The sequence below is a fragment of the Colletes gigas genome, unplaced genomic scaffold (genome assembly GCF_013123115.1).
Source record: "Colletes gigas isolate AHSC1104 unplaced genomic scaffold, ASM1312311v1 Colletes_gigas_Sc00033, whole genome shotgun sequence".
Classification (NCBI taxonomy): Eukaryota; Metazoa; Arthropoda; class Insecta; order Hymenoptera; family Colletidae; genus Colletes; species Colletes gigas.
Window position 1 is genome coordinate 120,508 of NW_025106662.1, and position 144,179 is coordinate 264,686.

Below are 144,179 nucleotides of genomic sequence, written 5' to 3' on the forward strand. Positions count from 1 at the left end.
TGCCAGTGGAAACCAACCAGCTTTCAGAACATTATTCGTTTGTTGCGTTCTTATCTCTATAATGAATGCTACGTTGTACACCAACTATGGTTAGATCGGCGGATAAGATTACAAGACTTAACTACTATTTAAATGATAATAAAAAATGGACTAAAAAAATATTATCGTACAGTTTAAGAGTCTCTCTTTATATTCCTAGAAGTCTAGTACAATAAAACTTCTAATTCTTGACGAAAAAAATGAAAAAGAAAAGTTTAATTCTAGCGCTGTTGCACGGGAAATCCCTCAAAAACTCGCGCCCCCTATAAAAATTGTAGCAAACACAGTTCGACTGGGCTGTAAGACACTTACACTGGAGAGAAATCTGGTTTCATTATATTGTCCACTTTCTCCGGCATATAATGTATCGGTATAGGCATCCATGACAAGTCTTTGTTCCACATTTGCGTTGGGGACGGATGATAGAGCGCAGCCAAGACTAATTGAAGAGACATTTTTGTTCGGTCCATGTCTGTGCTGTAAGCGTACACGTCACTAGGATGATAAATATCGCCTAAGAATTTGTTATAACGATCTCGTAACATTTTTCCTATACGATATTCTCTCATTTTTCCTTGCTGCAAATGAATGGCATTGGTTATCTATATTCCCATTTTCTACTTACACGCGATTTATTCTTGTTACGTGTGTATACATTTGTCAGCTGCCCGAGGCCCCAGGGCTCATACGTCGACACATTATGAAGATCGTTCAGGAGCAATTCTTTCTGGCGCGGTACTCGTTCTCCATGCCTGAATAACTAACGAAATTTTGACAATTTTAGAGAAAAAAATCCATTGGAGATTAGTGCCTGTCATAACAATTTAGTTTTACGATTCAAATGTCATCTATTATATCAGCATTTAGGTAAGAAAACAATTAGGTGCCTGGGAGGCGTAACGAAAGTTACCTTATCTAATGTTTGAGATTCTTGTGATTTATTGTTATTATTATACCGATAAAATGAAATATTTGACGAAGATTTTAATCTTGGATCCTTTAGTAAATTATCTATTTCACGTTGAATTAAATTACTTAATATGTTTTACTAATATACATATAATATAAAATATTTTCTATAACTGTTTTAAGAATCGTAATCGATATCACAACAGTTCTCAATCCCTTTAAAACGTAATGTAAACAAAGATGCCGAAATATGTATTAGAATTTGAAATTTACACTGTTGTATTTGGGGAAATGTACATAAATTAAAGTAGAACCTCTGTTATATGTATAGATCCTTACAACGAATAAAAAATTGCAAAAACCTAGTAAGTCTAACAAAGTAAAGTGTCATCTAAGAATATTATAGCGAAACAAAATAAATAAAATAATCGAAACTATTATATTTAGCTTTGATAGGATCGAGCCACGAAAACAATGCTTAAGTCAACGGATCTGAAGGATTCGGAGTGTATCATGAAAAAAACTTAAATTATTGTTTTTATTCATACAACCGATTATAAAAATTAAAACAAAATATGTACTTACCACTTGTACTAATTCCACTCGAAATTCTGTTTTCGTCGAGTGTATAGATAAACCTAAGATAATAATAAATACCGTTACAACTAAGTTTCTATCAGTCATATTAAAGAACAGGAAATGTGATTTGAAATGTGAAAGTTTCGAACTATGCTCGATACGTTTAGCTGTACGACAGTAACACTGTTTCACTTTAATGCGAAGCAACGCTGGACCTCTACATAGGATAACTGATGACCCGGACGCAAATATTGTAGCTTATATTCGATTGTTCTTTCGTCAGAATAATATATATATATATATATAAAATGAAAATATTGCACTTCTTAACATTTTCGCACGATATGGAGAAATAGGTTATAAACAATATGTGTCAGTGAAATCTTAAACTAAAATTGTAACGTACGATGAAGACAAGAATAGCAACTCATAGTTAAACAGTAAATAGAATATTATATAATAGTGACAATATTGATAGTGACAATACCGACCGTCACCATTTTAAATGAGATACGATTAAAATGCCGACGGTTGATATTATTTTGGTCGTAACAATAATTAAATTCAAATAAGTTCGCGCGTTAACAAAATCGTGCGATAGATTTAATTAGACACTGTATATACGTGTATATATGTGTATTTGTTTAAAGTTGGCAGCACCACTTAGAATTTATGTCAAGGTGCAAGAAGACAATTACATAATCAGATAGATTTTTAATAATGAATGGTATCCAATTTCAGTATGTAATGAAACATTTCATGCATCGATGTTACATATTTAGACGTTACGTACTCATATCGTAGTAAGTGACCTTTGAACTTGAAGTTAAATACACTGATACACCGTTATATAATGGAAGACGGTTGAGATTGTTTGGAAATAACTACGGAATCACGTTGACACGAGCAATAATCCGTTGGGCCACTAATATATTCCACGCTCGGCATCGATAGAATGCTACGTAATCGGTACTTAAATGAATCAGAAATATAAAACTAACCGCGAAAGGTTGAAATCGCTAGTTTTAACTCCGAATATAGGAGATTTTATGACTAACTGAACATATCATGGCGATTATAGTAAGCTCTTAAGTAATAAATATGGTATTATGTTTGTGATACGAAACACACTGTTATCTCCTGTGTCATATTCTTTTCTTAGATTCTGAAATTTGTCATGCAACTGCATCAACTTGCTATTTAACGGTTCAATTATACAACAGTCACAAATTTATTAGAAACAAAGAATGTTTACACGCATATATTTCAAACGTTATCACATCTGTGAAACTTTTTTTTAATTGTTACGTGTACGTATATTTCCTCTTTCATTTTACATTTCAAATTTTAATTGAATTCATAAGTAAGAACATACACCAGGAATAAAATGGAAACGATAAATGCTTTCTCCAAATTCTTCGTTAGTATAATTGTAAAAGACAAAAAATCAAGGACAGTTAAATTGTTGTGTGCATAAGAGAATAGAAATTTCATTACACATCTTTCACATTCTAGATATTTCATAACATATAACAAAATTATCGTTTCTTTGAATTTGTGAATCGAGAAGTATTTTATAAATGTCTAATTTGGCGCTCTTTTTGCAGATTCGTCAGTCATATCACAGATAAAGAATAAGATAGATCATCCTATTGGTTTCTAATACATTCCACATTGGCTAATGATAGCGATAACAAGTGAATAGTGATAATAATATTTTACGATAACAAAAGTTTTAGTCAAGGATGTAGCCAGATTGTTGAAATCTAGCTATTTCTAAATAATTTTAAACTCTTTAAAGTGTGATACAATTATATCATCGAAAAAAGAATGAGAACTGCAAGTATTCGATACCATAATACCATAATAGTCGATCATTGTTTAAATATTATATTTTATATTAGAAAATAAATAATTAGTAATTATGTTTTAGTTTAGCATTGTTTTCCCTTCATAAAGGAAAACTTCCCTAGACACAGTTTCGAATATGCTCTTAATCATATTAAACTCGTCCATCGTAATCGATAAAGATAGCACACGTAGGAAAGTTGTGTTTGTGATATAACTGTAGACAACGTATATTATAGACGGAACTAGTTAAATCTGCCACAATTTTTCGCGCATACGCGTGGAAACTATTTCTTACATAACGTCATGGAAACCAGGAAGAGTTTTAGCGAAGCTCCTGCACGTAACAGTAATAGGTGAGGTAGGTTAGGGCATTTAAAAGGTGTTATGGATGAGCTATACGGATGAGCTGTACAAATAGATGTTACATCCAATTACAGACCAGGTATACGAATAGACCTTACATAGAATGTACATACGTATTTTTTCGGTCCATTTCTCTAGGATTCTAGAGCTCCATTACCATCTTCGTATCACTCGCAACGTTACCAACAGGTTATACAAATGAACATAAGTACCTAGAAGTGAGACAGGAAATGAAATTATAGGAATTCTTTTGTTTTTTTAACGTAACGAAAGCTGTACGGACTAAAATCAATCGATTAATTTCATTGGAGTAATCAATCGATTAATGAAATTATTACAGAGGTGTCTATCAGATTTTCAGAAAAATTTGCAACTTTGTAAGGGAATCATTTTGAACAATTTGTTTCTCAAAATGATGCCCTCAATAACACATTAGGGCCGCAAATCCCCTATTTTTTATTTTAAATTGTAATACATCATTTGTTTAAAAAATAACTCGGCGAAAACGTATTTTACTTTTACTCTATACTTACACAGGTATAGGTATAGGTAGGTACTTATGCCCATACAGTGCACATTCATTTGGTAAACTTTTATGCTGTTCCCTCAGCAACTGCTTGATATTCATTCCTTGCACAACTTCTGAACCGTTAATACGTATATTATTTTATTGAGTTTAATAAAGTTTATTAGTTATTGTTCAATTGTGTTTACATATATAAAACATATACAGTAGCAGAAGAGTAACGCTACAATTTGAAAATTTAAGGCGCCGTCTATGAATTGGGATTTGAACTACTAAAATGTATCAGGTTCAAATAATAGGAAAGGAGGTCGACGATGAACATTTTCTTGTCAATTCGATTAATCGATGTACACGGTTTGATTATTCATTAATTACTGTTTTTCTGTGATTAGGTCCGACCTTTTCATAGTTCGGAAAGTAAAAATACCTGGACAGTCGAAATTCGAAATCGTATGCCGGTGACGCGAGATCGGATTTCAGCTCTATTAAGAGCAAGAAGGGAAGACTTACATTCGCCTTCTTTCTCGAATCTCCGAAGCTATACGAAGTATCAGAGCTCACATACAAGGTGGCTATGCATTAGTGTGTTTAAATGGAGGGGGAGTTTCCTTTGGATACTGATCTACCGTCTGATAACACTGAATTGCCTTTTCCAATCCCTCCCTAGTCAGCTCACATATATGTACGCACGACACAGCTGTGCCCATCAATACTAATTCAGTGAATAGTTTCTCAAGTGACCGTCATCCATGAGAAGAGGACGCTAAAATCATCTCCTTTGATTCGGTATGCCAGTCAGATTGAGCCACGGAAGTCCATAAGATGTAAGGTCTATTTGAATAGGTTCTTACCTCGTCTGTGATCAATGTATTTTTTCGCCCCATATCTACGTAGATCTAGATCCCATTATCCTTTCAGTGTCACTCGCAACGTTACCAACAGGTTATAGAAAGTGACCATAATAGCACAGACGAGATATATGAATAGACGTTTCACCACAGACGAGATATATGAATAGACGTCTCACGTAATGTAATTTTTCGGCCGGAGTTTCTGGGGTCCCGAGACCCCATTACCATTTTCGTGTCACTCGCTACGTTATCAACAGATTCAGAAATTAACACAAGAGGAAGCGAGACAGAAAATAAAATTACATAAATTTTATTATTTTTTAACGGAATTAAAGCTGTAGGGTCCATCATTGGACATTAATCGATTAATTTCATTGGAGAAATCAATCGATTAAGAGTATTTAAAAATTTCAAGATTATTAAAATTCATAAGGATGTATTTCATTGATACGTACACCGCAAATTCTCTATTTTTTATTTTAAATTGTAATACATCATTTATTAAAAAAATAACTCGGCAGAAACGTATTTGCGACTCGAAATCAGTTTAATCAGACTGTGCATCGGGGCCCCGGAAACTCCTCATTCCTCGCTTTCGCACACTATGCTTAATTGCGTGTACGTGAGCTCGTTGAGTTTCGCAAGAGCTGAGAAGAACAGGCTGATACTCGCTTTCCTTCTCGCTCTTGCATCGCTGACGTCGTTTACATTTCTCGAAAGCAACCCTGGCATCGCCAACCGTTCGAATCGTCAGTAAACGACAAAAGCCATCGTGACTGACAGACCGTACATTTCTCGAAATCGGACCTGGGCGCTTTTTGAAGATTCATTGACTTTCCATACGAAGCGACCATGCGTTATATACATATACATGTTATACATGCTAGGAACTATAAATTGTATAACTTTCGTTGTATATCTACTTTCTAATAACATGGGAAAATTTTAAAATATAAAAAAATGTAAGAATACTGTAGAATTTTTGCAATGGAGAATTATTGAAAGAAAATGAGGTAATTATTTAGAAAAGGCCGTGTCTCACCGATTTCGATGATTTTTGAATATGTTGTAGAAATCAACATTTTGAGCAACTTTTTCCTAGACATATAACCGCCGCTCGGCCTTAGTTTCCGAGATTTTTCTTCAAAAAGATCGCTACTACTACAATGAATTCTGTCTATATGTATGTACATATCTGTGGCTCTGTATTGCATCAGTCCACGATCGTTGCTTTTTTCTCTTGTTTGTATTAGTCGGCATGACAACCGACGACAAATAATGTATAATGTGTCGAGCTAAATCTAGTTCTGCATTGTTGTCAAAGGTTCGAATATTCTGAAGTATGGAACTCGCCAAATACATTACGCAGGCTATTTAGGTGAATTCTTCTTCCGTCGACAATATCATGCTAATGATCTAATAATTCAATTTGTCGAAATAATGGCTGAAATCTTTCCCACTTCTGATAATATCAATAAAGAAAATTGAAATAGAAAATGAATGCGTGGCCGCCGTTTGGCGGCCGGCTACACAAATCGAGTTTTTAAGCACAGCTGTTATACGCATTCATTGCCGGCCGCCTCGATGTATCTATAGAAACAATAAACAATCGGCGAGTCGTATACATACTGCAGATTTTTTGTCAACAATCGGCGAGTCGTATATATATAACAGGCACGTAAGTGTAGATAGAATTCATTGTAGTAACAGCGATATTTGTGATATTATATGGTACAACTTTGGAACCAAGTAAGGCATTGTGTTGAAATTTGGTTTATATGTATTTATGGACATTGAAGAACACATATTTACAATACAAAATAAAAATTTATTTCTCATAATTTTCTATGGTATGGTAAATTCTGAAACAATTCCCAATATACATAGCAGGTTGATTTATACATGTTTCACAATAAAATGTTGTTTGACGTCTTTCTCCTGGTGTTTTCCTGTCGGAACATATAATGCAGTCCCGGTTTCTTTGGCCTACATTTGGAATATGTAGCTTATTATTCATTCTATTGTCCAACAAAGAACGTTAATTTATTTATAACGAAGATAGCAATAGGAATGGTTCGACTTTGAATGAAGTTTCGATTTTACGTTTATAGTTTTTTACGTTTACGTTTTATGTTCTTTATGTTAAATAATTTTAGTAAACATTAAATAATATAGTTTATATAGTTACGTTTATTGTCCACGTGTTTGAATCCGACCATACGCGTCTGACCATCCTCGACAATCCTTCCACTTCCAACGTAAAAACGGCTGATATATTTCTCATTTTAATAGAATATTTCCCATTTTAATAGGAAAGTACAGGAAAACATGTGTTTCTTAAAAAATTGCGGTGAAATCAGTTCATTCTCCTTAATCACTAATAAACTTTCATGTCCCCTCAGAGGGGACAACCGAGTGCAAAGGGTTAAAATATGTTCATAAAATATTATCGTTTTAAAACGTGTATTTCCGTAAAAACAAATTTTTGTAATTTTTTCTTCATTATGGTATATTGCTTATACATTGTATATGCCTACACAGGTCGGAAAGTCAAAAATGCCTAGGCAGTCGAGAATCTCGGCTCGAGAATATGCGAGATCGAATTTCAGCTGTGTTGAGAGCAAGAAGGATAGACTGACATTCGCCGCCTTTCTCGAATCTACGAAGCTATACGAAACGCCAGAACTCATATACAAGGTGGTTGGCATTAGTGTGCGTGAGTGGTGGGGCAGTTCCCTTTCGGCACGGGTCTGCCGTCTGATAATACTCCACTGTCTTTTCCAATCCCTCCCATAATCAACTCACATGTATTTACGTACACACTCAGCTGGCTGTCCATCAATACTAATTCAGTGCCTAGTTTCTCAACTAACCGCCATCCATGAGAAGAGGCCGCTAAAATCAGCTCCGAATTTTCAGGTCGGTATGGCAGTCAGATTCGGCCGCGAAAGTCCATAAGGTGAAACGTCTATTCATATATCTCGTCTGTGGTTTCACCTTATGGACTTTCGCGGCCGAATCTGACTGCCATACCGACCTGAAAATTCGGAGCTGATTTTAGCGGCCTCTTCTCATGGATGGCGGTTAGTTGAGAAACTAGGCACTGAATTAGTATTGATGGACAGCCAGCTGAGTGTGTACGTAAATACATGTGAGTTGATTATGGGAGGGATTGGAAAAGACAGTGGAGTATTATCAGACGGCAGACCCGTGCCGAAAGGGAACTGCCCCACCACTCACGCACACTAATGCCAACCACCTTGTATATGAGTTCTGGCGTTTCGTATAGCTTCGTAGATTCGAGAAAGGCGGCGAATGTCAGTCTATCCTTCTTGCTCTCAACACAGCTGAAATTCGATCTCGCATATTCTCGAGCCGAGATTCTCGACTGCCTAGGCATTTTTGACTTTCCGACCTGTGTAGTCATATACAATGTATAAGCAATATACCATAATGAAGAAAAAATTACAAAAATTTGTTTTTACGGAAATACACGTTTTAAAAAGATAATATTTTATGAACATATTTTAACCCTTTGCACTCGGTTGTCCCCTCTGAGGGGACATGAAAGTTTATTAGTGATTAAGGAGAATGAACTGATTTCACCGCAATTTTTTAAGAAACACATGTTTTCCTGTACTTTCCTATTAAAATGGGAAATATTCTATTAAAATGAGAAATATATCAGCCGTTTTTACGTTGGAAGTGGAAGGATTGTCGAGGATGGTCAGACGCGTATGGTCGGATTCAAACACGTGGACAATAAACGTAACTATATAAACTATATTATTTAATGTTTACTAAAATTATTTAACATAAAGAACATAAAACGTAAACGTAAAAAACTATAAACGTAAAATCGAAACTTCATTCAAAGTCGAACCATTCCTATTGCTATCTTCGTTATAATCTAAATAAATTAACGTTCTTTGTCGGACAATAGAATGAATAATAAGCTACATATTCCAAATGTAGGCCAAAGAAACCGGGACTGCATTATTTGTTCCGACAGGAAAACACCAGGAGAAAGACGTCAAACAACATTTTATTGTGAAACATGTATAAATCAACCTGCTATGTATATTGGGAATTGTTTCAGAATTTACCATACCATAGAAAATTATGAGAAATAAATTTTTATTTTGTATTGTAAATATGTGTTCTTCAATGTCCATAAATACATATAAACCAAATTTCAACACAATGCCTTACTTGGTTCCAAAGTTGTACCATATAATATCACGACTCAAGGGTTTTCGTTTTCGCGAGAAAGTAGCGTCGAGTTGCTGATAGCTAACGTCCGAAAAGGTGCCGAGTGCAAAGGGTTAACTATTAAAAAAGACATTTTTTTACTACGCTTATGGACGTGCGTTCATATATTTATACTATTAATACGATTGAGTCTAAACAACCAAATGAATTTCAATGTAATTTTACATTAAGTTTTGTGTTCTCATTTCAAGGTTTGATACACGTTATTTGTAAGAAATTTAAAAAATGTAAAGTAATAAAATTATAATTATAATCGACACATTATACATTATTTGTCGTCGGTTGTCATGCCGGCTAATACAAACAAGAGAAAAAAGCAACGATCGTGGACTGATGCAATACAGAGCCACAGATATGTACATATAGACAGAATTCATTGTAGTAGTAGCGATATTTTTGAAGAAAAATCTCGGAAACTAAGGCCGAGCGGCGGTTATACAGGGTGTTCGGCCACCTCTAGCAAAAATTTTAATGAACGATAGTAGAGGCCAAAATAAGACGAAAATCAAGAATACTAATTTGTTGATGGAAGCTTCGTTAAAAGTTATTAACAATTAAATTCAAAAATTTCAAATCGTTCTGGAAAAATTATTTTCGGTTGCGGGGGTCAACTACAATCATTTTTGGTGAGTACACATACCTCCGAAATCCTATCTACTTTCGAGAAAAAAAATCGAGTAGGTGCTGAAATTTTTCGGCGAAAAAAAATTTTTCAAATCGTTTTAAAAAAATTATTTTCGGTTGCGGGGATCAATTACAATCATTTTTTATCATTACATATACCTCCGAAATCGTACGCACTTTCGAGAAAAAAATTCCTTACTGAAAATCCAATTAGGTGCCTAAATTTTTCAACGGAGAAAAAAAATTGCAAATCGTTGTGGAAAAATTATTTTCGGTTGCGGGGGTCAATTACAATCAGTTTTTGTCATTAGAAATACCCACGAAATCCTGCCCACTTTCGAGAAAAAAAATAGAGAAGGTGTGAAATTATTCGAGAAAATTAAAAAATTGCAAATCGTTGTGGAAAAATTATTTTCGGTTGTAGGGTTCAATTATAGTCATTTTTGGTGAATAGACATACCCCCGAAATCTTGCGCATTTTCGAGAAAAAAATTCAGTAAGAGCGGCACTTTAAACGTTAATAACTTTTTAACGAAGCTTCCACCAACAAATTAGTATTCTTGATTTTCGTCTTATTTTGGCCTCTACTATCGCTCATTAAAATTTTTGCTAGAGGTGGCCGAACACCCTGTATGTATAGGAAAAAGTTGCTCAAAATGTTGATTTCTACAACATATTCAAAAATCATCGAAATCGGTGAGACCCGGCCTTTTCTAAATAATTACCTCATTTTCTTTCAATAATTCTCCATTGCAAAAATTCTACAGTATTCTTACATTTTTTTATATTTAAAAATTTTCCCATGTTATTAGAAAGTAGATATACAACGAAAGTTATACAATTTATAGTTCCTAGCATGTATAACATGTATACATATGTATATAACGCATGGTCGCTTCGTATGGAAAGTCAATGAATCTTCAAAAAGCGCCCAGGTCCGATTTCGAGAAATGTAAGGTCTGTCGGTCACGATGGCTTTTGTCGTTTACTGACGATTCGAACGGTTGGCGATGCCAGGCTTGCTTTCGAGAAATGTAAACGACGTCAGCGATGCAAGAGCGAGAAGGAAAGCGAGTATCAGCCTGTTCTTCTCGGCTCTTCCGAAACTCAACGAGCTCACGTACACGCAATTGAGCATAGTGTGCGAAAGCGAGGAATGAGGAGTTTCCGGGGCCCCGATGCACAGTCTGATTAAACTGATTTCGAGTCGCAAATACGTTTCTGCCGAGTTATTTTTTTAATAAATGATGTATTACAATTTAAAATAAAAAATAGAGGATTTGCGGTGTACGTATCAATGAAATACATCCTTATGAATTTTAATAATCTTGAAATTTTTAAATACTCTTAATCGATTGATTTCTCCAATGAAATTAATCGATTAATGTCCAATGATGGACCCTACAGCTTTAATTCCGTTAAAAAATAATAAAATTTATGTAATTTTATTTTCTGTCTCACTTCCTCTTGTGTTAATTTCTGAATTTGTTGATAACGTTGCGAGTGACACGAAAATGGTAATGGGGTCCCGGGACCCCAGAAACTCCGGCCGAAAAATTACATTACGTGAAACGTCTATTCATATATCTCGTCTGTGATAATAGCACAGACGAGATATATGAACACAGACGAGATATATGAATAGACGTTTCACGTAATGTAATTTTTCGGCCGGAGTTTCTGGGGTCCCGGGACCCCATTACCATTTTCGTGTTACCATTTCGCTGACGTCGTTTACATTTTTCGAAAGCAAGCCTGGCATCGCCAACCGTTCGAATCGTCAGTAAACGACAAAAGCCATCGTGACTGACAGACCTTACATTTCTCGAAATCGGACCTGGGCGCTTTTTGAAGATTCATTGACTTTCCATACGAAGCGACCATGCGTTATACATATACATATACATGTTATACATGCTAGGAACTATAAATTGTATAACTTTCGTTGTATATCTACTTTCTAATAACATGGGAAAATTTTAAAATATAAAAAAATGTAAGAATACTGTAGAATTTTTGCAATGGAGAATTATTGAAAGAAAATGAGGTAATTATTTAGAAAAGGCCGGGTCTCACCGATTTCGATGATTTTTGAATATGTTGTAGAAATCAACATTTTGAGCAACTTTTTCCTATACATATAACCGCCGCTCGGCCTTAGTTTCCGAGATTTTTCTTCAAAAATATCGCTACTACTACAATGAATTCTGTCTATATGTACATATCTGTGGCTATGTGTTGCATCAGTCCACGATCGTTGCTTTTTTCTCTTGTTTGTATTAGTCGGCATGACAACCGACGACAAATAATGTATAATGTGTCGAGCTAAATCTAGTTCTGCATTGTTGTCAAAGGTTCGAATATTCTGAAGTATGGAACTCGCCAAATACATTATGTAGGCTATTTAAGTGAATTCTTCTTCCGTCGACAGTATCATGCTAATGATCTAATAATTAAATTTGTCGAAATAATGGCTGAAATCTTTCCCACTTCTGATAATATCAATAAAGAAAATTGAAATAGAAAATGAATGCGTGGCCGCCGTTAGGCGGCCGGCTACACAAATCGAGTTTTTAAGCACAGCTGTTATAAAAAAATGTCTTTTAATAGTTAACCCTTTGCACTCGGCACCTTTTCGGACGTTAGCTATCAACAACTCGACGCTACTTTCTCGCGAAAACGAAAACCCTTGAGTCGTGATATTATATGGTACAACTTTGGAACCAAGTAAGGCATTGTGTTGAAATTTGGTTTATATGTATTTATGGACATTGAAGAACACATATTTACAATACAAAATAAAAATTTATTTCTCATAATTTTCTATGGTATGGTAAATTCTGAAACAATTCCCAATATACATAGCAGGTTGATTTATACATGTTTCACAATAAAATGTTGTTTGACGTCTTTCTCCTGGTGTTTTCCTGTCGGAACAAATAATGCAGTCCCGGTTTCTTTGGCCTACATTTGGAATATGTAGCTTATTATTCATTCTATTGTCCGACAAAGAACGTTAATTTATTTATAACGAAGATAGCAATAGGAATGGTTCGACTTTGAATGAAGTTTCGATTTTACGTTTATAGTTTTTTACGTTTACGTTTTATGTTCTTTATGTTAAATAATTTTAGTAAACATTAAATAATATAGTTTATATAGTTACGTTTATTGTCCACGTGTTTGAATCCGACCATACGCGTCTGACCATCCTCGACAATCCTTCCACTTCCAACGTAAAAACGGCTGATATATTTCTCATTTTAATAGAATATTTCCCATTTTAATAGGAAAGTACAGGAAAACATGTGTTTCTTAAAAAATTGCGGTGAAATCAGTTCATTCTCCTTAATCACTAATAAACTTTCATGTCCCCTCAGAGGGGACAACCGAGTGCAAAGGGTTAAAATATGTTCATAAAATATTATCTTTTTAAAACGTGTATTTCCGTAAAAACAAATTTTTGTAATTTTTTCTTCATTATGGTATATTGCTTATACATTGTATATGACTACACAGGTCGGAAAGTCAAAAATGCCTAGGCAGTCGAGAATCTCGGCTCGAGAATATGCGAGATCGAATTTCAGCTGTGTTGAGAGCAAGAAGGATAGACTGACATTCGCCGCCTTTCTCGAATCTACGAAGCTATACGAAACGCCAGAACTCATATACAAGGTGGTTGGCATTAGTGTGTGTGAGTGGTGGGGCAGTTCCCTTTCGGCACGGGTCTGCCGTCTGATAATACTCCACTGTCTTTTCCAATCCCTCCCATAATCAACTCACATGTATTTACGTACACACTCAGCTGGCTGTCCATCAATACTAATTCAGTGCCTAGTTTCTCAACTAACCGCCATCCATGAGAAGAGGCCGCTAAAATCAGCTACGAATTTTCAGGTCGGTATGACAGTCAGATTCGGCCGCGAAAGTCCATAAGGTGAAACGTCTACATATTCATATCACAGACGAGATATATCTCGTCTGTGATAATAGCGCTTATAATGGTAGGAAATGAATTTAGAGGAATTCTTTTGTTTTTTTAATGGAATGAAATCTGTACGGTACAGAGTCGGGTATCAAGCGATTAATTTCATTGGAGTAATCAATCGATTAACTAATGCGATTGAAAAAGGTACATAAGTTGCGATTAATAATTAGAAACCGTCATTTCAGGCTGCGGAGAATTACAGCTGATGCAACTAATTCAGCTGCTTCGTGATGCTTGAATATTACCCTGAATCGCAAACGTAAAAAAACAATAGCGATTATAATATTTGCAACTTCTAACACGATTAGTATTCGTACTTCGCAAAGCTACTGCAAATTAATACGTTAATTGGGATTAACGTTTACATGCAACTCTACCATAGAAAAGCAAACGCGAAAAGTTCTCATCTCTAAATTGAACTATACAATTAATACAAATTATTTGCAACTTGAACTAGTTAAGAAAACGCGAATAATTCGTACTTTGCAACTCACATATATGTATTTACACACAACCACAGTCTGTTTGCCCATTACACTAATTTAGTGAATAGTTTGATCGTTAAAATCACTTCTCAATTTTTAGATTTAATTATTCAATTGAACATTACTGTCATCTATGTTTTCATATCTGCGAAATTTTCTTAGTTCCTCTTAGTTTTACATAAATAATAGTAACATACATTTCCACATGTATTTAAGAACTTTGCTAGTAAACTAATATGTATTATTATTAATTGTTTACATGACATTACATAATAAACGAATTCGGAGTGATATTTATTAAATCGCCACTATCTTGATTTATTCATATCAGAGAACAAAATTAAACACGTGAGGTTAACAATTATAAATAAAACTTGGCATTGTTTATCATTACAACGCAATAATTTGAACAGTTTTTAACAACATGTAACATATGAATAGTTAAAGACCTATCAGTTTGCGAAAATATTAATTTTTCATCCATTCGACATCGAACAGATGGTTAAGATGGCTGACGCTGCTCTCCCCACTATTCCGTCATCTTACAATTAGAGGAGTTATACATATGTATAGGTAATAATTTATAATTTTCAGCTATATTTTTCCGTATCTCGTGTCTTAGCTACTGATCAAAATGTTATTACAAATATATTTAATCGAAATCTGTTGTAGAGACTTAGTTTATGTTAAAAAAAGAGACCATAAAAATCTTTGACCATAAAAATAAAAAATATAAATTGCTTTGCAAACCACTGATGTGTGTACCGCGTATTGATATCGCCATTTTGAATTTGAAATTTTTGATTGCAGATTCGATATCAGCAACCTCAAAAATCCTAAATTACCAAGTTTTAGAAAGATGGATGAAATTTACTCGTCTATTTTTGAGTTCGATTTGACGAAAAATTGATTTTGTTTAATTTACACAAATGTGTTTCGTATTATGAATGTTCCCTTCCCCTTTAGGTAGACAATGCCTCGACTGAAGAGGATTCACATATAATATGATATTCTATTAATTAGTGGGCTATTTTTATTCTTCTATTCTTTTGACAATTTTTGTGCTACCTTACATACAATTATATTCTGTGTATGAATATTTCTGAATTTCATAGCTTGTCCATCTTATAGATTCTCATCCAGTCCACTACACTCTCTGATACATCACGCAATAAATTATTTCTCTACATACTTAGTAGTCGAATCACAGATGGATTGCATTGTGTTTATTCATTTCATATGTTACTAATATAAATATCAATTTTGATTTCAGCATAAATTTGGATTAATTGCAAGGACATCGAACGAAAACGTCGCATCCGCCAATTTATTCGCCGAGGAATTCATCCGTCGAAGGACTTTTAATTCTAAGTCCACAGACTTAAGTTTCGTCGCGAATTTTAAAATTAATGTCGAAGATTTCTTTATTGCCTATATCTCCGCGCTTTATCAAGCAATTATTGAACAAGTAGCTTCTCATTCTCCCGTTCTCTCGTTCCTTGCTTTGATCATCGCTATTTCATTGAATGAAACATGTGATCGGGCGTATAGCCGGTCCGAAAGATCTAGTCGCCTTCTCTTGGTAGCTTGATTCAGGGTGTGGCGTCATCTCTTGTACTGACCACTAGAGGGGTTCGGCCGCCTCTGGGAAAAATTTTAATGGGAGATGCTAGAGACCAAAATAAGGCGAAAATCAAGAATACCAATTTGTTGATTTAGACTTCGTTAAAAAGTTATTAACGTTTAAATTCCGTCACAGACCAGGTATACGAGTAGACTTTACATCCAATGTATTTTTTCGCCCCACTTTTCTAGAGCTCTAGAGCTCCATTAATACGCATTGTTTGAATTTGGAATCATTAAAATCCTTCAATCCTTCCAGAAGTTATGATTTTTCAAACATATGCGTTTCGAGGAAACATTTCTGGCCACTCATTATATTTTTGGTAAGGAATTCTTTTCCCGAAAGTGCGTAGGAATTCAGGGGTATATCTATTCACCAAATATGATTGTAATTAATCTCCGCAACCCCCAACGTCCCAACGACCCAACATTTCAACCACAGACGAGATATATGAATAGACCTTTCACCTTATGGACTTTCGCAGCCGAATCTGACTGCCATACCGACCTGAAAATTCGGAGGTGATTTTAGCGGCCTCTTCTCATGGATGGCGGTCAGTTGAAAAACTAGGCACTGAATTAGTATTGATGGGCAGCCAGCTCTAGTGCGTGCGTAAATACATGTGAGTTGACTATGGGAGGGATTGAAAAAGACAGTGCAGAGTGCAGTATTATCAGACGGCAGACCTGTGCCCAAAGGGAACTGCCCCTCCACTTACACACACTAATGCCAACCACCTTGTATATGAGTTCTGGCGTTTCGTATAGCTTCGTGGATTCGAGAAAGGCGGCGAATGTGAGTCTATCCTTCTTGCTCTCAACACAGCTGAAATTCGTTCTCGCATAATCTCGAGCCGAGATTTTCGACTGCCCAGGCATTTTTGACTTTCTGACCTATGTAGGCGTATATGTATAAGCAAAAACCATAATGAAACAAAAATTTCAAAAATTTTTTTACCGGAAATAGACGTTTTAGGACCCCCTGATCATATTTTAACTATTAAAAAAAAGACATTTTTTTACTATGCTAATGGACGTGCGTTCATATATCTATACTATTAATACAATTGGGTCTGAACAACCAAATGAATTTCAATATTATTTTAAATTTTTAAATCTGAAAAAATTTTAAAATACTGCCCTATTTGTCCTCTTTGTTTAGCAATTTAAAAAAACGCTGACTCATAAAAATCAATCATACGAAATGAATGGAAGTTGAGACCGCCCCTACTGAAAATGAAAGACTGGAAAATTTTTCTTCTTTCAATGAAGGAAACTCTTTTGCTTAATCTTTTTCGAAGGCGAAGGCAAAACAGTCGATTTCGCCACGGCAACAATGGTTGGACGCGACGCGTGGACATTCCCCCGAAATAGGGGATCGGCTTTTGTTTTCCAGAAACGCTAGCGACAATGTATTTTCCAAGAGAGTCAAAGGTAAGGGCCACTGAAGGACGCTCAGTCTACGATACATTTATGACAGAGTTTTGGGGTGCATGTGGCCTAAAGAGCGAATGAGACTAAACAGGCCTGGAAACTAGAGTTTCTGATTTTGAACGTGTATTGAAGATACATGTGTACACGTGTACACGTGTAGTTAATATATGCGTATCTTAATCCGTGTACTTTTCAATACACGGGTACACGGGTATTGAAATACACGGATACACGTGTATTGAAATATATGGGTACCCGTGTATTGAAAAGTACACGGATTAAGATACGAATATGTTAATTACACGTGTACACGTATATATTAAATACACGTGAAATCAAGATCTCTACTGGAAACGGGTGACGCGATAGCGGACGACCGCGTTGGGTCTCCAGGTAGCGCGTGTCGAGGCATTGATTGTTTATGAATGGAGAGAGAGAGTAGTTAAAAGAGGCAGACGACCTGACGTCGTACTGCTGGAAAAAATAAAGATTTTGTCCTGAAGGATCTGGCCACGGAGTGGGGAAGGCGTGGGACTTTCCGGTAAGAGCACTGTGAGGAACGGACTTTCCCTAGAACCGTCAAAGGCAAAATTTCTAACATACAGGCATGTCTGTATAAATTTTAAATCCATTAATCAATATGAATTTGTGATATCATGTCAGCCAATTTCGAAAGTATGGTTTCGAGAAAAACTCATTTAAAATTTCTGGTATGATTATTAACTGTTGGGTACTCTTCCCTCTAAATGGCTATAACTTTGTTATTTTTACGAATTTTAATGAGTCTACGTTTATTATAATTGCTAAATGAAGAGGACGAGTTCCGAGTCAAAGATCAGTTGCGGGGTTTCAAAAAAGGACAGATTTGCAGTTTTGTTCTCATTAATGTTTGCAGCGTGTTTGCGATTGACGTGCAAGAAGATATTTCGCGTCGAATACATTTTAGAGTCAAAGTAACCTCGTATATTATGTACTGTTTTTACTTTGTCACTGCACTTGCCTGTAGTTGTAGTATTTGTAGTTTTACAGATTCAGTGTCGGGCATACGCTTCTTGCAGATGTCAAATTTTTGTTTGTTCTCTTACTAATCTATTAAACAAGTTTCTATTACAGAGCATATTTCTATGGAAGTTTTAGGTTTATAGAAGTAACAATTAAGAATTGTTACAATTTTGTTTGATATTGCTTTGTTTGTGTTTCAGGAAATCATCGTGGGATAAATAGAAGATAGAAGAAAAAATAATGTATTTCATGTATTTTGTTTCAGATTGCTTAGTTTATGTTTTAATAATTTAGATTTATAGTTAGGTAGAATGTAACAGTATGTTTCAGGAAATTTTCGTCGAAGGATCAACAAGGAAGAATATATTTTCTATGTATTTTGTTAGATGATTAGATAGGTAGAATGTAAGTGAATTTAGATTTATAGTTAGGCAGGAGTTTGGTTCTCTATATTAATCATTATATCAGGCAAACAATATTTTGGTCTATTTTTCTGTTTTGTTGATGAGAATTTACAGGCAAATTCTTTCTCAAAAAACTCTTTCGTTGGTTGTTTCCTTCATTGGTTGCACTTTCGTTTATTACTTCTTCGACCAACGATCGCTGGTCACAAAAGATCTTTACTAATGGAGAATGGTTGGGAATCGTTTAGGGCGCGTCTCCATTCGCAGCAACCTCCACGTGGTGAGACCTGGGTAATATTATTTAGCGTTTAATTAATAATCGTATCACTCTTAGCTGGGTAATGCAATTATTAATTAAAAACTGAATAATATTAGCAAATTGGCTGCGATCCGCTTTGCATAGATCATCATAAATATAGAACTTCTTCACTAGGTTAGTTTTGATTCTCATTGATTCATCAAAGATTCAAGAGTATTGTCACAGACGCCTGTCAGCTCATCAATGCTAATTCAATAAATAGTTTCTCAACTGGCCGCCATCCATGAGAAGAGGCCGCTAAAATCAGCTCCGAATTTTCAGGTCGGTATAGCAGTCAGATTTGGCCGCGAAAGTCCATAAGGTGAAAACACAGACGAGGTATATGCGCACAGACGAGGTATATGCACCTCGTCTGTAATATGCGTATACCTCGTCTGTGTCCAGACCAACCATTGATACTAATTACCGACCTTTGTTACTAATTACCGACCCCTACCCTGACGCGCAGGCCCCTCCCCCCCGAGGACCATGGATCCGAAGTCTCCTTACTCCCCTACTCGCGTTTAGCACACATTGCTGATGCGCGAATTCCTTTAGGTCAGTTTACTATTAGGCTATCACAAGTGTCACGAAAGGCACAACATCGCGACTTCCTTAGTCGTATCGCGGGTCAAAAAATCCCAAATGGAAACGCCGCACTTCCACGCTTAGTACACATTGCTGATCCGCGAATTTCTTTAGGTCAGTTTACCATTAGGCTATCGCAAGTGCCATGCAAGGCACAACAAGAGAAAATTGTATTACCTAAAGTTTTGTAAGATCTAAGAGTGTATAGGCCGTGATTGCTTTAACAAAATTAATAAATTATTCTTACAAGGGAATATACCGAAGTGTCGATCGTCGATTTAATGAAATTTGGCAATTGATGCTTCAGTATGTTCCCTTGTCAGTAACATGAACTTGTCCATCGCTTAGTGGTTATTGCCACAGTGAATCATTTGAAAGATATACATTTACAATCTCGTGTCTAAAATGATATGCATTCACCAATTATAAAATCACTGTTTTTAGTTTATATTATTTCGATTCTACTTATTAAAATTATATTTAAATTCTTTCCGCATATTATTAAAAGCAGAAAGAAAAACGAATACGGTTTACCACATATTCGGTAAATTTATTTAACTACATGATAGTACACTAAGAAGAAAGTATCAAAATATTTTTTAATTAACACATTCTTTCTTGCATTAATATGAACGTATTCTATTTTTGAAACATAGTTGCACATAACATATAATGTGCAAACTCTGGGTGCAAATAGTTGCAACTTATTTTTAATGGTAATGCATGTGCACATGTTCTTTATTGAATATACACAAAAACTTAAAAAAAAAAAGACGTTCTGGAATGATGAGAATTTCACTTTGTGTAATTGTAGTGTCACTGACTACCATCACGTAATAATGATGAAAGTATCTGATGCTTGCACTTCTTTGTGCAAATTATGAAACTTAATTTTCATAAAAAAAGCGTTCACTTTTATTTATCACTTCACGGAAGTTGCAATATTGATCTTTCAGTGCAACATGATATACACAGTAGCTAAGGTCAACTTTTAACGATCACATTTTAACAAATAATAATCACTACTATGGATTTTGCATGTACATAATTAGTTATTATTCGATAATTGTAATTTAGAGAAGAACATTTAATTTTTGGCAAAAGCGACAGATCCATGTTATCGACCGTAAAATGACCGACTGTTTCGACGGAATTAAAAAAAATTATTTTTGATTGCAGGGATCAATTACAATTTTTTTTTTGTTGAAACCACATACTCCTGGAATCCTACGCACTTTCGAGAAAAAGATTCTTTAACGAAAATATAATGTCTGGCCAGAAATGTTTCCCCGCATGCGTATACGGGGTGTCTCACCCGGGGTGTAACGTCGAAAAATTAGTAGTTCAGGAGATATTTCAATTTAAATAATTCTAAAACACCATTACTGTTGTACTAAGACGTTAGCGTTTATTTACGTAAACCAGTCATTACTTGATCGATTTAAAAAATGCCGTGATATAAATGGTCATTACGTTGAACCATTCCTGTAAATAAAGGTTAACGTCTTAGTACAACAGTAATGGTGTTTTAGAATTATTTAAATTGAAATATCTACTGAACTACTAATTTTTCGACGTTACATAGTTAGTACTTTTTTATAACGATTGTCCAGCTGAATCGATTGATGTATTAAAAAATACCTCATTCCATTTAAAAAAACAAAGTTGACCTTTATATAACCTTTACGGGTCCACTCACGAAAAAACTAATAACATCAGAATATGCTCCACTCGATACCATTCAAGCCTCCGCTGAAACATTTTTTGTTACGAGTAACAATAGCGAGAAAATCGAGATGTCAAAATCGGGTGAGACACCCTGTATATAAAAAATCATAACTCCTGAACGGATTGGAGGATTTTAATGTTTCAAAATGCAAACAACGCCTATTTTAGTGAAGAATATTTAAAAATTCTAAGAAAGTTCGAAAAGTTGTTCCTAAACCTCATACAGTGAAAAAAACTCCATAAAAATGGTCCAGTTTTCAAATGACCACAACTCCTACAATAGTGAATGTATCACTGGTCCTACCTCTTGGCATTTCCTTGATCTTTACTGAATCTATGACCTTAATGTCAACCTCATAATTGACTATCTATGACCATTATCCAACCATTATTGACCATCGAATAACCAATGACTCATCAAAACCATCATGAAGTCGAAAATTAAAATCTTCTTACAAGAATCCCCTTACAATTTGATGCACAATCTTCTTAATATTTTGTTCCATTTTAAAGGAGTTTATCTCAAGACTAGGAATTAAAAGAATAAATGTTAATCGGACATTCCAGATAATCGGCATAATAAGACATACATACACATAATTTAGGATTATATTTACCACTGGATACAGAATCCATGCTTATTCTAATACTATTATCTTTTTATAATCATAAAGAGCACCAAGAAATTCATCGAAGCAGTACACCAAGAATGATAGTTGCCAAAAACTGTGATGCAGTCTAAAGGCCATATTTAATGATTTTATATTTCCAATGAAATTACTCAATTAATGCCCAATTCTGGATCATACAGCTTTCACTCCGTTAAAAAATAATAAAATTTCTGTAATTTCATTTTCTGTCTCGCTTCCTCTCGTGTTCATTTCTAAATCCGTTGGTAATATTGCGAGTAACACGAAAATGGTAATGGGTCTCGAGACCCCAGAAAAATGAGCCGAAAAAACACATTGGATGTAAGGTCTACTCGTATACCTCGTCTGTGGTTCTATCACATATTTATAACGTATTTATAATTTATACGTTCGTTTTAAAATCTAGACAGTTCATTGTACAAACCATGAAAAATCCTATGAAACGTAAGGGACAAGATAACACATAGTATATAAAAATTCATGATATAATACAAAAATCTTATATTGATATTTGGCAAAACCCCGTTTCTGTCTTCGAACACCGATTATACAATACAATTTTTCAATTTCTTTCCGGTTAAATTCACCCTTCAATAATTCGACAGTCTAGTTAAACAGTCATCCAGCTGTATACACATTTATTACGATGATTCCCTTCTCTCAAAACGTTAACAATAATAATCAAATCCCATAATTGAACAGACCATTCCAAAACAAGTATCTTTTTTAAGATTTATACATATAATGGCACCAAAAAGATCCCGAAGTAGTTCGTTGCACAAATGTGTTGAAAAATCTGATACGATAGTACCGTGGTGGATGAAAACATTTATTGCGAATTGGAAAAAAGACAAGTCATAGGCAACGTGCGTGGCACGTTCTTTCAAGATTTGGCACATATAGAGTATCACGTATGAAGCACGTTATTCCAGAGCAAATGTCTAAGCACGTGTTAGTTCTCGGTCTCATGCTTCCAATAAGTCTCGTCCAAGCTGACGCTCACGTGCCAAACAATCACATAAATGGTTAATTCAAGAATAAATACCCTGCGTAAAATCCATGGATAATGATGGTTATCTCTTCTAAGAAAATTAGTTTTTCATATAACATAAAATTTGTAAATTTTAATAATTTTTTTAATAATTTGTATGCTCACAAAACTTCCCCTTCAAGATGTCGCTAATGAGATTAATTAAAAAATAATATTTTAGAATTGAAAATTAGTCAAAGGTAAAAATGAGCCTTCAATATCAAACATTTTTTCGAAATATGATCCAATCGGAGGAACTAATTATTGTTGAAGTAAACTAATAATATTGCTTCTCGATAAATTATTCGATAACTCTACCAATTTATGACGAAAAATTAAATATAAAAAAATATTTGTAGTTCTTAAAAATGAATAACGTGCACACCCCCACTCAACGAAACCCACGAAAAGGCGGTGATAGTCTTCTATCAGAAAGAAAATATTTAAACTAATATTCTGAAATATTTCGAGTAAAGTCGACGATGGAGTGAAAAGTAAAAAGAAGAAAAAGAAGAAGAATAGTTTGAAATTTCAATAAGTAAGATAGTAATGAAAGCATATAATCGAATAAACTGTTGGAAAAATGTTAGAGAACCGAACAACAGGTTCAAAGGTACCAACTGTTTTTGCAAACAACTTTGATAAAGAAGCATGTCAGAAATCTGTTGAAGAGTTTTAAGAAGATGAGATTTTAATGACCGAATAACTCGGAGAAATCTTTTTATTGTTAAAACAAATCGCATTAAACGTTTATATTTCGTAAAAACCCACACTGATAAAAAGTCTGATTTTTGAGAATGTGTGATATTTTCGGACGTGAATAAGATTATTATGCTTAACTTGGATAAGCAATGACGCGAAGAAAATCAAATGAGGAGCTTGATTTAAAAATTTCATCCGTTATTCGTATATTTGAATAACGTCAACACTGACCCCTTACAATGTTCTAGCAATGATCTGCTAAAATTGTAAATCAGGTAAAGGAATGTCGGATACAAAATCTAAAAGTCAAGAAAAATGTATCAAAAAAATTAGAATTAATATTTTAATTTAACTTTCATTTTCATAAATAGGATCGTAATGGAGACTACAATTTAATTTATATAAAGAATAAATATTTACTATATAAATACGAATAGTTTTATACTGTTAGTTTTCAATAGTTAAATTCGTATTTGTATTAAACTAATATTTTTAAAAATAATATGTGTAATATTAAAATGTTAATCGATAAGGATCCGACAACATTTGTTCTAAAAATATCAACAGTTCGAAATCTACAGTTGAGAGAGTATGAATACTTCTGTGATTCACTGTACACGGTCTGAGATTTTCATCATACACCTTTCACGTTGTCTTCACTACGCAAACAGCATTAAAGTTGGTCGATGGAAGCTTATCACGTTTCTTTGTCTTTACGTCAGGCAACATGGAAAACGATCCCCTAGGATTATCATTCGAATTCATCATATACGGATGCTTAATCTATCTTTGGTTATTTTGCGTCGGTAAAATCGTTTTCCAGAAACGATACAAATTAATTTTAACAAGCGTTCATCCTCGATTGGAAAATTAAGACGCGATCACTCATTGTCGACTACTCCTTTTCCAAATCATGTAACAAATATCTTTCAAAATATCCAAACCAATGTCGGATAAGGGCTGAAAACATGCAACTTGCAAAGCTTATCTTGGATCACGAGTTTCTTTTCAATCAGCGACGTAAATCGCTACACGATTCTCTTGAACAGTTTGCATGATGTCGGGTTGTGCCCTCCTCGATCAACCGATGAAAGAAGCTGTCGCAGTTCACACCCACGCACATGCTATCACGTGCGAGTCGGTTATCTCGTTTCGCAGAATCTGTGTACTTTATCAAATCCACGTGCTTTGAAAGCTTTACCTCAAAAGAATTTCGCAACATGTTACACAAAAATGACACTGCTCGCCATACCGCTAAACTTAGCAAAATGGGTAATATTTTGCGTCTCATGGTGTGTCTGGCATTCCATATCAGAGATTGACAACTGTTATAACATAAGTTTAGGTTCCTAAAACAATAACGAAGAACTGTTATAAAGAACAGACTTAAATTACATTTCAGTAACCGTTCTAAAAATTGTTCCAAATATTGATCCTAACATGATATTAAAAACCATAGATTTTTTCTCTGTTACAAACTTGCTCATATCAATAAGAACGTAATATGTTTATTAATCAATCTTTTCAATCTATGTTCTTTTATAAATCTTTCTGTCTCATTTTCCTTAATCGGTATATATTTTACTCTTTAATCTACTACCGTTCGCTTTACAATTATTTTGTTGCAACGTGCAAATTTATACAAAGCAATTAGATCTACAATTATGAAACAAATGACTTCCCATTCGTTGAGATTGTTTTTCAACGAATATATGTATTGATATTATAAAATTAAAAAATGAAAATATATTTAAGATAAAAGATAAAGCTTGTTATTTTGTTTTTCATTTTTCTATAGCTTAAATTGCATAAATGAATCTTTATTTCAACAAAAATTTGTTAAGTTTTAAAATAATTATTCTAGATATGAAATAACTATCGTTTAGCTTGAATGGAGTTGTCAAGTTTCAACATATTGTTTATTTTATTATAAATAGTTCTCGCAAAAATAGTGACATGCAAAGTACAATTATTTTTTGTTCTTCTTTCTTTTATCTTCCCCGTTATTGCTTTTTCAAAATTATTTTGTGTATTGGTCTGTCTGTTATTGTATGAAGTGATATGGTTGTGTATGGTAAAAGACACGAATCGTTGAGCTCATATACCGTGACCTTCAACTAATCCAAGATAGCAGAAGAGTAGAACTTATTTAAAGCGACGAATGAAAGAATTTTCGAACAGTTCTTACGGCATAAAGTAAGCAGTTCCAACACCTGGATCCTGTCATTTTTTTTTTCAAAATTTTATCTCTCCTGCTATTTCGAATAAACCGAAGGTAACTATATACGACTTTATTAAATTTGATTTTTTTTTTCGTAATCTTGACAAATTTTAAGAAAAAGTTTTTAGTAATATCAGACATTAAAGTAATAGCCACGAAAATTATTCTTGTCTCGTGGTAAAATTTTTAAATTTTTCTTTATCCTATTCACCGTTGTATTTTAATTATTTTCAGAAATATGAAGGCTACGTGGATTCTGACGATTGTTGCTTGTTTCTTATATTTCGAACCGAGCATTGCTGAGCTCAAACTTCTACAAGCAGTATTTAGACATGGAAACAGGACGCCTACGATGGATCAGACATTCTACCCTAACGATCCTTATGGCAATATGACGTATGAACCAGAAGGACACGGTGGCCTGACAAACGTACATCACTTTTCATATAATTATATTATCTATTTTGGTACAGCTGATGATTCTCGTAAATCTTATGAAAAAAATCATACAAACACTGATTAACAGAAATATATAAAACTTGTTTTAAAGGATGCAGACTGTACAAAAAGTAATATAATTCCGTATAACTTTAAAATCGTGTAAAAAGAGGGTCAAATGTACTTGCAAAAGATATACAACACCTGACAAATAGTTAAATACAATTTTAAACAGAGTAGTTTCCTGATTCTTATTTTCTAACATAATTAATTTATCATTCATTGCATTGATTTAATAATTCGGAATATCAGAATGTAATAATACGGACAAGTTGTACAATATTTTTTATTTACACAGACTGGTAAAATGACAGCATACAAACTTGGCCAGTTCTTACGACTAAGGTACGAGAAACTCTTAGGACCAATTTACTCGAAGGAAATTATCTGGTTTCGTGCTGACGAAGTAGAAAGAGTTGTAATGACAGGAGAACTCGTGGCAGCTGGATTGTTTCCGCCGGTAAAAAGGCAAAGGTAAAGCTAATTTTTAATTGTTGATGATGTCCTGACACCAAAAAGAAACTTTGACGTTTAAAAACAAAACTATTAAATGTTACAGATGGAATCCTGCATTAAGATGGCAACCTATACCAATATGGGCACTCCCACATATGGACGATGATTATCTTTATAATGGCATGGATTGTTCAAATGCAAAAAAATGGACGGCTGAAGTTGATACAACAAACAGTTCCGTGGTGAAGTTTAATCTGGACAACAAAGAAACTTTCGATTACTTAACGGAAAATGCAGGTGCTCTGATCCAAGAACCAATAGCTGGATTCGCTTTACGTCAGATATTATACGCACAGGTAAAGAATATTTATTGTTAGTAATGTTAAAATCGTTATACGTTGATTCATTTATTGTGTAGATAAAATTTTTCCCGTCTCTGCTCGAGCTTTGCACTTTTTTTTATTATACAAAGTGGTCTATGCAACTTGTGCACCTCTATAAATTCTAAAATATGTGTTGCTCAAAGATATTTTATATAAAAAAGTTGCATGGTTTCAAAGGGCACACTATGTAGTGCATTTGCCTTTTTTATAGGTGAACTTTGTTTTTTTAAATAGAATACTGCACTTTTTATACCAAAATATGGAAGAATATCAACTTCTGAGTAAAAAAGTTTTGATCTGTATTAGCCTTAAACCTAATTACTAATGAGTAATCACATTATTTTTTTAAAATTTTCTTCGCGTAATATCAAATTGTAGACTCAACATTATCACAGCTACAGAACAATAAAATTGTCAAGAAATAAACTGAAATTACTCATTAGTTATTAGGTTTGGAGCTAATACAGATCAACACTTTTTTACTCAGAATTTGATATTCTTCCATATTTTGGTATAAAAAGTATAATATTTCGTTTAAAAAAACAAAGTTGATCTTCAAATTTCCGAAACGCCTTCACCTATAAAAAAGACAAATGCACTACATAGTGTTCTCCTTCAAACCATGCAACTTTTTTCTACACAATTGAACAAAATTTTTATAATTATTAAAAAATTTGTAACATTGCAGAAAGATATTGGTTTAAAATTACCAGCGTGGACGAAGAAAGTTTTTCCACATGGGAAATTGGATGAAATTGCCGGGTACGCTCTTTCGATTCAATCTGGCACTCAGGAACTGAAACAACTACTCGGCGGTAAGTTTACAATCTTTATTGTACGTCGAACGATTATTTTTAATGTGATACTTTTTCACGAGAGGTATTATTCTTTTAACACTATTTCCACTGCAGTTTTATGCATACAAATAACTGTTAAAATAATTATTAATGCAGATTATGTTATTTTTAACACATTGTTGACCGATGACGAGTTAACTCGTTATTGTACTTGCATTATCTATTTCAATTTAGTTAAATTTTCGGGTAAAATTGCCAGTCAACAATGTGTTAATATCACGTTATTCAGGAAAAATGATTAACTTTAGAAAATAATTTGAAATTAAAATCTTAAAAGGTGTCAAAAGAAATTATTTGAAATTATTTTCAAAGTTTAATCATTTTGAAAATATACTGTTAATATTTTGGATACGTTTCTTGACAGTGGCACGGCAGTGCAATACTGTCTTTAATAATACCAATAATTTTATATAATATTTTATTATTTTGTTTGATAGGAATATGGATTCGTGAATGGTTAGATCATGTAGACAATTATCTGAATAACAGCGATAAGCGTAAAGCGTTTATGTATGCCGCGCACGAAATAAACATCGCGCCCATAGTTATTGCATTGAACAATTACGACAACCAAGTTCCTACGTATTGCAGCACTGTCATGTTTGAATTACACGAAATGAAGAGTCAATATTACGTACAGGTAATAAGATTATTAATGCCATTTACCATCACATCGAAACAATTATAATATAAATATTTGGTTTTCCTTAAATATTTCTAATTCATTGTATTCACTGTTCTCAGGTACATTACAGAAACAACGGTAAAATGAGGACCCTTAAAATACCTGGCTGTGGTATAAATTTGTGTCCACTTGACACTTTCAAAAGCTTCGTTGATCCGGTGATACCCAAAGACGTAGTATCGTTATGTGGGAAACTCGACTTATGAAAAGAGATTATTTATATAATGTTTGTTAAATTATTTTCTTGTAACATTGTTTTTTAATAATTTAACATCTCTTTTCCGTACATTTACAAATCAGTATTTAAAAAATAAACAAAACAGTATTTGAAAAACAAAAAAAACAGTATTCAGACGATGTAACGCGATACCAGAGATGGGCAAAATTCTTATCTAGAGAAGAATTTTAAAAAACGAATCAAAAATGAACAATTGTTTTTCCGTTATTCGTTAAATAACAATTAAAACTTAAATTATAAAATATAATATTTTACAGCAAGCACATAAAAACCTAACTTTTCATTGATTTTATTGGTTGTCAGTTTTTCGAATTGAATTTTGCCCGTCTCTGCGTGATTCACAGTCAATTTGAAGAGGTGACAACTCTTCGTGTAAAAAACAAGTTTAGAACTTGAAATAAATATTTTTGGTAACAGATTTTGATTCCAAATATGTTATTTTAAACCATTATACCCTGTATAAGTACACAATAATTCTCCTAAAATTTTTACTCCATCGCGTATAATATTCAATTTAAAAGGATATAACTTTGTTAAATCTTTGAATATCGTCATAATATGTTACTGATGTAATTTTAAGATCCCAAAGTTTATCGCGATATGTATTAATTATCTATACACATCTTTTCTACGCTTCTTTAATATCAGATACAATCTATGAACGTTACTACTGCGTGTTAATTTATATTTTCGCAGATGTAATTGGATGTAATAATTATATTAGGTTGGGGAAAAAGAAATCCATTATTTTCACGTTTATTTCAAGACTTCATTTAACATGGTTCGGATTGTCCGACTTGGGTGAAATATGTACCTTTTTGTTTTATAATTTGTTGCCATTCGATTTCGTTCCATTTCAATTCGTGTGGCACTCAAAGATCGAGCTTCTTTTTGAATCCAGCTTTATGCAAATGGTTTAAAACTGTTTTGTGGCCGATCTTTAGTGCCTGGTCGGTGCTACGACTGCTAACAAGTCGGTCTACTTCGATCATTTCTATGATTTTATCGACATTTTCGACATTGGCTGTAACAGTATCGGGACCATAAACACCATTCACAATTTCATCCTTCTGACTTGTATTTTCGCCTTCATCAAAGCAAAATTGTAAAATATACTGAATTTTCTTTTTGTTAACTTCCATCTTTTACACCATGTAACTCATAACTGAATCGACCAACCAAAAAATTGTAAAAGAATTTTTTTTAGTACGGAATGTCACTTTTCCAACGACCACAAGTCTCAATTTGTCTGATGAATCAGTCAGAGAATCATATTATTGATGATCTCGCGGCAATAAGCACGCGGCAAAATGGCGACACCTACATATAATAAGGTTGAAGATCGTGCGAGGATTCCCGTGGCTTTTGTTCGAGTCGAGTCGAGTCGAGTCGTTTGTTCGAGCTGCATGGTTGGTATTACTGCAATTTATTTATATTAACCTATGTAATATGTAAAGAATAATTAAAGTGGTTATGTTTAACATTTTAATATTGTCTATATATATTTATCCAATCAGTTCCTGTGCAAGAGGACCTGATATTTTTCAACAAAAATTATATCAAAGCATGTAAGTCATATCAATGAAATAAAACTAATTTTAAACCAACAAAACAGTCGATAAAAATAACCATAACCGCGGAAAGACCATTTGATAAAATAGCAATTGATATAGTGGGCCCGTTGCCTTTAGCAGAAGAAGAGAATAGATTTATTTTAACAGCACAAAATGACTTGGCAAAATATTGTTTCGCATTCGAAAATGTTCATGCAGTTCGGTATACCTAAAACATTCTTGTCAAATCAAGGTTCTGATTTTATGTCAGAGTTAATAATAAATTTAAGCAATCTTTTTAAAACAAAACATATATCTGTGGCGACACCGTCGCGGCCGTGAAACCGGAAGCAGGAGCTACGGCCGCGCCCTCTTTTTGCGCTGACTATGGAACTAACGGTCAAAAACGGTTGCCGTGTCTGGTAGTTTTCTGCAATTGTTAATTGTTCGGTTTTTGTTCGTAGCGAACCTGGTCGTTACGCGGAAACCGCGGTCGAGACATTCCGAGTTCGCCACGGACTACGAAATCACTGCTCGCTTCAGCACGGTTTCGGCCTTTGCATATTACCGTTTTTGTTATTCGCCTATCGTTATCGTTATAGATAGATAGATTTATTTCCTGCTTCCCCTTAGGGTTACACTTCCTCCCCACCTTACATTTCCATCTCTCCCTTAACCTAACTTATCCTACTTATCCTACTTATTCTACTCTTACTCTACTCCTCACTGCCCTTACATCCTCCCCCCGCCGCTTTTCCCCTCTCTCTCATTTCCTTTCGCCGCACGCTCTTATCCTAATCCTACGCTACTCGCTCTCCCTCTCTCTCTCTCTCATCTCCCTTCGCCGCACGCTCTTAGCCTAACCTTACGCTACTCGCTCTCTCCCTCTCTCCCTCCTCCCTTCTCTCCCACTCCTCCACCCCCGCTCGCCCTCCCCGCCGTCGACTTCCATTTCCGCCCTTGCATTCCATTCCTTCATTCACTCCTCCCCTCATCCCCCCCTTCCCCCCTCTCCACCTCTTTCTCTTTCCTCCTGACCTCCAGCCTCTTTATCCACCCCTCCCCTCCCCCTCCCTCGTCCAAAATCTCCCTTATCCTTTCCCCGATCCCCTTCCCCTCTGCCTCATCCCCCGTACATCTCTCCAAAACGTGCTCCCATGTCTCCTCCTCCCAACCACATACCCTACATCTCCTCTCTTCCTCATCCCCCCAGTATCTCCCCCCCCTCATCTCGTTCCCCATCCTATACCTAGCTAGCCTTCCATACCTCACTTCTCCCCACCCTGCCTTCAGGTACCCCGGTAACTCCCGTCCCACCAACTCCCTGTACCACCTATTATACCTCGACTGCACCACTTTTCCCCATCTCTCCTCTTCCTGCCTCCTCCCATCTTCCTCCTCCCATCCCTCCCAGCCCGCTCGCCCACTTGCCCCTCCCTCTCCTCCCCTCAATCCTCCCAACCCTCTACACCCCAACCTGTCTCTCTCCCACGCCGACAATTCCTCTCCCCCTTCCCTTTCCCTTTCCCTTATCTCTTCCAGGCACCACCTAGCCAACTCCCCTCCCTCTCCCCTACTCAGTTTCTCCTCATATCTCCCTGCCCTTCCCCCCGCCCACGTCCTCAACTTTTTCCTCTTCGTCTCCTCCCTTACCATATATCCTGGCGTCCTCCAGTCCACCCCCAATGACCACCTTATATACCTCTCCTGCATCCTCTCCATCTCCTCCCTCTCCCTCCACCCCCAAATCTCTGCCCCATATCCCGCCACCGTCCAGACCAACGTGTCGAACAGCCACATCCTCCTTCCCCAGTCCCTCTCAAACTTCCTTTTCCCGATTCCCCATGCCTGCCTCATTACCACCCCCGCCTTTCTCACCCTATCCCTAACCTGCGCCTCCTGACCCCCGTTCCTCCTGAACACGTACCCCAGGTACTTAAACTCCTTCACCTCCTCTATCCTTTTCCCCTTCCACCTCCACTCCACCTTCCTCTCCCTTCCACCCCCCTTCCTAAACCTTACCACCTTCGTTTTCTCCACATTAACCTCCAACCTCTTTCTATCCAGGTACCCTTCGAGCCGCCTAATCATACTCCCCATCTCTTCCTCGTCCTTCGCCACCATCACCAGGTCATCCGCATACGCCAGCGCACACACTCTCCTCCCCCCTACCTCCACCCCTCCCCATCTTCCTTTCCTCATCTCCTCTTCCACATCCGCTATTAACAAATTGAAGAGCGTCGGACTCAGGGGGCACCCTTGCCTCAGCCCCTTCGCCGTCCAAAAACCCTCCCCTACCTCCCCCCCCCACCTTCACCCTGCTCTTCGTCTCCCTATAAATTTCCCTTACCCTCTCCCTCAACCCTTCCCTCACCCCTCTCCTCTCCATCGCCTCCCACAGAGTCCTCCTGTCCACCGAGTCGAAAGCCGCCCTCAGATCCACGAACAGCGCCACCAGCTTCCCCCCCCTCCTCCCGACCTGCCTTCCAATCAGAAAATTTAACACGTAGATATGATCCACCGTACCCCTCCCTTTCCTGAACCCCGCCTGATTCTCCGGAATCATCCCCCCCACCTCCACCTCCCGCTCCAACCTCCCCAACAGTACCGCCGCATACACCTTATACAAGGTCGGCATCAGTATCGTTATCGTTATAATTATCGTTATTATTATTCGCTGTTCGTTATTTGTTACACGTTCAATTATTGTGTTTGTGAAAATAAACCCTTTTGTTGTCTGTTAGTCGCGGTCTAGGGACCCGACAATTGGTGACCCCGATGAAGGTCGTGTGTAAAAGACCACGGAGAGGAGGAAGCAGGCGGAAACAGCGGTAACGGGCGAGGCCGACCGGAAGGCTCTCGCGAGCGCGGCGTCGGCGGGGGTAGACGCTGTGGGCAACTGCCGTTTGCCACCGTTCTGGCAAGGAAGCCCGGACTTATGCTAGAACCATAAGTGGAGGCCGTTTTTCAACTGCATCGGATTCGGTCCGACGAGGTCCGGTCCAATATGATTATCGTCGGCCTCAACCCGGAGACCATCACCGAGGTCGCGGATGTGCTGCGTGCCGGACCGTCCGCCAACAAATATGAGGCGCTGAAGGTAGCGATCCTTAGCCACATGACGGACTCTGCGGATCAGCAGCTGCACACGCTGCTCGCCCGGCTGGAGCTGGGAGACAAGAAGCCGTCGCAGCTCTTGCGGCAGATGCGGTCGCTGGCCAGCGACCGGGTATCCGACGATGTCCTGCGCGTCAAGTGGCTGGACCTGCTGCCGCCGTCGACGAAACGGCTACTGAAAATTTTTAAGGCGACCAACCTGGAGGAGCTTGCTACCGCCGCAGACGAGTTGACCGACCGGGATCCGTTAGTGGCAGCCGCGTCGCCAGGGACAGCCTTCCCGAGGCAGCCGAGAAGGTCGGCGTCACCGTCACCGTCGTCGTCGCAGGACGCGGTTACGCGGGAGCTCGCGGCGATGCGCCAGACACTCGTGCAACTCGCCCAGGTCACGAAGGAGAGCCAGGCGATCCTGCGCCGCTTGGCGGTGCCCCAGCAGCAGCTGTCACGAGGCCGTTGCCGCACTCACTCGCCGGTCTGGCGAGCTGCTTCCACCTCGCCGGGACCGCAGCAAGACATCTGCTGGTACCATAGATTCTACGGCGCGGAGGCCCAGCAGTGCAAGCCGTCGTGCACGTTTTCCACGGTGCTCGCGTCGCAGCCGGAAAACCAGTAATGTCAGCGCCGACCTGGGCACACGGTGCTGGCGCGTCATTGAAGGAGAACCGCCTATACGTCTACGACCGAGCATCGGCCGTGCGGTTTCTGGTGGACTTGGGCTCGGTCGTCTCCTTGCTGCCGAGGCGGATCGTCGCGAGGAAGCTCGAGCGCCAGGGGATGATTTTGTACGCAGCCAACGGATAGCCGATCGCGACCTACGAGCGCCACACGGCCCAGCTGAATCTCGCCCTCAGGAGGGACTACTCCTGGACGTTCATCGTCGCCATAGTCGAGGTCGGCATCCTAGGCGCGGACTTCCTGGCCCACTACGGGCTCCTGGTCCACTTCAAGGAGCGCAGGCTGCGGGACTCCCTCACCAGGGTCTCGGTCACGGGCCACGCTGGATCGGCGCTGGCAGTGTGGCTAGATCGGGCATAATTGAGTGCATCGAAATCGACAATAGTGATGACGAAGTTCCTTAGCGTCTAACGGAGTGGTGGAGATAGCAGGCATGTACTACCGCACGAGCCACGTGTACGAGAGCTCGGCACTTCGCACAATTTCGGGAAAACGATAAAGAACGCTAGTGTGAGCCTTTCCTTCTTGCTCTTGTAAAAGAGAAACAGCGGATATACGACCTCGCGATAATCAGCATACGATTCCAAGTCTCGACTGCCCCAGCATTTTTACTTTCGGAGTTATGTAAGGTATAAGGAAAGACCCCCTGATCATACTGCGAATATTAAAAAAATAGAAATTTTTTTTCTGTGCCTATTTACGCACGTACTATTAATATGGTTGCGTCTAAACGGCTGAATGAATTTCAATGAAACTTTACATTTAAGTTTTACGTTCTCGTTTCAAGGTCTGATTAGATTTTGAGCGCGATCAGATCCCGGATAATAATGATTATACGTCGTATAGTTTTATAATTATTTCGATACATACATTATTTATAAAAATTTTTTAAAACGTTTTATATAAATCTTAAGAAGGATTAAGATCAAATAAACTTTATCTTGTAACGCGACATAATAGTTTTAAATAAATATAAGGACGACGACGCGACTTTCGCCGACACACCGCACCCTTAGTTTTAACTAGGCTAGAAACACCGACGTAGCTCTCGCAAAACACGTAGGTAATGCTAAAAATAGAAGAGGTCGCAACCAATCAGCGGCTAGCGCGCTACCCTTAGTGTAAATACGAGCCCTCAGGCCCATGTTCGGCAGTCGCTACCCGACTAAAGTCAGAGAAGCTCCACAGTGCCGGTTCCTACGCGGACATGCCAAACTGTTGGAAAACCTATCGGCTAACAGTCGGGTATACTCGCCACGGGAAAGCTCCTCAGTGCCGGCTTCTACGCGGACGTGCCAAACTGCAGGAGAGCGCCCACCGCCTTTCGTTGAGAAATCCTCGCCGGCCCGCGCACTTGGCCAGGGCCTAACGATCTCCGACGGCGGATCTTCCGCCGGACCTTTTTTGTATACGCATCGAAATAAACACGCGTCCACCTCCGGGCAGACTCCTGCATCCTACCAAGTCGTTCGTGTCTTTCTAAACACCTGCACCTTCCTTATCTACCCCCTTTCCTCCATCCTCTCCCAATACTTCCCTTCTTTTTCCTCCCCGTTTCCACAACGAAACACAAATCCTCTTACAATCTCTATTTTTTCTATCTGCTGTTACAGCAGTGACTCGTGCAGGTTGACGACAGTGCTTTGTTTATACTCCTCGCGGGTCGCTGGGTCGGGGATGGAGAAAGAAGGGGCGTAGACATACATACATAGCCTAGTCTCCGTAGGTTTTTAAAGGGCAATACTTAAAAATAAAATTCTATTGCATGAATAGCAGTCAATTTAATGTATTCCATTTTACAGTAATGAATTCAGTGGGGAATAAAAACAAAGGCAAGACGAATGTGGACGTTTTAATATACGGCATGTGGTAATGTTACAAATAAATAACGATTTTTTACATTCTAGTGGAAGAAGGGAAATTGAGATCCATCAAATTTCCATTGAACGGTAACGTGCACGTTATTGTTTTTCCAATATTTCAATTATTTTGTTATGTAAAATTAAGTCAAATATACAGGTTGGTTCACGCAACATGTGCAGCTCTGTAACTTCCAAAATATGCGTTGCACGAAATAATTTCGTATACAAAAGTTGCATTGTTTGAAAGGGTACATTACGTTGTGCATTTACTTTTTTTATAGGTGGAGGCGTTTCTAAGATTTAAAGGTCAACTTTGTTTTTTTAAATAAAATACTATATTTTTTCTATGAAAATATGGAAGAATATCAAATTCTGAGTAAAAAAGTATTGACCTTTATTAGCCTTAAATTTAATAGCTAACGAATAATTTCATTTCATTTCTTGACAATTTTCTTCACGTAATATTAAATTGGAGACTCAACCTTATCACAGATTTCTGCAGAATAGTGAAAATTATCAAGAAATAAAGTGAAATACTCGTTAGTTATTAGGTTTAGGGCTAATAAAGGTCGATACTTTTTTACTCAGAATTCGATATTCTTCCATATTTTGATATAAAAAATATTGTATTCTATTTAAAATAACAAAGTTGACCTTCAAATCTCAGAAACGTCTCCACCCATAAAAAAAATTAATATACTACGTAATATATCCCTTTAAACCATGCAACTTTTGTATATAAAATTTTTTCGTATAACGCATATTTTGGAAATTACAGAGCTGCACAAGTTGCGTGGACCGCCCTGTATAACATTTGATTCTGTGTAAAAAACATAGCGGGAAAAGTCAGTATTAATATACATCTTTATAAAATATTTGTTACTGAAGTTTGTTACAATGTGCACTGTACTAGTTACCAGTGGTTTTTCATTTTAATAAATTTTACTTACTTCAATTTCTACATATTTATTTCTTAATTATACACTTACGAGTGAGAGTGCTTTGAACAACATTATTCTCAAATATTTGTGGAATACGTTTTTAATGTGGTTTAGGTAGATATGCAATGTATAAGATTTCGTTTAATTTTTCCTATCTAGAAAAGACAGAAGAAAAGTTTATTTGATCTTAATTCTTCTTAAGATTTATATAAATCGTTTTAAAAATTGTTTCCAAATAATGTATATGTATCGAAATAATTATAAAACCATAAGACGTATAATCATCATTATCCGAGAGCTGATCACGCGCAAAATCTAATCAGACCTTGGAACGAGAACATAAAACTGAAATGTAAAGTTTGATTGAAATTCATTCAGCCGTTTAGACGCAATCATGTCAACAGCATAGGAAAAACAAAAATGTTTTTGTTTTAAATAGTCGCAATATGATTTGGGGGTCCTAAAACGTGTATTTCCGCTGAAAAAATTTTCGATATTTTTTTTCGTTATTGCAATTCATTTAGCCGTTTAGACGCAATCATGCCAACAGTATACGAACAAAAATTCTTCTTTTTTAATGGTCACAATATGATCAGGGGGTCTTAAAACATGTATTTTCGCTAAAAAAAATTTTGGAAATTTTGTTTCATGATACCAGTGATACCAGAAAAGCACCGTCGGGTGCACACTCACACATGTTAGATACGCATACGTGAGCTCGTGGAGTTTCGAAAAGACGACAAAGGCAAACTGACGCATGCCCTCTTCCTCGATTCTCCGAAGCTGCCCGAAGTAATTTCGGACCGCTTCGTGGGAGTCGAGAGAGAAAGGCTCACATTTGCCTTCTCGCTCTTAACAACTGAAATCCGACCTCCCGTCAACGGCATACGATTTGGATTCTCGAGCCGAGATTCTCGAATGCCCAGGCATTTTTACTTTCCGACCTATGTAGGCGCACATAAGCAAAGTACCCATAATGAAAAAAAAATTTTGTAAAATTTATTTTACGGAAATACACGTTTTAAGACCTCCTGATCATATTTTAATTATTGAAAAAAAATAAATTTTTTTTATTCCCATGTATGAGCACACATATGTATATTATTATTACGATTGAGTATAAATAGCTAAATGAATTTAAATGAATCTTTACATTTAAGTTTTATGTTCTCATTTCAAAGTCCGGTTAGACTTTGACTATAATCAGTCCATGGATAATAATGATTATACCTCTTGTTTCATAGTTGTTCCGATATATGTATAGGCATAATGTATAAAAAATCTTTTAAATGTTTCATATAAATCTTAGGACGAATTAAATTTTATATATGTTAGACAGACGCGTAGAATGGAATTAGGAATTAAGAAATACGCAGGGTATTCGTATACATGCTTTATTCCCATTCTTTCAGCGTCGGAAAAACAAAAGAGCCCGTCCTGGGCCTAGACCCTCGCCTTTGTCGTCAGCCTTCTCCCCCATCGGTAGGGGTGGGAGTGTAACGAACGTTTATTGTGCCAAGAAAACAGTTATAAATATATATACAAAGGGGTACAATAAACCTAAACGTACAAACGGCTAACTTATAACTAGGACTACTGTGGGATCGGGAAGATAATGACTCCGCTCTGTTCCGTTCCGCACAATTGTATAGTTGCTGTCGTACAACGACGTGACTCGTGGTGCGGGTTACGCTCGACTCTCTGGTACGATCATCGCCACCGTACCAAGAGGCCTTCAAAAACAAAAGACGGTCAGAGACGACGACAACGGCTTTTCGGCTCACGCGGCTCTGGTCGTCTCGTGTGCAACCATCGTCTCGTGTGCAACCATACATTGTAGCGGCTTCGAACGGCTAAGGCGTATGTGGTGCCTTGGCCGCCACACTACCCCCCTGCCAGTAATTGGCACAATTACGAAAAATTGACCGACTACATTACCACTACCATTTACTCTACTATATAAAATACGTTATCCTAACTAAGATTTACATTACAGTATTTGAACAGAGTTGAAAAAAAAAAAAGGAATTTACATGGAGTTTAATATATAATACGTAATACCTAAAAATACATGAAAGTACATAAAAGTGATGGATAAAAATAAATGGTATATGATACTTATTATAATAATGCGCAAGCCTTAAGTACTACCGCGTAATTTGAAATCGATCGGGAAAACGTACGCGTCTACCTGAACGCGTAACACGTTGCTGTATAACCGGCGCATTGTCAGGTACGTTTGTTTGTGTGACCGGCTGATTTTCTATGCTCACGGGATCCGGTCTGTTTTCTGCTAGCATATAAGCAGGCTTTAGCCTTTCAATTGATATATTTATTTCCTTACCTCTAATGTTTATTGTAAATGTTTTTTCGCCTCGGCGCACTACGGCGTATGGACCTTCATAAGCGGGTTGTAAAATAGTTTTGGCTGAATCTGTTCGGATGAAAACATGTGTTGAACTGCTAAGATCTTTGAAAACGAATGTACGATTAACGGAATGGCGTGATGCATTAGAGGGACTCAATTTAGAAAAATGGTTGCGTAGTCTATTAGTAAAATCGGAAGCATTTTCTGTGCCTTCCGCTGAATGCGAAGACAAGAACTCTCCCGGTAATCTTAATGGCTCGCCATAAACTAATTCCGCTGAGGTAGCGCCGAGGTCTTCTTTCCAGGCGGAACGAATACCGAGTAGAACCGTCGGAAGTATTTCTGTCCACCTGTCGGATCCGTGGCACCTTATAGCCGACTTGAGCTGTCGGTGAAAACGCTCTACCATCCCATTGGCCGCTGGGTGATACGCCGTTGTGCGAAGGCGTGTGGATCCAATTAAATTGTTCAGCGCAAAAAATAATTTGGATTCGAACTGCCTACCCTGATCGGTGGTAATCCGTACGGGAGCACCAAACCGCGCTACCCAACCGTCATAAAAGGTTCGAGCTACGGTTTGGGCCTCCTGATCGACCATGGGGAAGGCTTCCGGCCACCGCGTATATCTGTCTACACAGGTCAGACAATACCTGAAACCTTCGGACACCGGTAAAATTACTATGTCTAAATGAATGTGTTCGAATCGCGCAGAAGGTTTAACAAATGTAGCCAATGGTGCAGTCACATGACGGGGAATTTTTGATCTTTGGCACGGTATACAGCAACGTGTCCACGTGCGAACATCTCTTTTAATCGACGGCCAAACATAACGTTGCGTTATGAGCTTGATCGTCGCGTTAATACCTGGATGTGATAATACATGTAACATATTAAAAACTGCGCGTCGGAAAGGAGGGGTGACATAAGGTCTTACATTCTTAGTCGAAATATCGCAAAAAATTTCGGAAGACGTGCCAGGCAACGAGACTTTACGTAATCGCAGGCTAGATTCGCTATTCAACAACCGCTGCAACTCCTCATCCTGGGCTTGCGATTTTGCCAATTCTTCGAAATTAATCGAGTGGTTAACCGTTTCCACTCTGGACAGTGCATCGGCAACGACGTTGTCTTTACCGGAAATATGTTGAATATCTGTAGAGAATTGCGCAATGTAATCTAGGTATCGGAATTGTCGAGGAGAGCATTTATCTAATTTCTGTTTGAAAGCGAAAGTTATGGGTTTATGGTCTGTAAAAATCGTGAAATGTCTGCCTTCGAGCATATGTTTGAAATGTTTTATTGCTAAATAGATAGAAAGTAGTTCCCGGTCGTAAGCTGAATACTTCTTTTCGGCAGATCCTAATTTCTTAGAAAAGAATGCTAATGGTTGTCGTTCGTTGCCGACGTACTGATGTAAAACAGCTCCTACGGTGTAATCAGAAGCATCGCAGGTAACCGACAATGGAGCGTTGACCGCAGGATGAGAAAGCAGGGTTGCGTTTGCTAAACTATTTTTGGTATTTTCGAAAGCCTGACGCGCTTCCGAAGTCCAGGCTATCGGGGTCTTGCCCTTTAAATTGCCGGCTAGAAGGTCGTTCAAGGGTGCTTGAAAGCGAGCGGCATCTGGGATAAAACGGCGGTAAAAATTAAGCATTCCCAAGTACTGCCTCAAATCCTTCGCGTTTTTCGGAAGGGGAAATGACTTTATGGCTTGTACCTTGCCGGGCAAAGGTTGAGTGCCGCTTTCATTTACCCGATAGCCTAGAAATTTAACTTCTTCCTGTCCGAACGTGCATTTATTCGGATTAACAACAATGCCATAATCTTTTAATCGTTTAAATAATAATTCTAAATGGCGCAGGTGATCGGCTTGGGATTCTGAGGCGACCAAAATGTCGTCTATATACGCGTAACAAAAATCGAAACCGCGTAAAATTTCGTCGATAAAGCGCTGAAATGTTTGCGCGGCATTTCGTAACCCGAACGACATGTACGGGAATTCAAAAAGCCCAAACGGCGTTGTAATGGCCGTTTTTCCGACGTCTTCCGACGCAACCGGAATCTGATTATAAGCTCGGACGAGATCTATTGTGGAAAATACCTTTTTGCCACTCAGTTGTTGCGCAAAATCCTCAATGTGACGCACGGGGTATCGGTCGGGAATTGTCCGTGCGTTTAACGCTCTATAGTCACCGCAAGGCCTCCAAGCTTCTTCGCCCTTCTTCGGAACCATATGAAGGGGTGCTGACCACGCGCTCTTCGAAGGACAAGCGATGCCCATCTTCACCATCGCGTCGAACTCCTTCTGGGCAGCCCTGAGCCGGTCCGGTGCAAGCCGCCGCGGCTTGCTGGAAACGGGTGGTCCAGGGGTTGTCTCGATGTAATGCACCGTTTGGTGCGTAGTCCTCATCGGGGTGCCGCTAGGCCGTGTAAGTTCCGGCATCTGCATCAGGAGCTGGTGGTAAACGGTAGTCCCTGCTACTGTCTTCACCGACGGCGTTTCATCCTCGGCTCGTGTTCCGCGGACCGTTAACGACGTGGTCCGATCGACGAGGCGACGATTGCGGATGTCCACCATAAGATCGAAGTGATCGAGAAAGTCTACCCCGATTATGGGTTTTGTAACATCCGCAACCACGAATCGCCACACGAAATCCCGTCGTAGGCCGAGGTGCAGGTTTAACGACACTGTCCCGTAGGTGTTAATTACACTCCCATTCGCCGCCGCCAGCTGGTACTCCGATCTTTCTCGCAATCCGCCTAGCAGGCGGCGCGGAAAAACGCACAAATCGGCCCCGGTATCCACTAAAAATTCCGTCTTCGAGCTGTTGTCTAAGATGAAGAGGCGGCGTGATGCTGGATTTGTGTCGCTGGCCGCCATCAACGACTCCCCAGGTCGTTTCCCTGATCCGTGGCGTTCCAATTGCACGGTGCAACGCACCTCTGCGCGGCCGGACCGAACCGCCAATGGTACCAGCATTTCCCTTGATGGTCCATTTGTCCTCCCGCGGGCCGCTCTCGCGATCGCGATAGAGATCGTCTGCGGTAGCGCGAGTTTGGATGATTTCGGTGGGTCCACCTGCGACGGGAAGATTGCCCCTGGTCCACCAAGGATTCACGGATGGCAGAAATTTCCTGCCTCAAGGAAAGAGCCAATTGTGACATCTTAATGTTTAACATGGCCTCGATGCTCGGGCCCGGCGGGGGTATTTGGCAGGATGCAGATACGCTCGTAATCGCGGCCTCCGTGACGTGTACCCGCGGTGTCATCGTATCCGCGACAGCGTCTGCCAACTCTGCTACCTTATCCAGCGGGGTGTCCCGCTGCGTGGATAAAATCACCTGCATATTAGCAGGTAGTCGGCCCATCCAAAGCGTCCGCAATACACCGTCCGAAAAAGCCGTACCGGCCAATCCGTGCAGGTGACGAAGAAATTGGGACGGTTTTCTGTCCCCGATTTCCTCGTGTTCCAATAACCGTCGCGTTTTCTGTTCCTGCGAAGCACTAAGCCGGCGAATAAACTCATTTTTGAGCGTCGTGTACGGATCCGTGGCCGGAGGATTCATGATAATGTCTCTTACTTCCGCGGCGTGTCGCGCACTTAACGCGCCGAGAATGTACCCGAATTTCGTGGTCTCCGACGTTACATTGGATACCTCAAAACTTCTCTCTACCATCGAAAACCACATCTCCGGGTCTCCCGGACAAAACTCGGGTATTCGTACAGCGACGCGATCAACTGCCAACGGCACATTCCCGGATGTCCCGCGTTAACGGTAGGGTCAGTCATTTTACCAGTCTTGGTCACAAAAGATTAATTTCACCGCACACACACACCGCGCCTACTATTTGTCAGACCGTGTCCTTTCCTTATGTTCTTAACACTATACACTTATTTCTCTACACTAACTAATATTGTCCGTATACAAAAAATGTCCAAATTTTCTTAAAAAAACTTTACTTGCGCGGCGAGATCACGTCGGGGTCACCAATGTGGGATCGGGAAGATAATGACTCCGCTCTGTTCCGTTCCGCACAATTGTATAGTTGCTGTCGTACAACGACGTGACTCGTGGTGCGGGTTACGCTCGACTCTCTGGTACGATCATCGCCACCGTACCAAGAGGCCTTCAAAAACAAAAGACGGTCAGAGACGACGACAACGGCTTTTCGGCTCACGCGGCTCTGGTCGTCTCGTGTGCAACCATCGTCTCGTGTGCAACCATACATTGTAGCGGCTTCGAACGGCTAAGGCGTATGTGGTGCCTTGGCCGCCACACTACTATTTAGACTAATGGCTCAACATAGAGCTCGCGTAATCTTAACATTAAATAATGTCCGTCACACTTAATGCTACTTTCAGGATATTTTTAAGAATAGTTCCTTATACTAGGGGCAAGATTTAATATTTTGTATAGAAAAATGGCACCAAAAAAACTATACAAAGCGAAATTAAATCCAGTTACATCCAGAGGGGGAGAATGTTTACGATTAAATAAAAGATAATATACTTAAGATACTGGGATCATTTAAGTTCCCTGCAACCACCAGTACTTGCCAATGTTGAGTCTATGTTTATCTTTTTCGTCGATGCTTGAGAGTCTGTAGTGGTGACGTATGTTTGCATTATCTTGTGATAAGTTTCTGTCGTAGAGTATTGTCTTGTCGTTTTTGTTTCGTCTGGCGTGGTATATTAGTGGGATGTTGTCTTTATTCTGTATATAGCCTTCGCTGTCTAGGTGGATGAATGATTCTGGGGGAGTGTAGCCTGTCAATCTTGTTTTGTCGAGGTATATTGGGTTTGGGTATGTAGAGCCAAAGATTAAACTATTTAAATGGATTTTGCGGGTGTTTGCCCAGTGGTTTCTAATTAATTTTAATATAAACATGTCAATTCGTTTGATTTTAGCGTCTTCGTAGAGTTTGTAGTTACTGTATAGTTTTATGAAGTTCGATTCGGGAGTTCTATATTTGTTTAAGCATGCTCTTAGGCATTTTCGCTCAAAAAGTCGTAGGTTTTCCATCGTTTCGGCACTGATATTAAACCAAATTGGGCATGCATATGTTAAAATAGGTCTAACTAGGAATTTATAGCAAAGGATTTTAACAGACGAGTTTAGATCCTTTGAATAGAAGAGACGTTTGTGGGCGAAAAATGTGTTATAATTAACTTTTATTTTAATGGTAGTATTATAAGAGAATGACTACAGGTGTACACGTGCTCTTTCGCTATCGGTAGTTTAACGACGACTCCTCAAATCTACATTTCGCGAATCTCCCGTAACCTGCGGTGTCGCTCTCGCATGACGTCACGCGCGTTGCCATTGCCCGCGAAAATCGGTATCAAATGCTTTTCGAGCTTTGTCTAACTGTATCTGTACATGGTGGTTGTAGTTTAGCTTAAAATCTAGATGTATGCCTAAATAGCGAACAACGTCTTTGTGTGGGATTTTTCGATTCTGGTCGTTATTGTCGTGTAGATGAAATTTCGTTCCGTACTTCCGTACGTCGAGGTTTGCATCTGAGATTTTAGAGATGTACGGTCTGAACAGAATTGTCTCGCATTTATTTATATTAATTTTCAGTTTCCAAGTGTGAAAGTAATCTTGAATTTTGCTAAATGTCTTTTGGAGTTCTGTCTGTATTTTAGAGGGCTTATTGTGTCTGATGTATATTAATAAATCGTCTGCAAATGCTATTGCTGATTTCACGTTGCCGCTATTTAGGTCATACATTTGTAGGAGATCGCTTAGAAAGATATTAAATAAGATTGGTGAGTTGACTGTTCCCTGCTGGAGTCCGTTGTGAATGTTGTAGCTTCTCGTGGAGGTAATTTCGCCATCTACGACAACAAATTTTTTCTCGCGTAGCATGTCCCATACCATCTTGACGAGTTGTTTTGGAAATTTGTTTTTTAGGAGTTTGAAAAATAGTCCATCCAACCAAACTGTATCGAATGCTTTCTCTAGGTCGATGAAAATCGCACCTACACATTCACCTGCGTTTCTCGCCCAGCAGATATCGGAAGTGAATTTCGATATTGCGTGGACGGTCGAATGCTTGTGTTTAAAACCGAACTGGGTCTCTGGAATAATGTCTCTGGAGATGCAGAATGCGTTTATCGCGTTATTGATTGTTGTTTCGAAGACTTTACTTATGTTAGGGAGAAGGCTGATAGGACGGTAGCTAGAGGGATCGCTGCCGTCCTTTCCTTTTTTCTTAATCGTTATTAGTTTCGCGGTTTTCCATATCATAGGGAAATATGCAGAATTTAAACAGTTATTGAACAGAATTGAATAATAATGAATGTATTGACATGATAAGTTTTTTAGCGCGATATTTGGAATGCCGTCGAAGCTGGAAGATTTCTTATTATTTAGACTTTTGAAAGTGATTTTTAGTTTGTTATATGAAGTGAAATAGTTGGATGGGATAGATTCTGGGTTTGGGTTGTCTGCGGTGTTCGTGTCTGTAAAGTTGCACGTTGTTCTACCGTCGAGTCTGTCGTGTTCTATTTCTTGTTTTAGTGTCTCGATTTTGCGTTTGTTTATGTTTGAATGTTGTTCTTTTCCCATGTGACTGTTTTGTGTATGGACCGTTTCAAAATGGGCTCCTAGTATGTTTAATTTGTCTTGTGTCTCGTAGATGAGGGCATTGTTCTGTGTGTCTGTTTGTAAGTTGTTGGGGTTTATGTTTGCTTTGTGGAAAATGTCTCTGTTAGTTGTCGGAATTTTGAGGGTTTCGATGGTGTTGTATTCTTTAGGACGGAATATGCTATTTATGGATGGGAAGAGTTCTTTGGGTTTGTTTTGCGAAATGTTGGCAATTTTATTTTTCCAAAAAGTGTTGACCGATTCTTGAAAGGCTTGTCTAATTTCGTGTCTGATTGTTTTAAGGGCCTGTTTGAGAGTTTTTATTAGTGTGTCGTTTGTTGTGGTATAGTTTTGTAAACGCAGTAAGTTGTTTAGGTGTGTGAGTAAATGACTTTTATGTTTGCGGAGTTTCTTTATTTTTGGATTTATGTATCTGTCCGTGGAATTGAAATTGTTCTTTGTGCGTGGTACCGCGAGGTCTATTGCTTTTGAGATGTTATGATTCAACTTGACTATGTGTTCGTCAATTTCGGTTTTCGTAAGGTTTTTGTTGCTTGCAATGTCGGTGTTGTCGTTTTCAATTAGAAAAGTTTTATATTTCGTCCAGTCTGCTTTATTAAAGTTGTACTTTGCGATATTATGCGGTTCGTCTATTTCTATACGGTCGAATGACGGAATGGGGGTGGGAGTGTTGACGGACGAAGGCCAGACGCGCTACATGCTACATGCTAACTTAAATCACATTGAAAACGAATACCACAAATGTTTTAGAATAATGTGCAAAATGTGATTACGATTTTCGCTAAGACAAATTGAAAACTCGGTTCTAACAAGGAAAAGTTGGAATGGTACCCGATTTTGGGTTAGGTTTTACTTTGAGATATTATTAAAGTTATTACAGATACTTATCTTCAGAAATAGAAATACATTCAACAACCAGCGTGGCGTGAATGACAAGGTATTTGCCTGCAAGTTCCGAGCTTCTTCTGCTCTCTAGGTTCAAACCCTGCCAAAACAAATCCTTTTTTTTTATTTTTTCAATCATATTTTAATCGTACACTAAATGTGACATTATATTTTTGTCTGACCTTCGAATATTTTTTTTTTAAAGTTGAATTTAACCAATTACATTTAACATATGTTATTTTCAATGTACGATGTACATGAATCTGGATGATACTTTTCGTAAAAACAGTGAATACATAACAATTTCAAGCACCACCTACATCTAATGAAAGTTCTGCTTTCACAGAAATAACAAAATTTTGTATTTAACTCTGATGGAAAGGCCGCTTCATTTACATTGATAAAATGTGAACGATTTTCGGATAGTCGTACCTTGTAGCTCGTACTTTTTACCTTATACTTCAGGTAAAAAGGGATATAGCTGGGAAAAACAGTTTTATGACATTACCTGCTAACTTATGTTACTGTTCTACAATGAAACGCTATGTTTTGTACCTTTAAAAATATTCGACTATGTCCTTTTAAAATTTAAGATGTAACCCATACTTTGTATTAAACTGGCAAACGGGATCACTTTTCCTTTGTTTCTAGTTAGTTCTATTTAGTTTGTCATAACAAATTGATACGGTTATCTCAAAACAATCGAGGAAAATCATTATTAATTAATTTCTGCAATTATTAATTCTACTGTTTTGTTTATGTTATAAAAGTAAGAATTCTTCTTATTGAAAAATACCACAGCGTGCACAATACTGGTAAAGAGTGGAATCTCATTTTAATTTATTAATTTTCAATCTTAAAGTATTTTGATTTTCAAAAATCGTATTAATAATATACATATGTGTGCTCATACATGGGAATAAAAAAAAATTTCTTTTTTTTCAATAATTAAAATATGATCAGGAGGTCTTAAAACATGTATTTCCGTAAAATAAATTTTACAAAATTTTTTTTTCATTATGGGTACTTTGCTTATGTGCGCCTACATAGGTCGGAAAGTAAAAATGCCTGGGCAGTCGAGAATCTCGGCTCGAGAATCCAAATCGTATGCGTTGACTGGAGGTCGGATTTCAGTTGTTAAGAGCGAGAAGGCAAATGTGAGCCTTTCTCTCTCGACTCCCACGAAGCGGTCCGAAATTACTTCGGGCAGCTTCGGAGAATCGAGAAAGAGGGCATGCGTCAGTTTGCCTTTGTCGTCTTTCCGAAACTCCACGAGCTCACGTACGCGTATCTAGCATGCGCGAGTGTGCACCCGACGGTGCTTTTCTGGCATCACTGGTGCATAGCAGAATTAACTATTAACTATTTAATTGACTTGACTTAGAATTTGTGTGTGTGAAAGTTAAACAGTGATGTACGGTGAATGTTTCGATGTGACTGCGATAGGCGCTCGAAGATGTCTGTCTTCTCGTCCTCTGTCCCGACGCGACGTAGGCTTTTTTTGAATTTGAAAAATTAGGGGATGATTTTCGGCTTCTAATTGGTGCCTCCTTCCAGCCAATTGACTGACAGGTCTCCGGACACTTACCCATTCCGTGCGCTCGAAACGCAGTCCGTGCGGAGTGGGTAGTGTCCACGTGGTTCTTTTGGAGGAGGTGAAGAGGCTTTTCGCAGCAGGGAAAACTCCGTTGGGCTTGGGGCCCGAGACGTGACCCAAACAATGGCCATTAGATTCGGCCTCGGGCCACTTTGGCAGTTTATTTTTACGGTCCCTGCTGTTAGCCGTCGAGGACGAGAGAATGGTAAGGGCTGCAATTTCGATGACAAAAGGGAAGAAACGAACTTTAAAACTGAGGAAAATTATGACATGACAGAATGCTACGGTTTATGAGTCGCGACGGTTCCGCGACGAAACATCCTCCCCCCGTTGAGAGGACACCGATCAAGATGGAAGTGTGCTGTTGTGTGTAGATGTGATTATACATTAATATGTGTTTATGAAATAATATTATGCTGTGGCCTCCGTGGTTGTTTTCCCCTCTGTGCTGATGGAGTCCTCCTTGGATGTTGGATGATCTCGCTCGTCATCCAGAGGTTGATTGGGCAAGGGTACTAATTTTTTGACGCTTCGGTCAAGTACACTCGTGCTTGTTTTCACCGTAGCCGCACGAACGACACCATCGGAACCAGGGTGGATCTTGATTACTCGACCTAGAGGCCAATGTGTTGGGGGTACGTTGTCCTCCTTAAGAAGGACGATGGTACCTTCCTTGATAAAATGGTTACCCTTTTTCCATTTGCTGCGGCTTGTCAGTTCGTTGAGGTACTCCCGGCGCCAGCGGGTCCAAAAGTGTTGCTTTATCTGCTGGATATGTTTCCAGCTAGATAAGCGATTCGGAGGTACATCTCTATAATCCCGTTCCTGTAAACTCGTTAGTGAATCGCCAATGAGGAAATGGCCGGGTGAAAGGACGAGGAGATCGTTTGGATCGGATGAAATGGGAGTGAGTGGACGGGAGTTGAGAATGGATTCTATTTCTATAATGAGGGTGTTGAAATCTTCAAATGTAAATAGCTCATTTCCAACAACGCGGTTAAGATGGTGTTTGAATGATTTCACTGCGGCCTTCCAAAGCCCGCCAAAGTGAGGAGTGTGCGGTGGCATGAAATGCCATTCTATTGCTCGGTTATTGAGAAATGACTGTACCTTGTCCTGGTGATCCTTCGAGTTTATGAGTTTACGAAGTTCTCGTAACTCATTGTTAGCGCCTACAAAATTTGTACCGTTGTCCGAATACAGGTTTGTGCAGAACCCTCGCCGAGCTACGAACCGTCTTAGAGCTGCAATAAATGCTTCGCTCGTGAGATCGCTCACTAGCTCCAGGTGAACTGCCTTAACTGCGAAACATACGAAAACGGCAACGTATGTTTTAATGCGGTTGCGATTTCGGTGGCGTTTTTCCTTTATATAGAATGGCCCGCAATAATCCACTCCAACGTTAGTGAACGGACGAGTTTCGGTTACCCTAGCTGCAGGCAAATTCCCCATTATGTACTCGACCGGCGGTGGTCGAACTCTGCAGCAGCGTACGCAATCCTTTATGACCTTCCATACCTGGCTACGTCCATCGATGGGCCAGTAGCGCTTCCTGACCGTGTAGAGCATGGCATTTCACCCACTAGGGCGGAATGTGCCATGATGAGTATAAACGCTTGCGTAGAAATATGCAAGCCCGCAAGAGACTGAGCTTCGCGCTGGTGACCTCGCCTCCTCGTGGCCCCCGCTGGAAACGCTTCGTCGCCAATGTTGCCCACGGCGGGATTGGTGGCGAAGCGGCTAAGTAGGTCACCTCCCTTCCGGGACAGTCTACCTCTCTGATGATCCGTAACAGGAGAAGGGGGGGTATTTCCGGGCCCGCCGTGCATAACACCTACGCACGTGCCCCCTGGTAGTGGTTTAACGCTCCCAACACCCGTCGGTATAGGCGAAAGCCTGGGTACGACGCAGCTCGCGCATGTAGCGCTCGTAAAGCTGATGTTGACAATCATTGACCGCGTAGAGCGTGGCTTGAGTTCCCGCATGTAGGTGCGTTTGATGCTCGTTTCTGATAATGAGTGCGGTTATTGCTGATTTCGGTAAGATGATTGGGTGTTTCTGAGTAAATGGCAGTGCTGAATGTAGTAGGCGTCCTCCTACTCGCAAGATCCCATCCTTGTCGATGAATGGATTCAATTTTTGAAGTTTACGTGTGATACCTGAGAGTTTTTCTTTATGGATAGATTGCAGTTCGCCGGCGAAGTGCTGTTGCTGTAATAGTTTGATTAATCTACTGCGCGCATGTAGTAGTTCTGGTGTGGTGAGTGTCCCCTTCGTGCATTGTTTTGGTCTCCACCGCAAGCATCTGGCAACAACGCGTACAAGTTTATCCCACGAGGAATACTTTTCGAAGATGCTGGAATCCATGGTGTTTGTAACTAAGCAGATGACTCTCTTCTGGTCGGGTATCTCATTGATGGCCGGGTTGTCCCACGTTGGCCAGAATGTTTGATTTTTTGTTAGCCACGATGGACCATGATGCCAGATGGATGGCTGAAGAAATTCCTCTGTCGTCTGTCCTCGCGAGATAATGTCCGCAGGATTATCCGTGGTTCTAACGTGGCGCCAATTGGTGATGCTAGTTTTCTGCTGAATTTCTGATACTCGATTGGCGACGAAAGTTTTTAAGGTATTCGGAGGCGTATTAAGCCAATGGAGGGCTATCGTTGAATCGGTCCAGTAGAAGCTGTGATTGATTGGGATATGGAGAGCTTGTTCGACGGTCTTGGCTAGTGATACGAGTAGCAGGGCTCCGCACAGTTCCAGACGAGGGATTGTCTGTTGTTTCAATGGAGCTACTCTTGATTTCGCGATCAAGAGCTCGGTTCGAATGCGATCGTGTTTGTCGATGGACCGTAAATACACGCAGGCTCCGTACGCCTTTTCGCTGGCGTCGCAAAAGCCATGTAGCTCGAGTTTTTCTGCTGACTCGATGATGGCCCTTCGTGGGAACGTGACGTTGTTCAAAAGTGGTAGTTGTAAATAATATCTCTCCCATTCATTGTGGATGCTTGCTGGTAGAGAATCGTCCCAGTCTAGTTTGATAGACCAGATTTTCTGAAGTAAAATCTTCGCGGTGATGATAACCGGTCCCAGAAGACCTAGTGGGTCGTAGATTTTTGCTATTTCTGAGCTTATCGTCCGCTTTGTGATCCGTCCGATAGGGGTGGTTGTCTTGACTGCGTAGTGAATGGAGTCGTTGGTGGAGTTCCAGAATATTCCAAGTGTTTTGAGGGTTGAGGATTCTCCGATCACCAGGTCGCGATTCAGGTCCTGTTCTGCCAGACCATGTAACAGATCCCTGTCATTCGAGGCCCATTGTCTAATATTTAGACCGGCTCGTTTTAGCACGAGGGTTAATTCTTCCCTTAGCCTCAAGGCTTCTTCTTTTGTTGAGGCTCCGGTTAACGCGTCGTCCACGTAAAAGTCCCGTTGAATAATTTTCGCTGCGTTGGGGTAAAGGTGTTCTTCATCTTCGGCTAATTTATTGAGGCAACGGATGGCTAGATATGGGGCGGGTGATAACCCGAATGTAATGGTATTGAGTTCGTACGTTTTGACCTGTCCATCGGCGTCGCGCCACAGGACCCTTTGATATTTCCTGTCCTCTGGGCGGACAAGAAATTGTCTGTACATTTTCTCAATGTCACCCGTGATTACGTATCGGTGAATACGAAATCTTAATAAAATATACAAGAGATCCTCCTGAATCTTCGGTCCTGTGTGTAAGGCATTGTTCAACGACATTCCTGTGCTGGTCAGAGCAGAACCGTCGAATACGACTCTTAGCTTTGTCGTCCGGCTGGTAGCTTTGATGACTCCATGATGTGGTAAATAATATCCGTGATGATCGACGTTGTCTGCCGTGACTTCAGACATGTGTCCGAGATCTAAATATTCTTGAATAACCGCACGGTATTGTTGCTGAAGTGATTGGTTTTGTTGCAGCTTTCGTTCTAATGAAACCAGTCGTTTCATCGCTTGTTGTTTCGATTCTCCAAGTTTGGTAATATTCTCGTTGAAGGGTAGTGCGACGGTGTATCTTCCTTCTTGATTACGCGTGACGTTGGCATGGAAGTGTTCTTCGCAGATTTTCTCTGATTCGGACAGATGCTGGACTTGCGGTCCCTCTTCGATTTCCCAGAATCGTGTGAGATCGCGTTGGAGATCAGCGATGTTGGTGTGACAAGCGGTAGTTGGAGTGGGGGGTGAGTGTGGGACACTCCCCCCGATTACCCATCCAAACCTTGTTTTTTGTAAGTACAAGGCTGAACTCTCGGATGGAGTCAGATCAATTTGTCCCACACATAACAATGAAAGCGCTGTCCCTGCACCTAATAATAAATCAATTGGCGCTGGTCGATGGAATTCTGGATCGGCCAGCCTGATGTTCCTGGGTATGTTAATTGTGCGGCGATCAACCGGTTGATCGGGAATAAGCGAAGATATTTTAGGGATTGTTAAAAACGTTAATGTCCGTTCGTACGTGTTAATCCTAGATTGTATAGTAGCTACGACTGCGTGTTTCGATACAGTCGATAGTGTGTTGAGAGCTCCGACGGGGATGGCACAGTTTATTTTCCGAAGACCCAGCCGGTTTGCCAATTCTTCGGTGATAAAATTTGTTGTTGCACATGTGTCGATCAATGTTCGACATTGCGCCGGCTGTTGTTTGTGATTTAAAATGTTAATTTTTGCCGTAACCAGAAGGTCATTTGTTATAGTATTAATAATGAATGTGCCTTGAATGCCCGATCCCGTTGGAGTCTCTGACTGCGCTAGTCAATCCGACGTCGATGGTTGATACCTGGCCGGAGGGTTCCCCATTGTTGTAGGATTAGAATGCGGCGGCGTATTGTTTAGTATCTGTTGCGCGGGCCATGTCCTGTGTAATAGCGTGTGATGTTTTTTGTTGCAAACCCGACATGATCCTGATGGGCATGAATCAATCGGATGGTTTTCCCGTAAACAGTTCGGACAAAGAGCTGCTTGTTCGATAATTTTTATTCGTTCGTGGACTGGTTGTGCTCGTAAAGTTGGGCAATATCGCGTTTCGTGGAATTCGTTGCAGATTGGGCATTGAGGTGCCTGGACTGAAATAAAAGCGTGACTTCGCGGTGCTGCGAATTTGGTGTTCCTATTGTTCTCGTAGGATCTTCCTAATGCTGCGGGTGGAGGCTTTGAGATCGCGGCTGGAGCGCAGTTTGCTCGTTTCTCCAAAAATTCCAAAAAGCCAGTATAAGCTGGCATCTTCTTGTCCTTTAATGTTAACTCCCAGTGCCACGCTGTGTCCGTGTTTATTTTGGACAGAATTATCGATACGAGCAGGCTGTTCCACGACGCGATGTTTTCGCCGAGATTTTTTAACGCTCGGAGATGTTGGTTCACGGTGTCGACGAGATTGCCCAGTGCCTCTGGCGAGTCTCTTGTCAATTTCGGAATGTCCCGAATCGCGTCGCAATGGCTTAATAGAATTCGTCGCGTGCAGTCGAATTTTCCCTTCAGTAACTCTAACGCGTCCGCGTAATTGGCGTCCGTGATGCTGAGGGATTGTATACATGCAGCGGCCTTTCCCGTCAATGTCGATCGTAAGTATTGTAACTTTTGCACCGGCGTGAGATCGTCGTTGCGATCGATCATTGAGCAAAATATATCGAAGTACGAGGGCCAATTATCGATTGTACCGTCGAAGGTTGGCAGTCGCATTTCTGGCAGTTTTATGGTCATAGGGGCCGTCGCGGAAGGTGCGGCTGATTCGACTGTGGCCCGTCGCATGCTGATTGCTGACCGTCCTCCGTCGATCAGGATCGCGGCGCGTGTTATGACCGCGTAGTACTGCTCTTGAATTTCATAACGGCGTGGGGCTTCTGTTTCGTCTACTTCTTCGATCTCGAATTGGATATCGTCGAACCGCGCCCAGGTGTCGTTTAACCCGTTCAAATGGGTTTGGATCAGCAGAACGTTCGGTTGTTCTGACTGTTCGTGAATCTCAAGAAATTTCGTGAAGGCGGTAATTTGTCCGATGACGTTACCGCGTTTGCGCCGTAGCGAGCTGAGATTTATTCCGTGCGAGGCGGAATGAGATTGAGTTTGATCTACCGATTTGTTTGGCATCGTGACTTGTGCTAGGGAAGGGTGACAGGAATTGGCGAAACAAAAACGAGCTTACCTTTGTTGCGCAGTCTGGATGCTGCGTTTAGCGGTCCTGTTGATTGACCCTTGGATTCCCTTGGAAGATGGGCACTGTTGTGCCCGAATAATGATCTTTCGCTTGTTGCGAAGGATTCACGCAGAAGGTTGCGTGTGGTTGTTCGCGTCTTTAAACGTTTGTTACACTTAGTGTTAATTTTCACTTTGATGTTAGTTCTAAATCACTGTTCACTGACACCGAAATCCGGCTCGAAGGACCAATGTTTTCGTAACTCCTTGACTCCGTTTGTACGACACCGCGTTGTTATCGTCCCCTACCACGTATTACCGAGGAAGGGATGTTGGAAAATGAAATTGAGAGAATTAACTATTAACTATTTAATTGACTTGACTTAGAATTTGTGTGTGTGAAAGTTAAACAGTGATGTACGGTGAATGTTTCGATGTGACTGCGATAGGCGCTCGAAGATGTCTGTCTTCTCGTCCTCTGTCCCGACGCGACGTAGGCTTTTTTTGAATTTGGAAAATTAGGGGATGATTTTCGGCTTCTAATTGGTGCCTCCTTCCAGCCAATTGACTGACAGGTCTCCGGACACTTACCCATTCCGTGCGCTCGAAACGCAGTCCGTGCGGAGTGGGTAGTGTCCACGTGGTTCTTTTGGAGGAGGTGAAGAGGCTTTTCGCAGCAGGGAAAACTCCGTTGGGCTTGGGGCCCGAGACGTGACCCAAACAATGGCCATTAGATTCGGCCTCGGGCCACTTTGGCAGTTTATTTTTACGGTCCCTGCTGTTAGCCGTCGAGGACGAGAGAATGGTAAGGGCTGCAATTTCGATGACAAAAGGGAAGAAACGAACTTTAAAACTGAGGAAAATTATGACATGACAGAATGCTACGGTTTATGAGTCGCGACGGTTCCGCGACGAAACAGTATCTAATAACATAGTTCCGTTGCTATGATACGTTTGATTTTTATTTGTCATTGTTTATTAGCGAAAATTTGCACTATGGCTTCACAAAGCTCAGAAACTGATATTTCTGTGTGAAAATTAGTTGTCAAATTGTATTGTCAAGGTAAATCTCTAAGGCAAATTGGAAAAACAATAGGTAGAGCCCACTCTACTGTACAAAAAATTATTAACAATTACAAATACAATGGTACACTGCATAATCAGCCAGGACGCGGAAGGAAAAAAATTCTCACTGGAACTGACGAACGGTACATAATACGACAAATTAAAATTAATCCAAAAAGTAGTGTACCAAAATTAACAACAGATGTTTCATCGAGGATTAGAAAATCGATATCGACAGAAACTGTTCGTAGGGTGCTATGCGATAAAGGCTATCACGGTAGGGTAGCAAGGAAGAAGCCTTATATTTCTAAGGTGAATAGAATCAAGCGTTTGGAATTTGCAAAAAAATATGTAAGTTGTGATATAAATTTTTGAAAGAACGTAATATTTTCCGACAAAGTTAAAATTAATTTATTTAATTCGGATGGAAAAATAATAGTATAGAGACAACTGAATTCAGAGTTCAATCAAAAGAATACGGTTCCTACTGTAAAACACGGCGGAGGTTCAATAATGCTGTGGGGATGTATGGCAGCAAGTAGAGTTGGTAATAACGAATTTATTGAAACAACTATGGACAAACTAAAATATCTTGATATTTTGAAAACAAATTTGAAATCGTCAGCTCTAAAATTAAACATGCCAGCCATATATTATTTCCAACAGGACAATGATCCTAAACATACATCGTATATTGTTAAAGAGTGACTGCTATATAACGTGCCAAAATTATTACACACTTCACCACAATCGCCGGATATTAATCCCATTGAGAATTTGTGGCGAGAATTAAAATTACAATTAAATAAATGTAGTTATAGTAATAAAACAGATGCTAAACGCAAAATAGTAGAAATATGGAATAGTATTCCGTGTTCGACTTCAGAAACGTTAGTCGAGTTGATCCCAAAATGTTTGAGAGCAGTTATAGATGCAAAAGGATTTGCAACAAAATATTAAAATAAAATCTGTTAGTTATTTTTGTTTAATTTGATCTGCTGTATGCTCAATTTTGTGACACTAAAACAAGAACAGTTTTATTGCTTTTGCTAAATAGAAATGAATAATTAATTTTATTTAAGACTTTTTCCACTAATTGTCCGTCAAAATATATGAACAAAATAAATATTATATTTTTACTTTTAAATATGTCCGTTTATGTTCATTTTCCCACCAGTTTTTATTAACTACATAGGTGTACGCTCAATTTTGTGAATAACTGTATGTATATTATTAATACGATTTTTGAAAATCAAAATACTTTAAGATTGAAAATTAATAAATTAAAATGAGATTCCACTCTTTACCAGTATTGTGCACGCTGTGGTATTCTTCAATAAGAAGAGTTCTTACTTTTATAACATAAACAAAACAGTAGAATTAATAATTGCAGAAATTAATTAATAATGATTTTCCTCGATTGTTTTGAAATAACCGTATCAATTGGTTATGACGAACTAAATAGAACTAACTAGAAACAAAGGAAAAGTGATCCCGTTTGCCAGTTTAATACAAAGTATGGGTTGTATCTTAAATTTTAAAAGGACATAGTCGAATATTTTTAAAGGTACAAAACAGCGTTTCATTGTAGAACAGTAACATAAGTTAGCAGGTAATGTCATAAAACTGTTTTTCCCAGCTATATCCCTTTTTACCTGAAGTATAAGGTAAAAAGTACGAGCTACAAGGTACGACTATCCGAAAATCGTTCACATTTTATCAATGTAAATGAAGCGGCCTTTCCATCAGAGTTAAATACTAAATTTTGTAATTTCTGTGAAAACAAAACTTTCAGTGGCACAGAACGTTTTTTCTTGATGCTCTATCGATGGATCCATCGTATGTCACATTTCGTTCAAGGGCACATTTGACCCCCTTATTCGGCTATACCCTTTACGTGGTGTTTGAAATTTTTATGTTTTGACTGTTTTTGTGAAAAGTACCATCCAGATTCATGTACTTCGTACATTGAAAATAACATATGTTAAATGTAATCGGTTAAATTTAACTTTAAAAAAAAATATTCGAAGGTCAGACAAAAATATAATGTCACATTTAGTGTACGATTAAAATATGATTGAAAAAATAAAAAAAAAGGATTTGTTTTGGAAGGGTTTGAACCTGCAGAGCAGAAGAAGCTCGGAACTTGCAGGCAAATACCTTGTCATTCACACCACGCTCGTTGTTGAATGTATTTCTATTTCTGAAGATAAGTACCTGTAATAACTTTAATAATATCTCAAAGTAAAACCTAACCCAAAACCTGGTACCATTCCAACTTTTCCTTGTTAGAAACGAGTTTTCAATTTGTCTTAGCGAAAATCGCAATCACATTTTGCACATTATTCTAAAACATTTGTGGTATTCGTTTTCAATGCGATTTAAGTAAGCATGTAATGTATAAGATTTCATTTAATGTTTTCTTTTCTAGAGAAGATAGAGAAAAAGTTTATATAATTTTTTTTATATAAAATTTAATTCGTCCTAAGATTTATATGAAACATTTAAAAGATTTTTTATACATTATGCCTATATATCGGAACAACTATGAAACAAGAGGTATAATCTGTAAGGAGTGTATGTGTGTGGCTAGGAGAACCGTTATCGTTTGCGTCGATAGGAGTGTTTAGTCTAAGCTAGAGTAGGTATCGAGTGAGGTGTTTAGGTTTAAGCTGAAATACGTTTTAGAGACTGCGTCTCGAACGTGCGTTTTGTTTAGATCATTATTATAAGATAGGAATAAGGAAGGGTCGACTTTGACTGCAGGAACGTCACTCTGTACCGAACGTTAGTCGAGAGCAATCACAGTTTTACGTTTATGATCTTTTACGTTTACGTTTTATGTCTTTCTTTTATATTCTTTATGTTAAATAGTTAGTAAATATTAAATAATATAATTACATCGTTACGTTTAGTGTTCACGTATTTGAATCCGTCCACACGCCTTTGAAATGAGAACATAAAAATTAAATGTAAAGTTTCATTTAAATTCATTCAGCTATTTATATTCAATCGTATTAATAATATACATATGTGTGCTCATACATGGGAATAAAAAAAAATTTCTTTTTTTTCAATAATTAAAATATGATCAGGAGGTCTTAAAACGTGTATTTCCGTAAAATAAATTTTACAAAATTTTTTTTTCATTATGGGTACTTTGCTTATGTGCGCCTACATAGGTCGGAAAGTAAAAATGCCTGGGCAGTCGAGAATCTCGGCTCGAGAATCCAAATCGTATGCCGTTGACGGGAGGTCGGATTTCAGTTGTTTAGAGCAAGAAGGCAAATGTGAGCCTTTCTCTCTCGACTCCTACGAGGCGATCCGAAATTACTTCGGGCAGCTTCGGAGAATCGAGAAAGAGGGCATGCGTCAGTTTGCCTTTGTCGACTTTCCGAAACTCCACGAGCTCACGTACGCGTATCTGGCATGGGCGCGTGTGCACCCGGCGGTGCTTTTCTGGCATCTCTGGTGCATAGTGATTGTTACATGTAAGCACGCTTTTATGTATGTTAAAAACGCGCCGTATAGTCTAGTGCGCATGACGGCCGCGCAGCATGTGTACTTTTAGCAGGGGGAAGAGAAAACGACGCCCTGTTAATCAGTGTGGCCAGATCGGGCATAATTGAGTGCATCGAAATCAACAATAGTTACGACGAACTTCCTTAGCGCCTAACGGAATGGTGGTGTCAGCAAGCATATACTACCGCACGAGCCACGTGTACGTGAGCTCGGCATTCGCACAACTTCGGGAAATCGATAAAGAACGCTAGTGTTAGCCTTTCCTTCTTCCTCTTGTAAAAGAGAAACAGCTGAAATACGACCTCGCGATAATCAGCATACGATTCTAAGACCCCCTGATCATATTGTGACTATTAAAAAAAGACATTTTTTTTGTCCCTATACTGTTGGCATGATTGCATCTAAACGGCTAAATGAATTTCAATAACGAAAAAAAAATTTCGAAAATTTTTTTCAGCGGAATACACGTTTTAGGACCCCCAAATCATCTTGTGACTATTTAAAAAAAAAAACATTTTTTGTTGTTCCTATGCTGTTGACATGATTGCATCTAAACAGCTAAATGAATTTCAATGAAACTTTACATTTAAGTTTCATATTCTCGTTTCAAGGTCTGATTAGATTTTGAGTGTGATCAGCTCCCAGATAATGATGATTATACGTCTTATAGTTTTATAATTATTTCGATACATATACATTATTTGTAAACAATTTTTTAAACGATTTATAAAAATCTTAAGAAGAATTAAGATCAAATAAACTTTTCTTCTATCTTTTCTAGAAAGGAAAAATTAAACGAAATCTTATACATTGCATACCTACCTAAACCACATTAAAACCGTATTCCACAAATATTTTAGAATAATGTTGTTCAAAGCAGTCTTACTCGTAAAGGGTTAATTAAGGGATAATTAAAATGAAAAACCACTCTTAGCCAATACCGTGCACGCTGTAACAATGTTCAGTATCAAATGTTTTGTAAAGATGTGATCTAAATAGAAGAATTAATTGCTACAGAAATAGATCAAATGTTTATATTTGACTTAACTTTACATAAAAAAATAATTGTAACGATTGGTAAAACAATAACGTGCACGCTACTGCTCAATGGAAACCACGGAAACCATGGAAGATGGTGGTCACTTCCCTTCAGGAGGGAAATGTAAAAAATCGTTATTTATATGTAACATTATCACATGCCATATATTAGAACGTCTATATCCTTCTTTCTGTAGAAGGATGCGAAATAGAAATATTATAATGGCAAGCAATGACCGCGAATAAAACACGTCAATCTCATTAAACGATCAATTTACTTCTATTACACAATAACTTTTTCGGCACGGCCGTCGTTAGGGAACTCAACTGTTCTCACTGTACCCGTACATTCGTTCGAAGCGTTACGCGGGGGCACAGGAGACAACACGCAAACGGTAAACGGCAATTCAAACATCGAATGCCTACATTTCCTTTTTTTTGATCCCCCTCTAAATTCATTTCTGCAAAATGGAATATATTAAATTGACGTCTACGATTGTATACTGACGTATATACTGCTATGCATTCAATAGAACTTTATTTCTAATATTATAATTATTGCCCTTTAAAAACCTATGGGGACTAGGCTATGTATATCTACGTCCTTTCTTTCTTCGTCCTCGTCATTTCAACGGTCCATCGATCCGCAAGTAGTATAAACAAAACACTATCGTCAACGTGCTCGAGTCACTGCTATTTCTTTTGAGAGTTTGTTGCATTCGGTCGACGAAGACGAACGTTAGTAGAGAATTGAAGGTATGTGCTGTAAGTAATTTCAGGTATTTAAATTAAAAAAAAGCTTTCGCGTAATTATTTTTTAATTTACTATTTCACTATTTTCCTTGTATACAATGGAAACGGTTGTCAAATCGAAGAATAAGAGTAAGCGCGGTTTTTTTATCTTCATGGATGAGTGATAATAAACTTAAGTCATGGATACGTTCAGTACCGTATGATAAGTCTTATTCTTGCGGTTCCTCAAACGTATACATATGTATACATAGACACGGAGAATCTGGGTATCTTAAAAAAAAAATAGTATTTCGAAAAGGACTTTTACGCCTTAATGGCTTGAGAATGATTACTTCAAGCCATAGTTGCATAAGGTCGACGGAGATCCTTATTTATGGTTCTGTTCGATTTGTAATAAAAAATATTCATGTCGATTATCGACTATTTACAATCACGCAGATTCTCAGTGTCACATTGATAATTGTAAAAAAAGTAACGGTAACGTGGACGACTTGAATAATAATATTACGACGCAATCCGAGGAATCGTCTCTGTCGGTGGATGAATGGATAGATCCGCGGAGATAAAATTTGCAAAATTAATAGCCGAGAAATATATTCCGTATCGAATCGCAGAGACGATTCTTGAAGTTTTCAAAGACATTGAGCAAGATCCTGATGTCTTGAAACGTATGTCGTTCGGTCGAGCGAGGTATTCTAACATTATATCAAATGTTTTGTATTCTTATGAAATAAAACGTATTTCTAGTGTTTTACAAAACACTAAATATTCAATTTAGATTGATGAAACATCCGACTCGACCAATGAGAACTGAACAAAATCCAGAGGCCAAAGCATATCTTCTAAAAACCACTCTTAACCAGTACCGTGCACGCTGTAACAATTTTCGGTAACAAATATTTTCTAAAAATATAATCTAAATAGGAGAATTAATTGCTACAGAAATAGATTAATACTGACTTTTCCTGCTGTTTTTCAATAACCGTATCAATTTGTTACACAGAATCAAATGTTATATATTTGACTTAATTTTACATAACAAAATAATTGAAATATTGGAAAAACAATAACGTGCACGTTACTGTTCAATGGAAATTTGATGGATCTCAATTTCCCTTCTTCCACTAGGATGTAAAAAATCGTTATTTATTTGTAACATTACCACACGCCGTATATTAAAACGTCCACATTCGTCTTGCCTTTTATTTATTCCCTACTGAATTCATTACTGTACAATGGAATACATTAAGGGGGTAGGCACGGGTAATGCAGCGCGCTGTAAACCGACACAATTTGGCCCGAAATAGGGGGTTTCGAAATAAGAGATTTTGCCCTTATATGAGCAGCTTTTGGGTCGAATGAGGTCTCATTCGAAAGAGGAAGGTCCAATGCAGTGCGCTCTGGTCAAAATCGAACGAGATTCTGTTCACATTTATTAATATAAACGTCGAAAGTCGAGGAAAAAAGTCGTGGACTGACGCATACAGAGTCACGGACATGTACATATAGACAAAATTCATTGCAGTAGCAGCAATCTTTTTGAAGAAAAATCTCGAAAAATAAGGCCAGCGGTGGTTATATGTATAGGAAAAAGTTGTTCAAAATGTTGATTTTTACAACATATTCAAAAATCATCAAAATCGGTGAGACCTCCCCCTTTTCTAAATAATTGCCAAAATTTGTTACAAATAATGTATATGTATCGAAATAATTATAAAACTAAAAGTCGTATAATCATCATTATCCGGGGGCTGATCACGCTCAAAATCTAATCAGACCTTGAAACGAGAACATAAAACTGAAATGTAAAGTTTCATTGAAATTCATTCAGCCGTTTATATGTAATAGGAACAAAAAAAAAGTCTTTTTTTTAATAGTCACAATATGATCAGGGGGTCCTAAAACGTGTATTTCCGCTAAAAAAAAATTTCGACATTTTTTTTACATTATGATACTTCATAAATTTCCTTATTGTACCTTACATAGGTCGGAAAGTAAAAATGCTGGGGCAGTCGAGGCTTGGAATCGTATGCCGCTTATCGCGAGGTCGTATTTCAGTTGTTTCTCTTTTACAAGAGCAAGAAGGAAAGGCTCACACTAGCGTTCTTTATTTCACTACGTTAGACGCTAAGGAAGTTCGCCGTCATTACTGTCGATTTCGATGTACTCAATTATGTCGAAATAAGAGATTTTGCCCTTATATGAGCAGCTTTTGGGTCGGATGAGGTCTCATTCGAAAGAGGAAGGTCCAATGCAGTGCGCTCTGGTCAAAATCGAACGAGATTCTGTTCACATTTATTAATATAAACGTCGAAAGTCGAGGAAAAAATGAACGAAATACAGCCGTAGAATCGAGGGCTGGGTTAGTAGTATATGTATACCTGCTATCCCCACCACTCTGTTAGACGCTAAGGAAGTTCGCCGTTACTATTGTCGATTGGTCACACTGTTCGGAATGGTATATGGCAATAGCAAGCAGCTGCCTCTGATTTCTTTAGGCGGCAGCGTATCTGATGGTATTACCATTTCTGTGCATAGAATATCTGCTGTAATACCGACCTGCCGAATCGGCGAGGTCACGTGCCGTGCCTACCCCCTTAAATTGACTGCTATTCATGCAACGCTAAAGAAGTTCGTCGTTACTAATGTCGACGTCGATACACTCAGTTATGCCAGATCTGGCCACATTGAGCCACACTGATTCACACTAATCGTTCAAAACAATTCCAGTGGTTATTACGCACAACGGGTATTAACATATTGCATTTACTTTAAACGAAGGGTATTGTACTTTCTGCATATTTTAACTAAATTTCGAGATTTTATTTGAAACAAAATTAAAAGCTTTATAATGGAATCTACACGACCTAATCGGCCTAGTCGTTGCACGTGGAAACCAAATGCATTAAATTCACCGCATACAACAAGAATCGAGTAAGTACCTTGTAAAAATTATGTCTTAGGATGAGGACTGTAATGTATTTTTCTTAGTATTCTGTTTATTTTGTTAGTTATAAATTTGAAGAAAGGATATTTTATTTTTAGTATTATCTAAAAGGCTTTTATCATATATTTGTTAACGTTTATCATATAAGTGCTAAATTTTTTATTTCAGGACTGTTGATCGTAATAAAATAATACCTGATATATTGGCAACCATTGGACAAACACCGCTTATAAAATTAAACAGTATCCCAAAATCCTATGGAATTAAGTGTGAAATGTGTTAGTATAATTTTACATAATGTAAATACAAGATAAATTATTTAATTTTATTTTTAGATGTAAAATGTGAATTCTTTAATCCTGGTGGTTCCGTAAAAGATAGAATCGCATACAGGATGGTTCAAGATGCTGAAGAGCAGGGTTTATTGAAACCAGGATATACTATTATTGAACCTACAAGCGGTAATACTGGAATTGGGTTAGCAATGGCTGCTGCTGTTAAAGGTTATAGATGTATTATTGTTATGCCAGAGAAAATGTCTAATGAGAAAGTCTACACGCTTCATGCTCTTGGTGCTGAAATTGTTAGGACACCAACAGAAGCAAGTTGGGACAGTCCAGAAGCACATATTAATGTTGCACACAAATTACAAAAAGAAATACCAAACAGTATTGTTCTTGATCAGGTAGCATTTCGTATGCATATATACACTTGCCAGTAAAATTGAATCTTGACCTTCCTCTTTAATTTGAAATAAAAATGAAGTTGCTACAATGTTTTTTTGCAAAGTTACAGCACTATAAAATAACTTCTGCTCCTTTCACTCTATTCATCCCTTATTTTCTAGTATACAAATCCTGGAAATCCATTAGCTCATTACGATCAAACTGCAGTTGAAATTTGGAAGCAGTGTGATGGGAAAATAGATTATTTGGTAGCTGGTGCAGGTACTGGTGGTACTGTTAGTGGTATTGGGCGTAAATTGAAGGAGTTATCGCCGAACACAAAAATTATTGCTGTGGATCCTAAAGGGAGTATTTTAGCCCATTCACCAGAATTACAAGATGACATTTCTTTTTACGAAGTAGAAGGAATTGGGTAAACAAACTTTTTTCTGTTATTACGAAGATACTGTTTGATTTTGTATTCTTAATAATCAATACTATTTTTAGCTACGATTTTGTACCTACAGTTCTAGACAGAAATGTGATCGATAAATGGATAAAAACCGAGGACTGTGAATCATTGAATGCTGCTAGAATGCTTATACGCCGGGAAGGTTTACTGTGCGGTGGTAGTAGTGGTGCTGCACTTACAGCTGCTCTTAAAATTGCTAAAGATATTCCAGAAGGAAAACGAGTTGTTGTTATTTTGCCTGATGGAATACGAAACTACATGACTAAATTTGTATCTGACAATTGGATGGAAGTTAGGGGATTTTTAGTAAGTTTTCGTTCTGATGTACACAAAGTTTTTAATTTATACATTCTTTTCATAACTTTATATAATGCATATAACAGGATATTATTATTGCATGTAAAATATATTAAACATCAATATTAATATCAAATTACAGGAATCTACATATCAAAATGAAGCAAATAAATGGTGGTGGAATATACCAATTTCAAATTTATCTTTCGATAAAGTACCTTTGTTAAAAGAGAATACAAAATGTCAAGAAGCTGTTCGCATGATTGAAGAGACAAAGTCTCAACAATTAATTATTAGTAACGATAACGTACATGTAAAAGGTATCGTTATGTCGGATACGTTAATGTCAAATTTAATATCCGACTCAGTAAAACTCACAGATTTTGTAGAAAAAATTATGATCAAACATTACGTTAAAGTTAAAGTTTCATCAAGTCTCGGACAATTATCACTTGTTCTCAATAAAGAATTATATGCAGTTATTTTAAACGATGAAGATGATAATGCTTTTGTTGGGCTTGTAAACCAATCTCATATTTTGAAATTTATTATTAAAAGTAACGGTACAATAAATTCTAATAACTAGGTATATTAAAGATGGATGTAATTGTCTTAAATCATGGTATATTATAACATTGCAATAGGTTCTAATAGATAATTTTTATTTTTATATTATTTCTTGGTAACTAATTAATCTATATGCATTTTGTACTGAATTATACAATTTATAAATATTTGTATCTATTTGTATATAATTTTGTATAATTAAAGATAAACGAAATTTACTCATGAAGTTTGTATAATATAGTAAATTTATTTTACTGAATTGTAATTTATATATAAATATAAACTTACAATATTCTATGTAACTATGAATACACATTAATGTATATAACATTGGTATAAATTATATCCTTATATATATTTATGTATTACTAGAAAATGTACAAATGATTCATTAGATACAGAGGGAAACATTTACTCGGTTTTCTTGTATTCTTACAAGAGCTCTCTGATTCTCTGTTTCTAATATTTTATTCTATTTATATTAAATAATTAAATTTGTTGCACTTGTACATGAAATTTGCAAGTTGGTAATGTAGATATTTCAGCATTAACGGTACTAATAATTCCAAGATTGGCTAAACTCCCTCTTAAAAGTCCACAAGTGAATGCTAATAAACGTGGACTTTCTTGAAGATATTGTTTATTGCTATTAGTACCAACTTTTTCTAATAATCGAAATGAATTGTCTTGTAGTACGTATACACCATGGTGGTTTGTTCTCAAATTATCAATTTGCTTATGATACAGACTGATCCAAAAATCTGTACAAATGAATTTTATCATATCCAGTTCATCTTTAAATCGACTGCATTCCCGTGTCAGTCGTTCAATGATTCTGTATCCAACACTGAATCCCATCCATTCTAGTCGACAGAGTTCCTCCTCCTTTTCCTTTATATTGTAAATGTTACAAATAAGAAAATTTCATTGCACTAGCACTGGTATTATATTCATAAAGAGCAAAATTTTTAGAAATACATTTATTATACATTAATAACACCTATTACTTAGAATTTAGCATCCATCAAGCAATTAGAAATTCATTACTCTTTATGAATAGTTACCTTTTTGTTAACTGATTTGCTGAGAGTGTAATTAACCATCTCTGTATGCAAATATTCAAAAAGGCATTCGTCAGCTTCTCCGGACACGTGAGAACTGATCTTCGTGTCAACTATTTGTTGTCTCATTTTGGTTTTTTTTTTGTATTAGTTACACAATCTACAATACAAAAATTTAATACATAAATTACTACATATCTACTGAACAGAAAGATAATGTGTCACTGAAATGATGACTACTTAAGTTGCATTAATTTCTATTTGCGTTATATTTGTGTATCTAACCTAAATTGTCTCACTTTCAAAACAAAATTGAACGCAGTGTCAGCAGACAAGGAGTACAAATTCATATGAATCACGTGTTAAATAGCATGAAGTGTGAACAGATGAGACGAATTTTTCAAACATACACGCTTGGAAATAGTACCTACAGTGGTCCGCTGACTTGAAGTCTCGCGGGACGGCACAGGGGCAAAAGGAGTCGGACCGGTCGGACGGTCTCGACTCGGACCGCCTATTTATCTATCTCGCTCCCTTGCTTTCAGGAAGTCCACATGTGTGTATCACTGCCTCGACGAATAGCGAACTAGAGATCAATGTTTGCATTGGAATACGTGTATCCCTTCTACTTCTCCCGCATTCCTTCCGCGAGACGTCAAGTCAGCAGAGGACTGTACTTGGTTTGTACCAGAAGTTCTTAAGCAGTACAATATGTTAATATTGAATATGTAGCTTATAATTGCTTGTTATTAATGTATTTAAATATATGTAGTTTAATTATTTGAATAATGTTAAAAATCTAAAGAAATAATAAATAAATTTAGACTCATTAATACTAATTCTATTACGATTTTATGTATGTTACTTATTTCGACCAAAAGTTGTTTTTTAACACATTTACATTTGGATGCAAATAACTATGGAAATAATTATTTAAAAAAATATTTGTATAAGATCAAAAAACCAATTGAGGAAAACTGATTAAACTTAGAAAATAATTTCAAGTTAAAATTAAAAAATGTGTCGCACGACACCTTTGGTAGAAGGAGTATTCCGCGTAACTTACGTCTCCCCACTCTGGCGGCCCGCCAGAGTCTGGCCCCGCGTCCCTATATTACGAATAGTTAGTTACTAGATAGTAAGTAACCAGATTGAGGAAAGTTAGTTAATTAATGTAATAGAGTTTAAGCACGTGTAGGATTAAGAAATATAGATTTTATATACCTTTGAAGTGAGTTGGACGTGAGATATTAGCCGAGCGTGATTGCCAACAAACAAATTAAAGAATATTATCTACATCCGGTGTAGGTGACCGGAGGAACATGAGAACGCTCCTGGGCGCGAAGTCTCAGCCGGTGATACTCGGGGACACCTGGTATTGTAGGGAGACTGAAGCACAGGGGAAGGTCTCTCATTTCTCTGATTACTCAGAATTTAACGAGAGACATTAAATAAAAGGAGTGTCAATAGTCAGTCAGATAGACAGTCAGAATGTCAGTCAGAAGAAGAAAGCCCGGTTAATAGGCCGCGACCATTTGTAACTCGGTTGTCATATATCGCAGAGCCGTGCAAGGGCTTACCTTTGAAAAATAAATCAAAGTAATCAAATTTTAGTGGTGATTAATTCCTTTTCCTAATTTAATTCTCTGAACAGCAATAGCATGCGTGTCAAAATTAAAATAGAGTCTTTTAATATTCTTTTATCCAGTAGTTATTAAGCGTCGAAGCCCGTCTACACATTTAAAAGAATATTCAAGGACCACAGAATATCCTACTATTCTACCGGGCTACTGAGCGTCGAAGCCCGCTTGGGAAAATAGTAGCGAATCATCGTACTCATAAAATTTAAATGCCTAAGAGAACCCGTTGCTCTGGTCGTCGCCAACAAATTCGCCGTCTCGCGATCCTTTTAAATCGGTCGGCACCCGCAGCACGCAATTACTTAGAGCTCGGGTTCCGCCAATCAAAATCGAGAATTCCGCTGCCAACCTGCAACGCCGGCCCCCTGGCTGCTCATCCCAATGGAAATGCCATCAGAGATGCCAGAAAAGCACCGTCGGGTGCCCTACTCACACATGCCAGATACGCGTACGTGAGGTCGTGGAGTTTCGGAAAGTCGACAAAGGCAAACTGACGCATGCCCTCTTTCTCGATTCTCCGAAGCTGCCCGAAATAATTGCATCATGCCACTTCAACGCCTTGACCTCGTCAACATCCCCGAGGGCGATCCACGGCGATAGCGCTACGGTGGAATACCTTCACCAGATCGGCACGCCACCCCGAAGGAATAATAATACTGTTTTGTTTATGTTATAAAAGTAAGAACTCTTCTTATTGAAAAATACCACAGCGTGCACAATACTGGTAAAGAGTGGAATCCCATTTTAATTTATTAATTTTCAATCTTAAAGTATTTTGATTTTCAAAAATCGTATTAATAATATACATATGTGTGCTCATACATGGGAATAAAAAAAAATGTCTTTTTTTTCAATAATTAAAATATGATCAGGAGGTCTTAAAATGTGTATTTCCGTAAAATAAATTTTATAAAATTTTTTTTTCATTATGGGTACTTTGCTTATGTGCGCCTACATAGGTCGGAAAGTATAAATGCCTGGGCAGTCGAGAATCTCGGCTCGAGAATCCAAATCGTATGCCGTTGACTGGAGGTCGGATTTCAGTTGTTAAGAGCGAGAAGGCAAATGTGAGCCTTTCTCTCTCGACTCCCACGAAGCGGTCCGAAATTACTTCGGGCAGCTTCGGAGAATCGAGAAAGAGGGCATGCGTCAGTTTGCCTTTGTCGTCTTTCCGAAACTCCACGAGCTCACGTACGCGTATCTAACATGCGCGAGTGTGCACCCGACGGTGCTTTTCTGGCATCACTGATACATGCATAATGCAGTATAGAGTTCAAAGATGGCCGCGATCAAACTTGGACCATACTTGAAAGAATTACGGATTCTTTTGTGTCAAACGTCAAAATCTAGTCAAGGTGTTAGGTAATAGTAATATTAATCTTATCTATGTATAATATTTAATATTGTCGTAAGATATAATAATTATTGTGTCTATATATAATAAAATTCTAACCTATTTATCCTTTTTTAGAGATTTTCTCGAAAAACAATATGTTCCTCTTAAAAAGAACAACCCTGGGTTTCCAGTCTTGATTAGAGAATGTTCTGCAATTGAACCTCTTCTGTATGCACGATATGGTAAATGTAATAATTTTAATATGTTTTTACACTTAATTGATACACTTGTAATTTTGTGAGTATTACAGTATTTTGAGAAAAATGTTAGTAATCACATTTAATATATATTTGCGTATCGATATATTTATTTATTTTTAATTATCTATTTCAGAGCATGGCTTAGAGAAACGTGTTCCTTTACAAAATTTAAAGTCTGAAGAAGTATTTCAACGAATTACAGAAGTTGCAGCTAATAAACCATAATAATTTGTATGCTGTTATAAATGTATTTTAATTTATTTAGTTATTAAATAAAATAGTTATATTAATTTAATTTTGTTGCATTATATTATCATTGCATTTTAGAAACAATTAAACATTATGTGTAACACGCAAGTATTGGATATTGTTTCTTTTTTTTACTCGATATTATGCTATAAAAAAACAAAATAAAAAAATTCTTTGAATCTCTTAAAGTTTGGAACTAAGATAAAATATTAAAAGAAATTAATTCCAAAACAATCGAATCGGAAATTAATTCCAAAAAATTGCTATCATAATTTTTATCTTTCAACCTTAATATATTTTTATACATGAACTTCTTAACTATTCTAATGATAAGTAATTTATACCTTTAAAACATTGCTTGCAGTATTTTCATTATTTTAATTCTTTACGTTTCTATTAATTCTTTCACTTTTATAATTCCTCATGGTATCGTAAATATAATTATTCCAAATATTACTCGTATTTAATTAATTTTTTAGGAAGTAACTATGTCTTATTGGTTCAATGTAAAATTGTATATTGTAAAAATCTAATAAAATACTAATGTGTACAAGTAAAACTATAACAATTAGTAAATATTTACAATTCCGAATGTTTATATTGTTTCTTTTTAGCTAATTGGAATTGGTTAGACAGTTACGACGAACTGTAAGTTGATTACATTACCATGTAATCGTATTGTGTCATTACTGCATCAGATGTCATCAAACATATTTTTCAATACCAATAAATTACATCAATGTCCGTTTGATTACATAGCATAATATGTACTCGGGAATTGATACACAATCATCAATGCCCGTTATCCAGATCGCGGACATTTAAATGGGCACTACTCTACCTAATTCACTGTATATCTATATATATCAAGACGACATCTACGATAAAACGCCCAAGTTTGTCGAGAAATAATTCACCTTTTTGCACACTAGATGGCGTCTCAATTATTTACGAACGAAAACTAATTTTAATTTATTTATTAATGCAACAATAGAGTACTCAATAATTTAGATCACTTGTAAATGCTTCACTATTAACGCCAAAAGCCCAAACTTGTCTAGAAACAGTCCTATTTTTGTCCGTTAATTCTGTTAACCTGTGTCTTAGGTTAGCGATGTCTTCTGACAGAAATAGAACTGTTTCTAGACAAATTTGGACCTTTGGCGTTAATTATGAAGCATTTATAAGTGATCTGAATTACTGAGTACTCTATTGTTGCATTAATAAATAAATTAAAATTAGTTTTCGTTCGTAAATAATTGAGACGCCGTCTAGTGTGCAAAAAAGTAAATTATTTCTCGACAAACTTGAGCGTTTTATCGTAGATGTCGTCTTGATATATAGAGATATACAGTGAATTACATTGTTACTATAATAATAATTAGCTTTAGACACTGTTTATTAATTAGACTGATGTACATATATTGCTGCTATTGACCACTGTGGACCACTATTGATTCCTACTAAGCTCTGTTAACCAACGGTTCTTGGAAATGAAGTCACGATTCCTGGAAACCGCCAAAATTCGTCCTACCTCTTTCAATATCATATTCTCCTGATAGAAAAATTCGAAAATCGGTTCAAGTTCCGCAGTTAAGTACATCAAATCTGTACTTCAAAGGACTTTTATATGACAGCTTAAATGAAGATAATAGTTTCACTAGTCATAGTATCAGTAGTGGTTCCAGAAGTAGCAGCAGTAGAAGTAGCAATTACAAAAAGGTTAGGAGAGAATGGAGTCCTGTTAGCAACGTTTTGATCGTAGCAGATTTCCAGAACGTCTTTTGTAGCTAAATAGCAACAAAATTTAATACACGAGATATTAGATTAAGTTGACAAAACCTGCATTATTACTGATAAACTCTAAATGTGAAATACTATTTTAATTTATTTTTTCAAAATTTGTATCACATTATACAATTTAAGCAAGGGCAACCATATGACGAAGGGGCGCAAAATATAATGACGGTCCAACTTATACTTTATGTGCTGTAGCACGAATATTTAATGATAAATTTTCAAGTCATTGGATTGACCGTAATAGGATCGCGTTATAGCCAATTTGCTCGTTGGATCTCACACTACTGGATCACGAATTTTCTGGGGAAAAACTAAAAAATGAGAAACAACAACTGAAATATACACACTCATGCGTGAAAAAGAAGTATTTGAACGCTTACATTCATAACATTCAAGCAACGAAATATGTATATTAGACGTATGCAACGTATAACATTCGTGTATTATAAAAAAAAAGAAAACTTGAAAAACATATGTAATGTGTTTGGGGAAAGGAAATTTTTTAAATTTAAACATGGTGAGTTTGACTTTGAAAGACGGACCCCGCTCTAAGGTAACTTTCTGTCGTTGGTACTTATATTTTTGAAAACAATTTGATTAAAGACAATCCCTGAATTCTCGTTGATTGATGAAATTTTAGTCTCTTAGGACTCATCCCTTGTCATATGTATGTGTCATATTGTATCAAAATGAATATTATAAATGTAAGCATTCGAATACTTTCATGTACGAGTGTATTTTACGGCCATCGTTGTACATACGCCCTGCAAGATTCTTCTACATCCCGGCTAATTTGACGGAAGTGATCACAATGTACATGAGCTAATTCAAAAGAACCATATTTCGCGAACGTTCATTCTACTTTACGAATATTAACACGCCTGTCCTATTAGGGTTGAATTAAGATTTTTGAGGTACAAATAATTTCTATGTTTTTGTCGTATGGGTCTCATATAGTGAAGTTACAAATGGAAAAAGACTTTTTAATTAGGATCAGATGCCCACTATTAATGGAGGAAGGACGAGAGGGGAGGGGGGAGGGAGAGATTTATTTTAAAAGTCTGTGATCGTCATTGGAACCTTAGCTAATAACTATAATTTTTTATTTTTCCAAGACGAATTCGAAATTTTGTTAATTCTTAGATCGTTCGAACTGTGTTTTACATCACGAGACAATTAATCGAACTTTTCACTGTCACCTGAAGAAGTTACAGGGTGTTCGGCCACCCCTGGGAAAAATTTTAATGGGAGATTCTAGAGGCCAAAATAAGACGAAAATCAAGAATATCAATTTCTTGACCGAGGCTTCATTAAAAAGTTATTAAAAAATTAAATTAAAAAATTTCAAATCATTCTGAAATAATTATTTGGGTTGCGGGACTCAATTACAGTCATTTTATGTGAATACACATACACCCGAAATCCTAATCACTTTTGAGAAAAAAAATTCGAGAAGGTACAGAAATTTTTAGACGAAATTAAAAAATTTCAAAACATACTAAAAAAATTATATTTAGTTACAGGGGTCAGTTACAAGTATTTTTGGTGAATAGACATACCCCGAAATCCTGCGCACTTTCGAGAAAAAAAATTCTTTACCGAAAATCTAATGTAAGGTCAGAAATGCTTCCCTGAAACTTCATGCGAATCTTTAATGTCATAACTCCTGAACGGATTGGAGGATTTTAATTTTTTAATATGCAAACAACGCGTATTTTCGTGTAGAATATGTAGAAATTCAAAAAATATTCGAAAAGTTGTTCCTTAACCCCGTAAAGTGAGAAAAACCTCATAAAAAAGGTCCAATTTTCAAACAGCCATAACTTCTACAATAGTGAATATATTTAAATGAAACGTTCTTCTGAAGTAGAACTCATGGATACCTACAAAAAAGTACTAAACAAAATTTCCGTAGGACGTCAAACAAATGTATTAAAAATGAAAAACTAATTTTCAAGTAAAATCGACAGGATATTCGACAAAAATGTTTCAAATCGTTCTGGAAAAATTATTTTCGGTTACGGTGGTCAATTACAATCATTTTTTGTCATTAGACATACCTTCGAATTCCTACCCACTTTCGAGAAAAAAATTAGAGTAGGTACTGAAATTTTTAGACGAAATTAAAAAATCATATTAAAAAAATTATATTTAGTGAGAGGGGTCAATTACAAGCATTTTTGGTGAATAGACCTACCCCCGAAATCCCACCCACTTTTTAAAAAAAAATTCAGTGCGGGCGGAACTTTAAACGTTAATAACTTTTTAACAAAGCCTCCATCAACAAATTAGTATTCTTGATTTTCGTCTTATTTTGGCCTCTAGAATCTCCCATTAAAATTTTTCCCAGGGGTGGCCGAACACCCTGTATAAATGATAGCGTAATCCTCTTTATTTCTACACGGCTTCCTGGTAGTCAAAGTTTATGGGGGAAACACAAGCAATATTTAAATATTAAAATTTAGGGACTCGGTAAGGGTATCGAGAACCGGAGTAGAAAACGAAGAGTGTACTGGTGTATTTTACAAACGAACACGTTAAACATTGAGGTTTGTGAAACGGCACAAGTTTCGTTTCTCACGTGTATGGGAATGTTGCACGCAAGCTTTCAAAACCTATGGTTGGCAGCAGCGAACGTTACAAGGTATTACGTGTATTCTTTTTCAACAGATTTATTTAATTCGATCACTTTTTAAGCTCATTTTTTACTATAACACAGTTTGGTAGTACAGTTCTTGCGCTTCAATTCTGAAATAAAAAAAGAAAATTGTATTGCACCTATGTAATAATAAAACACGAAATACTTATTTAACGCTAAAAACTATCGATCGATCATCTTTCGAATGTCAGCTCGTTAATTATAGAAAAATGAAATTGATCTGAAGAAACGTTAATTTGGAGTGCAAAACTCGGTATCCAAATGTTAAATAAAAAAAGGAAATTTTAATCTCCTAGAAAGTTTCACGAATTTGGTCTGGTAATCAGCGTGTTAACAAAGTATAAAAAAAGATACACTCAGGTGTGCGAATACAACGTCACTGGAAATGCCTTAAGTTTTATTTTCAATGGAGTGTAATTGGTTATTATTACTATTGTTCTTACAGCGACGATATTGTTGTTAGTCGGGAAAAACATTTATGTGTACGCGCAGTTGTGTGAAAAAGTTCGTGAAACTTTCACGAAACTCTAAATTATTATGTGGTAATGCTTCAGCAAGACTGCGTTAGAGAACCATTTTGGGTATCAATTACCCCACAATGTGAACATCAGAATGAATTGTGTATTGTATTATCATGAATTATCAGCTTTCTTCTTTTCTCCGCTGAACGCGAATAGTTAGCAAGGAAAAGTGCAATTCGACAAAATATCGTGTAATATTTTTTTTATCAGTTCTAATTATCATTAATTATTATATGTATAATAATTAAAAAAAAGAAAACGTAAACATTGTTAGTACATAGTTGTAACAATTAACGACGAATATCTATAGGATTATTTATTTAAATCCTACTTCTACTATGAAAGTGAAATCTCAATTATTAAACAATAATGTAAACAACACAAACGCCAGAATAAAAGGCACTCTTGGTTCGCGGTATTTTACGCGTGGAAAATAGTAATGATCATTCTTCTTTATTTATTTTAAAATGAAAATAAAATGAATTTACGAATAAATCTAAAAATTTCTATTCGTTAAAATTTGTTCAACTTTGGCTGGATGGTTGTATAATATTTTCTTCTTAACAATTCTGTTGCTCTGTATTCGTATATTTATTACTCTATACAATTTGAACAAAAGTAAAAAAAAGAAAAGAAGAGAAAACGGTCTCGGTCACTTTTCCGTTCTTTTCATCTTTAATATGCTTTGGTTTTGTTTATTTTCTTTTTTTTTTTATTAAGATTTTATAACAGCGATGGCGAGGAAAGTCAAAAGGAAGGATGGGGAAGGGGAAGGACAGCAAAAGGGAGCGTGAGTAGAGGAAGGAGAAGAGGGGAGTGGAAGGCGACGTGGTCTATGGAGCTCTACAAAGAGTGAGGAGCAAAGAGAAGCTCAGAGGAGAGGAAGCGGGCCATTGCGCCATGAGGAAGTGGCTCACCACTTACACGAGTGTAGTTAACTAACATGTTCGAACATAGAGGTTTGCTCTCATTCCACAACAGCCAGCAAACTTAACACATTTAGATAAGAACCGAATATAGGCACTGGCCAAAAGAGTGGTGTGATGGGAAGGAGAGGGAACGCGCGAATGATGGTTTTACCCTGTATGTGTGTAAATATCGACATCATCGGGAGAATGCCTTTACATACCGCACACTGTGTACTTACACATGTCAATACCGTATCCGAATATTACTATGCCACTAGCACTTGCTCAGGTTAGCACAAGTCCTCTTATTAACTCGATACGATGATTTTTTTTCCACTGTTAGGATAATATTGATCAGCTTCCTTTACGACTTCCACATTTCTTCAGTCGCTTTCCTCCAATAGCAACTATAATAGCAGACACTTTTTTTCTACGTTCTGTACTCGTTATACCGATCATACATGTTATTGTACTAATATGTTAATAAAAATCGTATATTTCCTTTTAAAAAATCTGATTTTTAAAAACTATTTTCAACGCAAAAATAAATGTATAATTGATCACGATAATTTAATTTTACTATTAGCGATCGACAATAACGTGAACAATTGACTACAATCTAAATAATCTCTTTCTCTGATATTAATAATTAACAATGTCGAAATTTTTTCTTTTTCAAGTACAATGATAATTTTTATCAATATTCATTATTTGTTACACAATTTCGTGATCGTTCTCTTTGGTTAAAAAAGAAAACTGTAAACGTAGAGTTCAAACGTAGTATATCTGTGTATTTTTTTGCTGAACAGACAAGTTTGGAAAGCAAGATCCACTGACGGCATTTCTTTAGAATAATATTCCCTATTATTATGGAACGAGAATATAAATGTAATTTTTGTATTTATACACGGTACAAATAAAATGATTGTATTTGTTTTAATTTAATCTACTTTTACTACTATAATGAAGAAAAATTGTTTTAGAATATAATAAACATCGAGCCGCTCATTTGCAAGCCGATCAACTTAGCAAAAGGAAAAGTAAACAATATTGACAAAAATAATACACATTCGTTCTCAAAATTCCCTTTAAAACATCTTTCTGTCAATTTATAGTGTGGAGCATAATTATTAAGGAAATTTGTTTTAATATACAGGGTGAGGCAATAACTATGTCCATCTTGAATATCTCCGTTATTTGTAATAATATTGAAAAATTTTATATACAAAACTTGCACGGTACAGAGGGGGGCACATTGTGATATAAACATTTTTCGTGTGGGTGGAGGCACAGAGGAGATTTCAAGGTCACCTTCATTTTTTTAAATGGGATCACCCGTTTTGAAACATCTACAATGATAGTCCCTTTCATTAGGAATTCAGTGACTGTAATTATTCAAGGTCATTCAAGGTCACGGTCGGAGAAAATGTATAAAATTTAAAATATGAAAGGAGAATACGTTTATCATAAGTGAGACTTGTAGTAAACATACTAAGGTCCTTCAATGTCGAATTAATTTTTGTAAATGGGGGATTACATCAAAATCGTTCATTTTTTTCTAATGTCTTGTTTACGGACGAAGCAACGTTTAGTAATCATGGCTCAATTAATCTACGGAACGCCCATTATTGGTCTGTTGGTAATTCGCACTGGCTTCGAGAAGTTGATCACCAAAGACAATGAAGCGTAAAAGTGTGGTGTGGTATTTTGAACGATAAAGTAATCGGACCATATTTCATTACCGGAACGATGACAGGGCAAAAATATTCTGAATTTTTGCAAGAAGATCTGCCAATTTTGTTGGAAGATGTCCCTCTACAGAACCGTTATGATATGTGGTACCAAAATGATGGCTGTCCGGCCCATTATGCACGAGTAGCAAGAGAAACATTGGATTCTAGATTTCCAAACCGATGGATTGGACGAGGTGGTACTGTTTCATGGCCAGCACGTTTGACTGACTTAAATCCACTGGATTTCTTTTTGTGGGGTCTGCTAAAAGAGACCGTATACGCGAATGCTCCAACAACGGTTGAAGATACACTCCAGGGCAAAAAGATAGAACATCTTATAATTTCTCCTGTTTGGTATTATAAACTGGAAAAGATGAATATTTTAATATGTTTAAATCTATGGGCATGCTTATATGTATAATGTACTGAATATCATCCGCAGTATTTATTTTAACAGAATTCCAGGAATGAAAACGTAAATATTATAGTTCGCAAGCGGGACAAAATGATAGCACAAGTATAAAATTTGCGCTTCTCAGTTGTGTATAAGTTACTGAATGTTTAATGGTGTGTGTCCTACTGTTCTTCGTGCTTATTTGATAAAAAAAAAACGCAGTAAAGTGTTAGTCGATCGTAGAAAAATAGTAGAAAAAAGCTAAATGAATGTGAAATCATACGATATTGACGTTAAAGAAAGAACAATATTCAATTGTACAAATATCGAAAGTTGTAAATAGAAGTCGTAAGATTATTATGAACTTATTAAAAAATAAGAGTTCTGGTCGTCCACGAAGTTTAAGTACTCGCGAAAGACGTGGAATATTGAGAATAGCATCAAATTCAAGGATGACTACGAGACAAATTGCAGAAAGTGTTGGTGCAAACACTAATGTAAAGAATGTGCGTCGTGTTTTACAAAAATGTAAGCATTTAGTGAGAAGGAAATTGCAAAAGAAACCTTGGTTACAGAAAGAGCATAAAGCGTTCCGCTTACAGTTTGCCGAAAAGCATATAAATATGGCAACAAAGTGGAAAAGAGTCATATTTACCAACGAAAAAAGATTTAATTTGGATGGGCCAGACGGCTTAGATTATTATTATCATGATTTGAGAAAAGAACAGCAATTTTTAAGTCGTCGCCAAATGGGAGGCGGCAGCATAATGATTTGGCCCGGTATTGGATACTACGGTAAAACCGAAATAAAATTTATGAAAGGGCGAATGAATAATGAATAATGAAAATACATATTACAACAAGAATGCCATAATTCATACAGCGAAAGCGGTAAAGAAATACTTTTCTTCGCAAAACATTCGTAATTTGGATTGACCAGCAAGATCCCCCGATCTCAACATTATTGAAAATTGTTGAGGACATCTTACCAGAACCGTATAACAAAATGGCAGACAATTTCAAAATATTAACGATTTAAAACAGTGCATTTTGGACGAGTGGGAAAATATTAGCCAAAAAAGTATTAAACAATTGTATAAATCTTTACCAAACAGATTGATTGAAATTATTAGATGTAAAGGAGGTTCTATAAAATATTAAGCATTAATTTCTATTCATTAAATGTTTTATGCTTAAAGTTTTTCGTTAAGTGTGCTATTATTTTATCCCTCTATATCTTGTCAATAATTGTATTTCATGAAATTAAAATATATAGATTAAGGAGGGTTCATTTCATTACATTCATATGTATCAACAACGGCAGTCTGAAAATATATGCATACAAAAAGCTGAATTTGTAACGTTTAATAAACAGAAATTACAATAATTTGGAAGTGTGCTATCTTTTTGTCCCGGAGTGTATGCATCAGCGGATCATCACAGCATGTGCGAATATCACCTCGGATGTACTTGTCAGAGTTCAACATTCCTTCAGAGCCCGTTTACAGCAATGTATCGACGTAAATGGCCATCATTTTGAACATTTATGAAACACAGGTAATTCTGCTTTCATATCTTACATTTTATACATTTTCTCCGACCGTGACCTTGAATAATTATAGTCACTGAATTCCTAATAAAAGGGACTATCATTGTCGGTGTTTCAAAAAGGGTGATCCCATTTAAAAAAATGAAGGTGACCTTGAAATCTCCTCTCTGCCTCCACCCACACGAAAAATGTTTATATCACAATGTGCCCCCCTCTGTACCGTGCAAGTTTTGTATATAAAATTTTTCAATATTATTACAAATAACGGAGATATTCAAGGTGGGCATAGCTATTGCCCCACCCTGTACTATAAACAGTTCACAAAGTGATGTTAATCATTTTGGCTTATAAAGGGCTCAATTATTGTGTATTCAGGTATCCGGATCCTGGTTTTCGTTGTAAATGGAAAAATAACGTGCGTTCACGTCGATCGAAAATTAATTTGTAAGATCTTCAATTCATGATTGAAAGGGTGGGTACAAATATAGAAAAATACGGCCCTGCTTAGAATCCATTCACAGAATGAAAGACCGCCTGCATTCTGTTCATGTAGTTACTCAGTAGTGTCATGGAGGTAACATGGCCGAGGAGACGCGCCTAGTTCGCGTTGAAGAAAGATTAAAGATTAAAATCGGTACGCAAACTCGTCAGAAATGTCGTTCGACGACAATGCGAAAGTTGGTCGAGTTACATGCTACGCAAAAGTCGCAAGAATATTGTTGTTCGAAAAAAAAGTCTGATATATTCGTGCACGCGTGCTACTGTTCATTCGGGATGTCACCTAATTTGACTCCTACGGCTAGTCAACTTTACTATCTGAACGAAAAGCATTGTTGATACTTTTCTCGCATCGGTTCACGGTTCATTCTATGGTTTCTTCTGTGTAGTCGATAAATCTGTTGTACGGTCACAGTGCGGTGGTATTTATTCCAAATTTTAGTGATCAGAAGCGCGTACGCGTACATTTTCAGCTCCCACGCATCGTTGTCCCTACGTGAAATACTTTTCGATAGTTACCACTAAATAATATTTGCTACGTTCATTAATACATTGATAAACCTAAATATCGTTAACCGCCTTCGTTAATTTTAATGGTTGTAACTTTTTTCCCCCTTTGCTCATTACTTTCGTCTAAAACGTCTTATGAATGGTTTTCCTGTGGTACGGTTTCACTAACCTTATGACAGAAATCAAGAACGTATCAAAATCGCAGTATTATTTCCCCGTGCGTTATATTTTTTCCGAAAAAAGTTGTCGCGGGAAACATCATTTTATTTCGGTGAAACGAGATACAAACCGAAGTACTTAACAATTGTTCAATAATATTTTATTTTATCGTGTTTTATATATGTACATTCTATTGCAACCGAAATTTATAACGTGAAAATTATTACGATTTTACGACATTTATTTACTTGAATCGAATCGATGTATTTATATAAGACGAATAATTTTGTTTTGACTTAAAATTGACTTTTCAAGTTGATTATGTAGTTTATATAATATTAAGCTTCCTCATCAGGATGTTGTATTAATAATGTAAAATATTTGAATTCATTGATACTTTTATCTTTTGCCAAAATATAAGATACTATTACATTAAAACAAAAAAAAATATTCTTTAACAATATCGAAGAACACAAGTATGTTTGTTATTATGGAAAATATTAGAAGTGTTAATTTAATTATATGCAGGTGAAGTAAAAAATCTACAAAGTAGAAGTCATGGATCTCCAGGTACAAGGGATGTATACTGTGCTCTGTCTCTTGATCAAGAGGAAATATTTAAAACAACAACAATGGAAAGAACTCTCAAGTAAGCTTCTGTTTTTACTCTCCTCGTAAAATAATAGTAATAGTCTTTTAAATTATTTTCTGTTAAGAAAATAGTTACAAAGAATGTCTGTTTTGCATAGCCCATTTTTTGGAGAAGAATTTCAATTTGAAGTACCTAGGAAATTTCGTCATCTTGGTATTTATGTTTATGATCGAGACAGACATTTGAAGCAAGATAAAATCTTGGGCAAAGTAGCTATAAAGAGGGAGGATTTAGCAACGTATCATAATAAAGAACATTGGTTTCCTTTGAGACCAGTGGATGCTGATTCTGAAGTTCAAGGCAAAACACATTTGGAACTTGCTCTCCAACCTCAAATTGGACATGCTCAATCTAAATTAACAGTGAGGTAAATTGTTTTGTAAGAATTATCGATTGATTGTTGCTAGCGCATAAACTGCTATGGTGGTTACTGATCAAAACATGTCTTTAAAACATTTAGAATAAATGGATCTTAATATTTTTCCGAATGTATATGCCCCATGCTGAACCATTTGAGATACTTCATGAAATAATGTTATTTCGAAATAGTCTATTTTTCAAATTATTTTCAAACTAACGATATAAATTGTGTTTTCATAATTGTAATTATTTTTTTTTTAGAGTTATAGAATGTAGCGAATTAACTATTAAAAACGGTGGCTGTGATCCGTTTGCAACTGTTACGGTCATCTATAGTAACGGTAAACAAATATCGAAACGCACAAAAATAAAAAAAAAAACAGTGTCTCCGTATTTTAACGAAACGTTTATCTTTGAGGTAAATACAAATAAATTACTTATACTATTGATTCTCTCTCTATTCTCTCTCTAAATTTATTCATCGCGTTGAAGTTTACGTTTCAACAGGAAAATCTAGTTTTTAAATAATTGTTTTTTCTTTTTATCCATTTTACCCATAGCCAGAAATAACAGAATCCAAAGAGAAGGATGTTTCTCATTACTCTATTGAAAGTGGAGAAGTAGGTGAAGTAGTTGTAGGTTTATGGCATGCATCTCCTGGTATGGGAGAACAACCAGCTTTTCTTGGTGAAGTTAGAGTTACACTAAGAGGTCTACAGAAACAACCAACTAGTACAACAACTGCATGGTACTTATTTACATTTATTTTTTTGCAAACTAGATTGGGGAAATATAGAATTGTAAAAAAATATTATGAATAACTTTTATCTTATTTTTCTTACAAACAGGTACTTCCTACAGCCCAGAGCAGCGAAACATCGCCTAAGTAAAATCTCAAGCAGTTCTACACCGTCGGGCGTATTACCAGGTTTAGGATCTCTGCGATTAAAAATACATTACACGGCAGATCATGTTTTCCCGTCAACGATGTACGATAGACTTAGAAATTTGTTGTTACAAAGCGTTAATATTCAACCGATAACGTCGTCTGCTGTATATATTTTGGGAGAAATTGTAGCAAGCAAAATGGAAGCTGCGCAACCATTGGTTAGAGTATTAGTACATCATGGCCAATTGGTTTCTGTAATGCGAGCTTTAGCTAGTCATGAAATTTCTAAATTAACGTAAGTAAATAAATTGTAACGTTAAAGAATAAGAACCATATAAAACGATGTACAGAACAAAGTATAATTTTTGTTAAAGCGATCCAACTACAATATTTCGTGGTAATACGTTAGTAAGTAAAATGATGGACGAAGGTATGAGATTAGCAGGACTTCATTATTTACACAGTACGCTCAGACCAGCGATGGAGCAAGTCTTCCTAGAAAAAAAACCGTGTGAAATAGATCCAACAAGAGTAAAGGATGCAAATACAATTCAAACTAATTTAGCAAATCTAAAGGTATTTAATACAAAAAAATTAAGTTTCTCTTATGATTTTATATTTGTATTAACCTTAACAACCCTGTGTAATGTAACAGGAATATGTCGAAAGAGTATTTACTGCTATTACAACATCAGGTGTGCGGTGTCCGCCTTTAATGTGTGAAATGTTCTGGTGCTTAAGAGAACTTGCAACAACACATTTCCCAAAAAATAAAGAAGTAAGATATTCAGTCATTAGTGGATTTATTTTTCTACGATTTTTTGCTCCTGCAATATTGGGTCCAAGATTATTTGATATTACAACTGAGCAAATTGTAAGAGAATCTACATTATTAACAAAAAAATTATTACAATGCTGGCTTTCTATTAAGTCAATAATAACTGTTATTATTTTTATTGTAGGATTCTCAGACTAACAGGACATTAACATTAATTTCTAAAACAATTCAGAGTCTAGGAAACTTAGTAAGTTGTAGAGGCGGAGCAGGTAGCGTTTGTAAAGAAGAATACATGGAATGTGTGTATAGGTACACAGAGATAAAACTTATTTCAGAATTTATTTCGTAAACAAACAGATTTCATATATTATTCATAGATTACTTTTATAGAGAATTTTACACGGAAAAGCACATACAAGCAGTTAAACAATTTTTGGAATTAATATCGACCAGTAGTAATTGTGGTATTACGAATCAACGACCAAGTGCCCAACAAGAACAACCGGTTGTGCTAAAAGAAGGGTATGTGTGTTGATTATATTAGTATATTTTAATTTTAGGTCTTCATATCTTTTCTATTAATCTCTACTTTCCAATAAAGTTCTAAATTCCATAATATTCGTTCATGCATATAACTATTATTAATGGAAAGCATTTCTAATAGAATATATTTTCTCTTCTTGCATACTGCTGATTGTGATAAGAGGTTTGTAGCGATATTTAACGATTTCGGTATTTATCTTAATACACGATCTGCGTAGTCGATAAGTTTAACATCATTGTTATTTTATTACAGAGTAATGATTAAAAGGGCACAAGGAAGAAAACGATTTGGTCGTAAAAATTTTAAGCAGAGATACTTTAGACTTACTACACAAGACTTAACGTATTCTAAAACAAAAGGTGAATATACGTATTACGAAAACAGCGTATCAATTTTACAAAACCATAACTTTTTCAATGAAATTTATATTTGATAAATTATTTCTTAGGTAAAGAACCTTTATGTAAAATACCTCTTGAAGAAATTTTAGCTGTTGAAAGGCTTCAAGAAAATTCTTTTAAAATGAAAAATATGTTTCAAATTATTCAGTCGCAAAGAGCATTGTATGTTCAAGCCGGAAATTGCGTAGAGGAAAAAGAGTGGATCGATATTTTAACAAAAATTTGCCGCACGAACAATAATCGTTTAGAAAAGTATCACCCAAGCGCATACATCAATGGTCATTGGCTTTGGTATGTTATTTAACATCACTTATGTACAGAGTATTTCCAATTGTTAATAAAACATGATTATAGTTGCAAAGCAGTGACCGAAAATGCTCCAGGGTGTAGCGAGGTGTCACCGGGCGTAGAAGCTGGATTACGTATGGTTCTAGATCCAGATCGAGATTTGCAACGAATACATTCTCTAATATTTACAAACATGCCGAGGCTTGAAACGTTAATGAGTGCATGCGAATGTCAAGCTGTTTACGGAGCTAGTGATATGTGCGTTATACCGGGTGGTGGATCTCCTATAGAAGATGTGCCCTCTTGTTTTAAAACTTTAACTGCGTTAAGAGAAGCTGCTTATGCTTTACAGCACGAACACAGAGCCTATTTTAGAAGATTGGCGCACGATACTAAATACGGAAGCAAGTAAGTTCATTAAATTATATTTATTTTTTATACATATACCAGTCAAATCCCACCATTTGTGACTGCTGTCTATTCTGTTTTTTTATCTTTATTAAGAGAAAAAAAAAATAGTTACAGCTCGTTCTAGTTCTTAGAGATTATCTTATATAATTATGAGAGCATTATTGTTATTATTTTAGGCAAGCTCCGATCGGTGATGACAATTACCTCCACTTAGCAGCTAGAGCTGGGTTTGAGAATCAATTAACAAAGTGTGTTTACGAAGTGGACAATTTAAATCAACATTATATAGAAACGGGTCATTGTTACGACAGTGAATTTTCTAGGCGAATAGAAGATCGACGATACGATGAAACATTTAGGAAATGTTTAGATTCTGATTCGATACATCGTAGGTATGAGAACGAAAACAATTTATTACGACGGTATGAAAATAATACTGACACCATTAAAAGTATCCAAAATGATCTCAAAAACTTTGACCATAGTTTAAATAATACGTTAAGAATAGATAAGTTTGAGAAAAATGCAAATTTAGAAAACAATAGAAGATTGGATAGCTCTAGTTTACTGGCAACAGACGGAATTAGTATGTCTAGTATCAAGAAAATTCAGCAATTATGATCATATTAAAATATTGAGCGAATGTATGTACATACAGTGACAACGTTAAGAGATAACACGTATTCTTATAATTCTTTTAATGAATATGTTATCTAATAATTCTTTTCGAATGTGAAGATAAAAAAATAATATGTTTTTATGAACTTGTTCAAGAAATTTTTCTCGTATGTTCGCGTTACTTATATTCTAACATGAATCTAGCGTTTAAAATCAAATTGTATAAATCTATATATTTTACAATCGTTTACAGTATATTTAGTTTAAAGGGCACGTTTGTTATTTTTTAAGCTATTGAAGATACAAAGAATTGTTTACATGAAAAATATGTACAGTAGATATTTGGTAAGTTTACGAGACCCGATAGGTTATAGTATAGACTGTAGAGTCCCCGTTCGTATACTGTACGTACTATGTACTTTCGGCGTGTCGCCGAGACTCTAACTTACAAACAGCTGATTAATGGTGGGGATAGATAGAGTAAATGGAAAATCTCTCCTTCCTTTGTTTGGTCCTGTTCGCAAACTTACCAGCTTCCTACAGTTCTTTAGAGGGGAGGAAAACACGATAAAAAATTTAAACATTAAAACCAAAACTTAATTCTTCAGAGTTTACAATAAAAATGGACATAATTTCCAGAGTTTTGATCAGAGTTTGGTCATAAAAATATTTTGAAAATTGAATCACTTTATAAAGACTGAACTTACTGTTCAGCTTTATAATACTAATAATTATATCATTATTGTACCTCGATTTAATTTTTTTTGGAATGAACTAGACACATATAAGGTTTTGTTTAAAGATAATATTAATATTACCGAAGATTTAAATTTAAACATTTTTTTACATAAATAATTGTTGTTTGTATCTTGAATAGCAACAAATTTTTAAATTAAATTTAAACTAAATATACTGTATAATTATTTCTGTTTCGAATACTGTTGACTCTCCTTTAATAAGGAGTCATCTTTCTTTTTATTTATATGCACATGTCTTTATCAAATTAATTATTTTTGGATCGTATAAATTCTATAAAAGTGCTATTACGCGCAATCTGTTAAAAAAAAAACATGTTGTGAGCAATACTTCAGGAAGCAAGTTATACTTCTTGATTTGTTATCATAAAATGCACTTAATATAATATTTTGTAACAATATAAGTTTCTTCTATTTACTTATTTATATCTAATTTTGATATATTGGAGACACATGTGCATAAGTATAATAGTAAACTAAATTATTGATAAATTAAATTTGCAATCTCATTATCGAGAGAGTTAAGTCATGAGTAATAATGCATAAAGGCACTTGAACTTTTAATGTACAACATATTACGCGAATTATTGCTTCATAATTTCATCAAGTTATAGCATTTTGTACTTGAATGGTATGCTGTTAGTGATTAGTACTATTCATATGTCACTCATTTCTAGATCTTTGTAAATAACAACGAAGAGAATATAATATATATTAATGATACTATCTGAATATTAGAAAAGTAACATTGGTCGTGATCATTTTTACAGAGTCGAATCAAACAGCACAAACATAGTATATCAGTTATGCAAATGAAATTTAATCTATACATAGCAGCATTACAAAAACTATTACTAATCGTGGTTTTCAAATTTGTCTTTGTATTTTAACATAATTTTCTCGAGTCAAATGTGTATAAAAAGTATAAATATATATATATTTATATATATTAAATATATATATATTTAAGTATAGTAATTTTATAGATTTTCCAGTGATTAAGTACAACGTGTTAAATTCTATGATTTTCATTTGAGCTTTCTCTTTACCTTATTTAGTTTTTTTTTCTTGCTTCTTTCATATGTTTTTTTAAACGTTTAACAATTTAAACAGAAAAATATGATCTTTTACTGCATTTATCTTTATGAATAGATTTTTACTCAGAATTGAAAGAAATGGCTAAAATTCCTTTTAAAATGCGTTTATGTCTTTTTTTGTGTGACAAACTTGTATATAGAAATACATATCGATACATTTTTATTATGTTACCTAATTATAAATTGCTCTTAATACTTGAAACATTTAACAAAGTTGCAAAAGTAAATGTTTATAGTATTGCGAAATCTACGATTTATAAACAAAAATTGTAGTACAGAAACGATCTTATTAATATAAATAAGACTGCTATTTCAATATAATTTTTTGTTAAGTGTTGTAAATGATTAATAATTGATTAATTGCAAGACATATTCATTGATACACGTGACATGATTGTGATAAATCTTGTGTAATCTACTCTTATGGGCGCGCAAAACTCATAATTGGCATTTAGTAAAAAACTTCGTCTTTCATAAATTACAATTACATTTAATGTTGTACTCGATAGTTGTGTAGGTACGAACAATATCAACAACTTTCCTCTTAAAGAACAACTCGACTCAATAGTACTTGCTCATTATTTAATAAAATATTTTTGTAAAATCATATTAAAATATTATTCTTGCGTCGGCATACTTTTTAACTTCGAACAGCCAGAGGATATTTTTTTTTTAACTAATTTTAGTGAAAATTATAAATTTTTAGAAACTACTAATAGTAAAAAAGTATTCATATTTACAAAACTTTTAAAAACATTAATGACTAACGTTAAATTTTCAATTGATTGTATAATAATTATTTTCGAAAAACAAAATTTAATGTTCCAGTAATCTCCTGATACTATACTAACTAACGAACAATTAGATATCTTGAAAGCAAAGTTGTACTTTTAATGATAGCCATACTAAAACATCCCTCCAAATTAGCGAATAAATTTATATAGTTTGTAAATGTATTATAAATATTACATAATTTACATATTTTTTATTTGTACAGTATACATGATTAATTTACTTTCACGTTGTTAAGGGTAGGGCTACGATAAAAAATTTGCATTAACTCCTTAGATATAAGGTTAGAAACAACGTTTAAAGAGGTCGTAGATTAATTGAAATATTTATAGGATTGCTAAATTATTTAACGACTGTAATTAAAACTGGCATATAATTATTAAAATTTGATACATATTCATGTAATGCCTTTATATAAACTACTGCAGATTTTATCAAATAAGAAGAACAGATACTAACACTATTGTAAGATAATATAGAATATCAAAACTGTTAGATAATTTAAAAAAAAAAGATCTTTATGCTCTAATCTTTCAATGTGATTGTACTGTATTTGAGTAGGAAAAGTATTTGAACAATACATAAGTTGATAAATGTAAAAAATTTATAAAGTGCCATCTTATAAGAGGGCACGAAAACTATTCGTACGAATAGTTGAAATAAAACGATATTTTCATTCGGAAAACAAATTTATTACAAAAATCAGAATTTATATTCTTTTATCCGATCGATTCTATTTTTTAATCCAGCTGTAGTATGATCAATTTCACATTTTCAAATTGCAATTTTAGCATAGTTTATATATAAGTTGTTGATAGGAATCGGTAACGGAAATTCGTACGAAAATCAAATAGATTTTTTAAGGTGGAATAATATGCTTCTTACTAATTATATAAAAGGTAAATTGATTGTAAAATCAAAAATAACGAATAGTTTTTAAAACTATATCGAATATATTTTATTGTATATAATATTTTCTTTCTGCTTTATATAAAATTCTGCTTACAAATGGTATTATTTATATTAAAGTTGTTCTATTAATTGATTATTTTAGTAATACTTTTGTATCCTATTTCATTGTGTTCATTAAGTTAGTATTCGTTTTTTTTTCTTTTTTTTTTTAACAGACATTTTTAGCACGACTACGCTTTGAAGTATATCGATGAGCTAAAAAGTTACTCGCAAATAAGTGTATTTCGTAAATTATTTATTGAAATTGAAATTTAGCTATACCTTGTACTAAACCATACTACGTATTTTAATATTGTACATATGCTTTCTACGGTAAATGTTTTTTAATGAATTTAAGTTTATAATTTTGTAACTCGGAATGTTAATAAACTGTTTATTATGAAGCGTCTCGTTGAAAAAAATATATATTTTCTTTCGCTTCAAAGAATCAGTTATTCAATAATATATATATTACATGTTTGATATTATAACTTTATTCATATCATATGTAATTATTAGCGCAGAAATTTTTACTACTATTTTTAAATCTAGTAATACTTAAGCTGCTCTTTGATTAACAATGTTAATTTAATTTTATGGTAATATTTATTCGTTAGTTTCAATTTAATTTCATATAATTGTTTCTTAATTTTAAAGGAATAAATTCAGTACAAAGTTAAACCTCTCGACGAATATCTGTTATATGTTTTATAATTTTTCAAGATCGGCAGAAATTTGGGAAAAACTGAGAACCTTGTGTGAGAAAATGTTCAAGATAAGTTACTAGGGATTTTCATATTGTGTCAACACTTGTTAAGATCATTACAAATCAAATAATCGCAGACGCGGCACAGCGTTCGATCGTTTTAAAAATTTAAATTCATTGTGTCTGCCTGTTCGCCCAAAAGTTGAAGTACATTTCCTCGCGGAAGATGTCCGGAGATGTACAAGCAAGAAAACGAAAAGAGAAGAGACGTAAAAAGGGTAAAAAATAAGCTATTGAAAGTGTGAGAGAATTATTATAACTTTGATTTCTTCCGTTCAATATTTTTAGCAATGTTTACTTTCTTATTTTTAGCCTTGGAAATAGACGTTAGATATCTTACAGTAAAGAAGAATAAATGTAGATACTTTCTCGTCTTTTGAGCTGATTTCATACCGTGAAAGTCGTATAATTCGTGTTTAAAATGTCATATTCGTAAAAATATTTAATATTCACAATGTTTATCGATTTAATACACTTTAATAATTATAACAATGAAATTAATATATAATATTTACGTAGTTGATCAAAAATCGTTTTATAAATTTATATTTTATTAATTGATATTTATCCAATTTATTGACATTTTTTATTATGTGTATTATTATTTTCATCAAGACCGCATTGAAAATTAAACTTAAATATTATAAACGAATCGATTCTAAAAGTTTTTGTGTTATCATGCAACTAACACCCTAACATGTAAAATATTATTAAAAATATTTCGTTTTGATGTTATCACTTTTATTTTTATTTAGAAATATCTATCTATTATACATGTTCTCTTTTGTTTTTCAAGTTTACGATTCTTCTTACAGAATAAAATTACATTTCACTTGGAAAGTGTATTTTAAATTATTTATCGAAACTGTAATATATATATTTCTGTTTAATACCTACTTCTTCAAAACACTTTATAATAATATTATATGAAGATTGAAAATTCAGATATTTTAAGGCATATTTGGCAATGTTGCTCAAATTAGAAAATGCAGGGTCTTAGAAGCTTGATCAGCCTAGCTTTTGGCTTTCAAAAATAGATCAACCTTAATATCCAATCCAAAAACATATTCCTCTAATTTATTTGCATATTTTATGTTTATAAATATAATATTTATACTTGCGTATGAAATATGTTCAGCTTTTAATTTTCTATAGAAACGAAATGAAATATGAATTTAATATTATAAATGCGTAACAATGAAGGTTATACGGATCAGCATCTATATATATCAGAAAGTTATGCATACATACATATTTCTATGTGGAAATATTATTCGTACATTACGTATCATAGAAATTTATTTTTTAAAACATATGTATGTATCATAAAGTGCATAAATATTGCAATTTCAATGAATGTTTAATATTGTTTTACGATACGATAATTCATAAATATACCATATCGTTGATTCCATTATAGCAGATATTTAAGAAAATTTTTAAAACAAAGATCGAATAATTTCCTTACTGTATCATCAGATATAAATTATTTAATATTATTATTATTATGATAATTAAATTATTTTATTTATAATTAAGTATAGTAGAACTAGCTTGAAACAATGCAAAGAGAATGTTTTGTTGAATATTTTGATGATTATTAAAAAAAAAATAAAATATACAAATTATTTTGTTATCTAATATATGGTGTGTGCGCGGGCGCACGTGCACGAACTTTGTATGTTCTGTATATTTTGTGTATATTGTACACAAATTTATTGAACTTAGAATTAGAGAATTCTGAAAATTGTTTAAAAAATTATTATTATCGGATGTATTATATCACTCAGATGAGGAAGACAGTGGTATACCTGCACCTACCTTGGGAAATTCTAACGAAAGTTTAACAGACAATATAACTATACATATTTACAAAGAAAACAGCACAGGTGGACACTGGTGTGCACGAATTATATTCTTTGCTATTTTAGCAGTTCTTATTGGATTGATTGGTATAATTATTCTGGAACACAGAGGTACTACAGACAGTAAGTGAATTTGAAATATATTCTTAATAAAAGTATAATTGTTACAAATACAGAGTTTTTATTTAAAATGTTTTATGTTGTAAGTTAATACGCCATTAGAATCATCTCGCTGGGCCTTCATTTTTGATGGGTGGGTAGATGATTCACTATCTTTATCCAATGAGGAATTACACAATGAAAATGGATACGAAGACATTAAAGAAACTGAAAGAGATGAAGCTACAGATGATCATGATTCAGAAATAGAGTCTACAATAACTGAAAATTCTAACGAAGAAGAAGAACAGATCGATGAAGAAAATGAAGAAGAAGAACAGATTGGAGAAGACAGCGAAGATACACAAGTTGATGAAGAAGAAGAAGAAGTAGAAGTAGAAGAAAAGGAAGAAGTAGAGGAAGAAGAGGAAGAACAGGAAGAAATGGAAAAAGAAGAAGAGGAGGAAGAAGAAGATACAAATAAATATGAAGAATTAGAGGAGGAAACAACAGAAGTTGAATCAGACGAAGAACAAAGTAGAGTTTTTCAGGATAAAGAAGGTATTGAGATGTAAAACATAGCAATATAAAAAGAATACAAACTGAAGATATTATTATGAATTTTAATTCTAACAGAATATGTCAGCACAGAATTAAATCATCAAAAAGAATATGAGGAAAAACTAATGAAAATTATACGAGAAGACGAAAATATTAACCCACAGAATTCTTACGATACTGATGTATTAGAAGAAATTTATGCTACAAGTAAAGAAGAAAGTAAAGAAAATGCATTGTACGAAACAGATAGTCAATTTCATGAAATCGAAAAAACGTCAACAAATGAGGATATATTTGAATCGTTTTTAGACATACCTGACATTAATGAAATTAACGATGACAATATAGAACCATTAGAAGAGGTAAGATTAATACAATTACATATTACTATTGACATAATAATTAAAAGGAGAACAATTATTAAATATTAAAAATATATCCCGTTTATGAAAGTGGTACATATCTTTTAATAAAAGGAACATTTTGTTTAAACTTCGAAATAATCAGAGAAATAATGTTTTATACCGATTTATTAAATATTCAGAACACTTCAAGAATACAAAACACGAAGCTTTATCGATAATATCGTATAAATTGAATAGAGTTCCACGTATATAAAATATTTTATGATAATTTGTTTATTTATTTTCTAATTATATCTTTATATTATACCATATTATTTAATAATTTTTGTACTAGGTAGAAAGTATCGAACCTGAAGAATATATTAGCGATATAGATAAAAAGCCAGATATAGAAGAAATTGAAGAAGAATCTATTAGTGGTAAGTCGAATGTCAGTATCCGATTAAAACTGATTCATACAGTAATTCTATAATTTGAAACAAGTTCGATGATCCTCCATGCTCTTATATTCATCTAACAAATACAATTGTATAAATAATACAAGTATAAAAAAATATCAGAATGCTACTAAATTTATGATATTTCATTATAATTTCGCAAACATCAATGACAAATAATATCTGATGATTACAGTGGCAATGAAGTTTGGAGTTGGTGTGGCACTTGTTGTTGCTGCACATTTTGTCCTTGTGAAACGATGGAACAATGGTAAATGTTATGACACTTATGTTTTACAAGTGTAATATCATAACCATTATACATTCAGTGTAAATCTTTCATTTTCATTTTCTAAAACACGGAATTGAAAAATCGTTGATCAATTTACATAATTTTTGCATGTTATAAGTTCCGTATACATATTTGTTTTATATAAATTCATACGGTATACAGGGTGTTCTCGAATGATATGTATCAGCAGGTGATTCCTTATGGAATAATACGAGAAACAAAAAGAATAAAATTTCTTTTATTTCGGCTTAGTTTTCGAAATAATCAAGTTTAAAAATTCATTTTGTATATTTGATATACTATTCAAATCGTCGGTTCATCGTAGATATTCAGTTTTCATCAATTTACTGCGATGACTTACACGAATCGAGAATATCTTGATATGATCCGAGGTTTGGGAATTTGTAACGGAAGTTATCTTGCTACTTCACGTTATTACAAAGAGCAATATCCGAATCGTAGGGTTCCCGATCGAAAAACAATACACAGGATAGAACGGAATCTTTTGGAAACTGGTTGTTTCCAACCTCAACAATCACTACGAGATTCTAGAATACTTCGTCAACGAAAGCGAGGCAATTAATTTTAGTAATTCTGTACATAATATTAAATGATGAAGTTGACCCATTTTTAATTTTTTTTTTAATCCAGTAACTCGTAAATATTCTGCACACATTGTTTACAAACACGATAGACACTGTTGACTATACGCCTTAGGACGAATCGTGTCTCTGCCGTGAGTGCGTATAACACAGCGAATTTTCAAACTTAATTTTCGATTATTTCAAAAACTAAACTGAAATAAAAAAAATTTTATTCTTTTTATTTCTTTTATTTTTTCATAGGAAATCGTCTCCCGCTCGCTAATACATGTCGTTCGGAAACACCCTGTATAAATGATTAAAATTCAAAGACATAACAAGATAAAAAGAAAAACATAAAATGAATGTTTTAAAAAAGTCACTAGATTTAAAAAATTGAATAGAGAAATAATATGTAAATTGAATTCATCAGAAGTTAGAAACAGTTATATGAATTGAAATAATAATGTAACAGTTATGAATAAATAGAAATTCTGATGTATATCTCAACATGTACCTGAAACAAAATATTTATATTCTTAAGTGTACTATAAGAAAATTCGAAATTGACAAGTATCTGATAAGAAAGAATACATATGAATACTATGATAGAAGTTAGAGTATTATATAAGATGGTTTACATCATACTTCATCAAATTCACTGTTTAAGATAATTAAGACAAATAATGTATAAAATGTAACTAATTAATGATATATTTTTTTGATGTTTAGAAGTTACCTTTATTGAAACTGAATCTAACATAATTTCATCTGAGAAACGAAGCAGGGAACAAACTACAACTACAGAAAAGAAAAGGATATCTGAAGCAGGAAAGTATAGAAAAGAAGATAAAGAGAAAATAGTGGCGAAGAAAGGGTCTGAGGAAGAAATTGAGGATGATAGCAAAGAGTGGAAATGGAAGAGAGAAGAAGAAATTGATATTAAACTGGGAGAAGAGGAAGAACTTAAACCAAAGATCAAGAAAGAAAAGGAAGTGTTAGAAAGGGAGTCAGAGGAAGCAGAAGATGAAGAGGAAGTGGAAGATGAAGAAGAGTTGGTAGAAGATGAAGAAGATGAAGAAGAAGTAGACGAAGAAGAAGAAGTAGAAGAAGAAGAGGAAGAGGGAGAGGAGGAAGACGAAGAAGATGACTATGATGATGATGAAATTGACAATTTTGATGACTCTGAACTGGTTGCTAAACTTGAAGCTAAATATGGAAAATTACAAAATAACAGAAACGAAACTAAAGAAGCAAAGGAAACAGAAACTAACAGTGTGTCAAAATGGAAACGTAATTAATTTGTCAAAATTGTATACATGTTGATTTGAGAAACAAATGCACAAAGTTTAAGAAATGATTTTAGTTTGTATAATTTTTTCGTCCTATGTTATTCATTTCACTGTGCTTTATAGTTATTCTTTAAAATTTATAATAATTTTTATGGTTTTGTCGTTTTAAATCAGAATTTAAAGAACGAATGTGTATATGAAATATGACTAATATAAATTATGGAAAACTTTAATAAAATCTAGCGAGCATGGAGGATCTATTACGAGGTATTTAATCATGTATAGTGGTATAAAGAAATGATATAACTCCATATAAACTTGTTAATTAAAAAAGTTGAAGTATGTATATAAAAGGACAAAATATTTTTCATAAAAATAGAAAATATTTTGTTCCTTTTTATTTTTTTTGTAACAGATATATGTATATTTCGCATGTATATATGTATTATTCATACGTGTATTATTTATCATCTTCTATTCTATTAAACGCGTAAAGTGATATTTCTATTTTTAATTATATGTAATTTTTCTTTTATACATTATTACAGCATCTAGAAATATAGTAGCAGAATTTACTACCACAGCAAAAGTTAATGACAAACCGAAAACGGAGAATATTATGAAGAACAAAAGTGATACAAAAATGTATGATTTTAATATATCGAATGTTGAAAGTAATCTGAAACAGAAGGAAAATAATTATGATACATATAAGGTTAGTCATGCGTTTAAAAATAATTGTTATGAATATGAATAATTTTCTAAACAATTGTTTCATTTTCATGTGTTCTATGATTTATGAAAATATAACGTTTCTCATTTCTTTTTAGGAACATGTTAACTAGTTTTTATCCTTGCTTGATATTATTTGCTGCCATTGGTAGTAATATATGTATATATACACTATATATGATTTAATAGTGGCATATGTACATTACAATTTTTTACATCTGAATACACACATGTTAATTTATTATGAAATAATATTTCATCTGCTCAACACCATATGTAGAAATACATATATGCAAATATATTAGGATTAGACTGATTCGTTAAATACGGAGCTAGTTTTGTTTTACGTAAAATTTAGGCAGCATGTAAATACAGAAAAGGTGTCTGTATATTGAAAAGACAACGAATAGAAACTCTATTTTTGTTTAAAATATTTCAAAGAAAATTCATATACATAGCGTAAACATATTTTTTAATATTATATGTATTGTAAAGTATTATTTTTTAAATTTGATACAGTCGATTCCCAAGGACTGAATGTCAGTCCCCAATGTTTAACGTATTCAATATTTTTTCAAAGGTTTACTACAATAAGTGTCAACAATCCACGAATTAATTTAAGAAAATCTTATTGTTTATGTTACAAAAGGCATTACTATAAAAAAATCTGTTAACCACATGCGCGTATAAAATAAAAAATATAATTGATTTAAGAAATATTGAAAAATCATGTTTTATTCAATGTTACTAATTATTAGAGATATAGATTAAGAGGTACATGGCTTATAATACGCTATGCTAGTTTTATAAAGTAAACGAAACAATAAAAAGCAAGGATTTATTTACAATTAAATTGTTAATTACAAAATATCTGAGTTAAAAAGAATTCTATAATTTTTTGTTTGATTTGACGTTCGTTATCGCAACTGATTTCATTTGCAAGCGTTTTGCTATCGTACAATAATTAAGGATAAAATGACAATTTTATATCTGTACATGTTTTTAATAATTATTAATGCAGTTACATTCTAGAAATATAGAATAAGGATACACGATTTTCATGATTCCAAAAAATCCTATCATTATGTTTCTCATCCACGCATTCGTCGTATTATCATAAATACAAATATTTATGCATATAAAATAAATCAATTTGAATGGGAATCGGAGAAAGAATATCTTAAATATTTTTAATCAGATAAGAATTTCTTACGATATTGAATGTATAATTGATACTGCGTTAACTAATTCTTTTTTCCATTAATGATAGTATTATTCTGTAACATTATGAACTTGTACATATTACAGAAATAATAGATCATTATAATGTGACAATTAAGAAAACGCAACGTACGATAAATTAATATTTATGCTTATGTCTATGTTTACGCGGAGATGGAGAAGGTGGACTATTGGCTCTATGCTTTGAAGTACGCGGTGGTGGAGGCGGTGATAATGACGGTGATCTAACACGTCTTTTTCTGTCGTTTCGTTCATTGACCGGCGACCTACGAGACACTCTGGACGAAAAGGAAGGCGAAGGTGTTCGTCGAATACGTGGCGGTGACGGTGTCACTGGTACTCGTTTTTTGTAGGGCGATCGTGATCTGCGTTTACCACGTGGCGACCTACTACGAGATCTAAAAATATATGTATGACACATTTTTACGCATATAGTAGGATAAAATAAATAACACTCTAATATCCAAATGTGCGTGTATACGATAAAATGTTTCCTGTTACCCAAGCCATCGATGATCATAGGAGCGTAGTAATGTAGGAGAACCTAATTAAAGTTACATGAATTTATGGTAATGTATATTCACCTATATCTATTGCTTTTAGACGATGGACTTGCTGAAGTTCGTCTTCGGTCTCTGTAATGACTCGGAGATTCTGGAGTTGTACTTCGTTTCTTTTCCCTTCGTCTTTCGTCGTCTCGTTCTTCGCTTTTCACATCTTTCATTTCCCTCTCGCTCTGCAATTAATATTTTATTAGATTGTGAACGTTTCTAAAAGCAGTACCATACAAAAATTTACCTTTCTTATCAGCTTTTTTCTATAATGTTCTACTTGCCCTTGAATTGTCATACCGGATTTCAATGTTCGCCTACCGCTTTCTAGTTCATCCTGATATTGCATTATTTTAACTTCAATTTCGCGCAGTCTGTTTCTTCTTTCCTCGTTATAATCTCTACCACTACAAGGCCCCGTACGTTATAATGCAATTAAGACTTAAAATTTTTTATAGAGTAAAAAGTACCTTGAATCCATGCTAGTATCTTGAGAATTTGAATCATCGTTTTGACCTAATTCTTCCCATTTACTAGTTGTCATAGCTTGTGCTTCAACCTAACATTGCATTACTTGTTTTATAAAATAGGAAAGTACGCGAAATAGTATTAAGGTAATATTCTCAACCTGATCAGGATCAACAGTTTCCCATCGTGATGGTACAAAACCCGCAGGGATTGATGGTTTTCTTTCATCTTCTTTATTTCGTATATTTAAAGAATCCTCATCGTCCATAGGTACACCATCAATATCTTCATCCACTAAAGAACACAAAATGTTTAAGGTACAAATATATTATTATAAATAGATGAAAGATAATAACAATTTAGTAATAATAAATGTGGTTAGAACATTCTTACTAGGAACGCCATCAATGTCATCATAGTTAGATGTTGTTTGCGGTGTTAGACCATGTTTCATAGCTCCTTTAAGAAGTGCAGCACCGTCTAATGGTACTCCATCCAAATCTTCTGCACCATCTCCATCCACATCCGATAAAGGTGCTCCATCGATATCCTCATCGTTTTCCGGTTCAGGCTCATCCATCTAAAAGCACTTATTTATTTTTATTTCCATTCCTATTATCTTCAGGAAGAAAAATCACGGTCTAAAAGAATGGGTTTACCAAGACAAGACCAAGGAAAGTGTTTTGTAATTTAACAAGAAAATCTCGCGAATAAACTGCCCAATCTTCCCATGCTCTAAACATTCTCATTACACGAACTTTAAATCCTTCTGCTTTTAATCTACTGTCAAATTGTTTATAGGCTTGGTGAACTTCATTAAATATATCCAATAGTCGGGTTTCAAACCTATATTTTAAGCATATAATATTAACTATACTAAATGCATTTATATATTAATTATTAATAACCACATTGCAAATATTTCCTGTATCTTTAATTAAACCAACTTACGCTTTTCGATAAATAGTAGCATTATTTACTTTAACGCCACAGTTATGTAATATATCTGATATGAGATACAGTCGCGCGATTTTTTTATTTACAGGAGTTTGTAATATTGACAGTGACTCTGAAATACAATCGCAAATCTCTTCCGCCGCTTCAGCATGCTCTATACAAAATACCATCGCTTCTGCAACCTTTATTCTTTCTGGTGATATGTTTCTCAATAAATCTTCTAATCGATCTCGTTGACTATAAACACATACATGTTTCTCAAACAAAATGTTCGGTAAAATTAATGAAAAAAAAATATAATATAATCAATTTTTCATCTTTTAAAGTATTTCAATCGTTACCTATTTGATAAACTGCCCCTTCTAGGTTCTTGTCTTTCTTCCATTTCGATCAATTCATCAGGCATTCCTTGTGTCCACGGATTGATTGGCGGTGGTCTCCATACACTTCCACCTTTAAACATTCTAAAATCTTCAATGCGCCATTCCTTTTGTCCATCACCTTGTAATATGGAATATAACTTCCATCGGTAATACGTGTGCGCGGGAGAATAATTTTCGAACAGAAATCTGAAGTTTAAGAATAGTTTTTAAATACCCACCACCATTAATGAGTTCATTGTACGAGATTCAAATTCCACAAACCTAAACATTGGATTATTCAGTTCTCGATTCATTATCATTGCTTCGAACATTGGACCTTCTCTTATCACAAATTCTACCATTCTATGTATTAACATTACTAAGTTTCTACAATACAGAATTTCATTAAAGATTTAATTGTAAATTTTATGTCTATGTAATATCTTGAAAAATGAATATGTATATTTAGAAATTACTGAAATCAGAATTTACCTCTCTGTTGGAATAACCACTTTGACCACTGCGTTCTGCAAAACCTGTGACAATTTCCATTACAGAGCAACAGTTATATTTGATTAAATCTGCCAGGCCACATTAGCTCAAATCAAGTATGATTTCCATGTTTGATACATACTATAGTTTGTCTATGTATTACGCACGTAGGTTACAATGTTTAAGCGATACTCAAACAATATATATAATAAGTGTTTTAGTTTTGTTTTATTCCAGAATAATTACATATGTATACCCATAAGAATCGATAAAACTTACTGAGTTATATTATTCATAAATAACTTGTGTAACACACATATATTTAATTAAAAAATTATATTACCGTCGAAATCGAAGCATTATTGAAAGAAAATAATCTTACCTTTTCAAAGTTTTCCTTCTCTTGAGTATCTGCAGTTTGTAGATTGCGAATTCGAGGTACCTGAAATTGTATTTGGAAAATGAATTATAAAATTTGTATCTAAATAGAATAGTATTATACAATAATATTAAAATCAAGTTAGGTCTAATTTTAAATTTATCCTAAACAGTAATAATGATATCTAAAGCAGAGACTTGATTTTAGCCATAAAGTTGATGTTTTTATAATTCTACTAAAATTTAACACTGGTTTCATTAATTACTATGATTTAGTTCATTCTATATACCTTGTGTCTGTCACGACGATGAGGTTGAGCATTAAATGGAAGACCAGATGGAGGTGGTGGTTGTGTGATTTCCATCAAAGCAGGGGGAATATAAATGGGATAAGGTGGAATCGGTACACTTTTTCCCCAGCCTAATTTCATCTCGTACTGCATTATATCACGACCTACCTCAACATATAAGGAAATATTTATTATAATTGTATAATAAAATAATATTTTATGCTAATAAATTAAAATCGGCTTACCTTTTCACTTTATAAAAAAAAAATAAAATTTTACATTTTTAACAAGAAATTAAATAAAAAAATTACAGACTCTAAAGTACAATTTTCTCACCGTTGAGATTTTTTAAAGCTCGTTCTCCGTCTTTGCGACTCATAAAAGCAACGAAACCGCAGTTTCTTTGTCTAGCTTTCTCTTCGTCGCTACGCGGCCACATAATTTTAATACTAGCCAGTGGTCCGTATTTGCCAAATATTTCCATTAATTGTTGCTCCGTGATCTATTATATGCAACAATGTATTCGATTATTTCTATATTTTTTATGTACAATGTATTGCAATAAGTATCATCAAATTTTCAAAATGAATTGTTTTTTTTTATATAATTTATTCAATCGACGTAAACGATTAAACAGATCAGTATAATATCTATTCAAGGCAACAATTATAGTTGTTTGTACCTTTGGATTTAAATTTCCCAAATACAGATTTGTGGTATTAGGATCACCATTGTCGAATGATCCATCTACAAAAAAAGAAACAATCTTTTTATTATCGCGATATATCTTTAATAGGATAAGGAGAAGCAAAGAAAACTAATGAAAAGGGCATTGTTTACCCTCATAAATCAGGGCTAGGAGTCGAGGATCATCTATAAGGTTATGCAAGTTGGCCTTTCGTGGGTCAGGATAGGAGGGTATACCTATCAGAGGTTCCGTTAGATTCAAATTGTTAATTTAAGGACAAAAATACATTAATTGTATTATAATAATTTGTCTACTGAAACTGTAGAAAATTACACTTTGTCGCTGAATTACGTTTTTGTGGGTTTGCTCGTAAATAAATTTATGTAAGTATACAGCTTTATAAACCTTGTAGACTTATGTCAATTTACCTTCGACGCATTTCAAAGCTGCCAACATTGGATCCTCCGATTGAGCCGAAATTACAGTTTTCACTACACCTTTATATTTATGCCTTTCTTCGCGCTCTTCTTGAATCATTTTTAATTCTTCTTTGAACAGTTCCAGATTACTCTTTTTCTTTTCACCTTCCTTTTTCTTTTTTCCCAATCTATCCAATTTCCTTTCGCTCGATCCGAGCAATCTCGCATATTCTTGTGCTTGTTCCGCGGATGATCTACTGTCGACAAGTTCCGATATTTTCGATTGAGGCTTGTACAGTTTTCCTTTTTCTCTTGTATCTTCCTCTATTAAACAAACATTAATACACATTAATATTATTGCACGAAAGTAGGAAAATTTATATTCTTTTTAAATTATTTATTCATTTCTTTTTTGATGACCTTGCAAGGCAAAGTTAAGCAATAACATACAGAGTATATTTCTCTTTATTGGTGCTGCTATATATCGGAGTGCAAATTCATAAATATTATTTTATTGTATTATTATAAAACATTAAAACTTTCAGAATCGAATAAAATGGAAAAATTTGAGCAATAATCTAAGAAACTAGGAGAATATGCGAAGTATGCAGTTGGTAGTTTAAATTTTGGCTTTGAAAACCTTAAAAAAAGATGCAGATTGTTAATAATTTTATAGGTTCTATTTTTATAAAAATATATTTTGTTGAATTTAACGTGCATTAATGATGTAATAAAAAAAAACTTACGCCGTTTACCAGCATCGTAAGTTCCTGCTTTCACCCAAACTTTGCTTGTGGTTTTACTAGGTGTTTCTTGGAAAGTTGCTACAAACTCTTCGAATGCCTATGTATAAATTAAAATTGTAACAATATTAAATACTTTTCACTCTAACATATACAGTAGCCCAGATCTGGGCATTTTGAATAATTTTTGTAATAGATTATTTTGAAATGAATTTTCATTGTTATTTGCTTAAATAAGCAGTGCCTCAATTTATTATTAATCGACCAAATAAAGAACCTAAGATCAATTACAATACATTATTTATGTAATACCGATTAACATTATTTGAAATAATTATTTTTAAATTACTGTGCGAAATAAATTTTGCTCAGATCTGGTTTCATTTAATAAATCGTGTATTGCTTACTTGAGCAGCAGCTTGCTCTTGTTCTTTCTTGCGTTGTTCTTCCAATTCTTTTTTACTTAATGGTCTCTTACCCATTGTGCCAATAGAAAATGCTTTCAGTTTTTGTTCTGCAATTTGCTAAACATTCGAAACAATAATCATTCAGGAGTACTGAAATATAATTAAACAGTAGAATTAATTTATACAATTATACCTTCATAATAGCCTTATCAGCCATCTGTAGACAGTTTAACCTAAAACATTAATATAAAACAAACACTATTTTATTCGACAAAACTAATTCGGAAATAAACTATTATAAGCATGAAAATGATATTTGTTTCTAAGAAACATCAATCGAATTCAATGAATAACACAAAGCTATGTAATAAATATATAGATACTGTACGTTGTTTGTAAGAATTGAAAATCGTGATCAACACAATAATAGACATTTATGCAAACAGTAGTCCTGAAAAGACGTCTTCAAGAATTTGTACAATCAAACATTATCGTATAACGCATATTTTAATATTTCCAAAAATATTTGTGTCTCAACGCATTTCACATTGAAGAACCAAATAATGGCAAATAACGTAGGTATCTTTTAGTTCACAATGTGGTGACACTGAATAAATGTATAAATAGAGAAGTGAATATTGTTGCAAGCTACAACGATATGTACATCATATGCTGTGAACATAGCTATGGAATAGCAAAACTGAGATCTTATAAACAGCGAAATTTGAAAGGTCCTTTACATTCTAATGATGTATTGTATTAAATAAGATTATGATGCGAGTGGTATAGTTGGGAAAGATTTTAGGAAGAGATTGAAACAGGAAAGGGGAGTCAATTATCAAGCACCGAAACTAATCCCGTGTTTTGGTTTTATCACGAAAATTTTGAGTGAGATTCTCTTTGCCTTTGTTATTTTGTAAGAAAGTCGAGAGATTCCAGAAGAGTTAGTCATGCTAAGAAAGTCAAAAATTACACTTAAGGGTTGTTCTCTCACAATGTTAGTAGACCGGTACCCAAAGGAAACTGCCTTTCTGCTTACATATCCTAATTCATAGTCACGTGTACGTGAGTTCAAATATGAGTCTGTTGCAGAATGCTTATCAATCTTTTATTAATATAAGTATAAGGAATCTTTTACAAAATTCTAACTTTATTGAATAATAACGTGACTCGAAATTTTGCTAGCACGTTTTATAAATAAATTACATTCATGAGTAATATTTCATGTTTAGATCGTCGCTACTTAGTGGTGAAGACAGTGTACTATTTTACAACAAACTTGGACGTTTTGCCGTAGATGGCGGTGTAATCAATTAGAAAAAGAGAACAATAGCATGCGATAAAGAGAGAGAAAGCATATTTCCGCCATTTTGATAAATTGAACCATTGTTTGATAATTTATTAATTACTTTTTTCATGGGATTAATTTAATAACTTTCAAATTTTAGTATTTTAGCGTAGACTCTTGACAATATTCAAGGATATCTTTTATGACCATTCCGCTCGTAATTAAAGAGTTGTTAACAAATATCGGACGGTACATTTTTTCGAATTTTTTAACGCAACGACTTAGAGAATTATCGTTAATAACTAATGAATTTTAGCCAGAATCGTTGCAAAATTGGTTCTTAAATATTGCCAAGGGTCTATACTATATTGTTAAATTCTAAAAGTTCATAATTTAATCACAGAAAAGGGGTAATTAGTGAATAATCAAACTGTGTGGATCGATTAATCGAATTGGCGGGAAAATGTTCATCGTCGACCTTCTTTCCTATTCTATGATCCTGATACTTTTCAGTAGCCCGAATCCCAATTCATGGTGGCCATTTTGTAGCGCGAAATGAATATTCTAAATGCCGAATAAGAGAATTATCGTTTCCAATAATCGTTTATAACTAATCAGTTATTTGTGAAATTGGCAGAAAAATGTTCAAGAATGTTTCATAAAATAATTGTATAAAGCATATAAATTAATGTAGGAGTGTTGTTACAGTAAAAATACATATTTCAGGCAGTTAAATATAATTGCAGCAGTATTAGTTATTAGCATTGCAAATTTAGTTTGTTAACAATGTTTTAAAAATAATTTCATGAAATTCTATCTACATATTTGTTTTCTACTTTCCATTATTCACTGTAATAATATTATCAAAATTCTTGTCATTTTTCTAAACAATTTGTGTCCCTTGTAGAAGTTCTGTTCACGGTAGGGTTCGAAGAAAAATGAATTAGGTGAATGGCATTAGCACTAGAGAGAGCCTGCGTTTCCCTTTTGATTTTCACCTTAATACGTATATATTGTGTTGGATTTCTGTACAATTCATTAGTCGTCTATTGTCCGAATTTATACACAAGAGTCTCGTGACGCGTCTCCGTAGGATCTACTTGAAAATGGACGTCGAAGTTCTCATTTATGGTAATCAGGGTTCTTTGAAAAGTGGAGATTGAATCGATTAAAAGCACTGGAACGTCGGTCGGTCAACAATAACGAATGTGTCGCTGCTAATGAGCTTTCTAGTCGATTTTAGACTTTCGAAACGATCGATTCAATCAGGATAATTTGCATACAAGATTTCGTCTAGTCTCCAGTTTTCCACAGCGTGTACATTACGAGCAATATTGTAAATATTGTTTTAGAACGACGCTTCGTTTTCTTTTCATCTACCAGAAATTTATTTACAACTATTTCTGTGCATGTTTACATTTCGACCAAAAGGTGTCTGCATTTGGATGCAGATGGCTGTGTAAATTCAACCCTATTTAATACCTTCAAGCTAGTTATTTCAATCTAGATGTAGTACAAATTGTTCTACAGGACTTGTGATAAAATACCTGTAACGTGATTTTATGATAATCAACTGGTTTCAAACTTTTGAACGATAGTGTATATTTGTAGCACAGAGAGGGAGTCGTTACTTCCATTTTCGTTCCTGGCACATCTCTTTCCATAATCTACATATAATTCTAAGACCTTGCAGCTTTTATTATGATAATCGTATTGCCTTCGCGTTAATGTGGACACAGTCCCGGTTTCTTGTATTCATGCTTCACCTGCTGCATTCCAATCGTTTGAAATTTTAACAAAAAAAAATAAATTAAACACTCCAAGAAATTTTTAAAATTTAAAATATACAAATGCTACGAAATTATTAAAAATGATCGCTACCTACGATAAGAAAATGTTTTCAGACTAATAAACTACAAGTATACAGTTATTTTTTGTTTCATATATTTAATACTACATACATCTTCTCGCGATCAGTACATTATAATATACAATGGAATGGGACTTTAATCGATCGACTCGAATAATTTCGGGGATTGTATTCAAGTACGAGTTTTTTATTTGAAAAATCCCATGATACTTTAGTGAAAATATTAATAAGAAAAATGTTTCTTAATGTCACCTGAACAGGATAGAGGACATGAATAAAATATTATCTATGACCGTAGATGTTTATGCATTTATGAAAAACTGTAATTCTTAAAAAACTATAGAATGCAAATACTTGTATAAAAATATAAGAAATACTTAAAATAGGATCATTATATTTAAAGGTTGAGACAACCCTCTACAAACCTCCCCTTTCATTAATTTTATTAATCAAAATATGAATTTTGTACCTAACGTTCGTCTTGTCGAATATCTCGATTAAAAAAACCATTGTTCCGGATAAAATAAAATTCCAATCAATGGACGATAATCAATTTTAAGGAAATATTGAAGCCAAAGATTCTACGTTATTTTTTTTACGTTGGAAGAATTGCATTCGATGACGAGTTTATTTAAATAATTTATGCTCTGATATCCATCCGTACCTCCTAAGGGATCTTCGATCGTGAAAACTTGCTATACTAATGGAACGAGTCACAAGTTTTATACTCTTGGGAGCAGAATTAATCGCCCCATACGAGCATGACACGTTTTCATGTTATATTTTATAAGCTCAGGCGGATGGATTGATCTCGAGGGTAGTAATTATGATAAAGAAGAAATATATTTCTGTTTCCATGCCAATATTGCAACTAGTAAAATACATGAAATTTAAATACCGGTACTTTGTTGCTATTATCGTCAAATGTTTTTATTCATTTATGTAGACTGCGAAAAATCGTTCTTCCCTTAAAATATAAATACTGTTTCATAATAAAAAGAAAATCTTTAGGTAAAAATTGTACTTGAAAACAAAATCACTTAACGCGATCGATTAATGCGATATAAATAATATTTTGTTGTCGACGATAAGAGTTTCGGATAAATTACAGCAAGGAATAATTTTTTAAACAAGTAGGTATTTTTCGAAACCGTTTATACGCGTGGATTATAATTAAAATTTCGATAATAGATCGTTTCGATCGAGACGTCTTGCCAAAAATGCGTAAACTTTTCGTTCGATCGGATAGAATAAATTTTAATAACCGCGTACGAGTGTTTTGCAAGTTACTTATTAAATTGCTCGATTTGCACGCGCAAGGGATTGCACGAACGAGAATGGACGATAAACCAAGATTCTGTTGTTCTTGTAAGAGAAACCAATTACCGTAGGATAATTCATGGCGGGTCGTAAAATTTGCAAACCGTATCAGGATTTTTTTACATCCTATTAGGTCTTTCCGCTCTTTTAAAACGCGCGGTACGAGTTCAAGCAACCGTCGATGCATTTTTTTATCTACGTATAGAAACCACCGATTCGTATTTGCAAAGTTATGCGTGGGAGATGTTTTCTTTTTATTTTTTAAATGCGGGGAAAAATCGTTAAAATAACATTTTTACACGCGATATTACTTTTTTTGTTCGGATGCAATCGAACATACGTGTACTGTATATTGGGCTCGCGACTCGCGGACGAGAGGAGTACGATAAAACGATCGCGGATTATTTTGTTCCGTGATCGGAATCGCGAGCATTCATCGCAATTCGAACGATTCTAGAAAACGATAGGTATGCAGGGAACGATTAAGGAATAATACGATGAAAGAACTTTGCTTATTTTTTATTTATCAGTCCTATGGGAACAATTTTCTCTCGGCGTTTATCGGACGTTTCTTGCCGCGCGCAAGATACGCGGTCAAAAGCATTCTTAGGAAGAGAATTCCCCCAAGGGAAAGCAGATAAATGTTTTTATAAGGGTCTCCACGGGAATTCGTGCGCGGTCGCGTAAAATTTTTATTTTAATCATCCGTTTCTAGGTAATTTTAGTACCAAGTCGTCTTTTTATTGACCCGTCGCTATCTATTAACTGAATCAAACGCGTCTCGTATAATTACCGCTATTAATTTCCATAAAAAGAAAAAGCCGTGTTATTTAAAACACGAGCGTTCCTAGAAAATTCAACCTTTTACCCTGAGCTGTTGGTTCTTTTTCAAACGCGTTCGACGCAATTTTTTAATTTTCTATCACTCGTATCGAGAACAGATTTTGCTGGTCGATTCAACTTCACCGAGTTCAGTTTCTTTTCTCTCCCTGTTGTAAATTATTTTACTGTTTTCGATTAAAACACTTTCTCTGTTCGGTCTTATAACGTTCCAAATGGTCGTTAATTGTTTTAAAATACATGTTATCGTTCCACGGTTTACCGTTAACAAGAAGGAACATCGAAGAAGAAAAATGGTTTGCATAGCGCGAATGGTTGCTGTTAGATTCCGAGAATCTCTAATTTCGACGAAACGAGCCAGAGCAGCGGAGAGGAGAGTTTGAGAAAGTTGAGGTGAAAAAATAATTCAAGTTCGCGTACGTATTAGGAAGCAGTAGCATTAAAATTCTGCGTGCAATAGAGGAGACGAGAAATCGGTACCTTTAAAGGCGTTTAAAGAACCGCGGAGCACGGTTTCTGGAAACAGTTTTTTACAGCAACGTCGATAACGAATATTTTAGTGCAGACCGAGGCCGCTCTGGTTTCCACGTCTCTGACTTTATTACCTATAATTATAGATGCAGTAAATCCTCGTTGTAATGCAGTCATTTGGAAACACGGCTTGGCTTTTCCTTCGCGGTGCGAAATTAATCTCGCCTTCCTCCGTGTTCGCTTCGTCGTACTTTCACGGTTCCCTGCTCGTTTACAAGCTCTGGTTCGATTCTCGTTTCACGCGTGTTCGAATTTTAAAAATCATACAATTCGTATTTTCTATAATATTAGGTCGTCGTATGTTAAAACAATATTTTGAACATATTTTTAAATGAAACTGTATGACTACGATGACACTGTTCGATCTAGTTTTTTAATCCCCACAAAATACTACTAAGGTACTTATACCATAAACCTAATAGTTCAAAAGTTATAATAATTTAAAGTGAAATAATTTAGTATACTTTAAAGTGCTATAACTCATAAACTGTTAGGTATAGGGCATGCGAGTCTAGATACTCTTTGGTAGTGATTAAAAGCTGTAGCGAATAGCTTAATCAAAATTATAAAATTCTATTTTTTTTTTAAGTGCAATTACATTTTTTAGATGCACCGATGCAACTGCAATTCTTTTTAAAATGAAACTCTAAGGCTACGATAGCATTATTCGATCTAGTTTTTTAATCCCTATAAAATAGTATTAAGGTGCTTGTGTCATAAACCTAATAGTTCAAGAGTTATATTAATTTAAAGTATACTAAAATTTTCTATCGTTTTAATTTCAATAAACAGAACGTGCCAAATTTTGGATCGCGTTAGCAATCTATCTTTCCAAAAATAGTTTTATTATTACAATATTCTTTTCTTTCGATATTTCCACGGTTTTGTTCTCTGCGATAGCATTTATTTCGTTAATAATGCCACCAATTTATCTTGCCAATTTCTTTTTACATTGCACACGGACTTGGGACTTCAGGCACCCATAATGTCAACCCATAAAGCACCCACTTTGTCTTCGAGCATTTCATTATCCAATTTGAAACGCTTGATAATAATAAAAGACATAACCATACGCAACGGCAGACACAAATATCCACATTGTACGTATTGTGTATCGTGTTAAATTTTGTTCTCATTGGTTACAGTTTTCAACTTTTCAACTTGGTCTCGCAATCTATATGTTCATATAATGATTTTTCACTTATTTCTCACCTAATTGTGGAAGATGAACGCAACTACTATAGTAGTAGTCTATACTAGTTATTAAGTGAAAACACTGGAGTTTATTTACTATTTCGTTTCTAACATATGAGCATTTGGCAGTAAACGGCGTTGGAGAAATTCCGTCTAAGACTATAATTTCCCATCCAATGAATATGTATCACAATCGATGAAAAAAATCCTGCAGCGAGCGATCGAGATGGTTAATAGGTTAATAGGTTATTGTTTGCTGTACGAGGGTAGTAACAGTTTCGGACGGATAATCAAGAGACCTTCGGTCGGCTAAAATAAAGGAACAAGATGATATCGCGAGTAATTTATCTTTTTTTTTCTATCGCGCTTTCATCGCTTATCCTTCAAAGGAGGCGCGTCCTCCTTCGGTAATTTGTCCCTACGGCGAAGGATAATCGACGGTAATCTATTACGCCACCGACCCTGTTCTCTTCTTCTCTTTTTCTGTACCCTTTTTCTCACCTGTCTTACTCCGAGGCTTTCTCAGCCGAAGATGCCATGGAAACGTTTCAATTTCAACTTTTATCGCTCGCGCTCCTTCCACTTCGAGATATCAAATTTAGAGTAAAGCTCATGGATACCCGCAAAAAAGTATTAGACAACATTTCCGTACAGCATCAAACAAATTTATTAAAAATGAAAAACGAATTTTTAAGAAAAATCGACAGAAAAACCTCATGAAAATGGTCCAAATTTCAAACAGCCATAACTCCTACAATAGTGAATATATTTCAATGAAACCTTTTTCTGAAATAGAGCTGATGAGCATTTACAAAACAGTATTAGACAGCTATTTTATAGGGCGTCAAACAAAATTAATAAAATTCAAAAATGAATTTTTAAGAAAAATCGTCAAGGGGATAAGTGTCTAAATTTTTCGACGAAAAAAAAGGTCAAATCGTTCTAAAAAAATTACTTTCGATTGCAGGGGTCAAATACAATCATTTTTGGTGAATAGTTAGACTCCCGAATTCTTACGCACTTTCGAGAAAAAAATTCCTTACTAAAAATATAATGTGTGGCCAGATATGTTTCTTTTCATACGTATGTTTAAAACATCATAACTCCTGAACGGATTGGAGGATTTTGATATTTCAAAATGCAAACTACGCGTATATTGGCGAAGAATATGTAGAAATTCCAAGAATGTTCAAAAAGTTGTTCTTTAACGCCGTAAAATGAGAAAACCCCCATAAAAATGTTCTAATTCCTCGTTTTTATCACTTCATATGTAGGTATAGTCCAATTACCCGGCATATTTGATTTTCCGACATTGACCCAGTCTTGATAATGCTGGTTAATTGGAATTTTACTGTAAAACGAAGTAATGTTTCGAAGAGAAGGGAAATTGAAACTTGCATAATTTGATTTTTGTTCGTTCAACGAGTACGTGTTGTTCTAAAATAGCCTTTATAAGGACGATGGTGGTGTATTCGTGGCGATTTGGCACGATAAGGAAGGGAAATTTTATTGTGATTCCGCATCGAACGTGGCTGCAATGCTCATAGCGTGACGCGTGTTGCTTACCTAGAACGCTATTGTTTACCGACTCGTTATTTATATAGCGAAGGCATTGGTAATAACCGCACCGTGTCGCAGCGAGTCGCGTCAACCGATAACCGGTAACCGGTATGGCAAAGATAAGGGAAACGCCATCAAACCTACACTCTCTATCATTACACTAGCGTTCACGTGACTGGCCGAGAAAAATCAAACAAGAAATTATTAATGCTGCCTTTCTGACAACTTCTACGAACTATAACTTACGGTGTCTTTGTCGGAAGACACGTTTACAAGTGCTGCGCAAAAGTTTCTATCGTTTCCCTAACAGATTTCTCAACCCTTTGCGCTCTAACAGACTCTTCCTTTATCTCAGAACAATTTAAAAATGTTTTTTAATTAGATGTCGTTAGCGGTAGGTTTACGAAACGGGCTTACGTAAATTCGACGCGTTTAAATTCTAAATCAAACGTTACAGAACTCATAAATATTATTTGTTAGCAATTTATGTTGAATTCAATCGATGTAACGATACGAATATATACCCTAATTAAAAGAAAAGCTGTATTTTAAAAATACTAAACCGTATAAAATTTTCCAGCTTGTTCTAATAAAAGGTAGAAATCTAATTTCAAAGAAATTTTTCAACAAAATTATTTTAAAATAAATTTTCAGAGTTGCTTTGAAAAATAATCCATTTCGAAATGATTATTTTTTTTATTTCAAATAAATTTCGCCCAGGTCTACGATAGAGATACATTTTTTACACAATAGAAAACAGTGTACGCAGCTTATAAGAAAAACAATTTATTTAATCGATACCGTCTTTATACCAATTATAAACATATTTTTTGGTTTAACCGATTAACATAAATTTATCATTTACACTCGCACTCGCGTTTCTTTCGTTGACTGTTGCTCGTATCTCACGCTTCTTTTAAGTTAATGTCTACTTAATTACGCATCCGGCCTCCTCTTATTTTTTTACATTTTATTTATACTTAAACCCCCAAGAGTATCATTTACGAAAGTCGTGTCGAATACATGAGAAATCTAACGAATTTATAATTAAAATGAAACTCGACGAGATTCTGTTTTGCGTTCCTTTGAAACTATTTTGTACGATCGAAGGCTTTTTAAACGAATATGCAATTTATTGGAACGATCGTATGGTTAATAATACATCATGGATTAAAACTTTGTTCGCTGTGTCGTTTATCTTTTTCGAACGACGAGTGATTCGAAGCATACAGTCTTTCCAATTATTATAGTTCGAATTGCGATCGAATAGCCGCGAAATGTGTTGAACAACAGAAAACGCACATCGACTGCCATAAAGATACCGGAAACAAAAAGGAAAGAAAGAAAAGAAATAATAAGTTCGTACGCACGGTGTATCATCATGGCCACGCAAACGATACTTGGATCTAAAAGGCCGCATTCTTAATTAAACAATCGACTTAACTCTAACCATATAATACAATCTGTACGTACACACGAAGGACCAAGGTCGTCGGCGAATTTCGGGCTCTCGATCCCGTTGAAACGATCGATAAAATTTCAAACAATTCGAATTTTTCTCTTTTTATTTTCTCCTTCGAAAACCCGAACAGTACCGTTCGACCAGGTCCAGCTTATTCTATCTTTGGTCCTCTAGCCGCTATGATTCTTCGTCGGACATTCAATTTCTACAGAAATTTATTTTCAAGTTCTCTTCATTCTCCGCCTCTTTGTTCTCCTTGGACGGATACGTTATTTTCTATGGTAAAAGAAAGACTCTCGATTTATTTATTTTGATACGCGAGACAAAACGCGTCGACGAATCATTCGACAACGTTAAAAGAATAATTGCTTTGAAACCCGAGGACCCAACAAAGAAACTTGAGCTTTCCATTCTTAAGTGGTCAAAAGAGTCGCAGAGTCTCTCGATCCGATCGATGCACCCCGTTTCCCCAGAATGGCACGATTTAATTTCGTAAAGACATTAGTAATTAAAATAAGGCACGTTCGCGGCATTTTGGTTTCGTAGATCTAGAAAGACGAACCCCGTATGCTCGTCTGTGATACGGATTTCAGGAGGTAGAAAGAATGAAAATTGTTATTAAAATATCGGTCAGCATAGAAACGTATACAGTAATGATGCATACACAGATTATTGCGGCGCTATCGAGCCGTTTTTTCCATCTAAACGCAACTGTCAACAACATATTGGCGCGAAACGCGTGACAGGACCAAATAAATCAGCCACCGTTTAAGTGGTAGAACACTTTTTACTCTACCTAACGCACAGTTTCCTTCGAACGATCTTTAAACGCACACTTTTAAAAGTACCTTTTATTTCTTAATCTATCGAGCGGCGACTCGACATTCACCTTTTCTTAAATTTCCTTTCGTTGAAACCTGCGAATTTATTCAAGTCCATTACGGCCCAACCAAGCTTCGACACTTCAAATATTCTGCAAACCGTTTCATCCTTGATTGAAACTGCGTCAGACCACGAAATAAAGATTCAACGGAATCGATAGTTCGCGTGCCCGTAACAATAAATTATCGTTAACAATCGCCACTTGTTACCACTCTTCTTCGTAGCAGAAACAACTGTGTTTAATTTCAACGATAATTTATTGTCTCCGCGAGGTTTAAACGTTCCATTGCCACTCGAGCAATCGCTTCTATGTATATGTACGTGGACGTATATCTAAATATTTTTAAAACCCTGCACGTGCAATTGGTAACGCTGACTCGTATGTACCAAATTATAAGCGCAAACATATACACATACTCGCACACACGCATACACGCATCTTAATATAGACGTACTGTGTTTTTTTTTCGTTAAAAGATATAACTATGAAGTTTTTTTTACTCTTTTACGGTTTATTACGATTCCGACGATCTTGCTCGAACTATGAAAAATATCCTCGGAGTGCACGCGTGTACGATCAGAACGTAACTTGAAAGCAATCGGGACAAGAATGACTATAGAACCACTCGATTGTAGAAAGGAAATTATGTAAAATCTTTTACAGTGTTACGGTATTAATGTTCTATGTTCAGACAGAAAAAACAGTTTCAAGATTTTAAACTGAACATTCTATGTACAAAATATTTTTCAAGATCGTTTACATAATATTTCGAGAATATATGGACCTTTACGTACGCACAAAAGTAAATTCCAATAGGATTTTTAAAAAAAGTTATTTGTCGTTTTGTTTATCTTGGTACGAGCATTTATACTGAATAGAATTCTCGTGTCTCGTGAAAATATAACTAAACGTATGTATAAACTTAAAATTATTCGATAGTTTTTTCTCTAAAATTAAACGACTCCTTTGAACAGAATTTAACACTAAACCTACTACGATCAGTCATCTGATCGGTTGAACGGTTTATATTTTTTTGTAAAAACCGGACAATTTGGTATCAAATTTTGGTCAGCTGCCGATGTAAATAAGAAATATATAGCAAAGATGAAAAGAGAGAATCTTCAATAGCCACTGTCTTAGAATAGTCTAACAACACGTATTAAAAATACTAAAAGTTTAGACGCGTGCAGTTCCGAAACTATTAGTGTTTTATTAATTATTGAGGGATTGTTAGAAGCGGCAAAGTCTCCCCTTTAAAATGGTTTTTGGCTTTTGTCGATACGAGTTTTCGTTTTCAAGATATCGTAATTTATGTAAAAGGGTATTTTTCTTAATTTGACTATCTCTGCCTCCGTCTGACGCGTTACGTCGTACCTCTTTGTCGCGTGTGAGTCGAGACAGTCAGGTGATCAGGAAGTCGTAGTATTTCCAAGAATTTACTACGCACTGTTTACTATTTTCACGCGCGTGAGTTCATTCGCCTCAATGAAACGTAAACAAACGCTTCGGACCCTTATATCTCCGGAACTAGCCACCGCATCGGCTTGAAACTAAAATCGCTATATCTCCGGAACTAATAAAGCTATCGGCTTGTTCGAACGCTCGTTTTGAAGGGCGTTTCATTCTCTATCCAATGACTATACCAACTAATTATATTTTATGCTGTCTTCTATGTTTATTTTGACATTTACTTTGACTCTATATACTTAAAGAAGTTTCAGCAATTCCTCTTGGTAGGAATGGGTAAACATGAAGTGTCGGTAGATTTAGTGTTAGCTTCTGTTGGGTGTAAATATATAATCAGTGTTGCAAACCACCGAATTATTTTAAACGTTTTAATTGTGTGATGGACCGATTATTCTATCTCCTCGTAGTTACATTCACGCGTGTATTTGCACACTACACGCACTATCACACACACACACACACACACACACATCTTTGCCTCTACATTAACGCGTATATATATATACATATATTTTTTTTTAAATGTATCTACATATAAGTGTGTATACTGAACGTAGCGTTTAAACGGAAACACCTAACTTTGTTATTTAAAATTGCTTAAGATAAAATTATGCTATTTTGAGGGGCTCGTGTAACTATACACATTTTGCACTCTAAATTCAATTTTTCTAAATTTAAATTCATACTTCTGCACAATCAGACTTTTAGCTGTTTCCAAACTTAAACGAGCTATTGAAAAATAAACATTTCCCATAAACCCAAATGTTTCTTCATGGATATTTGGAAAAATGTGTTGCACTAAATAGTGATTACATAGAAAAATAAATATGTACGTTTCAAGTAGAGTAAATTTATTTTATGATTGGTTTCATTAATCCTTGTCCCAAACATATTTTATAGGACCGGAGTTCTTAATGAATTTTAGTTATCAACCAACACCCCATATTTAGGTGTTCCCGTTTAGCTACTTTACTCTGTATACAAGTTGCGGCTGAATAACAAGTACAAGCGATTGAAAAGTCGTACCTTATGAGAAAAATGAGAAAAAAGAGGAGAATCAAATTTATAATAAAAATAATTTTCTTTTTTTCTTTTTTCTTATTTTTGTCATAAAGAATCATCCTCTTCCATTCATTTGTACGTGTTATTCAACCGTATCCTGTATACAGTACACATGTATGTACAATACTGAAAGTACAGTAATAATGGACGGTTGAAGATTCTCTATCTAAAACGCCTAATCTTGTTCCCTCGTCAATGACCATAAATAAACCGATTGAAAACCGAAATGTTATTTATTTGTTGCAACGTGGAAAGAAGTTCTGAAAACATGTTCACACGGCTGTATGCCAAATTGAAGTATTTAATATATAATACAAGATCCTAAGACTACACAAGAGAAATTAGAAAATACTGTAAACACGTAGCAGAAGTTAAAAAGAGATATTAATGAAACATGGTAATCGATAGATGTAAATGTTACTTCCAAGTTATTCCACTTGATGGGAAAATAAAAGCTGTCATAGAAGCAAACAGTGGGCTCACTACTTCCTATTAAACACAATTATTTAATTTAAATACTATTAAATATTTATTGAATTATTTTCTGATTTTACTTACGCGGTTTTAAGATCCATAGTTGTACGTGTCGTTCTAATCAAATGCTTCAGTTTACCACACACAGACACACGCATGTATTTAATTAGTTGAAAGTTATAAACGTGAGCGGTCGAATATCTTCGTATATGAGTGTACACGTCCGTGTTTTCCCGCGATTCTCGGAAACATCCACTATTTGCTTTCACACATAAGATCTAATTCATTTGAACGGATAAAAAAAAGGGGGAGAGGAATCAAAGTGCCTTGCAACCACTCGACTCGATAAATGTCGTGTTTTAAAACACCGATGAAAAATGAATTATAAATATTTAAAAACTTCTTGAGTTTCCGCCCTCGTGACGCTGCGTCTTCGTAAACAGGAAGATCGAATCTAGCCGCCAGCGTGTCTTATTAAAATCGCATTCGATACTTACACCCACGTATGGATTTTGGAAACCCTCGACTCGTCGCGACTCCGTTTCTTCTCGATTGTCTTGCGTTCCGTTTTTAACGACGATCGAATAGCACGCAATCGGCTGCTGAAAGACGAAGAGATATGGACGGACGGTGACCGTGAAAGAGTCTCAACTATTTCCGGGTATGGGTATCATGTGATAAGCGGAGGGTGATTGGAGAGTGGGCGAGTGTGGGACGTTTGTGGATTGGGAGGGTAGCTGAAGGGAGCGATAGTCGAGCGCCGGCGCCGCTGGATGCTGCCCTTCGCGATGTCTTCTTAGGTCCACCTTCCTCTGGAACGCCTTGTCGCACAGCCCACACTGGAACGGCTTGTAACCAGTGTGCTTCCTCATATGGGTGATCAGATTGCTGCTCTGAGAGAACGCCTTGCCACACACCACGCACTTGTGCGGCTTCTCGCCTGGAAACAAAAATTCAAACCATTCGGTGTCAAACTTACCCGGTACTTGTCCAACGAGATGAAACAACTATAATTTTCAACACTATTCGATACAGTGTTTTAATCCATACAAAATAGTAGTAAACTACTTGTGCCATAAATCTGATACTATAAGAGTTATAACAATTTAAAGTGAAATAATTTAGTAGACTTTAAATTGCTATAACTCTTGAACTATTAGGTTTATGGCATAAGTACCATAATACTATTTTGTAGAGCTTAAAAAACTAGATTGAATAATGCTATCGCAGTCATAGAGTTTTATTTAAAAAAAAGATGCTGTTGCATCGGTGCATCTAAAAAATGCAATTGCAGTTTAAAAAAAAATTGAATTTTATAATTTTGATTACGCTACTCGCTACAGTTTTTTTAAGCACTACCAAAGAGTATCTAGACTCTCATGCCCTATACCTAACAGTTTATGAGTTATAAGCACTTTAAAGTATACTAAATTATTTCACTTTAAATTTCCATAATTCTTGAACTATTAGTTTTATGGCATAAGTACCGTAATACTATTTTGTAGAGCTAAAAAAACTAGATCGAAGAGTGCTATCGCAGTCACAGAGTTTTACTTTAAAAAGAAATCCAGTTGCATCGGTGCATCTAAAAACCGCAATTGCAGTGTTTAAAAAAGTAGAATTTTATAATTGCAAAGACAGGGTACTTTACCCGTTATTACTGTTAATTTTCATCACTATAATTAGAAAGTATAAGCGGAAATGTAACGCGTATGGACCAGTTGGAACAAAATAAAGGGTTAATTGTTCGAATCAATTACGATTGGCTCGGTCGAGCTGCCTCGAATAGAGGATACCACCGGGTAAGATGCAAATTCGATTAACGAGCGTGGAAAGCGTCGGAACGCGGCTTATAATAATGAGTCAAGGTGAATAAAACACACCTGAATCAACCGATAAATCGTGACGATTGTTTTATCACCGTCATTCCGGACAATCCGTTTACGTCACCGACGAGCCGAGTCCCTTTTCGATACAATGGGTCTCTCTACGCTTTTCTTCTTTCAATTGCAAACGATTCCTGGTGTGCAAGATATGTCAAAAGACCGACTAGCGGCAAACAAAGAAGCGGAAATCGATAATTTAGCGTTTCGCTATCACGAGGATCGAATTAATGTCACTCGATGGTATGTTGTTGCACCGTTCAACGAGACAGAGCTTTTTCGTATAGATAATTAATCGATCTTCGATTTTGTTGTATTTAATAAAATATCTGCAAGTTGGAATTCCCCACCGAAGTAATGTTCCAAAAAGCTTTTACAGTATGTTGTACCTACGAGTGTCACGATATTATTAGGTGTCAATGTCCTATTTATAGGACACCACGTAACGTAAAAGAAAAGGATATTTTTTCATGACAGAATTATTTTCCCTGCTTTGAACGCTACATAAAAAAAGAAAAACAATGGGTTAAGGTTCGAGATAATAAGCTTTCCTTGTGCATATTTTGTCTTTTTGCAATAAATGTACTAAAAGCATATTCTTTCGAGTTTGCACGAGTTCTCGTTAAGTTCGAAGCTTCTTCGTTCGTCGCTGCAAAAGGGATTCGTCGAAGCTTAAATATTTTGCAGGGTACTGTTATCGCGTGGTTGAAGAACGATCTTTCGTACGGATCGGGTTACCGATAAGAGGAAAAGCTCGTTCGAAAAGTCCTCGGTTAGGTACTTGTCTGACTGGATGATCGTTCGATAATTCGTGCAAACAGCTGTTCTCCCGACGAAATTCCAAACAAACGGTTTAACGATTGTAAAACGTTGATAAAAGTGTTGCGCGCAAACCGTACGACGGTACCTGTTGTCGTTAAGATTCTATCGAGAAGAAATTAATTTTGCTCGAGGGAGGGAGGAGGACTTTATCTAAGTGCACAAACTCTGGCGAGAAAAAAAAAACTGTCCACGGAGTTGGTTATCTGCCTCGACGACCTTTTAATTTTTCTCCTAGGTAATCATTAATTGACACAACACTTTCCACGTTAACGAACCAACGTCCTTCCGATGCCGTCCATCGATTGCCAAGCAGAATTTCTTTACGGTTTAACGCAGGTTTGCTTAATAAATTTCATTTTTATTCCATTATCTTTATTCTAATTTCTTAATTTTATAAGTCGTTGCACTTCTTTGGCACCTTTACATTTGGAAATAATTGTTAATGCGAATATTGTTATATTTAATATAACATTATCGAGGAAAAATGATCAAAGTTGGAAGATAATCTCGAGAAAATAATTAACATTTAAATGTTATTTATCTCATTCTCCCTGAGAATTATACGATATTAAAAAAATATATTCACGCTACAAATAAGTAATTAGATTAGCTTACGAGCAAAGTGATGTGTTAGAAAGGCTGGTTGGTAATGAAAGAGAAAGAGAGAGAGAGAGAGAGAGAGAAAGAGGGGGGGGGGCAGAAAAGCTTTTTCTAATGAAAATGTCACCGTACTCGTCTTCAAGCTTTTCTCATTTTAACGTGTCATCGATTCGCATCAGAATTACTGCCTTTGCTATAAATACGAACAATGCTTGCAACATGGCGACGATGACACCTTGTTACAACAAGCACCGGTTGATTTGTGTCACCACTTAGACCGACGCAAGGAAAAATACCATTATCGTAATTGTTCGGTCAGCTTTCGATCCGCAACCCTTTTACAACTAATGAAAGATGGTTGCCTCATAACCTTTCTCGAATCGAGTCTCATCTTATTATGGAAATGATTTTCGTGCAAATTAAAAAATGGCTGCGACGCGATGTAGCATGACATTAATAGATGAGAAAGGTAATATAGAAAACCGAATCATAATCAAGTAAAAGAAATTGTTTAGTAATAGCAAACAGCACAAAATCGCGTGATTATACATTGGTCAATATGTACTCTTCGTCCAAGCGATCAATTTTAGCCTCCGTTACGACATGAATTACGAAAATTAAAGTTAAAATATTGGCCCCAATTTTTCTAATACACGAATTAAAGTGGAAAAACACTTTTTAAACACTTTTTATAAAATAATAAGAGAGGCAATAAAAGAAAAAGAAACTTGGGAATGGTAAATAATTCGGTAAAAAATATTTTTTTTTTATATAATTTTCCACTTTAACCATAGTATTTTCAACTTTCCATTAAGTAGGATTGTTCGTAAGAGAAACTTGCGAAGCGGATGGAACACAACGGCGCTGAATCGGTTGCGTCTTTCTATTCCGATCACAGAATTCCATTTTGCATATTAGAGGAATAGAGCGTATTGGAACGGAAGTATAATATCTTGTGAAAACCTTTTCAACTATCCACAATGAGAGTACAGTCTCCATTTTCCACTCGAAACGAGAAAACGTTGCGTTATCGTGCGATAAATTCTGTCATTTCTTCGCGAATAAAATGTTCAACGTTCTCAATAAAGATTGCTTCATTGATAGGATTAATTCCTGGAATAAATTCAATTATAATTCTGCACAACTCTGGCTCCACCGTATTAAAATATTCTTGAACTTGAACGAACTTCTACGTTACCCATGACTGTACTTTTGCCCGCATTGCGCTGCGATTTTTTTTTTTGCACCGTTTCGGCAAGTAATTAGCGCCAAGTTTACATTAACAGGAGATAAGGCCACAAACCGACGCGTATATACGGGTGACAGCATGATAAACGTGATGTTGCAACGCCAATCAGAATTGAAAAGGCACTGACGAAAATCGTAATGTCTGCGTTTAACTAAATGATTTCGATTTCCTTTTGGAATTCAAACAGAGCTTGTAAAAGTTTCGAAAACAATTAGTTTTATTAAAACGATAAAATTCTATTTTTGTTAAAAGTGCAACTGCAATTTTTGGATGCACCGATGCAACTGCATCCTTTTTTGAAATAGAACTCCACGACTGCAATAGCACTATTCGATCCAGTTTTCTAAGCTCTACAAAATAGTATTAAAGTACTTGTGTCATAAATCTAATAGTTCAAGAGTTATAGCAATTTAAAGTATACTAAATTATTTCACTTTAAATCGGTATAACACTTGAACTATTAGATTTATGGCATAAATGGTTTAGTATTATTTTGTATGGATTAAAACACTGTATCGAATAGTGCTTTTAATTTAGCCCTACGATATTTTTCTAGTGCTTCGTAAATATTTTAACGATTAATTTAGACAGGATTCTATTCAATAATGTCCAAAAGGCTGAGTTTCGATTGGACGGAGCGAGGTATTTGCAAAGAATTAGTCGCGATTTCAATTGCATAAAGAAGGGTGAAAATGGGAAAGCAATTTCAGCCGATGGGCAATATTTATCGGGAGTGTCGGCGACCGACGGACGTACACACACGTTGTCGTTTTATACACGGTGGTATCGATCCATCTCGACTCTCATTACCGAACCCTTACCGGCCGGCTTAAATATTTACCAACTGTAACGTTTACTTCGTGGCCGATTTTAATGATAGCACTGGATACGTTGTTACGCGTGTGGGTACGCGTACGTGTGTTTTGGTAGCAGCTAGCCCGTTTAATTATGCAGCGATCGCTTAATGAACTTCATGTAATGGCGTTGCATGGATTACGAAGAGTCCCAACACTGGAAAGATCGATTTCATGCCGCGACTGAGATATTTGTCAAGAGATACCGAAATGCCCGATGGTTCCGTTCTTCTCGACGACCAAACGTTTATTTGATATTCTGACTAAATAATAATAACAAGGATGTTCGTAAATTCGAATAATGCGAACGGAAGAAATTATTGTGCAGAGACAAGAAGTCGACTGTCGGGTCTGATCGCTAATGGCGTAATCTACTTTCCATCGATTCGCCGTTCTGGACTCACACGGGAAGTAGATTATACCGTTTCCGATCAGACGCGTTAGCCAAAAGGCACCTTTCTTTTAATTAGTTTTTAAGTTCAATAATTTTCATTCCTTCTACAATGATCGTTATGTTAGTTTTTCCTCCAGCAAACATTCTTTTCAACAATTATTTCAATTTAATTTAACTTACTTTTTTACGCAGTTTTGTATTTTATAGAAGTATTAGATAGTGCAACCTAACACGTGTAAAATTCATTAGTTTATTACGTAGCTTGGTATTTTCAATTATTGTTTTTCAATTTTTTTATTTCAGAAACTAAATATAATGCGGGTTAAGGTGGGGGTAATCTAAGCAACGTTCAGACAAAATTCCTCGATAGGCTATATCGTTTCGAGGAGAGTAAGGGAATTTCCTCGGTCGTTGTTACCCGAGAGAATAATTTCCCTGAATGCGGACGTAAGAGTCTACAATTTTCTACAATATGCGTACATCGTCGATGAAACATAGTAAGCGAAACATTACGAATACCCTTTTCTGACTGCCTGCTTCCTGTTCTATGTCTTTCCTTCAATTGTACCTTGCCACGGTGTGTAGAAAACTTGACTGTCACGTGTCCACCTTGGCCGTTCCTAAGAAACTTATTTTCTCAAAGCGATCATACCTGTCTCCCACGATATATTTTTCTTTTTCGAAGCGGAACAATGATCAGCAAATATAATAATGCCTGTCGTACTTGCATCTTCAACGTACTTTTACGTCGATCGATATAATAAATCGTAGAGGAAACGCGGCATATTTCGAACACTTGGTATACCAGAGTATCGAAAAATATGTAACTGTAAAAATTATTATCATTTTCTCTAAAGATGGTGTTTATTCTATCTGTGCTAAAAAGAAAAGTAAGATGTTCAAATTTCCCATCACCGATGAAATTATTTGAACGATGCATCGCAAAACGAAGAATTAAAAAAATTACAGGAACGATTAGAAACGTATTGCTTATACGATAACTGAAAATTAAATCTCAAGTCGGATTCCAAGTATCCGGATGTCGAGCTAAGAAAAGGGTGGATACTTTGCATGTTAGTGACGATAAGGTGTGTTCCGTCTCCCACGGGAATTATTTATGTGGCGAGGTTTCACCACAGAAAACTCCGGCAAAAAATTTACAAGCTGCGTGTAACCACTGTTTAGACTCGATTCGTACTTGCTATTCCAAACAACGGTTATTATAGTGTTGCTGTGTTTCATGGAATACGGTGACAAACAACCGACTGCTTTTCAGCCGAATTGTCCCGTCTGTCGATTTCAATCGTATTATTGAACTCTATTTCTATGAAAGGTGTCGAAAGACCTTTTTTCAACAATATTTGCGAATATATTATATTATATTTGGGAATATAACAATATTTAACTTTAATATAACAATATTTTAATTATAACAATGTTAAATTTAATTAATTAAATCCTTGTTTTTTGTTGTAACAGGAGTAAATGAATCATCAGTAAAATGCGTTCCAAAGCTTTCCAAAAATACGCACGAATTTATTAAATATCGCGAAGAAAGAACAGATTCGTTTTACGGACATAAAACGTGAAAGTGTGTGGATTTTAATGTCATATGTTTTAATAGAGCATAAAGAAGAACGCAGTATTACGTCAAAGACGGCCAGCATCGGCTTACGAAAAGGCACGACGGTACGTCATCGGTCGCCAAGTTTTATGCACACCTTGCTTATCGTTCTGCGTCATAGCATCGAAACAATTTTTACCGTCGTTTAATTGGTTCGAGTAGAAGCAGAGCTAATTAATACGACGGACGGTTTAATAATGGCGCAACACCGAGACGCGACCAGCGAATTAACAAAGTGGTAGAATAATCAACGGGATTCCGGGATCCATTCCGATCTCTGCGATCTATTTTTTTCAGAGTCGTCGGGTTTTGGTTCTCGAAATCGATAAATACAGAATCTACGAAATATAGTAAGGTAAAAATTACATTAGAAACCTTTTACTGGAACACGGGACGGTAAGTAAATTCCCATTATTATGTTTACGTAGAACTTTAGATAGAAAAAAAAGATGGAGAAAAATTACTAATAAAGTGCACAGCAAGGCTTGCTTCGATTATTAATCGATACGATAAAGAGCGACAGTGAATCGGTTGAAAAGATATTTTCCGAACGGCCATTATCGAAATTAACCGCAGCCTTTATCGGCCATTTTATCTCGAGCTTGCTTCGTTAAACTTTCCGACGACCTATTAAAATTCGATACCAGTCGTCGGTGTGTATGCGTGTGCGTGCCTGCGTGTGTGTTTTTTTTTAATAATTCCATAGCAATTAAGCGCAATTATCTGCCAAGGTTGCTTTTATCAAAACACGACGAAAAGCAGAGGTATGTTGAAAAGGCTGACACTTGTATGCGTTTAACTAGCGATTCGCGGTACACTTGGAAACACTGCAAGTGTGTACATCACACTCCAGGGTTACGTTACGTAATACTTACGGAGTATTTTATCTATCCGATAATTATGCGATGTCTAGTTTTTAAACCGTCGCGAACCAGTTTCGTTTCTAGACAAGAAGAATGCACCGTGAATTATTCGAGCCACGAATACACAGGGTTCGAAAAACAATAAAACCGTGGTTCTTCGTGCAAAAATAAGCTCGCGAACTATACCGTATTCTTTTATCGTTCGAAGAACGCGTTCAACATTCTACGTGTAAAATGTCAATCTTTGTGACATTCGGTATATTATCTTAAACAAATGTATGTTTGTTAGAATCATCGATGCAAAACTGCAAGAATGCGGTCAGATAGGTTGAACAAAGCAACGACGTTCTTGCAATAATAATGCAAAGCAACGATTGCGAACGTGGCAAAACTTGATTGTAAAATGAATTTTGAAAGCTCCAACGTTTCACATATTCGGAATGTACAATTTATATTTATGTTGGCTATTTACATCGTATCTATTAAAACAACATTTCATGTATCATTTACGTTAAAAATTATTTTAAGAACGTTCCCATTCCTGTTCATTTTCTACTTAATCTATCTCAATAAAAAAAAAAAACAAGGTAAAAACTGATTAGTATATCGTAATATTAACCAAAAAATTATGTGCACTATCTTTCGAAATTGTTAGTTTATTCTAATTTGTCTATTATGCGTATATAGCAAGTGGAAAATGAGTAATTTTTGCATGAAATTCCAGATTTCATTTGGAAAATATAATTTGACGAAAATATTTGAGCGAGACAACGATATAATTTTTATTTTGATAATAGAGAAACGACATTTTTCGTGAAAAAATAATAGTCGTTGAAGAGTCGTTAATTCGATTAAAATTTGTCACAGTTTTCTCTCGTGACTTCAGAAGGAGGAATCGATAGGAAGAAATCGCGACGAAGAGCGATTAAATTTGCGTTAGGTGGTTTGTGGAACAGGGGGCCAGAAACGTTTACACGGCTGGATAAAAGAGGGATTAAGCATGATTTCAGCCCTCGTGATGCCCCGGTGCTAATTAGAGAAGGACGCCAGCCTTATGGCGGGCACGTGTCTAACCGGAAACTCCCTTAGACCATGACAAACAGCGCGTTTCCCATCGTTCGACTACTCCTTCCGGTCGTTTCTGCGGGAGAGCCCGATTAAATCGTCCCTAAAACGACACTGTCGCGATATCAGTATTTCTTTTTACCGACACTATTCGAACCTGCCATCGACACGTTTCACAATCGCAATAAACTAACGAACAAAAATTGTAAACAACGACCAATTATTTCCAACGCTCTATTATTTATATTTTAGGGAAGGGGTTTCGTCGAGACTCGACCACAATTGATGATTAGATTCAGTATTAATAGTTTTCGATTTTTAGAATTTTGTTGAGCAATTAGAATGTAGGAAAAATTATTAGAGGCATTTGCACAGTATTCTCTTAATATTATAATATTGTTAATCCTCGAACAAATTTAGCAAACAAATGCAATGTGTTTCTTTACAAATTACTGCAAGGAATGTGCATTTTAAATTTACGATAATTTGTTATTACTTTTACATTGTTCGTAGATATACTAACATTTTTTGTGGAGAACACCGTTACAATTTATTTTACTTTTTACTTCGATAACGCTTGATATGCAAAAGGCGGGTTAAAGTGACCCGGAATTGATCGGTTGACGACTAATTCCGCACACATTCATCGTTTAAAACTATTTTTGGAACCGACAGCATAAATATGTTTCGATTAACAAGAGACTATTCAATTTTTATACGATTACTAATCCCAGTTGTTTATGATTTTAACGATTTCGAAACGATATTGAAAAATATAAATAGAATGTGGTTAATCTTTGGAAGAAAATTTTGTCTGGATAGGAACTTGTTCTGTGTGTAATTAGTCCAGCACAGGGAACAGAGGGAAAAGCAGAGCCGTGCGTGACACGTTGCAATAAATAATACATGTGCGTATATTTCCTGGCTAAAAGTATGACTATGATCCTTCAATACGTTTGTCGTCGTCCGATGGAAGGCACGTGGCTCGAAAGAATCAAATTCCAAGATAATCTGATTTTATTATGCTGATCTTCTTTTCTTCCGGCTTACGAGCCCGACGGAACTAATTAAAATGTCGTTCGATCGCTCCCCGTTTCTAATTTCTTTTTTTTTCAAAATATTTTATAATATTACGTTTGAAAATCAATTTCATTACATTGGTTATAAAACTGTTGAAATTATATTCCTCGTTATTTATACACATAAAATTGTACTCGTCTAATTACGAACTTTAGATTCTCCAAGCAATTTGGTAAAATTGCGCAGTCATTGTTTAAACTAGATTACCTCGAGAACTAAGCCCTGAATGAAAAAAACTTCTATTGTACATATATTGTAAGCAAACAGGAATAATTTGCATAAAAATGAGATATAGTTTTTAAACGAATCCTGAGATTATGGACAAGCATTAATCAATTATATAACTTATTTTCTTCTATTTTTCATGTTTACATGCCTGCGAAATTTGTATGTATCGTACAGGGGCCATGAGTCGTAACTATTTATAGTACGATAAGTTGTATTTGCATCGAATTACAACGATAGTTGTATACAAACGCCGTTGTTTAGCAAATTGTAACCAATCCAATATATTTTACAATTATCGTTTCAGTGGCCGTAACGACGATAATTATGCAAATTATTGTGTGGAATATTGTTACGTTTACGGAGTTACAGGTGTTTTAAAAAAGCTTTCGCGACCGAATGAAAATAAAATTTCTGGATACGAAAGAAATCTACATATTACTCGTTCGGCGAGAAATGTTGCACGATCGTGAAAAATTTCATCGTTTGTTTCGTTAATTAAATTTTCGTTACCCTGGAAAACTATCTTTGAAATGAAATATAATACATTGAGAATTTTGGGGAAGAACTATGTTTTTAAAATGGTTAGAGATACAAAAATTATCATAATCGATGCAATTGTATCTTTTCCCAAATGGAACTCTCCAATTATCATAGCGCTATTCGATACAGTGTTTTAATCCATACAAAATAGTAGTAAAGAACTTGTGCCATAAATCTGATAGTTCAAGAGTCATAACAATTTAAAGTGAAATAATTTATTATACTTTAAATTGCCATAACTCTTGAAATTTAGGTTTATGGCACAAGTACCGTAATACTATTTGGCAGAGCTTAAAAAACTAGATCGAATAGCGTTATCGCAGTCATAGAGTTTCATTTTGAAAAAGAATGAGTTGCATCGGTGCATCTAAAAAATGCAATTGCACTTTTAACAAAAATCGAATTTTATAATTTCGATTACGTTATTCGATACAATTTTTTAATCACTATAAAAGACTATCAAGACTCTTATGCCCCATACCTAATAATTTATGAGTTATAGCACTTTAAAGTTTGTTAAATTATTTCACTGGAAAAATCGATTTCTGAAATCGATCAGCGTGACGGCTCGTCATGATTAAACGAGCGAAACACGTTATCATCGAAAGGAAGGTAGGCTTATCGCGGCATGCACGTTCGCTGGTTGTCACGAGCGATGCCAAAAAGCCTGTGTCGCGGGGTCGTCATACAAACCGCGCCTTTTTGATCCACGCGCCTCGTGCATGTTAACGCGCACTATACAATGCGATAGAACGCATCCTCGGCAGTGTGCATCTATGCTCGTCGCACCTACATCTACCTGTGTCCTATTTACGTGTGTACGTTACGTGAATCACGCGCGGATCGTATACTTTCGTTCCCGCGGCGTATTGCTATTTTTGTTGCCATCGCTACATGTGTTCGACAGGAAACCAGAACAACAGGGATTTCTCAGTGCCGTAGCAAACCTTTCCGTCGTCTTAAACCGATATCGTGGTAAAAGAAAATTTTGAAAAAGCACGATACTAAATTCAACGACTGTGTCGTTTCTTCGTCGAAAGTCGAGAGGAAAGAACTTGAAAAGTTGCAAACTCTAGAGTTGTTTCTCGAATAGCAGAAGGTGGGAAGTTTCGGCGATCGCGCGACGACAATGATACTTTGAATAATACAACGGTTGAAAATGTCGTAAAAGGACGGTACTAAATTCCACGACCGTCGTCGTTTCTTCGTCGAAAGTCGAGGAATCGTTAACGCGTGTCGCGTTTTTTTTCCAAGATTCCCGCGCTCGAGAGGAAAGAACTTGAAAAGTTGCGAACTCGTAGAGTTGTTTCTCAGGTAGCAGAAGGTAGGAGGTTTCGACGATCGCGCGACAACAATGATACCTTGAATAATACAGCGGCCGAACGAGCATATTAGAAACGAGACGGTTCGCGTGAATAATTCAACAACGACCGGCAAGTTTCTTCGATTTGAAAGTTAGCCGCGCTTTTAGACGCGCACGATCCGAACAAAGTTTCAGCCATCGTCAACTCGATAATTCTCCATTCGCGATACTTTTCTCAAAACCGTCCCGCGATCAGTCGCGATAAACACGATTTTGCAAACGAGTCGTTCTATTTTAATGGCAGCGTCAAACTCACCGGTATGAATGTACGTGTGCTTCTTCATGTCCGACTTCTGATGAAACCTCTTGCCGCAATATTGACAAGGATACGGTCTGGTGTCGGAATGGATCAGAAGATGGGTGCTGAGCGTGCTCGATCGCTTGAAAGCCTTCCCACACTGTTTGCACTGCGACAGAAAGAAAAACTTGGTCGAAACGGAGTCCTCGATTTTCAAATACTAGGGTAAACGTACACCCTATTAATTTATTTCCTATTAAACGCGAAGAAATAAATTGTTTACAGTCTCTTCTGACTATCAAAGTTCTTGAAATAATTACATCTTCGTCAGCATGTCTATTATTTTTCATATTTGAAACACTGAACTAATTATTGGGGAAAAACCGTTTTATTTTCGATGATTCACGGTTGTTTTTAATTTTAATTAGCTGAAACTTGTCAGGCCACCAGCTAGAAACACCTTGCAAAATACACGTTTCTGTTAATATTTCTATTTAACGCTAAAACTACACCAGTCATAATGACTGGTTTCACAATTTTATTTAAAAATTCCTACTTCGTGTTAGATTTGTTTTCTGCAATTTTATTTTTGTATCATACTTATACTAACACCAGTCAAAACGGCTGGTACATAAATGGTTGTTTAAATTGATAATTTAAGAGGGGGGTGGGAGGGAATCTCGACAATGTTTAGCGATGTTTCCTTTTAATTGTTGATTTTTCGGTTCGTTCGTTGGGTGTTTTAAGAGGACGACTGGTCGTGGACGAAGGGTTGGTTGGAGTATCGAAATCGGTGCGGAGGATGTTGCAAAAGGAAGACGATCGGATCGGCAAGACGGTCGCGCCAGGCGCACCTGTGTTCACAGAGCCGCGGTTTTTCTCCTCGACTAATTGTCGCATGGGCGCCAGTCCTGACAATGCTGCCGACTTAGGCGTGTCTCTTTTCACGATACACGCATAGGTACATGCGTGGAATCGCGTACGAACGCGCCACCGCGGAATATTATTACTTACGAGTGTGCACCGGTACCGGTAGACGCGACCCGCCAGTACGCATGATTCACGACCCTCGACGATCAATAATAAGAAACGATATTACAACGATATTAATTCTGCACGGTGTTTGACCCTCGATAATCTTTCTAATGGGTTTCCACTCTTATCGCAATTAGCGGAGAACCGCGTCGTTTCCCGGACTCGACGTTTTACCCAAACCGCCATTAGAAAACCTTTTCCCGTCGATAAACGTAATGCCTATTGGGGAAACATACTTTCAGAGGGAACGTCACTGTCACAGTTCCGATAATTCCATTTCTTTAACAATACTTTCTATTCCAAGAATACCATCGTCAAATATTCAGACAAAACTGATATTATCGTGCAATTTACCTCGCGATAAATGCACGAAATATTTCGTTCGTGAACAAAGGGGAACCCCGACAGTAAGAACCCCAACGATTTCGTTTAGAATCGTGAAATATTAAAATGAAATTATTATTTTCGTATGTGGCCCCTGTACGAGCGTTCAGGTCTTGCGTTTAGAAATGTCAAGAGGAAACTCTGACAGTTCGAGTCTGCTTCTTTGATTCTGTTCAAAGAATTTTATAAATTTCAGGAATTCTCGTGTCGGTTAAGCTCAAGATTGTTTCGTTCGAGCATCAAATGCACCGACAGAAAATTAAACTCGACGAGACTTGCGACGTTCGTCTTTTTTCAGACTTTTTTCCAAAGAGCGACGCTTCTACGAAGAAACCTCGGTACTTCGGTACCGACGATTTATCAGCTCTTTAGGAACCATTACACGTTCTGCGGTCTCCCGAAGGGACACGCGAACGAGTTTCGGTGAACTTCTTCGATGTCGTCCAAATGCAGTAAGCAACCGCGTCGCAAGACGAATTCGAAATTACGGTCTCCTCGACCGAACGCCATTCGAGATGCTCGAGAATCGTTGCACTTTCCCAGAAATTCTGGGATATCAGAGTCGGACGAATCTTATTCGTTCGTAAATTTACGTACCGTTTGTACCTCCTCCGACAAACTCTTTTAGCGTGTATATCGATTTGTCGTTTGTGAATTAGAAAAGGTGTTGAAAAGGCTGTAACTTTTTTAAATTGAAGTTTCGAGTCTCTACATTGCGATATCATATTTTAATTGTCACTTTACGTTATTTACTAAATTAGCGAAGAAACTAGGACTTGGTATGGAAAAGGAATTAACGATTCAGCGATTACTGAATACGGAACCTGAGATTACGGGGACGTCGCTGAGCGTAACGGTACAACGTATCGGTGTCTCGAATCGAAATATCGCGAAACATCTGCAAATGGGATACTTAATTTAGGTCGAAACGCAATGTCGGTATTGTGGAGGAAGAAAAAAATATTTCTGCGAAATCCCACTGAATTTGAAACACGAAGGGTGCGTATTTTCATAAAATTGTGCAACTTTTGACAGAGATGCAAAACGAGGAAAAATTAAATCTAGAAAATAAGCCTGACATCTTTGGTAGAAACGGCGTTGATCGTAAACGTTTAGACGATCGTGGGTCTCTAATTGGGTGCATCGGGGCTGCGGTTTCCGTGCCGGAAGATTCGAAGAACGCTTACTTCCTGGATCGAGGAGGGTCAGGTAAGGAGAGACGCTCTGTTCGCGAGAATTGTTTGGGGGGCGATCGGAAAGAGACTCGGGTCCGGTTTCGGGGACAGGAGAGCTTTTGTCGGTCGGAATCAGGATCGTGTGACGCGCGTGTGCCCCAGATATCCTAATATGTCCACTGGCTGTTACGTGTCGCGCGTAAAACTGTAGCCAAGCGAGTTTCTACTTCCATTCAATCAGCCGTAATTGCGCCGCTGCCTTTTGTCGAGTTCCGACATTCGTCAAACGCTTGACCCTCTTCTTCGTCGATCCACGGTGCACTTTAGGGCACTTGCGCCACCGCGAATACTCCCATCGCGTGACTTCCACGGATTTCTCCTCCGTATGCAAATATCCCATTTTACGGAACTCCGAATCTCGATCCCACGGATTCGGATACCTCTCTAAATCGAACCGGCTTATTAACCCATTTGCATCGTTAAACGGAACGATACGCGCACAATAACTGTTGCTTATCACTAAAATCACCGACTTTTCTAAACCCTTTCGATCGTACTAATCTTTCGATCTTAATTTCCAAATTAAAGGCGTCAGAAATAAATGGCTACACGCTCGTTTGGCTATCTAGTTTCCTATCGGATAGAGTTCAAATAATAATAATTACACGAGAGAAATAAATGCTATATTTTAAAGATTATCATATTGTTCCAAAAATTTTAGTATCTACTTTAAGTTTAGTTACCGTACAGTTATGAAAAAGAATAAATATTTACGTTCTAACATCATATAAAATGATTCTATTTTGAAATATGTATTTTTATGCTTAGAGTGAAGATGCAGATGGATTAACAAAACACAATAATTGGTTTCAGGATAAATATATATAGATTTTTAAGTTAGACTAAACGAGTATTCTTAGATCTACAAGTTTAAACAAGAATTATTTTCTTAAAATTCGTAAAATTTACGACGTTAGAGCTGTTTAAAGAGCACCGAACAACTGTGTTTTTCTCCACATCTTTCGATAAAAGAATTGTCGCGGATAAATTACTGCTAGTTGATTTCGTTCGTTATCTATTATTCGAATAAAACTTTGCCTATCTCCGGTCCCGAGTAATCGTTGTTGCGTTGTTCTCCCCTACGCGCTTGCAAGGAAACGTTTTCTCTGTTCGAGACGCACCGAGAAGTATGAATCGTCAGAGTTCCACAACTCTGCACTTCCATAAGTGCGACTCTAGTTGACCGCGGTACGGTTTACGAGCTCGAGGGTGTCGAACCTGTAAAAGTCCGAAACGAGTGTTTACGAAACTCGTAAAGCTGGCTTTCGCGCACTGACGGAAAGGAATGCTCGACGTTTGTTCACGGCGAGTAATTTGTCGTTGGAGATTTTGCTACACCGATATCGATAGCGTTCGAATCGACTTTGTTACTTTCTTTCCCCAAATTATTCCCTTTTTTCGAAATGAAAAAATTACAAACTAAACTTACAAACTGAAAGAATTTCATCTTTCCGCTAATATCGCTAGTTCATGCATCACTTTCTGACAAATTAATTTACACTCGGTGTGATTCTTTAGATAAAATTAAAAACGTATTGAGTGGCTTAAATACGGCACCTGGCCTTTATTAAAATTGAGGTAGTGATCGTTGGTAGGAGTAGTAGAAGCGAATTTAAATATAAAATTGGAAACACGTTACAGTTGTTTTAATTTAAAGACTTACCTGGAAAGTCCTTTCCGACGAGGAGGGTGGTGTCAAGGGTGAATGGTGAATCTGTCGAGTGACAACAGGTGTTAAAGATGGACTCGAAGATGGGACTCTGATCTCTTTTGCTTCCCTCTCGCAAACTGTCCCCGGTGACCAAATTTTACTTTTTCGCTCGACACTGGACAAAACGTCGCCGGGTTTGGTGCTCAAATTCAGCGGCGCCTCTTCTTCTGAAATTCATATTTAAATACTTCGCTTTCAATAATTCATACACATTTAATCCACATTAATCGTGTTCCACGAGTCGCGTGTTAATAAATTATTACTACTATGCGTGAATAAAATATGCTTTGCCTTTGTAATTTCACTTTTCGTTTTAAATATTTCGAGTTAGCAAAGGAAACAATTTCTAAAGAGTCACAATTATGAGAAATCTAATTCGTTTCCAATAATTTATACACTTTTAAGTCCGCACAAAGCTTTTCCAGTGAAAAGTTGGTTTTGAAATACCGTAGCTAAAATGATAAACGCGTAACGATATTACAATGACAGGAACCTAATTTGTTAGCGTTCTATAGACTGCGCAAAAAGGGACACGTCAGGTAATCGTCGGTAATTTTCGAAATCGAGACGTTATACGAGACTGAGAAGGATTCGTAATTGGTTTAGTTGCCAGGTTTTCCTTCTCTTGTTGATAACAACACGCGTGGACACTAATGACAGTAATTAAGTGCTTGCAAACTGCTAGCAGAATGGAATCGTTATTATTTGCTTGCGAGTAGAAATAATCGGCGAGAGGGTTTCTTTTTCAAACTTGTTTTAGATGCTTTAAACGATTCGGGTGAAAATTACGAATAAAATTTACCCAGACTTTTTTGTTGAAATCAAGTAAACAGATTATTTTGTTACATAAGGTTAGGAAAACAATTTTTTTTAAATCCCCACTTGTAAAACGATGAATTTAATTTTCGCAGAAGGTTGAATCGGGGATGAACAATCAGTATAATTTAAAGAAGGAACGTGATTTGAAAGGGTGAACCATAAATGCTCACCGAATTTAGTCTTTTCGGGGGTGCATCTTCTTGGCGAGCCAGATCTGGATGGGCTGAGAGGTTCTAGATGAATAGGCGAACAATTGGCGACAGGCGTGGTTTGTTGAGTAGGTATTCTCGCGGATGGTAGCAAGGAATGGGGTAGTAAGAGGCTCACGTGTCGAGCCCACCAGGTAGCTCCCGCCGACCCATAACCACCGTACATTAGACCACACCGTAGTTCTGAAACCCACCAAATTTCATTTCCTAGGCGTAAGTGTCTTGATACTCTTTTGTAGAGATTAAAAAGTTGCACCGAATAGCGTAATCAAAATTATAAAATTCTATTTTTTTTAAAGTGCAATTGCACCTTTTAGATGCACCGATGTAACTGCACCCTTTTTTAAAATGTAACTCTATGACTGCGATAGCACTATTCGATCTAGTTTTTTAAGCATTACAAAATAGTATTACAGTAGTTGTGCCATAAACCTAATATTTCACTTTAAATTGTTACAAGTTATAACTCTTAAACTATCAGATTTACTACTATTTTGTATGGATTAAAACACTATTGAATAGTGCAATAAAAATTGCAGAGTTCCGCTTGGGAATAAGATACAGTTGCATCGTTTTCTATTAAGTTACAAAATTTCAGAATATCGGACGGCACGAAGTTATGGGACGATATAATATATCTACAATTATTTGTATTATAATGTATTCAAGAGTTTTCAGTATCCAGGAAGGCAAATTCATTGCATTGCATAATTACCCTTATCGAGAGCAATTTCTTGCGGGGGTAGAGATGATTGTGTTACCTCGTGTGGCGGCGATGGTCGTCGAGGGCAAAGTTTGAAGTCTCGTGTCAGGATTGTACGCAGAGACGAGAGTGAAAGCGCTGAATCGATCCGAGGATGGTTGATTGAGACTCGAGGAACAAACCAAGGAACGATGGGACGACGTCGCGGTGCTGTTGGTGTTTCCTGTCGCGCCAGGACTCCAAGGCGAAGGCGGCAGAGTCACGCTCGGACTGCTGGGTGGTGAAAGCGTGGCGGGGGGTGACAACGCCCCCGCTGGAACCCCAACGCCGTTGCAGTGAAGTTCTGGTTTCGTGTACCAAGTCCGCGGTACCGCTTCTAATGGACAAATCGTCGCTATATAGTGCATGCAAACGAGCGTCGCGATGCTAACAACGCCGATACTGCTACGATTCGGCACCCTCTTTGCAAATATACGACATCATAAACTTGTAAACGCAATACTTATTCAAGTTGTTAACGTTAAAACTTTTTCATTACGAGGATTGTGTTTACACAACAAACTTTATTTACACAACATTCTGACAAAATATTGCATTACTGTCGTTTATATAAAATTCAAAATCCTTGCATCCTTCAACTCCTACTATTTTTCTCAAATTCGGAGGAAATTTTTTCTATTCGTTTTCTGCTTGCTTTTCATAATTTATATTTTGCAAAATATCAATAGGCTACAAGATTTCCAACGAACGTGGTACAAAGTACAAATAAGAAAAGGAAAAGGAACGAAAGTATAAAAAGGTTTTCTCTGATCTTCGACTGTCCGTCATACATGATGTTATTTATTATAACGCGTGGAATTTGCTTTGCAAGTAACTAAGCTCGCCCTTAGTATTCAGAGATCGTTTCACGACAAACGATTACAGTCGGTCATCGGAGCGAGAGAGTGGAAACGCGTTTTCAGTGTAGTTAAAAGCGAGTATACGTTAATGCAGTATTCCGAGCGAGCCACGGATAGTCACAGTTATCAGATTTATAGTGAAAATCACAAACGTGCTCCTCCCTCGAGCAACGATTATGAATTATATATCATAAAGTATGCGTGCGTGTGGTCGTTCTGGGCACAGAGAACGGAAACTTCATCTGATCATGAGTCGAAACAGGTGTGGCTATTCGACGAACTTCATTAGTAATAAAACGAAGAACAGCGAGCTACCATTTTACTATCGAGATTTTAAGAACCAAGCTTCGAGTAGAAACAAGATCAAGCACGAAATCTTTTAAGACTCTTTCGTCAGATTTTTAATAATAGAACAAAAGATATTTCTCTTTCAACACGATTCTCTAATAATGAGAAAAATAAAATAAATCTTAGTTCTTCCGTGTATTATCGTTCGCATTTTTAAATACCATGGATTAGTTTACAGTTCTAAAGTTTTAGAAAAGTCCACTTCTTGTTCTTTCCCTTCAATGTTCTGCTTTGAATTCGAGTTTGTAAAAGTTTACTTTAGTATCTGATAAAAATTAGGGGTATTCGAGACTGATGTCATCCGCAATTTGCCCCTTAACTCGTGTCCGGAGTCAATCAACCCTAATTTGACAATAACTGGGTCACTGGAAACTCAAAATTCGAATATATTCCTTACAGCAGTAACGCGTTACGCACGAATCTATAGCAAACACATTAGTATTCCGCGACGCTTTGAGCAAGAAAGACGGGTTTGACCAGTAAAAATAGATAAAATTATAGTAAAAGGCAAATGATTCTAGATAATAATAATAAATAACTCGAACGGCTAGTTTTAAATAAGCCGTTATTGCATATTGACATATATGTCTTCCGTATGTATTTGAATCCTCTTCTTCAGGTACATGTTTGGATTCTATCAGGGGTCGAAAACTTACACAATAGGAATTATGAATAATAAAGATGAGAGCATACATGTATATATTAGTTACAAGAAAGAAAAATAGAAAATACCTTAGTAAATGTACAAGTATTATTTTAAAGATGAAATACACTGTACAATTAACTAAGACGATGGCAAAAAGATTGTATTACATTTGTTTTTTCTTGAAAAATTCTGATACCTATTATCTAAAATTCGAAACATCAACAATAAAGTATACTCATTTTTATAAATCTTTTCCTCTATATTTCTGCAATACGTGATATTTTGCTTTCTTTTTCTACCAATTATGTTTTTTTTTTTGTTTTTATTTACTTAGTTATCTTTTATTTCTGTTTTCACGTATCTGACTGCCTACGTTTACTTTTGTTACGCTTGTTACTCCTTCTATCAAAGGGTTCCGGAAATAAATAATCGAATAAAATAATATTCGGCCGGAGAAAAATTTTAAAACACGATCCAAGACAAACGAATCGTAAAATCGTTTTAACGATGAAAATTAACTTCGTTAAGCAAGGAGATTAAAATAAATTTCGAGAATACACGATCAAGTGTATTTTTAGAAAAATCTACAGAAACACGATCGTATTATAGCTCGACCAATAATACAAGAAAATGGTAACCGTTGCCTCGAAGGCTTTCTGCTAACAGATAACGGCCGTGCTCGAGCGTAAATGTACCTAATAATCGTGACTCGATGTTTGAATAAATCTGTAATACAATTTGCAAACACGACCGTGCAAGATACACGCATAAGTCGTTCCTGCTTAGCATAGATATCGAGGTATAATGCGCGAGTTCGATGTCAATCACCGACCGTTATTTATCGTCGAGTTTAACAACGTTTGCATTATTCCGTGGAAAAAGGAGGAAAATATTGCGTCGTACAAACGTACATTATTACTCGAGTTTACAAAAAAAAAGTGTAAATTTACAAGCATCGGAACGAAAAAACTACCAAGCATTAAAGAAATTTACAAAGTAACTTTATTATACATAATGATTTGTATAGAGTAGACAATATAAAGTTACGTGTTACTTATTTTATTTAGAGTTTTCTATTGTTAATTTGCGTTAATAGCGTTCATGTCTCTAGAAGCGACAACACGATTAGAATTGCACTAGTAAACTTGGTTTACTACACGAGAGATTATGTACAACAGTTACCATAGTAAATATGACTACAAAGAATCAATTATTAATGCTTGTAATTGCAAAGAAATAAATTGTGTTCAATACTAAGGGTATCGTAATTTGTACAAGCATGTTAATACAAGTATTAGTCGTGGGTACATAATTACATTATTTTCCTCTCTTCAATTTATTTTTAGAACTCGTCTATCAAATTATTGAAAATTAAAAAAAAGTTGTTGGATTTAAACTTCTCGCTGATATAGCAACTAATAGTTATAAATAGAATGCTTTGTCACTCTACCAGTGTTTGTTATAATCGTGTTCGAACGTATTTACATCCTTGAAACGATAAAGTCTACTATTCATTATCTAAACGTTCCTTATTTCTACTTGCACCTATTTTTTTCGATTTTTCCTTAGATTCGCATAAACAATTTTAGTCGTAACAGAATCGAAATAAATTTCGTACCAAATCCACCAGCGAATCGAATTTCTAAAATAGAACTACTAAAATAAATTAGTAATAGAAAGATGACTTTCTGAAAATCTTGAAAAACAGCTGTGACTCCAAGTCGATTAAAATCGTGTAAACAAGTGTCGATATAAACGACTGTCTCTCTAAAAGATTCGGAATCGGTACCAGGAACAGATGTTCTCTAAAAATCTGGCACTATCTACGATGGAACAGCTTGTATAAACACTTTTTTCTTTTTTAATCAGAGACGAATTTTAAACGTTTGATCGAAACTACGACCGAATTAATTCCTTCTACGTACAAAATTACACTTTTATTACGTTTCCGTTCAAATCGTTTAGCCACGAAACGGACAGTACAAGAAATGAGAAATTTATACTCAAACGTAAACAACAATATTATTCTAGAGTATCGTATAAATAAATAAACTATTTTTTTTTTAAATAAACTGACGACCAACCTTGGGGGGTATTCTAGTCCAACCATAGAAAAGCAAGGATATTTTAGGAACTTTGAAAATATTTCTTATTCCAAATTTTGGTTTAGATAACAATTACGAGATTAGTAAATGCCGGAGCATTTATTCCGGGAGTAAACTTTGTCGCGACAGAAGTTAAGTGCGTCGATTCTAGCTTCGAAAAAGGATGACACAGAGCGGCAATAGACTCACCGCACATCGCGTTTTGCTGGTCGATCGATCGTTGCGTCAAAGCTTCCGACTGCTCATGGAGAGGAACGAGGTAATTCCACCGCGAGTATCTTGCACCAAAGTTTACAGTTCCCCGCGGTTCGCGCACAAACCTTCCACACAAATCCACAGACCGAAAAATGTTTTTCTTCCTTTCGTTATCGGGATCGAGACGCGGAACACTTCCCTTGAGCCGCGGTCGCGCGGCACTCGCCTCCCGCGGACGGTCTCGCGATCGATATCGATCGTTCGCGACGATACCGTGCAACGAATGTTCCGAGGTAACGAAAAAATAGATCGTTAAGACAAGGGTTGTCGATAGACAACGGCTGTCCGGCTGATCCTCTCGAAGATGTTCTCCGGAGTGTCCTGACTAAGAGCAGGACCCTGACTGACCTCGGTCTGGCCGAGAAGGCTACACGCACGGTCTCGCGAGGAGCGCGCGTCGCAGTCTGCCGGTAGCTCAGCCGTTTACGTGCTCGGGTTTCTCTCTTCTCACCTGCGTCACCTCACGCGTTCTCCGCTACCTGGAGGCCACGCCCACCGTGCTACACGCAACTTTAGCCCACGAGAATCGGCGCACGCGCGCTGTCGGGGCGACCGTTTCATCCCTGCCTTCCACGCTCCTCGTTTTTCCTCTTTCTGCCTGACCGAGCGCATCCTTTTTCCTCCCCCACCCCACCGAAAAACCCTAGAAACACGACGTAGGGCAAGGGTGACGATAAATGATCTTTTAGGACTTGTACTTTCAAAACAAGCAGCACGAATTTAGCTAAACTACCAACTATAGTCGTTCTTCAGAATGGCACCTGAGGAATATCTTTTAACTCCCGACTTGTTGATAAAATGGAACGTTTTCAGCACACCTTTCTCGAAATTACGCGTAGAAACAGTCCTACGATATTTGGTGCGCATCCAGATATGAATGCGTATGCGTGTGTATGTATATTTATATTTCATTATATTTGTTTCTAGTTTGTATTTTAGGGGTCCTACTCGATCGTTGTTATAGCCAACGTCGAGGAAAAAACCGCGTACCGAGTGTAGTCATTATTGTTGTCGTGTGTTCTTTTTATTATAATTGTATAATATAATAATATTATCATACAAGAATCGCTTCCTCCTTCGGTCCATTACCCATATTGTTGTCAGTTAACTCGTTGCCTTATGATTTAATTTCCAACTGTGCGAGTCAAAAGTGACACCAAGATTTGGCCCGGTAGACTTATCACGTCTCTGAGACGTCTTATTTATGTTTGGCTCGGTAGACTTATCACGCCTCTGAAACGTCATTGTAAGCTAAGGGGTTAAAACTACCAGCTTGCATAGAATCGAATCTCTGCGAGAAACTAAGTTCTTGAAAGGAATTGTTTCTATTACACACCTAATCCATTGACATGTTTACGTTACGATGCTGATATATCATAAACTAAGCCTTCGATTTCCTGACTTTGATCGGTCGAACCAGAATCATGCAACCTGAAGCTCGAATTATATTTTTCTCTCGATTTGTCTAGCGTGTCTGACCATTGCTTGATATTTCTACTAGTTTTTCGCGTAAGCATCGATGTTTGTACGGTATTGTTCGTTTCGATCGATTCTAACAAACTACGAGACAGTTAGATCAATAAAAGATGCATTACGTTGCATTGCCTTCAATGGTTAACATTATTTTTATCAAAGGTGTCGTGAGTATTGAGAACAAGTAAGTAGAAAAGTTAAGTAATGGGCAGACTCGTTCACCAGATCGTACTTACGAATTTGTAAAATCAATTTTCTTGAGGACAATGCGTCGTAAGAATAACTTTTATTTTTTATCCATATAAAATAACAATGTTGCAAGTTTTTTTTTGTCACGAATCATTGAAAAGAGCAGAAACTAAGATTCTGACATCTCATAATGCACAATGCACCAGCCAATGTAGTATTACTACTTGTAATTGTTTACAATTTATCTTTGTTTTTATCAGTGCTCAAGCTATGCTCTCATTATCTATGATCTATCATTCTTATCAGTGCTCATGTGCTATCATTTTAATCTCCCTAGAGTGATTCTGAAGGGTAAATCCTCTATTTTTACACCCCTAAGACGAATATTTTCAAACATCCTCTTATACTAGGCGAGAAAATAAAAATAGTTTTACTCTGAAAGCGTTTCGAATTCAAATGGCCTCCAAAAGTTTAACAAAGGCTTGACACGACTAAAATCATCGTGAGTTCGAAGAATAACGTTTCTCTTGAGAGATGGAGCCCGACTGTAGTCACCGTTTCGAGATGCGTCAGCGTTAGATTAATCGCCGTAAATATGATTATAGACCACTTCAAAAACCAAAATTAAAATCTAAAATCTTATTCTGGAGAACCGCCAGAGACGACTGAGGGGGTGAAAATGTGGCGGCGGGAGACGAAGGAATGAAAAATGGCGAATGATCCGGTGCATGACAGAGAGGAAAATCATCGGTGCAGTCTATTTAGTTAATGACAACTTGGTTGGCAGTCGGGGAGAACGGGGGACGACGCGGCGAGACCAATAGGCAGTCGAGACGGTAAAACGAGAGAGATGCGCGCGCATACTAGCGCCGCGAGTAGATTTGATTCGGCAGGAGACTCGCGGGGAAGGAGAACCAACCAGTGCGTCTGCGCCGACCCGACACGTTCTATTGGGCCGCCTTCCTAGAATCGGATCCACCTTCGGCGATCGCGTGTGTTGTCCAACTCTAGTCGGATCTAGATTAGGTGGGTACCGATCGCTGACCTTGAAACCTCCACCGACGTCGTAAATATCCATCGGGACCGAACCGTTGCCACCGCGGTTCCTACAACCGACATTGGGTCGATGTAGGTCAGGTCCATAATTCGGGTTACCGATGGAATCGAGACCGATACTATCGACGATACCAAATCGATTCGATACCATTCGATAGCGAATAGAAGATACGGAT

The 144,179-nt window shown here is 35.9% G+C and overlaps 9 protein-coding genes across 18 annotated transcripts in view; 5 read left to right on the plus strand and 4 right to left on the minus strand.

Annotated features, from left to right (window-relative positions):
* LOC122402081 (venom acid phosphatase Acph-1-like) overlaps positions 1 to 3,891 on the minus strand; it is a 5,882-nt gene extending 1,991 nt beyond the window's left edge. The window contains exons 1-4 of one of the 5 annotated variants that reach the window (XM_043404598.1): positions 1,934 to 1,973; positions 1,534 to 1,586; positions 695 to 799; positions 352 to 617 (exon numbers count right to left, since the gene is read on the minus strand). In XM_043404598.1, the coding sequence (XP_043260533.1) occupies positions 352 to 617; positions 695 to 799; positions 1,534 to 1,586; positions 1,934 to 1,958 (449 nt within the window). In that variant the 5' untranslated portion in view covers positions 1,959 to 1,973. Of the gene's footprint in view, positions 1 to 351; positions 618 to 694; positions 800 to 1,533; positions 1,868 to 1,933; positions 1,974 to 2,018; positions 2,070 to 2,320; positions 2,646 to 3,854 lie in introns of those variants that run through there. The other 4 variants (XM_043404601.1, XM_043404600.1, XM_043404602.1 and 1 more) reach the window with 4 other exon arrangements.
* A 22,251-nt stretch (positions 3,892 to 26,142) lies between these two features.
* On the plus strand, positions 26,143 to 29,252 carry LOC122402174 (venom acid phosphatase Acph-1-like). The gene is made up of 7 exons (XM_043404770.1): positions 26,143 to 26,221; positions 26,402 to 26,597; positions 26,964 to 27,139; positions 27,225 to 27,477; positions 28,193 to 28,319; positions 28,799 to 29,001; positions 29,106 to 29,252. The coding sequence occupies exons 2-7, from the start codon at positions 26,406 to 26,408 to the stop codon at positions 29,250 to 29,252; spliced, it is 1,098 nt and encodes a 365-aa protein (XP_043260705.1). The 5' UTR covers positions 26,143 to 26,221; positions 26,402 to 26,405.
* A 34,837-nt stretch (positions 29,253 to 64,089) lies between these two features.
* LOC122402088 (cystathionine beta-synthase) lies at positions 64,090 to 66,448 on the plus strand. The gene is made up of 6 exons (XM_043404611.1): positions 64,090 to 64,368; positions 64,550 to 64,659; positions 64,717 to 65,066; positions 65,229 to 65,479; positions 65,554 to 65,824; positions 65,958 to 66,448. The coding sequence occupies exons 1-6, from the start codon at positions 64,286 to 64,288 to the stop codon at positions 66,399 to 66,401; spliced, it is 1,509 nt and encodes a 502-aa protein (XP_043260546.1). The 5' UTR covers positions 64,090 to 64,285; the 3' UTR covers positions 66,402 to 66,448.
* Positions 66,449 to 66,839: 391 nt separating this feature from the next.
* Positions 66,840 to 68,009, minus strand: LOC122402192 (trafficking protein particle complex subunit 6b). 4 transcript variants are annotated; one of them, XM_043404788.1, is made up of 3 exons: positions 67,875 to 68,009; positions 67,447 to 67,603; positions 66,840 to 67,273 (listed from the first exon to the last, which is right to left on the minus strand). In XM_043404788.1, the coding sequence occupies exons 2-3, from the start codon at positions 67,570 to 67,572 to the stop codon at positions 66,872 to 66,874; spliced, it is 528 nt and encodes a 175-aa protein (XP_043260723.1). In that variant the 5' UTR covers positions 67,573 to 67,603; positions 67,875 to 68,009; the 3' UTR covers positions 66,840 to 66,871. The 4 variants fall into 4 exon arrangements, with proteins under 4 accessions (XP_043260723.1, XP_043260726.1, XP_043260724.1 ...); XM_043404791.1 differs by having other exon boundaries at positions 67,854 to 67,953; XM_043404789.1 differs by having other exon boundaries at positions 67,871 to 67,933.
* Positions 68,010 to 70,338: 2,329 nt separating this feature from the next.
* On the plus strand, positions 70,339 to 71,036 carry LOC122402195 (NADH dehydrogenase [ubiquinone] 1 alpha subcomplex subunit 2). Its single transcript, XM_043404794.1, has 3 exons — positions 70,339 to 70,445; positions 70,555 to 70,661; positions 70,813 to 71,036. The coding sequence occupies exons 1-3, from the start codon at positions 70,363 to 70,365 to the stop codon at positions 70,902 to 70,904; spliced, it is 282 nt and encodes a 93-aa protein (XP_043260729.1). The 5' UTR covers positions 70,339 to 70,362; the 3' UTR covers positions 70,905 to 71,036.
* A 10,034-nt stretch (positions 71,037 to 81,070) lies between these two features.
* Positions 81,071 to 86,631, plus strand: LOC122402194 (GTPase-activating protein). 2 transcript variants are annotated; one of them, XM_043404792.1, is made up of 15 exons: positions 81,071 to 81,126; positions 82,188 to 82,308; positions 82,409 to 82,678; positions 82,933 to 83,089; positions 83,232 to 83,419; positions 83,520 to 83,855; positions 83,935 to 84,136; positions 84,216 to 84,434; positions 84,523 to 84,647; positions 84,729 to 84,860; positions 85,003 to 85,044; positions 85,135 to 85,241; positions 85,331 to 85,574; positions 85,638 to 85,979; positions 86,159 to 86,631. In XM_043404792.1, exons 1-15 carry the CDS (start codon positions 81,072 to 81,074, stop codon positions 86,601 to 86,603), a joined length of 2,985 nt encoding a protein of 994 aa, XP_043260727.1. In that variant the 5' UTR covers position 81,071; the 3' UTR covers positions 86,604 to 86,631. The 2 variants fall into 2 exon arrangements, with proteins under 2 accessions (XP_043260727.1, XP_043260728.1); XM_043404793.1 differs by lacking the exon at positions 85,003 to 85,044.
* A 4,401-nt stretch (positions 86,632 to 91,032) lies between these two features.
* On the plus strand, positions 91,033 to 96,521 carry LOC122402113 (glutamic acid-rich protein). The gene is made up of 7 exons (XM_043404657.1): positions 91,033 to 91,179; positions 92,752 to 92,949; positions 93,034 to 93,486; positions 93,562 to 93,848; positions 94,186 to 94,270; positions 94,485 to 94,559; positions 95,894 to 96,521. Exons 1-7 carry the CDS (start codon positions 91,128 to 91,130, stop codon positions 96,460 to 96,462), a joined length of 1,719 nt encoding a protein of 572 aa, XP_043260592.1. The 5' UTR covers positions 91,033 to 91,127; the 3' UTR covers positions 96,463 to 96,521.
* A 1,586-nt stretch (positions 96,522 to 98,107) lies between these two features.
* On the minus strand, positions 98,108 to 104,770 carry LOC122402114 (U2 snRNP-associated SURP motif-containing protein). The gene is made up of 20 exons (XM_043404658.1): positions 104,571 to 104,770; positions 104,376 to 104,415; positions 104,183 to 104,299; positions 103,779 to 103,875; positions 103,042 to 103,356; positions 102,608 to 102,672; positions 102,262 to 102,427; positions 101,926 to 102,089; positions 101,640 to 101,699; positions 101,258 to 101,301; positions 101,048 to 101,152; positions 100,745 to 100,972; positions 100,398 to 100,640; positions 100,106 to 100,292; positions 99,840 to 100,026; positions 99,607 to 99,740; positions 99,449 to 99,537; positions 99,226 to 99,385; positions 99,012 to 99,163; positions 98,108 to 98,825 (listed from the first exon to the last, which is right to left on the minus strand). The coding sequence occupies exons 2-20, from the start codon at positions 104,397 to 104,399 to the stop codon at positions 98,546 to 98,548; spliced, it is 2,817 nt and encodes a 938-aa protein (XP_043260593.1). The 5' UTR covers positions 104,400 to 104,415; positions 104,571 to 104,770; the 3' UTR covers positions 98,108 to 98,545.
* An 11,979-nt stretch (positions 104,771 to 116,749) lies between these two features.
* LOC122402137 (zinc finger protein Gfi-1b-like) lies at positions 116,750 to 141,675 on the minus strand. 2 transcript variants are annotated; one of them, XM_043404704.1, is made up of 6 exons: positions 141,220 to 141,675; positions 137,091 to 137,408; positions 136,291 to 136,512; positions 135,254 to 135,465; positions 130,955 to 131,105; positions 116,750 to 119,073 (listed from the first exon to the last, which is right to left on the minus strand). In XM_043404704.1, the coding sequence occupies exons 1-6, from the start codon at positions 141,224 to 141,226 to the stop codon at positions 118,781 to 118,783; spliced, it is 1,203 nt and encodes a 400-aa protein (XP_043260639.1). In that variant the 5' UTR covers positions 141,227 to 141,675; the 3' UTR covers positions 116,750 to 118,780. The 2 variants fall into 2 exon arrangements, with proteins under 2 accessions (XP_043260639.1, XP_043260637.1); XM_043404702.1 differs by having other exon boundaries at positions 135,254 to 135,468.
* Positions 141,676 to 144,179: the final 2,504 nt, after the last annotated feature.

Bases quoted from the DNA above. Each gene is read 5' to 3' on its own strand.
- LOC122402174 (XM_043404770.1), top strand. From the start codon at position 26,406: ATGAAGGCTACGTGGATTCTGACGATTGTTGCTTGTTTCTTATATTTC. The intron at 27,140-27,224 runs GTAAAGCTAATT...TAAATGTTACAG, and splicing joins CCGCCGGTAAAAAGGCAAAG to ATGGAATCCTGCATTAAGAT. The intron at 28,320-28,798 runs GTAAGTTTACAA...TTTGTTTGATAG, and splicing joins ACTGAAACAACTACTCGGCG to GAATATGGATTCGTGAATGG.
- LOC122402088 (XM_043404611.1), top strand. From the start codon at position 64,286: ATGGAATCTACACGACCTAATCGGCCTAGTCGTTGCACGTGGAAACCA. The intron at 64,660-64,716 runs GTTAGTATAATT...TTTTATTTTTAG, and splicing joins TGGAATTAAGTGTGAAATGT to ATGTAAAATGTGAATTCTTT. The intron at 65,067-65,228 runs GTAGCATTTCGT...CTTATTTTCTAG, and splicing joins ACAGTATTGTTCTTGATCAG to TATACAAATCCTGGAAATCC.
- LOC122402192 (XM_043404788.1), bottom strand. From the start codon at position 67,572: ATGAGACAACAAATAGTTGACACGAAGATCAGTTCTCACGTGTCCGGA. The intron at 67,274-67,446 runs GTAACTATTCAT...TACAATATAAAG, and splicing joins GCAAATCAGTTAACAAAAAG to GAAAAGGAGGAGGAACTCTG.
- LOC122402195 (XM_043404794.1), top strand. From the start codon at position 70,363: ATGGCCGCGATCAAACTTGGACCATACTTGAAAGAATTACGGATTCTT. The intron at 70,446-70,554 runs GTAATAGTAATA...ATCCTTTTTTAG, and splicing joins AAATCTAGTCAAGGTGTTAG to AGATTTTCTCGAAAAACAAT. The intron at 70,662-70,812 runs GTAAATGTAATA...TATCTATTTCAG, and splicing joins TCTTCTGTATGCACGATATG to AGCATGGCTTAGAGAAACGT.
- LOC122402194 (XM_043404792.1), top strand. From the start codon at position 81,072: ATGGCCGAGGAGACGCGCCTAGTTCGCGTTGAAGAAAGATTAAAGATT. The intron at 84,137-84,215 runs GTATTTAATACA...GTAATGTAACAG, and splicing joins CTAATTTAGCAAATCTAAAG to GAATATGTCGAAAGAGTATT. The intron at 85,242-85,330 runs GTGAATATACGT...ATTATTTCTTAG, and splicing joins AACGTATTCTAAAACAAAAG to GTAAAGAACCTTTATGTAAA.
- LOC122402113 (XM_043404657.1), top strand. From the start codon at position 91,128: ATGTCCGGAGATGTACAAGCAAGAAAACGAAAAGAGAAGAGACGTAAA. The intron at 93,487-93,561 runs GTATTGAGATGT...TAATTCTAACAG, and splicing joins AGTTTTTCAGGATAAAGAAG to AATATGTCAGCACAGAATTA. The intron at 94,271-94,484 runs GTAAGTCGAATG...TGATGATTACAG, and splicing joins TGAAGAAGAATCTATTAGTG to TGGCAATGAAGTTTGGAGTT.
- LOC122402114 (XM_043404658.1), bottom strand. From the start codon at position 104,399: ATGGCTGATAAGGCTATTATGAAG. The intron at 100,973-101,047 runs GTTTGTGGAATT...CTTAAACTTCAG, and splicing joins CTGAATAATCCAATGTTTAG to ATTTCTGTTCGAAAATTATT. The intron at 99,386-99,448 runs GTACTTTTTACT...GGGGCCTTGTAG, and splicing joins GATACTAGCATGGATTCAAG to TGGTAGAGATTATAACGAGG.
- LOC122402137 (XM_043404702.1), bottom strand. The intron at 136,513-137,090 runs GTAACACAATCA...GGTGGGTTTCAG, and splicing joins GACCATCGCCGCCACACGAG to AACTACGGTGTGGTCTAATG. The intron at 135,469-136,290 runs GTGAGCATTTAT...TATGAATTTCAG, and splicing joins CCCCGAAAAGACTAAATTCG to AAGAAGAGGCGCCGCTGAAT.